The sequence below is a fragment of the Bufo gargarizans genome, unplaced genomic scaffold (genome assembly GCF_014858855.1).
Source record: "Bufo gargarizans isolate SCDJY-AF-19 unplaced genomic scaffold, ASM1485885v1 fragScaff_scaffold_685_pilon:::fragment_4:::debris, whole genome shotgun sequence".
Classification (NCBI taxonomy): Eukaryota; Metazoa; Chordata; class Amphibia; order Anura; family Bufonidae; genus Bufo; species Bufo gargarizans.
The window spans coordinates 98,035-242,213 of record NW_025334164.1 but is presented as its reverse complement, the minus strand read 5'-3'; the positions used below and the strand labels follow the sequence as shown (position 1 = coordinate 242,213).

The following is a 144,179-nucleotide window of genomic DNA, read 5'->3' as shown; positions in this document are numbered from 1 at the left end:
CTCCCACTGGAGCCATCAGTGCCACAGAGAAGCGATAACTAGTTTCAGAGTCAATGACCTTCCTGTTACTTTTCTCAGATGATCACTTAGATTACAGATTATTGCTGATTAGTGTAACATTTCCTCCATTTAGTTATATGCTGCCACACTTTACACTTGCTTTCTGTGTAGAAAAATAGCCTGCGACGAGGTCAGGGATTAAAGAATTTACCTAATGACTTTGTCCATTTATATTAAAAAGTATTTTAACAAAGTAACCTGCAAAGATTTACTAAGCCTTTAGATGTTCCCTCAGTCTGGTTTAGCAGGCTACACAATCATCGGGAAGACTACTGACTTTAGAGTTGTCCGGAAGACAGTCATTGACACCCTCCACAAGTAGGGTACGCCACACAAGGTCATTGCTAAAGAAGCTAGCTGTTCACAGAGTGCTGTATCCAAGCATATTAATGGAAAGTTGAGTGGAAGAAAAAGTGTGGTAGAAAAAGGTGCACAAGCAACAGGTATAACGTCAGAAGCGTCTTACCTGGGCTAAGGAGAAAAAGGACTGGACTGTTGCTCAGTGGCCAAAAGTCCTGTTTTCAGATGAAAGAAAATGTCAAATTTCACTTGGAAATCAAGGTCCCAGAGTCAAACTAAAACCAGTCAAACTGAAAAAAGATAAATTCACTGTGAAAATTTATTTTGAGCTGTGAATAACTAAGTATGCAGGATTTTTCTTTCCAAAAGGTCTGTCCCTTTTATAGGACAAAATAAGAAGAAATGGAGCAGAAAAACTAAAGGGGGCAAATTTCAATGTGTAATAAAGAGTTCACAATGGGAACACAATTGAAAAAAGATGCATACACCTAATGGCCTAAGAATGTAATACTCTACCGGGTATAAGGATCTCTTAAGACTGCTGTTACATGGAGTATCAGCGTCTCTCTGTTCCTCGCATTCCTTCCCAATCAGCTTGTATACTTATTCACGCAGGGTTTAGTTGCTAGGACCATAGTATATGTCCCCCAGGACCCAGAACCTCCATGTTTCCCCCCACTGGGGCCATCAGTGCCACAGAGAAGCGACAACTAGTTTCAGAGTCAATGACCTCCCTGTTACTTTTCTCAGATGATCACTTAGATTACCATTTCCTCCATTTAGTAATATGCTGCCACACTTTACACTTGTGTAAAAATATAGCCTGCGACGAGGTCAGGGATTAAAGTACTTACCTAATGACTATCTCCATTTATATTTAAAAGTATTTCTCCAAAGTAACCTGCAAAAATTTCCTAAGCCTTTAGATGGTCCCTTGGTCTGGTTTGGCAGGCTACACCTAATGACTATGTCCATTTATATTAAAAAGTATTTCTCCTAATGATCAAAAAATAAAAAAGTATTTCTCCAAAGTAAGCGGTTAAAGGGGTTATCCCATAAATAGAGTGGTACTGCGCATGCCTGTCCACTGCTGCATTCACTTCTATAGGGCTGGTGTAGACAGAAAATGAAGTGATGGGCCGACGTCATGTAATAGAGAGTAGATTCGGGGAACCCTCATTTATGTGATCACAGGGGTTCTCAGCAGTCGGACCCCTGCAATCTGTCAACCCTGTGGACAGGTGATAAATATTTGTGGGATAACCCCTTTAAAGGGCACCTGTCAGCAGATTTGTACCTATGACACTGGCTGAACTGTTACATGTGCACTTGGCAGCTGAAGGCATCTGTGTTGGTCCCATGTTCGAGTGTGCCCGCATTACTGAGATTTTTTTTTTATATACAGTACAGACCAAAAGTTTGGACACACCTTATCATTCAAAGAGTTTTCTTTATTTTCATGACCATGAAAATTGTAGATTTACACTGAAGGCATCAAAACTATGAATTAACACATGTGGAATTATATACATAACAAAAAAGTGTGAAACAACTGAAAATATGTCATATTCTAGGTTCTTCAAAGTAGCCACCTTTTGCTTTGATTACTGCTTTGCACACTCTTGGCATTCTCTTGATGAGCTTCAAGAGGTAGTCACCTGAAATGGTCTTCCAACAGTCTTGAAGGAGTTCCCAGAGATGCTTAGCACTTGTTGGCCCTTTTGCCTTCACTCTGCGGTCCAGCTCACCCCAAACCATCTCGATTGGGTTCAGGTCCGGTGACTGTGGAGGCCAGGTCATCTGGCGCAGCACCCCATCACTCTCCTTCATGGTCAAATAGCCCTTACACAGCCTGGAGGTGTGTTTGGGGGTCATTGTCCTGTTGAAAAATAAATGATGGTCCAACTAAACGCAAACCGGATGGAATAGCATGCCGCTGCAAGATGCTGTGGTAGCCATGCTGGTTCATTATGCCTTCAATTTTGAATAAATCCCCAACAGTGTCACCAGCAAAGCACCCCCACACCATCACACCTCCTCCTCCATGCTTCACGGTGAGAACCAGGCATGTAGAGTCCATGCGTTCACCTTTTCTGCGTCGCACAGAGACACGGTGATTAAAACTTCATCAAATTTAATTTTATTTTACCATGGCCGTTGATACAATTGTGTTTTATTACAGGTGAAATATATTAAACAAATGCCATTTTTTACGCAATTTAACCGAGTGGCAACCGCTATGTGTGAATATACCTTTAACCACCTAACTGTGGGAAACCTACTTAACTGTTCTATGAGGAGAAGGGGCGAGGGGTAGGCTTTAAAACAAGATTAAAATGACAGCATTACCACAACATAAGGAGGAGATATCACTGCTAGAAATCAAGTTGGGAATAAAACCTTTTATTTTCACTTTCAGCTGCATTTACTGCATGTCGATTACTAACAGCGAAATCTTTCCATGTACTGAAGATATTGCTGTCATTCTGGTAAAAACATTACAAAGCCCATATCCCTAGCTGCTACCAAACCAGAGATATCAGCAGCTGTCAAACCAGAGATATCCTGCAGGAGGAGAGAAAAAAAAAATGTATGGAAATGTGGCATTATCATTATTGTAGTGACCCACATAATAAAATTATGTTTTTTTTAACCACACAGTGAACGCCATAAATAAATTCCACAATATAATGTAAAAATTAGTTTTTTTTATCGTTCCCCCTAAAATGAAATATTAAAAGTAATTTAATATACTATATATACCCCAAAATAGTTCCTAAAAAACCTACAACTAATCCTGCTAAATAAAAAAATTTAAGAAAAAAATTAAAACGTTATGACTCCACAGCAAAGGGGGAAAATGTTACTGTTCTTGAAGCCTAAATTATATAACTAAAGGGTTAAAAATGCAGTTGTGTCCCCTGAGTTGATTTACTTCAGATGCACATTAAAAATTTACAATAAAAAAGTGATATTTTTGGGAGGGTTTTCCCAATTTTAACCCCTTAAGGACCGGGCTCATTTTCACCTTAAGGACCAGGCAATTTTTTGCAAATCTGACCAGTGTCACTTTATGTGTGAATAACTTTAAAACGCTTTTACTTATCCAGGCCATTCTGAGATTGTTTTTTCGTCACCAATTGTACTTCATGACCCTGGTAAAATGAAGTAAAAAAAAAAAATCATTTTTATTTATAAAAAAATACCAAATTTACCCCAAAATTTTAAAATTGGAAAATTTCCAAGTTTCAATTTCTCTACTTCTGTAATACATAGTAATACCTTTAAAAATAGTTATTAATTTACATTCCCCATATGTCTACTTCATGTTTGGATCATTTTGGGAATGCCATTTTATTTTTTGGGGACGCTACAAGGCTTAGAAGTTTAGAAGCAAATCTTGAAATTTTTCCCAAAATTTCCAAAACCCACTTTTTAAGGACCAGTTCAGGTCTGAAGTCACTTTGTGAGGTTTACATAATAGAAGCCATCCATAAATGACTACATTTTAGAAACGGCATACCTCAAGGTATTCAAAACCGATTTTACAAACGTTGTTAACCCTTTAGGTGTTCCACAAGAATTAATGGAAAAAGGAGATGACAATTCAGAATTTCTCTTTTTTGGCAGATTTTCCATTTTAATCATTTTTTTCTGCTAACAAATTAAGGGTTAACAGCCAAACAAAACTCAATATTTATTGCCCTGATTCTGTAGTTTACAGAAACAGCCCATATGTGGTCGTAAACTGCTGTATGGGCACATGGCAGGGCGCAAAAGGAAAGGAATGCCATATGGTTTTTGGAGGGCAGATTTAACTGGAATAATTTTAACTTGCCATGTCACATTTGAAGACCCCCTGATGCACCCTAGAGTAGAAACTCCAAAAAAGTGACCCCATTTTGAAAACTACAGGATAAGTTTGCAGTTCTGTTGGTACTATTTTAGGGTACAGATGATTTTTGGTTGCTCTATATTACACTTTTTGTGAGGCAAGGTAACAAAAAAAATAGCTGTTTTGGAACAGTTTTTATTTTTTGTTATTTACAACATTCATCTGACAGCTTAGATCATGAGCTATTTTTATAGAGCAGGTTGTTACGGACGCGACAATACCAAATATGACTACTTTTTTTGTTGTTTGTTTCAGTTTTATAAAATAAAGCATTTTTGAAAAAAACAATTTTTGGTGTCTCCATAATCTGAAAGCCATATATTTTTTTATTTTTTGGGCGACTGTCTTATGTAAGGGCTAATTTTTTTCGGTATGAGATGACGGTTTGATTGGCACTATTTTAGGGTGCATATGACTTTTTGATCGCTTGGTACTGCACTTTTTGTGATGTAAGGTGACAAAAAATAGCTTTTTTGACACAGTTTAATTTTTTTACGGTGTTCATCTGAGGGGTTAGGTCATGTGATATTTTTATAGAAAAGGTTTTTACAGATGCGGCGATACCTAATATGTCAACTTTTTTATTTATTTACACTAATATAATTTTAGAGAAAAAAAAAATCATGTTTTTTTTTCTATGGCTCTCAATAGTCTGAGAGCCATAGTTTTTTTTTGTTTTTTGAGCGATTGTCCTATGTAGGGGATTATTTTTGGCGGGCTGTATTACAATACATCTGTAATGTAATGCATTGCCTGTTAGTGTATTATACTGAGTCAAACACTAACAGGTTGCCTAGGAGGCCCAGCCTGAGGCTGTATCTCCTTGGCTCCCATAGAAGGCAGGTCCCGATGCCGTGCATGGCATTTGGCAGCCTCTGCACCGCATCGGGCTGTCTTCTCACCCATCGGGTCCCCGCCCCAGCGCGGGGACTCGATGGGCTCCCTCAACCACAAACAACTTCTATGTCACGGTCAGCGCGGACCGTGGCATAGGTATGGGTTAATCTGCAGCGATTGCCGAGACGGGGGGGGAGGGTCACAGGACCCCCCTCGGCATCGGCAGTGATCGGAAATACACAGGGCGTACCTGTACAGGTACGCCTTGTGTCCGTGAGAGGTTAATGTGACTGTTAGGAGGTTAAAGGGCATCTATCAGCAGTTTTGTACCCATGAAAATGGCTGACCTGTTACATGTGCGCTTGGCAGCTGAAGGCATCTGTGTTGGTCCATGTTCATATGTGTCCTCATTGCTGAGAAAAATTATGTTTTTAAATATTCAAATGGCCCTCTAGGAGCAACGGGAGCGTTACCGTTACACCTAGAGGTTCTTCTCTCTCTGCAACTACCTTGTCCTCTGCACCGATCACGTTTTCACTGCCTGGTCCTGTCAATCAAAAGTGCAGAGGACGCAACAGATGCAGAGAACTGGAAGCCTCTTGGAGTAACAGCAACGCCCCCGTTGCTCCTAGAGGATCATTTGCATATATTAAAACTTTATTTTTCACAGCAATGTGGACACATATGAACCTGCCACCAACACAGATGCCTTCAGCTGCCAGGTGTACATGTAACAGGTCAGCCAGTGTCATAGGTATGCCCCTTCAGAACATAACCTGGGCACATGGTACAGTAAAGGGCTCCTTGTGTATATTTTGCTTAGTGAACTCTGCACTGTAATGTCCTCCCTCACAGCTCGCCCCTGAGAACGCACTTTCTACAATATTCTCCTACACCTAGAACTTGTTTGCTCGGCGATATCAGTAGTATCTAATCCCGCGAGCAGCAGACGCTTCTGACGTCATAAGGGCACGTGACCTGCTAATGAGTCCTCCAGGGAGCAGTGAGCCGCGCCTCCCCCAAAGCGAGCGTCCTCTGCCTTTTCTGCTCTCTATGGTTACACTCTTCCTGGTCGCGCGTTGATTACGTCACCACCCTGTACAACACGTGCTGAGGCTTCTGTGGAAGGTACCTATCTGTGGTTATATTGGGGGTGTTTATGGGTCTGTGACCGGGAGATTGGAAAGATGTAATGTCACGTGACCGTCGCAGGGTCCTAGTGCCGGTCAGTTACTTGGTAGCCTCCTAGAAGAGGCGCCATACAGCCACAATTGCTGCTTATACCATCCCCAGTGTAACAGCTTCAGGACCTGCTGTACCAGGTGACATCACGCTGTAGGGGATCTATACAGAACAGTATGCAGCAGGTTTATGCATTATTTTCAAACCAGCACCAGATACTTTTGTAATTTCAGGTATCGCTAATGAGCTCTTCTATAAACTGCATCTGTATAGTGCCACGGTGCCACCTGCTGTTTGTTCTGTTCTTAATTTCTTGTCCACCTCCCTGAGGTGGTCGCTCACACACTCACATTAAACAGTGTTTTCCGAGATTTTGATACTGATGTCCGATCCATCTGATGGGTAGGGGTCCGACACCTAGGACCCCCAATGATCAGCTGTGAGCGCCGTCGCCTTCGTGCACCTTCCCAAGCACAGCACCGTACGTTGTATCACGTCTGTGCTTGGCACCACGCTCAACCCATTTGGTACCAAGCACAGCCGCTATCAAATGCGCTGCGCTGGTGCCTTCTCAAACAGCTGATCGGCAGGGTCCTGGGTGTCAGATCCCCACCAATCAGATACTGATGACCTGTCCAGAAGATAGTATACAGAAAGAGGCCAGAGATAGGTCATCAGTATCAAAATCTCAGAAAACGCCTTTAAATCTTCAACTGCCACCAGCCATATTTACTGTTTAGAAACTCTGGCATTTTCAGGGAAAGAGCTACCGCGGAAAGGACGCGCCCCAGGAGCTTCTAGCCTGAAACAAATCTAGCTTAAAGGGAACCTGTCATCATCTTCATGCAGACATCACTGAGGGCCACATAAATTAGTGACAGAAATGCTGAGTCAGCGATGTGTCACTCATGAGCTAATTGTAAGTGGTTGCTGAGAACCAACATCATAATCATTGCAGTACAGGTCTTGAAAAGAGTCACATCTACCTGAGAAGAGTCCTGGTTATACATAATCTCCTGCTCTCCCCCATCTGCTGATGACTGGCAGTTCTCTCCTAGAGAGAAAGGGAGAAAACTCGGTAGAAGCCTGTCAATCATCAGCAGGTGGGCAGGAGAGCAGGAATCCATGAATAACCATGACTCTTCTCAGGTGGACGGGACTCTTTTCCAGGCCTGGGCTACAATGATTGTGATGTTGGTTCTCGGAAACCACTTACTTTTAACTTATAAATGACAGCCCGCTGAAATCATCTCACCTGTCTATACTATATGCTGCCGTTAGTATGGGCAGCATAAAGGTGATGACAGGTTCCCTTTAACAATTGGAGCCATGAATGGACAGGTCTCTGATTTTAATTTTTTTGTATCAAACACCTGGTTTAACACAGGCGTAAGTGGGTGATCCCATCTCAAACGCTTATGGTGTATCCACAGGAGATCTCAACAGTGGGACCCACACCAGTCTCCAGAATAATGGTCCCTGGTGATCTGATAGCTGACCGTCTCATACAGGCAGACAACAAATGGAGAGATGGCGTCTCCATTCACTAATATTACGCGCAGACCGAGCACATGTGCGCCCATCTCTTCATTCATTGCTCTCTTGTATGAGGCAGTGGCTCTCTCACCAGCCGAGACAGGGTACCCCCACAAGCATTCAGCAATGTAGCCTGCTGGCCACTAGATGTCAGCACATGTAAAACTGCAATCCTTCTACATGTGTATTTTTTCGTGTTGCATCGGCAGCCGCCCGTCTTCACAGTCCTATTCCCCTCTCTCAGACACATACTACTTTATTTGTTTATATGGATGAATATTTTTCTTTGATCCGTGAGAGAACTATCTAGATCACATACAGAATCAGATACATTCATACCAAGGATGCCGCCTCACTGTGACTTGAATTATACGGTTAGGACACAAGAAGCGCTAATATATGGCTTCATTTTTTATTTTATTTTTTCAGAACAATCATCAGACACTTTCGGTAATGGCCAAAAGCAAAGGAAAAGGACCGAAAAAACAGAACGTGTTTCACGTTGCAAACAATAAAAATGTGAAAGCTAAAAATAAAGCAAAGCCTGTCGTGTCCAACCTGAAGAAGGTGAGTTGTGGGCAGCGGGCGGACCTCACCCATTCTGTATCTTGCACATTTCATGACTTTTCTCCTTTCTTCAGATCAAGGCTGCAACAAGCGACAAAGTCAGCAAAGTTAACCAGGCTTTTACAGAGCTGCACCAAGACATGGCCCAGGCGAAAAAGACGCCCGCAGCCGTATCAAAGGAGACTCGGGTAAACAGACGCAAGCCATTCCCGCAATGTTTTATGTCACGCAGTCTTTTTCTACCGCCACTTTATGCAATATCGTACAGTATACAAATGCTTAAAGGGGTTATCATAAATATATTTTATTTTCTATAGATATAAGACCCTCATTTATCAAAATCAGTGATGAGCAGGGTGTTCTAATGATTCCTCACCTCTTTTGCATTCTCTCCTGTCTTTTAGGGCTCATACCCACGAACGTGTGCCGGCCGGGCCCATATTGTGGCGTGCAAACAGCAGTTCCGCAGTATACGGGCACCAGTCGTTTGTGCACCACATCACAGAGATGCGGACCCATCCACTTGAATGGGTCCGCAATCCGGAAGCTGTCGTGTAAAAAAAACTGAGGCACGGAAGCACCGCACCACAAAAAAAAAAAATGGAACTTCAATTTTTTTTTGCGGTGCGGACGGATCACGGAACCACTTAAGCTGAATGGGTCTGCACGGCCGGTGCCTTGGGGACCGCAACAGTGCATGGAAAGGGCGGTACATGTTCATGTGCATGAGCCCTTATACTCAGCATTATGCATTAGCCTTATACTTCATGCTGCTCCAGTGCCTGAAACTGTGCTTCACGTGCTCAGCGGGGGCACGCACAAATAGGGCCCCATAGCAGAACTTAGTATGGGCCCTCTGCAACTATTTTTACCAGTGTACGTGCATTAATCACTCCCAGGCAATGTAGGACATGTGCAACGCCCCAGATTTCTGACAAATTTTGTATTTATTTTTTTAATTTAATTAAAATTTTAACTAAATATAAACAGTAAATAATAAATAAAAAAAAGTTTACTTTGGCCTCGCCCACTTTAATCTGACTTATGTCGGAAAAAGTGGAAGAGGTGCTTCAAATATATGGCGCCCATTTTGAACACCATATTTGTCAGTATTTACACCAGAAAACTGACAAAAATACAGTGATAAATCGCCTGCTTCTCTTCGATTACAAAGCTCTCTGCTTGTAGCCACCACTAGGGGGAGATCAGTGAACAGGAATTTATACAACTGCTATGGAAGCTGTAAGGGTCAGTTCACACGGCTGATTTCAAAATACATGTGTAAAACACTGAATCCAAGCAGATTTTTACGCCTCAAAATGACACCTGTTTTTTGTAAAGCGTTTTTCAGGCAGATTTTTGATTTTATTAAATACTATAGTAATTTATCTCACAAGTGGTTTTTGACATGTTTACACATGAAAAAACTTGCATATGTCCACATCTCAAATGGTGTGTTTTTTTTTTTTTTTTTCAGCCCTGATTCTGCCCCAAGATAGGTCACGCTGCTTCTTCTTTACATGTGTAAAATAAAGTAAATGCTGCCTCCCATTGAAATGAATGGGAGGCTGTTTTTGAGGCAGAACCGCTCCAAAAAACTCCATTTGAACTGACCCATATCATTTATTTACATTGAGCTCCCCCTAGTGGCAGCTGTGTGAAATGCAGTGGTTTAACAATGGGAAGAGAGTCACCATGGCAGCACTGAATATGGCAGCTACACTTTCTACATGTTTCTTTTATTCCCATTTAGACTTGCACTTGATTCTCTCTATTCCCACGACATATAGAGCTTTGTTATCTTTTTCTGAGAACAGTCATAGATTTCTTACAATTATTAAAGGGGTTTTCCGGGTTCAGAGCTGAACCTAGACATCCCTCCATTTTCACCCAGGTAGCCCCCCTGACTTTAGCATCGGAGCAGTTCATGCTCCGATGCTCTCCTTTGCCCTTTGCTAAATCACGCAGGGCAAAGGCGTTTTTTGGAGATCCGGTGACGTACCGAGCTCTCCATGGGGCTGCCAGGAAGCCCAGTGACGTCACCGGCACTGATGGGCGGGCTTTAGCGCTGCCCTAGCCAGTAAAACTGCTAGGGCAGTGCAAAAGCACGTCCATCACAGCCGGTGACGTCAACGAACACACTGCCGGACGGAAGCTCCGCCCGGCGGTGTGTTATTGTAAACAAAAGAGACTTTGCCCTGCGCAATCTAGCGCAGGGCAAAGGAGAGCATCGGGGCATAAACTGCTCCGATGCTAAAGTCAGGGGGGCTGCGGGGTGAAAATAGGTTTGTTTGGGTTCAGCCCCTTTAAGTGTATAGCAGTGTTTTCCAGTTATTAATTGCATAGTGCGCTGCATATTTACCTACAGGAATTTACAAAGTGTCAGGAATTTCAGAAATTGTATTCCAATGACAAGTTCGGAGAAGGAACTTTGGCTTACTGACTGCATAGCCCTGGATAGAAAGATGTAGGAATATAAGGAAGGAGATGGAGGGGGGGGATTTATCAAACTGGTGTAAAGTAGAAGTGGCTTAGTTGCCAATAGCAACCAATCAGATTCCACCTTTCATTTTCAAAAAGGAGCTGTGAAAAATGAAAGGTGGAATCTGATTGGTTGCTATGGGCGCTTTACAGTTTGATAAATCTCCCTTACAGTTTTATATTGGGCAGTGGTGGTGGTTAACCCGCCGCAGTATAAGGGCCTAAATTGTGGCCGTTGACTTCGTAGAGGGCCACACATTATATTCAGACTGGGGTGGTACAGGGTGTAGGCAGACACCTCATCATTATGTACAACGTCAGGTTTTACAGCCTGCTGTAAAAATTCACCTGTCCGCATCTTTTGTCGCCCCATTGAAGTGAATGTGTCCACATTCAAGCTGCAAAAAATGCAGACAAAAAATAAGTTTGTGTGCATGAGGCCTAAGAATGAGGACTTACAGCCTATGAGGAAATAGGGTTAGTCCAGAAGGTGAGTGTTTTGTAGAATGACCAGCCATTCTTTTATAGAAAACGGACTACACATAAAGCTGCACAAGCCATGAAGCTGTGTAGCCCCCAACCGTCTTAATATATCCCATTACTACAGCCTCACTACCAATAACCTAAGGGGGTAGTAGTTAGGCTATTCATGCAGTAACGCTGCCAACACCAGTCTGTCACCTACATTAAGCACTATAACCTGCAGTATTACATTACTGGTGTTACTGGCCTGAGATTGCACCCTCCCTACTTCCTGCAGTTTTATAGGAGTAGTACTGGTGTTACTGATCTGAGATTGTGCCCTCCCTACCTCCTGCAGTATAATAGGAGTAGTACTGGCGTTACTGACCCGGGATTGCCGCCCTACCTAGCTCCTGCAGTATTATAGGAGTAGTACTGGTGTTACTGACCTGAGATTGTGCCCTCCCTACCCCCTCGCTGTGCTGCCACAAAGCTCCCCTGTAAGGCTACTTTCACATTTGCGTTCGGGGCTCCGCTTGTGAGTTCCGTTTGAAGGCTCTCACAAGGGGCCCCAAACGGATCCGTCCAGCCTTAATGCATTCTGAGTGGATGCGGATCCGCTCAGAATGCATCAGTCTGGCAGCGCCTGGGCTCCGCTCCGCTCAGCAGGCGGACACCTGAACGCTGCTTGCAGCGTTCGGGTGTCCGCCTGGCCGTGCCGGAGGCAAACGGATCCGTCCAGACTTACAATGGAAGTCAATGGGGGCGGATCCATTTGAATTTGACACAATATGGCTCAATTTTCAAACGGCTCCGTCCTCCATTGACTTTCAATGTAAAGTCAAAACGGATCAGTTTGCATTACCATGTTTTTTTTTTTGTTCATGGTAATGCAGATGGATCCGTTCTGAACGGATCTAAGCGTTTGCATTATAGGAGCGGATCCGTCTGTGCAGATACCAGACGGATCCGCACCTAAACGCAAGTGTGAAAGTAGCCTAATACGTTGTCAGGAACTGCAAGTTACTTAGCCGTCACAGCATAGCCTATCCCTATAAGGAATACTTTGCATTTCTTGTGAGGTTGCCTGGGAAACAAACATATCTGTGTAAATATTTGTTTGTACTTGCAGTAATGGCCGTTTCTCACTGCCATTTAAAATAAATGAGGAGCCGTCGCCTCTTCGGACATGTCTTTTAGCGACTACTCGCATTCCCCATGTAATAGGAACTGTGGACTATCTTGTCTTATTACTGGGTTGTGCCGTCCTCTATTATTCCTGCTTGTAGTTTACACGTAAAGGTACAGCTAGGTGTTACCGGTTGGGTGCCCCTTCACACTGGCGCTATCAGGCTGTTGGCAGCGCGCTTCTTGTTCTTTGGTAGATACATGGGCTACATTGTGACTATAGATGGATACCGCTTTCTTTTCTAGGTTTCCAGGCCGAGCCGAGAAGCCCCCGCTGACATAGAAAACGCCACTAGACCTATTGTCACAGCTGTAAGTGACTTCCATGGACATCGCCCCTTTTCCCCACCGTACAAAGTGCACAACAAAGGACTTGATTTAATATATATACACATTTTATTGGAAATGTCTCAAGTACAAAATAAAAAGTGGTTACATAGTAAAGAAGCATGCGTTTAAGATGGCGGTTTACTACAGATCTGTGAAATGGAGAAAGTGCTGGGAACTACAAGGCACTTGGACTGTGATCAGACGGCAGAAACTGGGCAGTGATTATTCTTAATGTAACCACCTGCAGAACGAAGTGGTTTGGCACAAAATTCTCTGCGGAAGGTTTTGTCATTTTGTTAGTGGCTGCATCTAGTGCCCCCAAGGCTCTGTCCTACCCTTGTGCTGCCGCGAGCCCTGCGGCTTTACAACCAGAAAATCAGCATTCATTTCCCGGTGTTTCTGCTCTTGTTACTTGCGGATTTGATGCAGCTTTACTGCCTCAATGGGTGAAATCCGCATCAGAAGTCAAACATAATTGACACGCTGTAAATTTCTAAATCCACACGGAAAACAGTAAAGTGTACTTGATACTGTATTAGGGTACATGCACGCGACCGCGCCGTGTTTTGTGGTCTGCAAGTTGCAGATCCACAAAACACGGATGCTGGTCATGTACACTCCGCAATTAACGGAACGGATAGAAATGCCTATTCTTTCCCGAAAATGGGCAATATGATATTTTTTTTTGGGGGGGGGGCACGGAACAGAGCAAGTGATGCAGACAGTACAAGGAGTGGTGTCCGCATCATTTACGCCAACACTGAAGTGAATGGAGCCACAGCAAAAAGTAAAATGGCTCTGTGCATAAACCCTTAAAGGGGTTGTCCAAGTTATATTTATTGATGACCTAATCCCCAGGATAGGTCATCAATATCAGATCGGCTGGGGTCCGGCACCCCCACCGATTAGCTGTTTGAAGAGAAGGCGCGCACCGTGCCAGCGCTGCCTCCTCTTCATTGTTTACCTGATCGCTGTTGCATCCGCAGCAGTGACCAGGTGTAATTACACCCAAGCCGCCCCATTCATTTCAATGGGATGGATCGCTTCTATACACTTGTATAGGAGAAATCCGTATCATTGAAATGAATGGGACGGCTTGGGTGTAATTACATCTGCTCACCGCTGCAGATGCAACGGCGAGCAGGTAAACAATGAAGCGGAGTCGGCACGTGCCTTTTCAAACAGCTGATCGGCGGGGGTGTCGGACCCCTATCCTGATGATTAGGTCATCAATAAATATAACTTGGACAACCCCTTTTCTGCATGAGAATCCACGCGCAAGTCAACATGTCTGATTCTCATGTTCCCACCACTGTTAGGAGGCCCCATAAACATGAACAGTTATCTAATACTTATGGGCGGAAGGATTCTAAGTGCTTGTTAGATTCTTAAATGAACAATAAGGGAACGCACATAGTAAGGCTCCATTCACACGTCTGCAAATGGGTCCGCATCCGTTCTGCAATTTTGCGGAACGGGTGCGGATCCATTAATTCTCTATAGGAACAGAATGGATGCAGGACAGCGGTCCCGATCTTTGGGTCCGCAGCTCTGCAAAAGATAGAACACATCCTATTCTTGTCCGCAGCTGCAGACAAGAATAGACATTTCTATAGGGGTGCCGGGCGGGTGTGTTGCAGATCTGCAACACGCCACAGGACATGTGAATGGAGCCTAAGGGGTAGGTTATAAAATCAGCTAGATTGACTATAGCAACCCGATAAACCACCGCTGACATGTTAGAAAGGACATCTGCGGTCAGTAAATCACTAGTGCAACTGTGTCTCACTGTGCGATACAAAAACATGCCAAGAAGTGGTTTGTGCATAAGCGCAATGCGGGCATCAGGGTGCGTTCACACGCTGCAGAAACTCCACACATGAAAATTAGTGCCACTCGCCTTGCAGAAATCCACGTGCTTGCCTTCCCATTCAAATTAATGGAACGGATTTCCAGTCATGGAAATTTCTACAACAAGATCCACAGTGTGTGAAGGCAGCCTTAATATAACAGGCGATGGAAAAGTCCAGGCGCAGCCTTTGAACTGGTCTAAGTATTCTTTGGGAGGGAGGCTGTATTATTTGGTGGAGGAAACTTTTTCTTCTGTGGTCTCCTCTAGGTAGGGGTCCATATACACATTGGGGGAGATTTACCAAAACTGGTGTAAAGGAAAACGGTCTTAGCTGCCCCTAGCAACCAATCAGATTCCACCTTTCATTTTCCATAGGAGCTAAGAAAGGTGGAATCCGATTGGTTGCTATAGGCAAGTAAACCAGTTTTCCTTTACACCAGTTTTGATAAATCTACCCCACTGCCTACCACCTGTACAGACAGGAAAAACAGCCCCAATAACCCCTGGACCTGCTGTGGGCCTACAGAGGCAGAATTAGGTCACCATCAAATCCATAGTGGTTACAGGTAAAGGGAACCCGTCAGGCCAAAATGCCCCTAAACCACCAGCAGTACTTTAAAGTCGCCTGGTTTCTAATGAAGCCGACACAAATTGGGAGCTTGAATTCAAGGGGGCAGTGGCCTTGATAATGGTCAAGCTTGCCTCTCCCCCTTCCTCCCAGATCGCACTTAATTGATGGCCTTTTCTTTTTTCCTTCCTGCGCGAATCCCCCAGAGTTCTTGTTCCTGCATTGTCAATCTAGTTTATTGTGCCTGCGCAGTGCGATCCGCTGTAGTGTACTTGGCTTAGGGGGTCATCGCAGGTGTTTGAGCTGCAGGCAGCATGTTATCGGGCAGGAGAAGCTGAGCAGATTGATATATAGTTTTATGGGAAAAGATTCAGTATAACGAAATTCTTCGTTCATTTAAATTCCTGCTCATTCATTCTGGACATTGAAGTCAAGGAGGCGGTCCTATCAGTGATTGACAGTCTTCCCTCTATGATTGTGTATACAGAGATAGCTGTCAATCACTGATAGGACCGCCTCCTGAACTTCAATGCTCAGAATAAATAGGAATTTGACAAATTGCAAGTTTTACTGAATCTTTTCACACAAAACTATACTGTACATCAATCTGCTCAGCTCCTTCTGCTCTATACAGTGCTGCCTGCAGCTCAGACACTGTTCAACGTGACAGGTTCCCTTTAAACAAGGGTAAAAAAAAATTAAGATAATTGTTCACCTCTCCCCTTTGGAGACCTTACTTGCCAGGAACATTGTGGAATGAGTGTATAGGGGATAAGTATCCGATCGGAGGAAGTCCAGCACCTAATGATCACGAGCCAAGGGGCAGGGTTACCCATTTGAAAGAAGGGCTGAACAACCCCTTTAAGAGTAACCTTTAGGTGTGAGTGGAGTTTCTTTGTTCCTTTCCAAGCAAGAAGTAAACGAAACATTTGTTTAACCCATTCAGAACAGCCACATCATTTCAGCCCCCTGTTGTATTCACTTACAAAATGTAACCATGACGTATCCCCAAAAGAAAGCCTGCAAGTAGACAGGACTGCAGACACCCGGCACACAGGGCTACGTGCAATCACCTGGATCATGTATACAATGACTGGAAAATGAACATAGGCTGGAAGTGAACAGGAGGTTTTGATGTCATTATGAAAATACACCCAGAACAAATCCCTTGAATAAAACTATTGCAAACGCTTGGAAAGTCATACACAAGGATCCGATAACGATAACATCAAATACGTTCATTCTATTTAAAAGGGAATGAGTCATCAGAAAATAACCTATTTTCTAAATAAAGTCTTTATGTTAAATGCATCTTTAATGAATTTTTTGGTAATGCTACCTTTAATTTTTCATGTCAGTATCTACCATATATATATATATAAAAAAAAATCCTAATATCCTGCAGTTTTAACACTGGCCACTAAGCCTAACAAAAAGGCACAACTTCTTCCTCAGGATCACAATGACATGTCAGCTACATTTAGATACAGAATCCTCCATTCACATTAGGTGATATTACAGCTTATCTTTTCCCTCCTGGCCTCTGCACAGGTCACAGAGCATGCCTAGAACATTATCCATTCAATGAGGTCACCTCCTGTCCATTGGGTCTATGGCAAATGGCAGTCCCCATAATCATGTTCCCAAAATAGAACTGAAGGGGGGGGAAAAAAAAATAAAAAATAACTATATGGGTCATTATCTGGTTTTAACTGGCAGAAAGTACATTTTGGTGACATTCCCTTTAAAGTCCCAGCTAAGCCTAAGCCTCTCTCTACTCATGTGTTAGATTTAGCTCCTGTTTGTTAGAAAGGCAGTTTAAAAAAAAAAAAAAAAAAAAGTCTACAGTGAGATGACAAGATGGCAACCTCAACTAGAGACCGAGGATTTAGTGATGCGGATCAGTTAGGTCCCCTGGGTTACCCTGTCTGAAGGCAGCATAGAGACAGAGGTCAAAAGCTCCTTAAAGTTTTGTGCAATGATTTTTATTGATAAACTGATCCTCAGGATAGGTCATCAATATCTGATCAGCAGGGGGGTCAGCCGTTTGAAGATGAGGCTTCCTGGTCATTACACTACGAGCCGTCTGTGTAATGAACAGAAGGCACACACATGGAGCGTCACCTCCTCTTCAAACAGCTGATTGGTGGGGTCCCGGGTGTCAAGTTCCCGCTGATCAGATATTGATCACTTATCCTGAGGATAGGTCATCAATATAAGGCTACATGCACACGACCGTGCAGTTTTTTTGCGGCCCGCAAACAGCTGATCCGCAAAAAACGGAAGCTGCCCGTGTGCCTTCCGCAATTTGCGGAACGGGCGGCCCATTGTAGATATGGCTATTCTTGTCCGCAAAACGGCCAAGAATAGGACATGCTATATATTTTTTGCAGGGCCTCGGAACGGAGCAACGGATGCGGACAGCACACTGAGTGCTGGCCGCATCTTTTGCGGCCCTATTGAAGTGAATGGGTCCGCACCCGAGCCGCAAAAACTGCAGGCTCGGATGCGGACCCGAAAAACGGCATGTGCATGAGGCCTAAAATTGCTGCACAACCCCTGCAAACGTATGCAGATTCTCATGCAGGAGAACCACAGCGTAATACAGTACCAGCAAAGTGTATGAGATTAGAAAAATCTGCGCTTTTTTTGCAGAAATTTGACCTGCCGTACGGACTTTGATCTGCAGTCTGTTCTTTGTGCGGATTTCATCCTTTTCAATGCAAGGGGGAGATCTGTTGCATGCGTTACTTGCAGCTTTTGGTGCAGAAATGGAATTTCAGTAAGGCAGCTCGCCCGCGCGTACAGGTAAGCCTACAGGTACAGCCATGTGTCATATACGCCGTGGATGCTCTACTGTGGTATTTTGCACAAAGAACCTGCAGTGTAGGCAGTAGACGTGAAACCTCATCCACAGGCTGCTGAAATTTTCTGCAATGAAAGCCACACATACCTTGGACTTGCGCATTTGGATTTTAATTTGGCGGCATGTCAATTTGACGGTGAAATCTGCAGCACCAAAGACTGCACCAATGTCCGCATGATCTGGGAGGATTTTGGCCAGGATATGCGTTGAATAGCCATAGAATCAATGATGCCAGAATTTATAAAAAGGCCTGCATCACCTACACACATTTGACTGAAAGCTTTTCCTGTAAGAGTCTGTATTTTACAGCCCTCTGTGTGGACAGGGAAGGCAGGACTCCCGGGCTCTCTCTAAGAGTCCTGGCAGCATTCAATCACCTTTTTCCAAGAAAATACTAAATTTAATTAGAGAAAACTGCATTCCCAAGCATTTGGCCTCCTTCGTACTATGCTGCCCTCAGAAAGGAAGAACCGAAGACCTGCTACAATCCATCCCCAGGTCCATGGTCCACTATATTACGGCAATTTCCGATTCTTGTCACTATACAAGTATTACAATTTTTTGCCAAAAGCAAGCAACGCCCTTGAGAAGCTGCTCTTACCTGAGCAAACCTCACGCACAACATACTAGGCAGAAAAACAACAAGTCCTCAGGTGGGATGACCGGTCCCTAGCAGTTTGGGGCATTTTATAAAGATCTGGTTTTCCACTGTTAGTCTCTGAATAAGACTTCTCTTCTACAAACAAGTCCAGTAATAGGAAGAACCAATGTATTTATAAAATCTAATTCACTGTACATTAAAAAAATTATATAAATCCAAGTGTAAAAAAAACAACGCTACTGTAAGGCAGATGGAGGTAGACAGAAGTCCAGAAAGTGGGGCATGAACCTAATAATTTAGTATCTGCACATCAAACAGATCACAGACTCCTTCACTGTCGTCCAGGTTGAAATTATAGTCGTCCCCGGGCGTTGGAGAAAGTCGCAGGAGTGGGAACACTGACAGGGAGAGAAAAGGGAAAACGGTCACAAGTGAAATACGGTAAAGATTAGGTATGCAATATTAGCAAATATGATAATCGTTAAAGGGGTTGTCTCATCTCCGACAATGGGGGCATATTGCTAGGATATGCCCCCCATTGACCCGCCATCTATATTGGGAACAGAGCCCCGCAAAGTGGTGGCTGGACCGGAGTCCACCAGTGGTCTCCCCATGGAAGTGAATGGGAGAACACCGTGCATGACCAGCCACCGCTCCTGTTCACTTCTATGGGCCTGGTGGAAATAGCCTAGCCCAGTGATAGGCAAACTGCGGCTCTCCAGCTGTTGCAGAACTACAACTCCCAGCATGCAAAGACTGCCTACAGCTTTTAGCCTACAGCAGGGCATGGTGGGAGTTGTAGTTTTGCAACAGCTGGAGAGCCGCAGGTTGCCTATCACTGGCCTAGCCCATAGATAATGAATGGAGGGCGGCTGCGCATGTGCAGTGTGCCCACCACCACTTTTGGGGCTCCAATTTTCGATATAGGTGCGGGTCCTAGCGATATGCCTCCATTGTCTGAGATGAGACAACCCCTTTAAAAAAAAAGGTGGTGTTTTCCAGGAATTAACAAAATGAAAATACTTAAAAATATTATAAATATATTTCCAAATGCTTTTCATTAGTTATAATGTCTTGCTTTGTCCGGGGAGCAATCATTAGGAGAAACAAAATGACTGCCGTCCTATTAGTCCACACAAAACCTGTCCTAATCACACAGGACAAGCTTGATAAAGGAAGACAAGCTGATAAAAACTTCAGCTGAATCTCCATGGGAATGGCATTCATGAGCAGAAAGGAGGGACAGGACAGACTGTGGTAATGGAGACTACATACAAGTGCTGAGCTCATTACTACAACCCCACCTCCTCTCTGTACTTCATGTCTCCTCATGAATCTTATCTGTATTCAGGATCATAATCCCAGACAAGCAGAGCAGTAGGATGAGGCAGCTCTTTAACTCAGTGCTCCGAAGTAACTTGTCCTGCTGTGCAATTAGGACAGGTTTTGAGTGTACTAATAGGACGGCGGCCATTTTATTATCCCTGATGATTGCTCCCTAGAGAAAACGAGCCATTATGACTAATGAAAGGTATTTGGGAATATATTTAGAATAAAGTAATATTTTCAGTAATTTTATTTTATTTTATTAATCCCCAGAAAACCCCTTTAAAGAAGCACTCCAATTTTAATACAATTGTTGGCCCATTTAAAATACTACATAAGAAAAATGTTGTAGAGCAACAAGTTTGTTTAGAATTATAAGCCCTGTTCTCGGCCACCATTGCCCCACGTGACCCCCTCTCTGGCTTGCTTTTAGTAACAGTAGTACAAAAGTAAAAAAAAAATACCCGCTTAGAATCCCACTTTCACTAGTCACACAAGTGTACCGGGGACGGCCAGCAGTGCTTCAGGCTCAGTGTACGAGCTGCTGCTCCACAGCCCCTGTCCACAGCATAGGCCAGCCCCCGATGCACTTCTGGGGGTGGTACCAGCAGGATTGTAAACTGATTTTTTTCACCCCATGTCCCCACCTATATCTGTCAGCAGTTTTGTATAGACAGAAATACACTGTATGCACATACTATGGCAGGGGAAGGCCCTTTTATTACATTGCATATGCTCTGTGGGCCGGCTGCAGAACGGTGGTAAAGAGTTAAGAGTTTGAACGGAGCAGTAGTCGTGGGTGCAAACTACTGCTCACGCTGTTAGGCCTCATGCACACTACTCTATGTATATTGTGGTCTGCAAATTTTGATCTGCAAGATATGGATTTCGTCCATGTTACATCCACATTCTTTGCGGACCCGTTGACTTCAGTGGGTCCTTGGTCAGCATTTTGGGTCCAAGTATAGGACATGCTCTATAGTTTTGCGGAATGGACATGTGGATGTGGAAAGCACACAGATCATCCATGTGCTTTCTACATCCATATGTCCATGCCACAAAAAGCTGGAATCTCCACAAAACACGTCAAAAGGGCCCGCAAAAAAAATAAGAATTGCACGGATTGCACACAGACCACGCCTGTATTTTGCAGATTTGTGGACCATAAAATGTATGAGGCCTTATCCAAAGCAGAGAGCCAGTGAAAAGTGCTCTAAAGGACAGCTTGGGTCTATGGACTGTAATGTACTGAGGAGCTGCAGGGACTTGTGTCCCCCCTCTGGTGCTGCATGTTCAGAGCTTTCCTCCCCCAGGACTGATACTGCCAGGTGAGAAGATGGCACCTGCCATATCAGATGGAGCAGGTCACAATTAATTTCTATTGGATTCATAAGCAACGCAACTGAAAATAAAACCTTATGAACTTGGGGGTATATGGAAGTACAGTGAGGCAGCTATAGGAATGTGCTGTTACATACATACAAGGATGTCCACTGATTTCAAATGATTCTGTGTAAAAGGACATTCACACTTGGCAGATATTTCAGTGACTGAGAATCTATTGTTTGGTTCTGCAGCTCGTGCACAGATTTTTACAACTTCATTCAGACATACGGACAGACTGCTTACACGCCTCAATCTTCCTGTAGCGGTGACTGGCAGTAATAGTAGATCACAGAGGGATCCCAGCAGCGGGGATCTATGATCTAGGCTACTTGCCAAAAGTGGATAACACCTTTAAAGGGGTTGTCTCATCTTGAACATTGGTGGCATCTCGCTAGGATATGCCACCGATGTCAGATAGATGCAGGTCCCACACCATTAATTTCTATGGGAGTGCCAACAATCGCCAAGTGCTGGTTTTGCCATTTTCAACAGTCCCATTAAAGTGAACGGAGTGTTGGCCATGCTTGCGAGGTGCGCTCTCCATTCATTTCTATGGGATTTCCGAAAATAGCCGAGTACTCTCCCACAGACAGGAATGGAAGGTGACCACGCACGAGCGGTGCACTCTCCCAAACTTTGGGCACTTCGTTCTTGAGATGGGTGCGTGTCCCAGATGTGGGACCTGCACCTATCTGACATTGGTATCATATCCTAGCAATAGGCAACCAATGTTCGAAGGGAGACAACCCCTTTAATAATAGGTACCATGTTAGGCTGTGTATACAGGCTCATTAACAATTCCAAATAGCCTGGCAACCAAAAAGGTAACACTTACCATCAGAAGACATCAGCTCATCAATTAGGTCACCACTTATATGACCTTTGAAAATGAAAAGTAAAAGTTTCAGAATAAAAATGACCCATCTTGTTGCTACACGTTGCGGCATACTGAATGCAAAAGAAACTGATAATACAGTTATTAAACGGTCTGCATCGTATAACAGAGCAGTAACCCCTTACCTTCTGGGTCATCTAGTTTTGCAATGTCAAATGTATTGGTCTTAAGGATGTTATTAACATCCATTGGAAGGAAGTCACCGCTGCTGGCGGTAGATGGAGCCAAATCGGTCGTCAGGTTGGGATATAGGAGGGAATCTGGAAGTTCACATAAACTGCTAACAGGTGTGTCCTCCCGCACGTCCTCTAAAAAAGGTTAAAAAAAATTAAAGTTAAATTGTAGTATTGGAGATTTGATTTACATTTGCTTATTAATGTATGTGTCCAAACTACTCAGCAAGCCCCATCCTCCAGGTACTTCTTGTGTGCATCTCAGGTGCAAGAGTGTCGGCTGGCTAGCTAGGCCTGATAATATCACCCGACAAGGACTGGGATATATTAGGCATTGTGCCAATACGTTAAAAGCAGCAAGAGTGGGAAGGATCTCAGTGACTTCAATAAGGACCAAATTGTGATGGCTAGATGACAGTCTATCCAGAATGGCAGGTGGGAGGGGGGGGGGGTTTGGGGTCCCAGTACCTACCAAAAGTGGTCCAAGGAAGGACAATTTGATGATCATGGACGCCCAAGGCTCACTGATACACATGGGGAGTGAAGCCTAAGTGCCAGCTGACAGTTTTTCTGGTGCAGATTGTGGAGGGCTTCTGCCTCAAAACCTGCTCCAAAAAACCTCAAAACAGACTCCCATTTTTTTTTTGGGCTGTAAAGAAGAAACATGCATGCCTTAGGCTACATTCACACTAGTGTTCACATTTTCCGGTATTGAGATCAGTCGTAGGGTCTTAATACTGGAAAAAAAAAACCGCTTCTGTTTTTTGTCCACATTCATTGTCAATGGGAACAAAACGTAACTGCGGTTTGCTTTCCATCCTGGGATGCGGAGCAAAACGGATCAGTCATGACCCACAATGCAAGTCAATGGGGATGGATCCGTTTTCTCTGACACAATTGAAAACGGATCAGTCTTAGCCATGTTAAAGATAATACAACCGTATCCGTTCATAATGGACGCCGATGGTTGTATTATCAGTAACGGACGCGTTTTTTGCTGAACCCTGCCGGATCCAGCAAAAAAGCTAGTCTGAGAGTAGCCTTATCTTGGGGTGGAATCAGTGCTGAACCGGAAGCAGAGGAAAAAAAAAAAGTAAGTCCATGTGTTTTTTGTGCATTTTCAATGCGTTTTTTGGCGCATATCCGCTTCAAAAACTCAAGTTTGAGGGACATAAACTTTAAGGTGTTGACTTTGTTCCCTATTCCCCAGATCTCAACTGAGCATCTGTGAGATGTGCTAGAAAAACACGTCCAATTCATGAAGTCTCTATGTTACAGGATCTACTGCTAATATATTGGGGCCAGATACCACAGGACACCTTTAGAGCTCCTATGGAGTACATACCTCAGTCAGAGCTGTGCTGGAGGCACAAGGAGGACATCCACAACATTAGGCAGGTGGGTTAAATGTTATGGTTGATCGTGTAGTCTGAACATGTTTCATGGCAATCTCATGCCTACAGTGCCCCTTTACGACGACTATATCAGATTTACTCACTTGTGCTCGATTCTTCTGCATCCTTATTTGGATTTTCCTCTGTCAGTTGAGGTTTAGGCTCTGTGGACGGTTTCTGTGCAATGGATGGTTCAGCCTGAACTTGAGTTTGTGTGATGTCATCAGGTGGAGGAACAGGAAAAGCCACCGGCTTTGAGGAACTAGATTCCTTATTGATCAGTAGCACACTGATGGGCCCAGAACTGCTCTTCAAACTAATCTGGTACTTTTTCTGTCCATTTTGACCCTAAAGAATTAATCAGCATGAAGAAGAAAGTTTTGTTGATGCACCAATTACAAGTTATGTGATACAGTGTGGCACCAGGACAGCAACAAAACCCTTCAGGTCCAGATCCTCCTCCAGGAACACCTCGACTCTCTGAACTACTGCAATTCTTGTATAAGAATGCCCAATTGTCTGAGAAATGGGTTAAAGCAGGGATGTCAAACTCGTGGCCCTCCAGCTGTTGCAAAACTACAACTCCCATCATGCCTGGGCATACTACAGCTATCAGGGAATGATGGGAGTTGTAGTTTTGCAACATCTGGAGGGCCAGGAGTTTGACATCCATGGGTTAAAGGGAACCTGTCATCAGCTTTCTGTTGACCTCACTGACGGCAGCATAAAATAGTGACAGAAATGCTGAGTCAGCGGTGTGTCACTCATCAGCTAATAGTAAGTGGTTGCCGAGAACCAGCATCATAATCATTACAGCCCAGGCCTTGAAAAGAGTCAAATCTACCTGAGAAGAGTCCTGGTTATTCATATCTCCTGCTCTCGCCCACCTGCTGATGATTGGCAGTTCTCTCCTAGAGAGAAAAGGAAGAAAACTAGGTAGAAGACTGTCAGTCATCAGCAGGTGGGAAGGAGAGCAGGAATCCATGAATAACCAGGACTCTTCTCAGGTGGCCGGGACCCTTTTCCAGGCCTAGTCTGCAATGATTGTGATGTTTGTTCTCGGCAACCACTTACTTTTACTTATAAATAGACCGCTGAAATCAACTCACCTGTCTCTACTTTATACTGCCGTTAGTATGGGCAGCATAAAGGTGATGACAGGTTCCCTTAGTATTAGACTAACAGATTTTCTGCCAGATGATCGCTATTGAACGTTCGTAGTAACGCTGATTAGCGATCATCTGGCAGTGTAATACTGCCGCCGATTACCTGATGAATGAGCAAACACTCGTTCATTGGGCAACCCAAATCTTTTGACAAGTTTACAAATCATCTTTTGTAGGTGGCAGATTAAGGTGTCTAATCATGATCTGCTGCCAGCAAACAATGATTCAGTATAGGGAAGAACGATGGCATAGTGATCGCTCTACCCCATACTGAGGAGGAGATCACTGTACGTAATAGTAGCAGCCTCCTCCGCTAGCAAGCAGGTGATTGCAGAGAAGGAACGCTTCCTTCCTGACAATCACAGGCAGAATCAGGCTGTCTAATACAGCCTTTTTAGTCCAGCAACATATCAGTTCCATAGATGCCAACCTAGTGAAAATGAGCTATTCTAACATGGTGCTAGAAGAACAGGCGCACGCGTTGTACGATTCTCCTTTACCCTACTATGCCCTAAAATCAATCTTCTGCTCATCATACATAAGGAGACTGACTGATCTCTAATGGCGGAGCACTGAGCAGTGCAATTTGCCATTACAGAGGACCAGGTGTCCAGCTGCATGGATTCAGCAACGGGGGAAAAAGGGAAAAAGGGAAAAAAAAAAAAACTGGTACAACATAAAAATTGTGTTCTGGCCTTTTTAGCTCATGAAAAAAAAAGTATGTCCAGGTGATCCATCAGGGAAGACTAAAACACAGCCAGATTGGACTTGTCACTTTTTAGAGGTAGAAAAGAGGCAGAACATTGATAAATGAGCCTCGCTTAGTATGTTCATTCCAGTCGCCATATTTCCAATGCATTTACATCATAAGAACGCTAATGGCATTGATAAACCTACTTTAAAAATTACCTCAGAAGGAACTTACACTCACCATTTCTGGAATTGGAACTTCCAACTGTGTGCCAGAAGGCGCCTGAACAGCCAAAAGTGTGTCACCTGGAAAGCGGAGCACAAATAGGTCAAAACTATCCTTCAAAGGGGGTAACACTCATCCATAGCACAAGACCACTGGGGTCCAAGCAGTGGGGGCCCTGTCGTCCGACAGTCATCATCTAGCCTGGTGATAAATGTTATTAATGGGGAAAAAGCATTTAAAATAACATTTAAAAGGGTTTTCCAAGATTTTAATACTGAAGACCTATTCTCTAGATAGGTCATCAGTATCTGATGGGTGGGGGTCCGACACCTGTTTTGAGAAGGCACTGGTGCTCCTGTGAGCGCTGCGACCTTCTCTCTGCTCACCAAGCACAGCGCCGTGCATTGTATAGCGGCTCAGCTCGGTATCGCGCTCAGTCCCATTCACTTCTATGGGACTGAGCTGTTCCTGGTCCACGTGACACATGAACGTGTCCTCACTGGCCTAGGAAAAGCAGAGAGAAGGTTGCGGTGCTCACAGAAGCGCTGCTGCCTTTTCAGAACAGCTGATCGCTGGAGGTCCCAGGTGTTGGAGCCCCACCAATCAGATACCGATGACCTTTCTAGGGGACAGGTCCTTAGTATTTAAGTCTCGGAAAACCCCTTTAAAATAGATCACTATGGAACTGGAACTCCCTATCCAAGAGATCTCTCAGCAGCCTTCAGGGCAGTCGGGGTTATTATTGTAAAATATTATATTTATATTCTAATATATTGTGTGTAGTATGTAAATTCTTTACTTCCAAGAAGAATGTAAACTAGAACAAACTTGAGTAATTTATTAATACTGGCTTAAAGGGGTTGTCCGGAGTGTTGATATTGATGGTCTATCCTCTGGATAAGTTATCAATATCGTATCGGAGGGGGTCAGACTCTGCACTCCCACTAATAAGCTGTTTGAAGAAGCCATGGTGCTCCAGTGAGAGCTGCGGCCTCTTCGTAAGCCAGTCACGTCACGTTCTTCTGCCAAAAGGCCTCTATGCGGCTCAGTCACATTCAACTGAAAGGGCCCGAGCTGCAGTTCACCATACAACGTAAGCTCAGCACCTCGGAGGATTCAGTGGTGGTGCTTTATCCTGAGGATAGGCCACCAATATAAAAATCCCAGACAACCCCTATAAATAAAGATAATCCATTCTAAATGGATGGGAGGCAAGCTGAAAATGTGCCAAATATATGACTGAGGCGCACGCTGTTTGATAGACTGAGGCGCGCGCCAGACTCTTCTTTATGCCAACAAAAGAGGCGCACTCAGTTAATAAATGTGGTGCATTTTATGACTTGACAAGTACCTTTCACTTTTACAGCAAAACTATAAGTGCATTGTTCTTTACTCGTCAAGGCATTAAAGGGGTTGTCCAATTGATAAGTTGTAAAAAAAAAAAAAAAAAGTTCAGAATGATATTTTTTTTTTTTTTTTTTTTTTTTTAAGTTGACAGCGGAGTCACTTCCTGTGTGTTGAGAAGGACCAGGTAGTACAGACAAAGTTTCGGAACCAGAGCAGCAGAGGGACCCGATGATTTGTGTTATGACATTCTGACCCTTCAAAAATGTTAGCAGCTAGCCAGCCCCTTTAAACCAAGCAATAACTACATGACACACACCTATTACCAAACACAAAGCGGTATAAGGAAGCTTTGAAGTCAGTCACCCAAAAATGGCTGCATCATTACAGTACAAAGAAAATATATACGGTAGATATCAAACCATTAGTCAATAACAAATACAAACTCACCATTAAAGCAATTGCAAAGGTCATCGTGGGTTACAAAAGAGAACGTATGGCGGTATTAAGGAAGACAAGCATATATATAGCGGTGTAGATTATGTCTACTAGTTCTCCCCCTCCCCCAGTGACCAGTATGGTGATAAAGAATAAATCAATTAATCTACAATAGATGTAGCCATAAGCACCGACCAGTCGTAGGCTCGCAGCGTGCCCTTTTGCCATATGGTCAGGGAGCACACACCAGTCTACCTTTAATCTGCTGTGCTGAGTTATCCCACAAAGAAATGTATACCGCTACCGCTCAGCATGTGTTCCTGTAACAAGGGTGCCTATGGGAGACATGTGTATTAGTATGGAAATCTGACAAGCCGATGCTTGCGGAAATACAGAAAAGGACCCATTCATATCTACAGGTGCTACAAAACCGTGGTAATGAGGCTGTGTGAATGAGGCCTTTTGTCTATCTAAGAGCTCATGCACAAACTAATTTTTGGTCCACATCCGATCTGCATTATTTGTGGGTCAGATGTGGACCCGTTTACTTCACTGAGGTCACAAGAAAGGTGGACCGCACACAATGTACTGTCCACATCCGTAGTTCCATTCTGCGGCACCACAAAAAAATGGAATATGTGCTAGTCTTGACCGCTGTGCAGACAAGGATAGGGCTCTTCTATAAAAGGGCCGGATGTTCTGTAAAACGTGAAACACACAGACTGTGTCCGTAATTTGCTGAACGGATTAAAGGTTGAGCTACGTTTTTTAAAGGGAGTTTGTTAGCAACATCAGTCATGTGAAACCGTGTCACACTGCATTGTGGCTTACACAGAGATAACACATGGTCCCTTATGGTCACTGGTGTGATAGTGACGCCACAAGGATACTGGGCAGGCTGCTAACAAGGGCAGAGGTTTTGGCCAAGTAACGCTGGGGGGCCCTGGGCACTTGGAGTGACAGACATCGCTCCTGGGCACTTCTGTACTGAACGAATGGAGCGACAGTAGATATGCACGGCCTGCTGCGCCATCAGGACTGGGGTTCGGCGATCAGCCATTTATCTGCTTTCCCTATCCTGTGGATAGGGGATAACTCAGAAACTTGACACAGCCCCTTTTTCATATTTACTTTCATTAAGACAATCAGTGGAACATGGTAGGTTTTTGGTTCTGTCAGATTTAATTTTGGTTTTATGTTTTTTTTTTTACAGATTCAGAAAAAAAAAGTGCTCAGTATCTTGGTATAAAAATTAAGGCATACGCAAGTACAGTAGGACTCCGTACACTTCTATGGGTGCCTTAATCTAGCTCAGAGGTTGTCCATCATTCCAGCAACAAACCTGTCACATGTGAGCATACCCTTACCGAGAACCCTACACAGCGTCCCTCTGTATGTCTACAATGTCATACGGAGGTGTAAGTCAAAAAATTATTTCATTATTTACAGGCAATCTACAGGTCTAAAGGGTAGGCTTCCTTACATAGATATGAATAGGTTTATACCTGTGCTGATCAGTTCCTCATACAGTGTAGTGGTTGGTAATGCCCCTTATTTTAGGACTTTAATACCATTTACAGCCCCCTTAAGAGAGCAGATGAAAAGGATATACTTGATTCTCGGTGTCGTCCATGACATTATTGATGCTCCGCTGCAGCCACACTTTCTGCTGGTCCAGCTCCTTCTCCTTCAGCTCCAGGTCTCCAATTTCAGCTTTAAGATTCTTCAGTCTATCCAGGATTTCTTTTGTGTTGCACCCAGCGCCAACACCCCTGAGAGGGAAAGAAAGTAACCTCAGATCAAAAGATGACAAAATCTGTGGAAACTAATGAATGAAAATATTCTCTTTACTGCAATAGCATGACAGGTCTTAAAGGAGAACAAACCAGAAACTGCACAAAGCAATCTCAGCCCTTCCTCCCTTAAAGGGGTTCTCTGGGAATTAAGAAAATGAAAATACTTAAATATGACTTCATTATAAATATGTTCCCAAACACCTTTAATTAGTTTTAATGGCTTTTTGTGTCTGGGGAGCAATCATTAGTAGAAACAAAATGGCCGCCATCCTATTAGTACACACAAAACCTGTACTACAGGTAGACAAGTTACTTCACTTTACTGAGTTAAAGAGCTGTCTCATCGTCCTCTCTGCTTGTCAAGAATTATCATCCTGAATACAAATTATCTTTAGCTGAATCTGAGTTGGAATAGAGTTCATAAGCAGATGTGGATAATGAGCAGCAGCACTTCTATGCAGTCTCCATTACCACAGCTCCACATTACAACAGTCTGCCCTGTCTGTCCTCTCTGTACTTTATGTCTCCTCATGAACTCGATTCCCACAAAAATTCAGCTAAATATCATATTAAACTGTCTTCAGGATCATAATCCCCGACATGGAGGAAGGATGAGGCAGATCTTTATATCAGTGTTGTGAAGTAACTTGTCGTCCTCTGTGATTAGGACAGGTTTTGTGTGTACTAATAGGGCAGCGGCCATTTTGTTTCTCCTAATGATTGATCCCTGGACAAAACAAGCCATTATAACTAATGTAAGGTATTTAGGAATATACTTATAATAAAGTAATATTTACGTATTTTCATTTTCTTAATTCCCGGAGAACCCCTTTAATCTCCCACCTTTCCTTTGCTCCTATTTTATCTCACATTACAGGTGTCCCAGTAGCTCAGGCAGGTCCCCCTCCTTAGGCAGACATCTGTGGAACGCTGTCCGTGAGATACCAGACTGGCATTACAGGAGTCATTGGTTGCTATGACGCTGTGCGCTCCTGCAATGCCAGTCCGGCATCTCACAGACCGTGTTCCACGGACGTCTGCATGAGGCTTTACCGTCCTGTGTCTGGCTGCAAGACAACTGGCTGGAACACAAGCCTCCCTCCTCTGCCCTGTCTGCAGTAGGACAAAAAGACATTTAAAGGCATTTCCCAGTAGTTTGATATTGATGGCAGAGGACAGACGCCCCCCCCCGATCAGGTGTTTTGCAGTAGCTCCGGCACTGCAACTACTCAGCTACGTGCACTTCTGTAGCAGACGGAGCAAGGTTACTGCAGCATTGCTCCCGTTCACTTCATCGTATCAACTACATCATGGACACATCTCAACCACCCACCATGTCCGATTCTACACCAAAATGTAGATTTTCTTTTTATTCTTACTTCCATTGGATGCTGTTCTTTGACTTCTTCTCTATCAAACCGATCCCCTCCAGGACATTAGTGATATCATAGATTCGGCGCTTCTGTCTCACAGCCAGAGTGTCAGCAGCCTGGAAGAGTATGCAGTACATGTTAAAAAAAAGCAGCTCTTTCAGAATAACTGCATTTGTGTTTTTTTGCCTCTGTCAATTTTTTCTGTGGTAGTTTTTCAGGCTTTTTTTTAGCACAGTGGGGGTAATTTAAAGACTAGCTGCGTTTCCCCCTGAGCTGCCGGAGGGTTTGCCTAATTTCTGCCCAGGCTCGCACCTCTGGCAGTCTGTGCGCTTGGAAAAAAAAACTACTCCTACAGCCCCTGAGTGGAGTCGTTTTTACTCCTCTTTTCTGCCTTTCAGGTGTAAAGGATTATAAATCTACCGTAGGCTGATGTGCCGGTCCCTGCCACTTCGGCGTAAAAATGCTAGTGCAACGGGTTTGGGTGGCGAGCAGCCAATGGCAGGAGAGGACATACTGGGATGAGCCTCCCTAGCGTCACACAAAAAAAAAAAAAAAAAAAAAAAAAAATCCATCACGTTCAACCAAGGGATAGGTGGGGACGCGAATCCCAGAAGGAAATGAGACTCAGATGTCTACACATTTTCATTGTGCGCTAAAAAATTTACATGACGCCCTTATTCTGCAGCTCAATCTGATTACGGCAATACAATAGTTTTTAATTTATTTACTTTGCCATCTTCTGATAGCCATAACTTTTTTTTTTAAATCTATTTCAGTCTACAGAGCTGTATGAGGGCTTGTTTCAAACTAGTTTTTATTGGTACAATTTTTGTGGTATGTATGACTTTTTGATCACTGTTATTCAATTTCTTTGGAGGAGGGGGGGGGACAAGATAAAAAAAAAAAAAAAAATGGTGAATGGCTTTTTTTGGGTATTCACCGCAGAAGAAATTACAATTTTTGGAATCGACGATAACTAATATGTTTATTTTTTATTGTTTACATGTACAATTGGGAAAGAGGGCGATTTAAACTGTATTATTTGGTGTTTTTGGTCTTTTTTTTACTTAATATCTATTAGTCCCTCAGGGGGCTAGAACCTGGGGTTTTTTGATCCCTTGTCTTAGTCTCGCTAAGGCCTCTTGCACACGACCGTATGCCCTCCGAGACATACAGTCCTTGAGCGGGCCAAATGTCCTGGAGCGGCATACATCATGCGCACGGGAGCGCACAGCATCATAGTAACCTACTATAGAGATCTATTAGGGCGAGGCCTCATGCACACGGCCGTTCCGTGCATTGGGGATGGCAATTTGCGTCCCCCAATGCACGGACAACGTCCGTGCGGCGGCTGGGACGGATTGTGACCCATTCAACTTGAATGGGTCCGTGATCCGTCCGCTCCGCAAATTTTTTTAAAAGTCTCATTTTTTTGTGGTGCGGAGGCACGGACAGAAACACCACGGAAGCACTCAGCAGTGCTTCCGTGCCTCCTTTCCACACTGCAGCTCCGGATTGCGGACCCATTCACAGTGATGCGGGGAGCACATGGCGGGTGCCTGTATATTGCGGACCAACTGTTTGTGGGCTGCAATACAGCCATGGCCGGGCAACGGGCGTGTGCATGAGGCCTAAATAGGATTCTGACACTGTCCCTGTGGAGCTGTGTCTTATGCACAGTTTAGCAGGGTCCTTACCATGGCAGCCATGGAAGGCTTCAGCAGCGTCCAGACTCTCCACAGACGCTGCGATCAGCATATTGAACATGGCATCTGAGAGGTTAAATGTCGAGGTTTTGCGGGGTTATGGAGCTGGCACTCGCCGCATATGAAGCTGGATCACTGCAGAGTCCAATCCATGCAAATGTAGGCGCATAATGCCGTACATGTACTATACTCCGTGAGCTATTCAATAAAATGTATCTGTATAGCGCCACCTTCTGTGTGTTCTGTTGTGCCATATGGTCTGAAGCTGTGGCAGTTGGGGCACGATCTGCACTGGTCGCGGCCAGGATTGCAGAGTTGCGGTGATCCCATAGAAATTAGTGGAACTGCAGCGCGAGTTGCAAAAAATCCAACACGTGGATTTTGAGAGTCGCGCGGCAATCTCATTCATTTCCATGGGATCACCACTTCTATGATATCCTGTGACCAGAGTCGCCATGTACCCGTACCCTTAGGCCCCTTTCACACGGGTGAGTTTTCCGCGGTGAACGCATTGCACCCGCACTTAATCCACACCCATTCATTTCTATGGGGCTGTGCACATGAGCGGTAATTTCCACGCATCACTTGTGCGTTGCGTGAAAATCGCAGCATGCTCAATATTGTGCGTTTTTCACGCAACGCAGGCCCCATAGAAGTGAATGGGGCTGCATGAAAAACCGCAAGCATCCGCAAGGAAGTGCAGATGCGGTGTGATTTTCACGCATGGTTGCTAGGGGACGATTATTTTTTTTTTTTTTATGCAGTCAGATGTTACTTTTACAGATGTTATGAAATTTGTTCACGCTTCGTTTGGTGTTAATAGCAGAATTGCGTTATGGATTCCGTTACCACGGACCATAACGTAATTCTATGACGGAATGCCCTTAGAGGCATTCCGTTATTCATTCTGTCATAATAGAAGTCTATGGGCTGCAAAACGGATCCGTCCCGTTTCCGTTATGCAGGGGAGTCCTAGAATATGCATTCAGTCATAGAATTACGTTATGGTCCATGGTAACAGAATCCATAACGCAATTCTGCTATTAACACCAAACGAAGAGTGAACTAATTTCATAACAGGAAATTCGCACATCTGTAAAAGTAACATCTGACCGCATATAAAAAAATTTAAAAAAATCCCCCCCAAAAAACCCTGCAATAAATAGTAAAAATGCCAAAACCCCCTGAGTATGAAACCCTTCGGCCTCTGTCACACGAGCGTGGCGGATTGTGTCAGAGTCTGTCCAGGGAAACGCCAACCATTTTCTACGTTTAATCAGTTTTATCTCCGCTCTCCTTCAGCGTTTCAGTTCTTTCCACATGGATGCAATCAGTTTTTGCTGCATTTCTCACGTGTGTGAAGAAAAACGGAAGTATACACACAAACTTATTTTCTTTGTGTCCATTCCGTTTTTTTTTGCAGACCGTATGTAGAACCATTCACTTCAATGGTTCTGAAAAAAAAAAATTGCGGATCCGTTTTTTTGTGGACACCAAAATACATAGGGGTTGTTTCACTTCAGCAAATGGCACTTATGATGTAGAGAAAGTTATTACACGGCACTCACTAATATATAGCGATTGTCCATATTGCCTCCTTTACTGGCAGGATTCATTTTTCCATCACATTATACACTGCTCGTATCCAGGGGTTATGGCGACCACTGCAGCTCAAATACAATAGGCTGGTGCTTTTTCCTGCAGTGTGCAAGCACGACCACCGGATTGCAGGATGGTCGTAACCATGGAAACAAGCAGTGTATAATGTGATGGGGAAAAAAATAAGCCAGCAGAGCAGGTAATATGGACAATCACAATACATTAGCAAGTGCCTTGTAACTGGGACCCTGGCTAATCAGCACAGCGCCATACATTGTATAGTGGCTGTGCTTGGTATTGCGCTCCGCCCCATTCACTGCACCTACGTCATGTGACTGATGAATGTGACATCACATGGCCTATTAAGCTGGAGAAGCCCGCTGCCTTCGCCAACATTTGATTGGCGGGGGTGCCAGGTGTCGGAGATACTATTGACCTATCCAGTATCAGTAACTCTCGGAGAACCCCTTTAAACTTTGTATACATGATGTCATTAATATCTCCCAGCAATCAGTGAGAAGCATCCGGACGTCTTCCGATTTTCACCTAGCCCCATTCCCTTTTATGGAACCAGGGCTGAGTGTAAAACGCACAATATAGAACATCCTGAACTCATATGATGCGTAAAAACGGATGTTCATGTGCGCAGAGCCATAGAAACGAAGCGGTCAGGATTCAGTGCGGGCTGTGCGTTTGCTTCCCTCATGGAGGGACTCAATCACCACGTGACGGAAGTAGCGACATGTTTCACCTCATTTTTAGAACGTGTCTTTGCTAAATATAAACGCTTTTTGACAAGGTTGAGACTTTTTAAATGCTAAAAACTTAACTTTTTATAGCTATTTGCAACATTTTATCGGCCGTCCCAAAACAGCAGAATGTGCAACTTTTAGAGGCCGATTTGCGACACTTTAAAAGGGTTGTCCGGCTACATGGGGTGTCGGACCCCCGCGGATCAGATCCAGAGGATAGGTCGTCAGCATCACAAGGAAAACCCCTTTAAATTTAATCTCATGTCCAGTTCTGTCATTGGTTGTCACTGCAGACGCCCCTTTTAACCACCTCCCGACCGCTGTACGCGTATATGCGTCCGGGAGGTGGTTGCTTTATTCCTCCTGGACGCATATACGCGTCTTCTCGCGAGACGCGAGATTTCCTGTGAACGCGCGCGCTCACAGGAACGGAAGGTAAGCGAGTGGATCTCCAGCCTGCCAGCGGCGATCGCTCGCTGGCAGGCTGGAGATCCGAATTTTTTAACCCCTAACAGGTATATTAGACGCTGTTTTCATAACAGCGTCTAATATACCTCCTACCTGGTCCTCTGGTGGTCCCTTTTGTTAGGATCGACCACCAGAGGACTCAGGTAGGTCAGTACAGTCCCACCAAACACCACACTACACTACACTACACCCCCCCCCCGTCACTTATTAACCCCTTATAAACCCCTGATCACCCATGATCACCCCATATCACCCCCCTGTCATTGATCACCCCCCTGTCATTGATCACCCCCCTGTCATTGATCACCCCCCTGTCATTGATCACCCCCCTGTCATTGATCACCCCCCTGTCATTGATCACCCCCCTGTCATTGATCACCCCCCTGTCATTGATCACCCCCCTGTCATTGATCACCCCCCTGTCATTGATCACCCCCCTGTCATTGATCACCCCCCTGTCATTGATCACCCCCCTGTCATTGATCACCCCCCTGTCATTGATCACCCCCCTGTCATTGATCACCCCCCTGTCATTGATCACCCCCCTGTCAGGCTCCATTCAGACGTCCGCATGCGTTTTGTGGAGCCGATCCATGTATCCATGTATCCGTAAAAATTCATGCGGATGTCTGAATGGAGCCTTACGGGGGGGTGATCAATGACAGGGGGGTGATCAGGGAGTCTATATGGGTGATCACCCCCCTGTCATTGATCACTCCCCCCTGGTAAGGCTCCATTCAGACATTTTTTTTGGCACAAGTTAGCGGAAATTTTTTGTTTTTTCTTACAAAGTCTCATATTCCACTAACTTGTGTCAAAAAATAAAATCTCACATGGACGCACCATACCCCTCACGGAATCCAAATGCGTAAACATTTTTAGACATTTATATTCCAGACTTCTTCTCACGCTTTAGGGCCCCTAAAAAGCCAGGGCAGTATAAATACCCCACATGTGACCCCATTTCGGAAAGAAGACACCCCAAGGTATTCCGTGAGGGGCATATTGAGTCCATGAAAGATTGAAATTTTTGTCCTAAGTTAGCGGAAAGTGAGACTTTGTAAGAAAAAAAAAATAAAAAAAAAATAAAAAAAAAATCAATATCCGCTAACTTATGCAAAAAAAAAAAAAATTCTAGGAACTCGCCATGCCCCTCATTGAATACCTTGGGGTGTCTTTCCAAAGTGGGGTCACATGTGGGGTATTTATACTGCCCTGGCTTTTTAGGGGCCCGAAAGTGTGAGAAGAAGTCTGGGATCCAAATGTCTAAAAATGCCCCCCTAAAAGGAATTTGGGCCCCTTTGCGCATCTAGGCTGCAAAAAAGTGTGACACATCTGGTATCGCCGTACTCAGGAGAAGTTGGGGAATGTGTTTTGGGGTGTCATTTTACATATACCCATGCTGGGTGAGAGAAATATCTTGGTCAAATGCCAACTTTGTATAAAAAAATGGGAAAAGTTGTCTTTTGCCAAGATATTTTTCTCACCCAGCATGGGTATATGTAAAATAACCCCCCAAAACACATTGCCCAACTTCTCCTGAGTACGGCGATACCACATGTGTGACACTTTTTTGCAGCCAAGGTGGGCAAAGGGGCACCTTTCGGATTTCGCAGGCCATTTTTTACACATTTTGATTGCAAGGTACTTCTTACACATTTGGGCCCCTAAATTGCCAGGGCAGTATAACTACGCCACAAGTGACCCCATTTTGGAAAGAAGACACCCCAAGGTATTCCGTGAGGGGCATGGCGAGTTCCTAGAATTTTTTATTTTTTGTCGCAAGTTAGTGGAATATGAGACTTTGTAAGGAAAAAAGAGAAAAAAAAAAAATCATCATTTTCCGCTAACTTGTGACAAAAAATAAAAAATTCTAGGAACTCGCCATGCCCCTCACGGAATACCTTGGGGTGTCTTCTTTCCAAAATGGGTTCACTTGTGGCGTAGTTATACTGCCCTGGCAATTTAGGGGCCCAAATGTGTGAGAAGAACCTTGCAATCAAAATGTGTAAAAAATGGCCTGCGAAATCCAAAAGGTGCACTTTGGAATATGTGCCCCTTTGCCCACCTTGGCTGCAAAAAAGTGTGACATCTGGTATCACCGGACCATTGTATGTTGTAACCTGAGTAATCGGTTCCAAAGCCCCAAAATGTCATCCAAGATAAGAGAAAGTGACGATTTGAGAACAATAAGCAGATAACTAAGAGATAAAACAAGTCCTTACATAGAACCGTCAGGAACAGCTGCGAACAGCGCCTAATCCAGCTAGTACCAGAGACGTGGCCGTTATGGTTGGATCCAAGTCTGAGACATTGTGTGCGTTTCCCCACTTACGATGGGTCGGAGAAGACCACTGTATGGTGCGGGATCACTTACCAGCCGGAGAGAAACCGCTACACGCAGCGTTGGTCTCCACCGAAATCCCGGCATATTTGCCAGTTAATGGCCGGACCCCATTATAGTTAACAGGGCAGACAAACATTCCAGTAGCGTCCAGCCTGCCGGATCTCTTACCGCTAGTGTGAGGCTAGCCTCACCAATTAGCTCTGCTTGAGTCCACTAAACTGCAGGTGGGTCGGCGGCACTGAAACCAAAATAAAACCACGGCTGAAACCGAATACACGGTGGATTTGGCCTCTGCAATATTCGCTGTGTGAAACAGCCCTCGGGCTCCCGAAACGCAGAATCTCATTGGAAAAATCTACCGCCTAATACAGGAGCAGCAACGCATACGGGATAAGGCTACTCTCTCACTAGCGTTTTTACTGCTTCCATTTCTGATAATACAACCGTCTGCATCCGTCATGAACTCTATTGAAAGTCAATGGGGGACGGGTCAGTTTTCTATTGTGTCAGAGAAAATGGTTCCGTCCCCATTGACTTGCATTGTGGGTCATGACCAATCCGTCCCCATTGACTTGCATTGTGGGTCATGACCAATCCGTCCCCATTGACTTGCATTGTGGGTCATGACCAATCCGTCTTGCTCCGCATCTCGGGTGCTATGCGTTCACGTCACGCATCGCACCCACGCGGAAAACTCGCTCATGTGAAAGGGGCCAAAAGGAGTCCAGCAAATATGCCAAGAATGGGCTGGACAAGAACCCGACCGATTCCCGGCCTTATAGAGGCGCTGGATAAGTAACGCACTCACGAGGTAAGGCTCTGTTCACACTCGCCTTAGACTTTGCCATAAATAAAGGGAACTGGCGGGTAGGTCAGTGACACTAACCTGACAGGTCATAAACATCCAACCCCCAACAATCCGAAGAAAGAGGCTCGCCATTATAAATGACGTACGGCTCAGCGCTCAACCGCTACCCTTAGCGTCAGCCAACTCCCATTTTCTAGAGGGATAGAATTTGGCCTGTTAGCTGCACACCTGAGGGATCAGGACAGGTTTCCATTCACTGACAACAAGGAATAATCGTGAAAACGCCAAGGAAGTAGATTACCCTGCACTGTCAGCCATCTTACAGGCACGTGCCCGGCGACCTCACCCGACTACAGGGGCTTCTGTCACTCACCACTTTCAGGTCCAGCACTCCGTCTTTCGCTTCCTGCAGAAGGGACACGAACTTGCTGGTGAGGAGCCCCAGACTCTTCTCATGCCTGCTGGACACCCCCGCCGGCTCCGCCATAGTGACGGCCCGTGATACCGGGGGCAGGCCTCTGCAGCCCGCCCGCCCCCTCTGCCAGGTAACACCGGGGACTCTCCACGGAACACGCGGAGCACCACGAGAGACGCGAACACACGGGAAATGACGTCTGGTCGCAGCGTTGCCCGGGAGACAGAAACCAGAAGGGGAAAAAATGGTACCACACAGTGACATATTTAAGTGGCCCGGCCCCTCACGTGAGACCTGTGCGGCCATATTGGATGAGGGCAACAATCCAGAAACGCTATCATAATAATTGAGAGACATTTCCATTCTCTGTATTGCGGTGACCAACAGACGCCCCAGCACCGCTCACGTTATTTATAAAACGCAAACCAGATACTGTACTGTTTTTTATGACATACGGATATGGTTCCCATTTCCAAGATGGACTATTGGACTCTAGTTTTGCCCAGTGGCTTACGCTCTATGGTAATGACGTCAGACAGACTCGACCAATCAGCGTCTAGGGGCAGTTGGGGAAGCTGCTACCATTGGCTGAGGAAGAGAACAACACAGAAGCACGTGCTCCGCTGGATGTGGCCCGCCATGGGTCCGTGTGTGATGTGTGCACAGGGCACGAGGGGGCATCTATAAAACGGTGGCCCCCAACTTGTAGCTGAGAAGTGCTAGGAAGTCATGGGCTGAGGGGACCCTGGCAGGCAGGGAGACGAGGGGTCTAATGTACATACTGTAGGTGTATAGGACGTCCTCTATGTGCCAGGGTATATGGGACACACACATGTATCTGTACAGCGCCACCTGCTGTTTGTAATCTAATTTCTTTGGCTTACCGAGCTGCAGCAGAAAGGACATGCCTCCCGAGCTGCAGCAGAAAGGACACGCCTCCCGAGCTGCAGCAGAAAGGACACGCCTCCTGAGCTGCAGCAGAAAGGACACGCCTCCTGAGCTGCAACAAAAAGGAAACGCCTCCTGAGCTGCAACAAAAAGGAAACGCCTCCTGAGCTGCAACAAAAAGGAAACGCCTCCTGAGCTGCAGCAGAAAGGACACGCCTCCTGAGCTTCAGCAGAAAGGACGCGCCTCCTGAGCTGCAGCAGAAAGGACGCGCCTTAGCTGCAGCAGAAAGGACACACCTCCTGAGCTGCAGCAGAAAATACACCCTCTGAGCTGCCAGCTTGATATAAATTTAGCGGAACAATTGGAGAAGTGAATGGGCAGATCTCTGGATCCATGTGAGGTGCGGGGCTGTAGCTTTGTTAGGGCTCATGCACACGGCCCGCAAACAGCGGATCTGCAATACACGGGCACCGGCTGTGTGTGAATGGGTCCGCAATCCGGGAGGTGCGGTGCTGAACGGAGGCACTACGCAGTACTTCCGTGAGTTTTCTGTCCGGACTGCATGCACAACTTTTTTGCGGTGCGGATCCCATTCAAGTGAATGGGTCTGCGATCCTTATGCGGCTGCCCCACGGTCAGTGCCCTGCATTGCGGTCCGCAGCCCGACCAGCTCGCGGTTGTGTGCATGAGTCCTTGGAAAGAGATTGTCATTAGGGATCTAATACTGTACTGTATTCTAATGCTTTACTCCAAATAAAAGGGCAAGCGGAGTGAATGTGCCCCTCTGTGTGCGACCACAAATGGAAAGTACAACTTGTCCCACAAGTGTGAAAAAAAAAAAAAAGAAGTTATGGCTTTGGGAAGACTGGAAATAGAAAATGGGAAAAAAAATGCCCAGTCATTAACCCCTTAGTGACCAGCCGGTTATTTGAATAAATGAGGCGCAGCCTGCTGGAAATTACTGAAGTCTGGTCTGGGGCCTACATCAGACCCCAGGCAGACTTCACACACATCGGCACGGAGTCCGCTCCCTCTGTCAGCACATTACATGAGGTGGGCGCCATTGCCCGCGGCATGTAAAGTGTTAAACAGCCTGGATCGGCACTCCTGCTGGTTCGGGCTGTTAGAGCAGGGCTGCGGTACCCGTCATGTGAGAGCCGGGTACCCGTGCGTTCAGTGATTACTGAGCGAGTTCGCAGGCAAAGTCATTCAGTTTTGTCTGCGATCGCGTTCAGTTTTTATCACGCGAGTGCAATGCAATTTGATGCGTTTTTCACGCGCGTGATAAAAAAAACTGAATGTTTACAAACAATATCTCTTAGCAACCATGCGTGAAAAACGCATCGCATCTGCAAGCAAGTGCGAAATGCGATTTTCACGCAGTTCCACTCACTTCTATGGGGCCTGCGTTGCGTGAAAAACGCAGAATATAGAACATGGTGCGATTTTCATGCAATGCACAAGTGATGCGTGAAAACCAACGCTCATGTACATCTCGCCCGTGTGAAAGGGGCCTAAGGGTTTGTCTTTTCTCCTTAGTTTCACTTGTCTGGAACTCATTTGGATGTGGGAAGAACATCAGTTTATTTCACGGACACTGGACCTCTGCTGTCTCTGTGGTTAGAGGGGGCTGTCATACTTAGGAGCAGGACTGGGTTATTTTTGGACTTTTGCAATGTTCCTTATGAGCTCACAAATGTAGGAAAATGGAGATTTGATAATAGCCTTTTATATCTTGACCCGAACGTAGTCTACTTTCTACTTTTCTTCAATATTGTGGTTACCTCAGGAGTGGTGTCCAGGTAACTGTGGCCAGGTAGTTGAGTATCTGCCTTGGTTAGCTGGAGCTCAAGGAGTAGATCACGGAGCTCTTAGATTTTCTCATTATCTTTATTTGTTTTTTGAAAACCTTGAAGACATTTGAACAAAGCATTCTCCATGGTTTCAGGACTGCCATAGGTTCGTTCTAGTTTCTCCCAAGCAATAAGGCCTGCCATGGGCGTCCGCAGGAGGGGGCAAGTGCCCCCCCCCTGGAAAGATTGCTCCCCCGAGCTGCTCAGAAGTGTGTGTGTGGGGGGGAGCGCTCATCTTCATAGTCATCTGTATCGCCGTCCTCAGGACAGCGATACAGATGACCGTGCGGACGGAGAGGCCTGCATCGCATCGCTGCCAAGGAGGTAAGTATAAGTGTTTATTTATTTTTTGGTGTACAATACTGGTGGCTACTGGCACATAATGGGGGTCTCTGGCTACTGGCACATAATGGGGGGGGCTCTGGCTACTGGCACATAATGGGGGGGCTCTGGCTACTGGCACATAATGGGGGTCTCTGGCTACTGGCACATAATGGGGGGTCTCTGGCTACTGGCACATAATGGGGGGGCTGTCATTACTGGCACATAATGGGGGGCCTGTCATTACTGGCACATAATGGGGGGGGCTGTCATTACTGGCACATAATGGGGGGCTGTCATTACTGGCACATAATGGGGGGCTGTCATTACTGGCACACAATGGGGGGGGCTGTCATTACTGGCACATGATGGGGGGGCTGTCATTACTGGCACATGATGGGGGGGCTGTCATTACTGGCACATGATGGGGGGCTGTCATTACTGGCACATGATGGGGGGCTGTCATTACTGGCACATAATGGGGGGCTGTCATTACTGGCACATAATGGGGGGGCTGTCATTACTGGCACATTATTTGGGGCACTATAGGGGGCATCTACTGAGGCCACAAAGAAGGGGTGTTTTATATGGGGGACTCTGTACAGTAGAATTTTATACTGGGACAGATTATGGTGGGTACTATGAGGAAGGGGGGAGAGGAGTACTATGGGGTCATCTACGGGGGGCACTAAGAAGTGGTATTTTATACTTGCAAATTATGGGGGACACTGAGTGCATTTTATACTGGTACATTATGGGGGCACTAAAAGGAAGGGGGGAGAGGAGCACTATGGAGGCATTTACTGGGGGCACTATATAGGGGTATTTTATACTGGCACATTATGGGGGCACTATGGGGACTTTAGCTCAACTGGGTGTATTACAAGGGGGTATTTTTTGCACTGTCACATTATAAGAAGAATGAATGCTACTGGGGGGCATTATGGTGGGCTTTATTACTCCCCCATGGTATGAGCCCCCTAGTAGCAGCACCAGCCTCTCCCTGCTCTGCTATTCCTCTGCCCCTTCTCCAAATCCTTATTATGAAATCTTTCTCATTAGGATAAAACTCATCAGCTCCGCCGAGCCCCCGGCCAAAGTGTTGAAGTGGCGTCCGAGATCCCAAGGGCCAAACCAAGTAATTGTAAGTTTTTATATGAAATATGTTTGTTATACACATATAGCATACACTGTGCCACACAATATACAGTATACCGCTACACTGTGTAGTCTGTTCTATAAGTACCATTGTTTTGTGGCGGCGGACAGAAAATAATCTGGATCTGCCACTGCACAGCTCATGCGTTATTTAGTTTAAATGTCAGTTCTTGTTCCTCTGTCCATGGCATCTAGGATTGCTCCAAACAACATTTCATTGTATTGTACAGTGACAATAAAGGCATCTTATCTTATCTTATTATACTTTGTGATAATGAATATGCCCCCCCTCCCCTTCATTACATTCTCAGAAACAAGCAGAGCATGGATGTCCATAAAATCATATTTTTTGCGGACCAGTTGATTTGAGTGGGGCCTTGGACTGTGATTTGCGGACAATAATAGGCTACATGCACACGACTGTTGTGTGTTTTGTGGTCCGCAAATTGCAGATCCGCAAAACAAGGATGACGTCCGTGTGCGTTCCGCAATTAATATAAACTGACAAGAATAGGACAGGTTATGATTATTTTTTGAGGACCACGGAACGGAGCAACAAATGTGGCCATCACATGGAGTGCTTTTGCGGCCCCATTGAAGTGAATGGGTCTGCATCCGGGCCACACCAAATGAGGCCTAAGGCTACACGCACATGAACGTTGTTTGTTTCCGTGTCCATTCTGTTTTAATTTTTTTATTTTAATTTTTTAATCCCTGTCTTCCCAGAGCCATAACTTTTATTTTTCCATTCACATAGCTGTATGAGGGCTTATTTTTTGCAGGACAAGTCGTACTTTCTAAAAGCCTATTTAATATTGAAAATGATCTAGGGGAAAGCTGGGAAGAAAATTCAACTTGTCTAAATAACGTGAGACCCCGTGCAGGAGGCCGCAGTGATATCTGATCCGCCTGCACCAGGATGGGTCAAATCGGGCCACAGACCGGAAAATCTGTGGTAGTCAGGTGAGCATTTTTTTTTTATTATTTTTATATATATAAATCGGCATCGGGTGCATTATATACTGGTACTACAGGGGGAGGGGGGACATTACCATATTTTTTTGTCCTATAAGATCCCTCTAGGTTTTTCATCAGACCTCCGCTTAGACCCCCAATGTTAATCAGACCTCAGAACAAACCCCCAATGTTAAGTCCCCTAATCAGACCTCCACGTGAATGACCCATATTCAGACCTCAATAAGACCCCAGATCAGACCTCTATATGAATGACTCCCATGCTCAGATAAAAAAAAACCAAAAAAAAAAAAACCTTGCCGCTCCTCACATCCAGCGCTCTTCTTCCTGCTGTGCTGTGACCCGACGAACACTGCATGAGGTCACAGCACGCCGATGTCCTCACAATGTTTGCAATCACAACACAGTGAGCGGCCGAGGACCAGGAAGCGGTGAGTACAGAGCCTGGGGACAGCTGCATTCACCGCTTCTCGGTCCTTCTGTACTAATGAGCCATTCCATAATGGATGTGCTCATTAGTATTGACCCCGTAAGACACACTGACATTCATGCGTCTTATAGGGTGAAAAATATGGTATATACTGTCATTACAGTGGGGGGGCATTATATCTACACACAGCTCAGAGGGAAATGGGTGAAAAGCGTGAAATAAGAATCTAGTGGATTATCAGCAGTAATGTCGCCCTCACTGTAGACTTGTCCAAGTGAAGCACAAATATGATTTAGCAGTTTTACAAAACAATTGTTTTTCCAAATCTAGTTACATCCTGATGCGGCCTCTAGTAGGCCAAAACTCCTGCCAGTGGTCAAACCAGTGTAACTGGAACATTAGGTCCTGGCTTACTGTATCTGCTGTGCTTAGCTGTTTCTATTGGTGGGGGCCCTAAGCGGTGCTGGGGTGGTAGTTATCTGCTGTAGCGAGACTACAGAACCAGATCCAGCATTTTCCCCATAATCTTCTGACAGCAGAATGAGATTGATGGTAGGCAGGAGCCACCAAGTACCTCCTGATTAGTAATATGCAGGGGAACGAACACTCCAGCATCCCACTAAATACAGGGGTTAGAACTGCAACTGGTCAGATTACACAGTGAAGAAAGGTGGCATCTCTGACCGCTCTGTTCAGAGGACTGCAGAAGCATCTGACCTGACCTCACCCTGACCTGGTGGTAACCGGTGCAAAAGGGCTATGAAACCGCCTGCATGGTTCCTTAGCACAGAGCTGTACAGACGCTGTTTACCTGCCTGCATGGTTCCTTAGCACAGAGCTGTACAGACGCTGTTTACCTGCCTGCATGGTTCCTTAGCACAGAGCTGTACAGACGCTGTTTACCCGCCTGCATGGTTCCTTAGCACAGAGCTGTACAGACGCTGTTTACCTGCCTGCATGGTTCCTTAGCACAGAGCTGTACAGACGCTGTTTACCTGCCTGCATGGTTCCTTAGCACAGAGCTGTACAGACACTGTTTACCTGCCTGCATGGTTCCTTAGCACAGAGCTGTACAGACGCTGTTTACCTGCCTGCATGGTTCCTTAGCACAGAGCTGTACAGACGCTGTTTACCTGCCTGCATGGTTCCTTAGCACAGAGCTGTACAGACGCTGTTCGGCTGCATGCAGTTTGATAAGAATTTAGCTAGAATGAGTGTTTAGGAGCTGTCAGGAATTCACAGGTAAGGGCTACAGATCGAGCTATCAGGGCAGCTCTGGCAGAGAGCAATAGCCTGTAGCTGTAGTGAGAATTATTCAGGAAAAAATGATTTTTAGCCTAAAATGAATGAAATGCAATGATAAAACAAAATGCCCCCAAAGGTGTCCATAGCCTTTAAGCTTTTTATGGATTGTTAATGCTGCTTGGAGCCTGAAAAACTATACTTTTGAAATATTGTTACAAGACCTAATGTTAAATGGAACCATCATAAAATGAAACGTCGTCATCACATAGGTCTGGAGTGTGGTCACCTCTTTCCATATTGTATGACTGGATCCTCTGGCAGTGGAGACCTGAACTCGCACACTGCACCACAAAGGAGATCAACCACTTTCCTCAGCGGTACATGAACGCCATGGGGATCCGTAGCGGACAGACATGGACCTTCCACAATAACTGGTAGCAGACACTTACGATCCCAGTCATTTAAACCCTTAGGTCCCACGATCAATAGCAAATACATCATCCATGAGGTTTGTCAAGGTGACTGACAACCCCACTGGCTCCAGTGACTGCGAGGTACATAAACTAGTGACAGGTCTTAAGATGCTGGGCCACTTTCTTTAATTGATCCAGACTTTTTGCCAAAATCTTGTATTGAACAGCTCCAGCGTCTGCCAATGAGTCCCCATATTCATGAGCTCATGGCTGTCCCCGCCCACCTGCTACTGATTCATATGGGGAATAAAACTGCCAATCATAGGCAGGTGGGCGGGGAGAGTCGTGAGCTCATGAATATGGGGACTCCTTGGCAGGTGGAGACAGATTCCCTTTAATGGGCGTTTTCTAACACTTTTTGTACAGCTGTGAATTAATAAAGTCTATATACTTTTTGATATTTCTTGTGGTTATTGATATTTGGTATTTAGTAACAAGAGGGAGATGTGAGATTTTCCAAAGGAGTTGTCGAAAATGAATGATGGAATCTGGTTGCTATGGGCAACTAAGCCAGTTCTACTTTACACCAGTTTGATAAATGACCCCCATAGTGTCTTTTTTTGTTTAACCCCTTTAAAGAGGAGCTGTCCCCTCTCCTGACATGTCTGTTTTAGCAACTACTTGCATTCCCCATGTGATAACAATTCTGGAGCATCCGTTCTTATGCTTATGATGTGCCGTTCCATTATTATTCTTTATAGAATAAATTGCTAGATGCTTGCAAAGAAGATCCACACCAGGGTTAGGCTACTTTCACACTTGCGGCAGGACGGATCCAACAGGCTGTTCACCCTGTCGGATCCAGTTGGGGTGTGTGTCCCTGAACAGACCAACACTGGCAGCACTGATTGGATAATGTCAGACCGTGCAGTGACACACCCCAACTGGAAAGAAACACCCATCTGGACCATCATTGCAAGCAATTCATTCGTAACTTTTACCGGGAATAATAAAGGAACGGCACATCATAGAGGCATAAGAATAGATGCTCCAGAATTGTTTATTACATAGGGAATGCAAGTAGTTTCTAAAACAGCCATGTCAGGGGGTGACATCTCCTCTTTAACCCCTTTTCAAAGCAAATATATTCTAAGGGTACATCTTTTTTTTGTTCTTGTGGCATAGACTGTGCTTCCATATGGCACCAAAACACTGTAAATTTTAATTTTTAGAGAAAAATGAGAAAGTTTTGTAGAATTTTCCCATTTCTAGTTTTAAGTAATACATTTAACAAAAATAAAATAAAAATATATATATATATATCTCCTTAAACTCTCCCAGTCTGATTCTCCTGCAGTGACTGGGAAAGGGCAGACCTATTCTCTGCATACAATATTTTCAACTTACAGTGGTCTTTCCTGGACTATATACAACGCCTCAGAATCCAATCAATCAGCATGGACATTTCTCTAGTAAGTCGCCTGTACTGGTGGTCTACATAGTATCTCCGCTGTACAGTACAGTGCGGTACTACATGTCCTGTACTGCCCTGTCTAGGCCAGGATGAGCTGCTCATTCAGAGGGCGGCTCCATGTTATATTTCTGGTATACTGTGCACTATACAGGACACTAAAGAAGCTCCTGTCCTCATATAGAAAGTGATTTTCAGCTTTCAGCCTGTTATATGCAAGGGCTTGCTTTATCCGTATTAAAGGGAACCTGTCACCGGGATTTTGTGTATAGAGCTGAGGACATGGGTTGCTAGATGGCCACTAGCACATCTGCAATATCCAGTCCCCAAAGCTCTGTGTGCAAATTAACCTGAGATGAGTCCTGTACGTGACTCATCTAAGGGATAGGGCTCGTCTCAGGTTAATTTGCATATGTATCAAATAGTTTTTTTTACACCATAAAAGCACACAGAGCTATGGGGACTGGGTATTGCGGATGTGCTAGCGGTAATCTAGCAACCCATGTCCTCAGCTCTATACCCAAAATCCTGGTGACAGGTTCCCTTTAATTATCCGATTCGTTTTCTTGAATCTTCATTTTTTTTCTTATTTTGTGATGACATTTTATGGCTTTGAAACCAATTACATGTTTTCCATAGAGCTATGGACTCGAGTTACAATGGTTTCCACATACAAAAGTTGCCCTGGAACCAATTAATATTGTAACTTGAGGGCCGTGTGTGTATATGTGTGTATGTATGTATATATATTATATACACACACACAGTGGATATAAAAAGTCTACACACCCCTGTTAAAATGTCCGGTTTCTGTGATGTAAAAAAAAGAGACAAAGATAAATCGTTTCAGAACTTTTTTCCACCTTTAACCACTTCAGCCCCGCTAGCTGAAACCCCCTTAATGACCAGGCCACATTTTACACTTCTGCACTACACTACTTTCACCGTTTATCGCTCGGTCATGCAACTTACCACCCAAATGAATTTTACCTCCTTTTCTTCTCACTAATAGAGCTTTCATTTGGTGGTATTTCATTGCTGCTGACATTTTTACTTTTTTTTGTTATTAATCGAAATTTAACGATTTTTTAGCAAAAAATGACATTTTTCACTTTCAGCTGTAAAATTTTGCAAAAAAAAAAACCGACATCCATATATTAATTTTTCGCTAAATTTATTGTTCTACATGTCTTTGATAAAAAAAAAAAAATGTTTGGGCAAAAAAAAATGGTTTGGGTAAAAGTTATAGCGTTTACAAACTATGGTACAAAAATGTGAATTTCCGCTTTTTGAAGCAGCTCTGACTTTCTGAGCACCTGTCATGTTTCCTGAGGTTCTACAATGCCCAGACAGTAGAAAAACCCCACAAATGACCCCATTTCGGAAAGTAGACACCCTAAGGTATTCGCTGACGGGCATAGTGAGTTCATATAGTGAGTTTTGTCACAAGTTAGCGGAAAATGATTTTATTTTATTTTTTTCTTACAAAGTCTCATATTCCACTAACTTGCGACAAAAAATAAAAAAATTCTAGGAACTCGCCATGCCCCTCACGGAATACCTTGGGGTGTCTTCTTTCCAAAATGGGGTCACTTGTGGGGTAGTTATACTGCCCTGGCAATTTAGGGGCCCATATGTGTGAGAAGTACTTTGCAATCAAAATGTGTAAAAAATGGCCTGCGAAATCCGAAAGGTGCACTTTGGAATATGTGCCCCTTTGCCCACCTAGGCTGCAAAAAAGTGTCACACATGTGGTATCGCCGTACTCAGGAGAAGTTGGGCAATGTGTTTTGGGGTGTCATTTTACATATACCCATGCTGGGTGAGAGAAATATCTTGGCAAAAGACAACTTTTCCCATTTTTTTTATACAAAGTTGGCATTTGACCAAGACATTTATCTCACCCAGCATGGGTATATGTAAAATGACACCCCAAAACACATTCCCCAACTTCTCCTGAGTACGGCGATACCACATGTGAGACACTTTTTTGCAGCCTAGATGCGCAAAGCGGCCCAAATTCCTTTTAGGAGGGCATTTTTAGACATTTGGATCCCAGACTTCTTCTCACGCTTTCGGGCCCCTAACATGCCAGGGCAGTATAAATACCCCACATGTGACCCCATTTTGGAAAGAAGACACCCCAAGGTATTCCATGAGGGGCATGGCGAGTTCCTAGAATTTTTATTTTTTTTGGCACAAGTTAGCGGAAATTGATTTTATTTGTATTTTCTCACAAAGTCTCCCATTCCGCTAACTTGGGACAAAAATTTCAATCTTTCATGGACTCAATATGCCCCTCACGGAATACCTTGGGGTGTCTTCTTTCCGAAATGGGGTCACATGTGGGGTATTTATACTGCCCTGGCATTTTAGGGGCCCTAAAGCGTGAGAAGAAGTCTCAAATATAAATGTCTAAAAAAATTTACGCATTTGGATTCCGTGAGGGGTATGGTGAGTTCATGTGAGATTTTATTTTTTGACACAAGTTAGTGGAATATGAGACTTAGTAAGAAAAAACAAAAACAAAAAAAAAAATCCGCTAACTTGGGCCCAAAAAAATGTCTGAATGGAGCCTTACAGGGGGTGATCAATGACAGGGGGGTGATCAGGGAGTCTATATGGGGTGATCACCCCCTGTCATTGATCACCCCCCTGTAAGGCTCCATTCAGACGTCCGTATGATTTTTTACGGATCCGCAAAACGCATACGGAAGTCTGAATGGAGCCTTACAGGGGGTGATCAATGACAGGGGGGTGATCAGGGAGTCTATATGGGGTGATCACCCCCCTGTCATTGATCACCCCCGTCAGGATCCATTCAGACGTCCGTATGATTTTTTACGGATCCACGGATCGGATCCGCAAAACGCATACGGACGTCTGAATGGAGCCTTACAGGGGGGTGATCAATGACAGGGGGTGATCAGGGAGTCTATATGGGTGATCACCCCCCTGTAAGGCTCCATTCAGACATCCATATGTGTTTTGCGGATCCGATCCATGTATCCGTGGATCCGTAAAAATCATACAGATGTCTGAATGGAGCCTTACAGGGGGGTGATCAATGACAGGGGGATGATCAATGACAGGGAAGTGATCAGGAAGTCTATATGCGTGATCACCCCCTTGTCATTGATCACCCCCCTGTAAGGCTCCATTCAGATGTCCGTATGTGTTTTGCGGATCCGATCCATGTATCCGCGGATCCGTAAAAATCATACGGACGTCTGAATGGAGCCTTACAGGGGGGTGATCAATGACAGGGGGATGATCAATGACAGGGAAGTGATCAGGAAGTCTATATGCGTGATCACCCCCTTGTCATTGATCACCCCCCTGTAAGGCTCCATTCAGATGTCCGTATGTGTTTTGCGGATCCGATCCATGTATCCGCGGATCCGTAAAAATCATACGGACCTCTGAATGGAGCCTGACAGGGGGGTGATCAGGGAGTCTATATGGGGTGATCAGGGGTTCATAAAGGGTTAATAAGTGACAGTGGGGGGGGGGGGGGGGGTGTAGTGTAGTGGTGTTTGGTGCTACTTTACTGAGCTGCCTGTGTCCTCTGGTGGTCGATCCAAACAAAAGGGACCACCAGAGGACCAGGTATATTAGACGCTGTTATCAAAACAGCGTCTAATATACCTGTTAGGGGTTAAAAAAAATCACATCTCCAGCCTGCCAGCGAGTGATTGCCGCTGGCAGGCTGGAGATCCACTCGCTTACCTTCCGTTCCTGTGAGCGCGCGTTCACAGGAAATCTCGGCTATCGCGAGATGACGCACGGATGCGTCCAGGAGGAGTAAATCAACCATCTTTCGGACGCATCCGTGCGTTAGGCGGTCGGGAGGTGGTTAATGTGACCTATAAACTGTACCACTCAATAAAATAAAAAAATAAAAATCTTTTAGGTGGAGGGAAGAAAACAAACAAAACTAAAATAATGTGGTTGCATAAGTGTGCACCCCCTCTTATAACTGGGGATGTAGCTGTGTTCAGAATAAAGCAATCACATTCAAAATCATGTTAAATAGGAGTCAGCATACACCTGCCATCATTTAAAGTGCCTCTGATTAACCCCAAATAAAGTTCAGCTGCTCTAGTTGCTCTTTCCTGAAATTTTCTTAGTCGCATCCCACAGCAAAAGCCATGGTCCACAGAGAGCTTCCAAAGCATCAGAGGGATCTCATTGTTAGGCCTCATGCACACGACAGTATTTTTTCACGGTCTGCAAAAACGGGGTCCGTAGGTCCGTGATCCGTGACCGTTTTTTCGTCCGTGGGTCTTCCTTGATTTGAGGATCCACGGACATGAAAAAAAAGTTGTTTTGGTGTCCGCCTGGCCGTGCGGAGCCAAACGGATCCGTCCTGAATTACAATGCAAGTCAATGGGGACGGATCCGTTTGACATTGACACAATATGGTGCAATTGCAAACGGATCCGTCCCCATTGACTTTCAATGTAAAGTCAGGAGTCTCAGACGGATCCGCTCATATAATGCAGACGGTGGCTCCGTTCAGTACGGATCCGTCTGCATTATATTGTTAAAATATTTCTAAGTGTGAAAATAGCCTCAGACGGATCCGTCCAGACTTTCAATGTAAAGTCAATGGGGGACGGATCCGTTTGAAGATTGAGCCATAATGTGTCATCTTCAAACGGATCCATCCCCGTTGACTTGCACTGTAAGTCTGGACGGATCCGCACGCCTCCGCACGGCCAGGCGGACACCCGAACGCTGCAAGCAACGTTCAGGTGTCCGCCTGCTGAGCGGAGCGGAGGCTGAACGCTGCCAGACTGATGCATTCTGAGCGGATCCGCGTCCACTCAGAATGCATTAGGGCTGGACGGAAGCGTTCGGGTCCGCTTGTGAGCCCCTTCAAACGGAGCTCACAAGTGGACACCCGAACATTTTAACTTGAAGCGTCCCCATCACCATGGGAACGCCTCTATGTTAGAATATACTGTCGGATATGAGCTAGATCGTGAAACTCAGACCTGACAGTATATTCTAACACAGAGGCGTTCCCATGGTGATGGGGACGCTTCAGGGTAGAATATACTGAAAAACTGTGTACATGACTGCCCCCTGCTGCCTGGCAGGTGCTGCCAGGCAGCAGGGGGCAGACCCCCCCCCCTCCTGTTTTTAACTCAATGGTGGCCAGTGCGGCCGCCCCCCCCCCCCTCCCTCCCCTGTAGTTAACTCATTGGTGTCCAGTGGGCCCCCCCTCCCTCCCCTGTAGTTAACTCATTGGTGTACAGTGGGCCCCCCTCCCTCCGCTGTAGATAACTCATTAGTGGCCAGTGGGCCCTCTCCCCTCCCTCCCCCTCCTAATTAAAATCGCCCCCCCTTTCATTGGAGGCAGTGGAGATTACCGATCGGAGTCCCAGTGTAATCGCTGGGGCTCCGATCGGTAACCATGGCAACCGGGACGCTACTGCAGTCCCGGTTGCCATGGTTGCTTAGCAATTTGTAGAAGCTTCATACTTACCTGCGAGCTGCGATGTCTGTGACCGGCCGGGAGCTCCTCCTACTGGTAAGTGACAGGTCTGTGCGGCGCATTGCCTATAGCACAGACCTGTCACTTACCAGTAGGAGGAGCTCCCGGCCGGTCACAGACATCGCTGCTCGCAGGTAAGTATGAAGCTTCTATACTGTCGGATCTGAGTTTTCACGAAGTGAAAACTCACCTCTGAAAAAGCTTTTATGCAGACGGATCTTCGGATCCATCTGTATGAAAGTAACCTACGGCCACGGATGCCAATCTTGTGTGCATCCGTGTTCTTTCACGGACCCATTGACTTGAATGGGTCCGTGAACCGTTGTCCATCAAAAAAATTGGACAGGTCATATTTTTTTGACGGACAGGAAACACGGATCACGGTCTCGGCTGCAAAACGGTGCATTTTCTGATTTTTCCACGGACCCATTGAAAGTCAATGGGTCCGCGAAAAAAAAACCGGAAAACGGCACAACGGCCACGGATACACACAACGGTCGTGTGCATGAGGCCTTAAAAGACATCAGTCAGGAGAAGGGTACAAAAGAATTTCCAAGGCAATAGATATACCATGGAACACAGTGAAGACTGTCATCATCAAGTGGAGAAAATATGGCACAACAGTGACATTACCAAGAACTGGACGTCCCTCCAAAATTGTTGAAAGGACGAGAAGAAAACTGGTCTGGGAGGCTACCAACAGGCCTACAGCAACATTAAAGGAGCTGTGCACAGGAGATGCCCTCGCAATCTGACAGATTTGGAGTGTTTTTGCAAAGAAGAGTGGGCAAATCTTGCCAAGTCAAAATGTACCATGCTGATAGATTCGTACCCAAAAAGACTGAGGGCTGTAATAAAATCAAAAGGTGCTTCAACAAAGTATTAGTTTAAGGGTGTGCACACTTATGCAACCATATTATTTTATTTTTATATTTTCTTCCCTTCCCTTTTAGTTTGTTTTTCAATTAAGTGGTACAGTTTATAGGTCACATTAAAGCTGGAAAAAAAGTTCTGAAATGACTTTGTCTCATTTTTTTTTATATTTCTTTTACATCACAGAAACCTGACATTTTAACAGGGGTGTGTAGACTTTTTATATCCACTGTAGATATATATATATAGATGTGAAGTGGTTTAGAATTCCCCTACAGGTAAAATTTTTACAGAGAATTTAGGTTACTTTCACACTTGCGTTTTTCCTGATCCGTCATGGATCAGCAAAAACGCTTTAGTTACTAATAATACAACCATCTGCATCCGTTATGAACGCATCCGGTTGTATTATCTTTAAAATAGCAATGACGGATCTGTCATGAACACCACTGAAAATCAATGGGGGATGGATCCGTTTTCTATTGACTTGCATTGTGTGTCATGCCGGATCCGTTTTGCTCTGCATCCCATTGCAGACAGAAAACCACAGCGCGCTGCGGTTTGCTCTCTGCTATGGGAACGCAACCAAACGGAACGGAACGCATTTTGGAGCATTCTGTTCAGTTTTTTCCTCTGCTGGATCTCAATACCAAAAAAGACAAACACAAGTGTGAAAGTAGCCTTAATCAACTTCCACACAAATAGCGTAAACCAAAGGAACAAGAAACAACGAAACACGTTTTTTGTTTACATTTTATTACTTAGTATGCTTATAAGTAGAGATGAGCGAATCGACTTTGGTACCTTGGAACCGAACCCGAGTTCGGGAAATGTTTTTTTTTTACAGTATAAATCAATTTCTGAAGTTATTATGCGTAGTCTCGCGAGACTTCGCAAAGTAATAACTTCAGCTCATCTGAGCCAATACATTCTAATACTGTACGGAACGCTCGCTCCGTACAGTATTAAAACAAAGTTTTATGCAAATTGACTTCGGATTTTTCATCCAAAGTTGATTCGCTCATTCCTACTTATAAGCTATTAACATTGTAGTTTCATACACTTTCCACAAATCCAGGAATTCACATTTGCGATATTGTGAAGCAAGCCATTATGAGAGATACATACGACAGTACTGAGGGCTCACGCACACGAACTTGTGCCAAACATTGGGGACTGCAAATTGCGGTTGCTAATGCACAGGCACCAACTGTGTGGCCTGCGCTGGCGGATGCAGACTCATTCAACTGGAATGGGTCCGTGGTCCATCCACACTGCAAAAAATTTTGCATGTTCCTTTTTTTTTTTTTTGCAGTGTGGAGGCACGGAACAAAATGCCAAGGAAGCACTCCGCAGATCTAGTGCAATAAGCTAATGCTGACTGACTGCCATAATATGATTTTGTTTATATGTGGTGCACCCTTTTAAGGCTACTTTCACACTTGCTTTTGGGGCGGATCCGTCATGGATCTGCACAGGCGGATCCATTCAGATAATACAACCGTCTGCATCCGTTTAGAACGGATCAGTTTGTATTTTCTTTAACATAGCCAAGACGGATCCGTCTTGAACAACATTGAAAGTCAATGGAGGACGGATCCGTTTTCTATTGTGCCAGATTGTGTCAGAGAAAACAGATCCGTTCCCATTGACTTACATTGTGTGTCAGAACGGATCCGGACACCGATCAGCTGTTTCAAGAAGCCACTGCGCTCAGTGGAGCTCCGGTGGGCTCCCAGCAAGCACAGCGCCATACATCGTATAGGGGGTGTGCTTGAATTCCAGTGCATTCCACTCCAATCCACTCACTGATTTGAATGGAACCGAGTTGCAGATAGACCATGTGACTGATGTACAGTGACATCACTAGACTAGGAAGAGGCAGCGGTGCTCACGGAGCATCCGGCCTCTTCTAACAGCATATTGGTGGGGATCCCGGGTATCGGAACCGGTGATCTGATATTTATGATCTATTCTGAGGATAGGTCATCAATATAATTTACTGGATAAGGCCTCATGCACACGAACGTATTTTGTTTCCATGTCCATTCAGTTTTTTTTTTTGCGGATAGGATGCGGACCCATTCATTTCAATGGGTCCGCAAAAAATATGGACAGCACACCGTGTGCTATCTGCATCCGTATGTCTGTTCCGTAGCCCCGCAAAAAAATAGAACATGTCCTATTCTTGTCCGTTTCAGGCATTGTTACATTGGATCTGCAAAAAAGAAAATGGATGGCGGACCGCAAAACACATACGGTTGTGTGCATGTAGCCTAAGTCTCACTTCAGCAAATAGGATTTATTATGTAGAAGAAGTTTATACTAGCCATTTACTAACGTATTGTGATTGTCCAGATTTCCTCCTTTGCTGGCTGGATTCATTTTTCCGTCACATGATACACTGTTCGTTTCCATGGTTCCACCACCCTGCAATCCATCATCGGTGGTCGTGCTTGCACAGTATAGGAAACCGCGCAGGCCTCTCTGGTGGTCAGGACCTTGGGACTGCATATAGGCTAGTGCTTTTTCCTATAGTGGATTGCAGGGTGGTCATAACCATAGAAATGAGATGTGTATAATGTGATGGAAAATTGAATCCAGCCAGCAAAGGAAGCAATATGGACAATGATAATACATTAGTAAGTGCCTTGTATTAACTTTCTCTACATGATAAATGCCATTTGCTGAAGTGACACAACCCCTGTAAGTGAAGGGTCTACCTTTGAAACCACTTAGTAATAAAATAGGGAACTGCATTATAATGATTTTCTTCACCAATAAATCGATCATATAGTGTACTTCTATTTTTACTCTTTTTAGAGTCTTTCATGCGGGAAGCTGGAGTGAGGACCAGCTCGCTTGTCTGCCTGTATCTAACGTGTACAAGTTGTAATGTAAATGGCAGAAATCCCTTCACTCACAGATCACAAAGATTTTGAAGGACAGAGATATATTGTATCTCTGTTGGGTGAATGAAGCTCTGCCCGAAGTACAATGTCAGACTTACAGGCACTTCACTAATGCTGCATGAATAACAATGGACTGGGAGGGAGGGAGGAGGTAAAAAGTATTTTTTGAGTTTGGGACATATGGTGGAGCATGACTGTTTATGCCAAGAGAAGAGCGGTGAGATTAATCGTGACACAGGGCTCTATAGTTCCCCATTACTAGCACTACCTACCAATTAAAAAGTGTCAGGATTAGTGTGAATATGAACTTTTATTCTGCCACATGCTGATCTCTGCACTGAGCTGCTTCAGAACACCTCCCCTCCTCTCTGAGTGACAGCTGACAACCTCCAGGCAGGAGACCACAATGGCTGTCTCTCAGACCACAGGGGAGGGGCTGAGACATCTCAGCTGAGAGAGCACTTTACAGTGAACCTCCACCTCCTGGGCACTTACAGGAACAGAAGTGGCAAATAATAAGTTCACATTCACACTGATCCTGATAATAAAAGCTCCTCTTTTCAGCCCCTAACCCATTGCTGTCAGCAGTTTAGCATGGTCAAAACTGCTGGCAGATTCCTTTTGAACGACACTGCTATACCTATGGAGGCTGACCAGTTCCAGACCAGTTTTGTGCTTGCTGCACTGTGCATGTGCCAGCACCATTCGAAACTTGGCACTGGCATAAATATAGGGGTTGCAGCAGTTATGACAAGGCACTTCAGTACAGGGAGCCGACAGGACCCCTGCCCCTACCGCCCGAACACGTCAGGTTTGCTCATCCCTAGTCCTGACACTGGCTAGCATCTGGGCCAGTGTGTAGGGCCCTGGAGAGAAACTAAGAGCGAGAAGAGGGAAGTATATAACTTTTTTTGTCCTATGTGGCATATGAAATAGCAGTCTGGTGTGAAGACTGACTTAGGTGTCCGAGTTAAAGGGGTTATCCAATCCGTATAATGACCCCCAGAATGCCTGGGCCCCTCCTCTAGAGCATACTTATCTGCTCGCTGAAACCCGCGTCCTTCCGGATCCCTGCACAGCCGCCACTGCATCTCCCTGTTGCGCGGATAAAAAACACCCAGCGATGAGGGGAGCAGCCAATAGCAGCCCACGACAGTGACCAGCCTCCCTAGCATCGCGGGTGACGCTAGGGAGGCTGGTCACCATCGCAGCCTGCTATTGGCTGCTCCCCCCGTCGCCAGATGTTTTGATCCGCTCGATGGGGAGATGCAGCGGCGGCTGTGCAGGGATCCGGAGGGGTGCAGGTGCTGGGGAGCAGGTAACTTTGCTCTAGAGGAGGGGCCCAGGCATTCTAGAGGTCATTATACGGATTAGATTACCCCTTTAATTTGTGGTTTGAACAAATTCTAGGGTCGGAAGTCAATTTAGGTGTTTGAAGTCATTTTCCGGTCTAGTGTGGACTCGGAATTTATTTTGCTGTATTGGGTCTTAAAAATGGTTAGGATACCCTGGATTAGGGAATAGTACATAAAGCAATTCCCCGCTTTATATTCTGGCAAAATCAAACAAGTGTTTTTTCCTCTGTGCAAATGAGAACATACTCTTTGGGTGTATATACTGTTAGTCATCATGCCTCAGCCTCATCTAAAATACATGGAAAAATATTAACAAACTAAAGTTATAATTTAGAAAGACAACAAGGACACTAGTTAAAGGAGAACTCTTCAATGAGTTGAATGTCACCTAAGTTACCAACACACCTATGAACAGATGTAAACGTAATTCAGTGCAACGCTTAATCAGAAGCTAAAGATCTTGTTGAATGTCACATAAAGCACTGGTGAGACGCTTGATCTTCTCTTCCATGGCCCTCTTACTGTTTGCAGTTTCTCGGAGTAGCTGGCGCATTTCTTCTTCTACTTGATAAACCTACAATGGTAAGGTAGGAAAAGCGTGAGTACGGCACAGACACTGAAATTAAGGCAGTATGTATAAAAAGCGTGACCGTTCACTCTGCTACATCTGTATCTTCTTTGTAAGGTAGCTACAGACACCAGATGGCGGTAGAGAGTCCTGTCACCGTCTCTCTCTCTATGAAATACATATAGGAGCGGACAGATCCTAAAAATCTGAATAACGCCAGCATGTACCTCCTGTTGGACTCCCTTCTGAATGGGACGGGACTATTTTAAGCATAATTTGAATTGGCAGTAATAGAGATTTGGGGGCTCTGATCTCCCTATACTGCAATTTATAAAATTAAAAGAGGTAAAACAGCAAGGTCTAAGAGACCGGTGCACTGCTCGAGGTTTATTTCAAAGCAGTGACAATCAAAATTTGTGGCCTATCCCAAGGACAGAATAGGCCATCAATAAATATTCCTGGGAAATCCCTTAAAAGGGCATCTGTCACCACATACTACTATGTCAAACGGTTGGTAGCTGTCTATCCGCCATTGTAAGCAGAGTCCCATGATGTCTCTGGCATCTATATATGTTCCGTTGAACCTCTGAAAAAAAGACTGCCCATCTACCCGGCAGTCTCCATCCCTTTACTGCGTATGTGTAGAACACGATCCTGCGAGACTTCAATGACTGCCTGACCTGTCCATCACAGAGGTAAGGACGTGGCACAGAAGCCTCTGGGTTCAACAGCACCACCCTTGTTGCACTGAGGGGGTTATTTGCATGATAAAAACCCTATATTTTGTTGGATTGACGGAACATATGGAGATGCCGTAGACATCAAGTATAGCCATTGAGTTATTCACTTAATTTGTCCGGCTCACTGAGATGGACGCACGTGCCCAGTTCCATCCTTGAACTGCCACCAGCTGCAGCAGAAAGGATCTCCCTCCCCGAGAAAGGGTACGCCCCTGAGATGCCAGCCTGAAACACTGTACATCTAGAAGAGAAATTCGAGCAACGAATGAGATCTCTGGACCCATGTGAGATACAGGGCCTGTTCTAGATTTATTAGAAAGGGACAGTCATGTTCTGATTTTCATTTTTTACATTATTCATGGGATAACCCCTTTAAGGCTACGCAGAATGAAGCAAGACGGCTACAGCTACATCTTAGGGTCCATTCACACGTCCGCATTTTGCGGACCGCACATCGCCGACACTCTCAAAGAAAATGCCTTTTCTTGTCTGCAATTGCGGACAAAAGTAGGACATGTTCTATTTTTTTGCGGAACGGAAGTGCGGATCCGCAAATGCGGATGCAGACAGCACATTCCGGCCCCAATGAAAAAAATGAATGGGTCCGCAAAATGTCGGAACAGATGCGGACCCATTTTTTGCGGTCTGTGAATGGACCCTTATATTGGTGCAATCAATAGCGATAACCTGAAGGAAGTTCAGCTGACTGTATTGTAGTTTGCTTTGGTTGCTCAATCAGGGTAATATCGGCAGGATCTAAAGGTGGATTTAGGCAAACCAATAATCGTCCAGATTATCGTGAACGACCGCTCCTGCGAACACTCGTTCCCGATAATCTCACCATCTAAATGTGGCGCAAATCTGAACAAGCAAAACGCTGGTTCATCAGGTGATTTTGTCGCTCGTGCAGGCAGTCCAATCATCTTTCCTTGGCAGCAGATCGTGCGGTCTCAGCAGTGATCTGCTGCCCAGAAACAAATGATTCTATAGCTGTAGCCATCCCTCGTCCTCATACTGTGAAGGAGATCGCGCCATGTAAATACAGCAGTCTCCTTCACTGAACGAGCAGCCGAATGACGGGAAGGAAAGCTTCCTTCCCGACCATTGGCTGTAACATCGTGCTTTTAGTGCTGCAAAGAGAAAAATAGGCTGAGGCTCTCGGTGTGATCAGTAGGAAAGTAGTCACACCCAATCAACACACAAGATAACACAGCACTGTAGTTGTCCGATCCCTCAAAAAAGAGACATAACAATTCAAAGCCCCTGCATTCCAGCACTGAGGGTCCAGTCCTCGCTGCTCATAGAACCCATAGGGCCAGAAGTGCCAATCTCTTGTCCATGGTCCAGCAATGAATTGGCCTCATCGGTGACGTGCTACAGAGCAGTACGTGACCATAGGGGCCCCGGGGGGATTTATTTTATTTTTTTTCCCCATTTTGCAGTTGGCTATTTGATTTTTACATCATATCCCCATAAATATAAAAAGTTTAGAAACTTCAGAAGTAGACAAACATAACATCTTGGCCGTTACTTTGAACCACCAGGAAGGTTTGCTCCAAGCAGGAGGGCAGAGGTGCAAATAAAAATGGCAGTGTAAAAAGAGGATACCTCCAGTCCAGACTGTTGCAATCCTTCTCATTTACTGATATGAGAACAATGAAAAAATAACGTATAAGATGGCCAGAGAACCAACAATACATGCAGCTGTGGTAATAAAAAAGTCACTAAAACCTGATCAGCTCCATCAGTCAGAATATAACCACCATTAGGTGAACATGTACGGGGGTCTGCCAGCAGCTGAGGTTCTCATGCAGCAACGTTCTTCCTGCTCCCCGTTTAGTAGACATGCAAGCTCAACTGAGCTAAGCAGGCATGTGTATGAAGGGGTGAGGAGCAATAGTCTTCTGCCCAACAGCTACCCTATGTGTATGGCCAGCCTATGACTGTGTATGATTGCTTCCACCTTACTTCTTCGGTCAGTTTTAATGTGCCGTCCGTATTACAGTTCAGTTGAGTAGAGACTAGTGTTGAGCGACCCTGTTTTTTAAGTTATGCGTCCAAAGTTCAGGTTCGGGTTATTGAAGAATCCCGTTAAGGATTCCAAATTCCGTTATGGTCCATGGTAGCAGAATTCATATCTGGATTCTTCGATAACCCGAACCCAAACTTTGGACGCAGAACTTAGAAAACAAGTTCGCTCAACACTAGTAGAGACGCAGGAGGTGTGAGTATTGTGGTCCTTATCCAGATTCTAAAACGCACACGCAGTGCAGCTATCTGAGAAGGTGAACAGTTTCTGCAGAGCGTCTCCTATTGCCGGTCTTTGATACTGATAAAGCGTAAAGCCGACAACATTAACTTTATACACAGCAGCAATTTTTACCAACACGATCACTGTTGCTAAAACACCAGAGCTCAGCTGCTCAGAAACAGCCATATGCTAATAAGGGGGCCCCAGGTAGGTGCAGCTTTACCCAAGACCAGCGCCCCTTATTGACAGAGTCGGGGACTGTGGAGACTCTCCATTTTCTATTGTTTAGAATCTGAAACTCAGAATGGTTTCTGTGCGCCCATAGGCCTCCTGCACGCGACCGTATTCGGCATAGCTGCAAAATATGGATGCAGTCCGTGTGCATTCAGAACTTTTAGCGGGCCCCATTGAAGAAATTACTATTCTTGTCTGCAAAACGGACAAGAATAGGACACGTTCTATAATTTGCGGCACAACTGCACAGATGCAGACAGGACACGGATGACATCCGTGTGCTTGTATGCATCCCCATAGAAATGAAGGGGTGCACATTTGATCTGCAAAAAATGCGGATCGGACGCGGACTGAAGATACGGTCGTGTGCATGAGGCCTTTACATGAGACAGTCCAGCTGCATTTTATAAAATAAGAGGAGTCGTCCACAGCAACCACCTGGATCAGTGATGGGCTAATAACTTGCCACTAATAAGTAATAGCCTGCAGTATTTGAGGCCAAATAAAGTCATCTGATGATCGGGGACTTTTTTTTTTACTGTAAAATTTCGAATCTCGAGGACAAATAAAAGGAACATAAATCATCATGGAGCCCACAGCAAAAGGCTAGGTAACACAATACACAAATATTTCCTTCCTTTGTTGCCGCTGTGATTAGCAGACGCCCAGCTTCAGAGCTGCCACTGTGCAGGCGCCGTTCCTGGCAGCACCTGCACAGTCAAGCAGAAACTCTGCCTTTACTCTGCCAATCGAAGCAGCTGCTAAGGCAGCAAAATTGTTGGGGCCGTGCGAAATGTCCGGCCCTGTCAATTTAGAGGCAGGTGGGTCTTCTTCACCTGTGGGAACAGACCCTCATAGGTAAAGAAGTCCTGTTGATGAGACAAATCGATTTGCTTGTCTCTAATACAAACACTTACTTTTTCATTGGCTACATCAATTTCCTTTTGCTTCTCATTTGCTACTTTGACAAGCTCTGCCTGATGAGCCGCCAGAATGGACTCCAACTGTCTCCGAAATGCGTCATCCACGGAATGAAGCTTCTCCATCACTACCCTGTGCACACAGAGATCAGTGGTAAAAAGGGGAACGGGGCACATGGGAAATATTTGTGAGACTATTCAACAGGACGTTCTTCACTAGTGACAAGTGGAGAACGTATTACTATCTCTGCAGATTGTGAGCTCTTGGGATCCCCTTTATTTGAATGGGGCTTGGAGAAAATCATGCACCTGCTGCAGACACAATCCTATTCACATGTACGGACTGGTGACTCTAAATTTGTGCATTGAACTAAAGGAAAAAAACAAAACAAAGACCCAATTGTGTAATAAACAATGAGGTTATCCTTCGTCACCCTGTGTCACCATTTTGCTGTGGCCATCTTGACTTACAGTCACTTAAACTCCACATAAGGTTAGCTACCATTTAGATAAAGAGGTGGGTTTCACTGCCTCGCTACAGTCTCTTTAAACTGAAATAGCACTTTACTTACTTATGGTTTCGAAGGCTTTTGTCTCTATCTTCAATCAGTTTCTTTTCCTTGGCATCAAAATTTTCTTTCATCTGCCTGACTTGCGTTTCCAGCTGGCTTAGTAATTCTGCTTTATCCTGCCACTTCGTATTCATTGCACTGTGAACAGAAAGAGCAAATGCCTGAAATGAGCCCAGATTCCACATCAAACAGCACAAGCTGCATTTAGTAAAACCTCTGCTCTGGCGGCTGCCTAATCACCTGTAAGCCTTCTTCACATCCAGCAGCTCGGCCTCCTTTTCTTCTAGATGAAGCTTGATTTCCTCCTTTCTCTCCGTTTGCCTTTCCAGCTTCTCCTTCACCTCCTGGAATTGTTTCTCTCTTTCATCGTTTTGTTCTCTTAAGGTCCTCTCCATCTCCAAATTTTCTGCACGTAATTTTCTTATGCGTTCATCCCTTTCCTGCAATCCCTGACAACAGAAAGCAGAGAGAGAATGAGTCAAACCATGTTAAAGGGAACCTGTCACATTGAACATGGTGTCTGAGCTGCAGGCAGCATGAGATAGAGCAGGAAGAGCTAAGCAGAAATATATGTCGTTTTATGGGAAAAGATTCAGTAAAACTTGCAATTTTTCCATTTAAATTCCTGCTCATTCTGGGCTTCGAAGTCTAAGAGGCGGTCCTATCATGGATTGAAGTCAAGGAGGCGGTCCTATGAGTGAAGTCAAGGAGGCAGTCCTATGAGTGATTGACAGCTATCTGTGTATACACAGTCATAGAGGGAAGGCTGTCAGTCACTGATAGGACCGCCTCCTTGACTTTAGTCACTGATAGGACCGCCTCCGTAAGTCAAGGAGGCGGTCCTATCAGTGACTGACAGCCTTCCCTCTATGACTGTGTATACACAGATAGCTGTCAATCCCTCATAGGACCGCCTCCTTGACTTCAATCCCTCATAGGACCGCCTCCTTGACTTCAATCCCTCATAGGACCGCCTCCTTGACTTCAATCCCTCATAGGACCGCCTCCTTGACTTCAATCCCTCATAGGACCGCCTCCTTGACTTCAATCCCTCATAGGACCGCCTCCTTGACTTCAATCCCTCATAGGACCGCCTCCTTGACTTCAATCCCTCATAGGACCGCCTCCTTGACTTCAATCCCTCATAGGACCGCCTCCTTGACTCCAATCCCTCATAGGACCGCCTCCTTGACTCCAATCCCTCATAGGACCGCCTCCTTGACTCCAATCCCTCATAGGACCGCCTCCTTGACTCCAATCCCTCATAGGACCGCCTCCTTGACTTCAATCACTCATAGGACCGCCTCCTTGACTTCAATCACTCATAGGACCGCCCCTTGACTTGAAAGCGCAGAATAGGCAGGAATATAAATCTATAAATTATACGTTTTACTGGATCTTTTCCTATAAAACTATATATCAATCGGATCTGCTCAGCTCCTCCAGCTTTATAAGACCATGTTTAACGTAACAGGTTCTCTTCGAACTTCGGGCTGGGTGATTGATCAAATTTATTTGATTGTTATTTCACCGACTATCGATTCTGATTTTATAACAATTGTGAAACTGATATTAGGTCAACCCCTGAAGGTTGGGCTAACATCGGACCTCATGAGCACCGCACTGACTAATAGCATGCTGCATGAATACCACTGCAGTGGGCTGGATCACAGATAACACCAATCATCAATATCTGATCAGTGGGGTACGACACCCGGGATCCCAACTGATCAGCTGTTTGGGTACTCGGTTCTCTCAGCTGACCAAGCACGGCGTCGTACATTGTATAGCGGCTGTGCTTGGTATTGTAGCTCACCCCCATTCTGCTCCTAGCCCATGTGACTGACGAACGTGGTGTCACATGGCCAAGGCAAAGCCGCGGCGCTACTGCAGAGGATAGGTCATCAGTAGAAAAGTCTTGGAAAACTCCTTCAACTCTATGGGTCAGTATGAAAATGGTGTTAAATTCATATAGTTTTTTCTGTTTTACAACTTTTGCACAATAAAAACACTTTTTAAAAATGTTTTTGCGTCACCATATTGTGAGAGCCATAACTTTGACTTTTCCATTGACGGAGCTGTGTGAGGGCTTTTTCCCTAGTGAGATGAGTTGATGTTTCCACTTTTTGATTGTGTCCGATTCCATTTTTAGGTGGCACTTTATTATTCTTGTGACATCATAAATACTTTTTACCGGGAAAAGTATATATCTTTTTGTAAGTGTATGTAAACTAAGTTTTAACTAAACTGTATTAAATTCTATTCTAAATGTACTAAAATAATAATAATGTGTATTACAAAAATTATTATTATTTTTTCTAGGCATCCGAAGTTCAGGTGCCTGTCGCGCTTCAGAGTATGAGAATACACATTCCCCTGGGGCTGAACGTTGTACAGGACAGATAGACATCGCTCCTCCGCCCTGTACCGGTGCTGCTCCGCTAAATCTTGGCAAACATGGGCAACTGTAAGTCAGACTTTAGCAGAGCGGGCACAAGCAGGACAGCGATGTCTTATGTGAGCTCCTGTCTGCACCTATCTCCAGAATAGTTCAGCTCATAAGAGGTGGCCGCGCTTATGTGGTGCGCTCTCCATTCACTTCTATGGGAGTTCTGTGCATGCGCAAGACTCTCTCCTTCACTTTGGGGGTCCTGTTCTAGAGATAGGCGCGTGTCCCAGAGGTATCGGACATTGGTGTGTGTGCGATGGGCCAACCCCTTAAAGCCATGTATTGTCCCATGTGTGGAAAAGGAATGACATTTGTTAGGACCAGAAAAAATGGGCTAATGGGGATCCACAACAGAAGCCAGATACCGTATTTTTCACCCTATAAAGACGCCCCCCCCCCCCCCCCCCCCCAAAAAAAAAAAAAGTGGGAGGAAAATAGCAGTGTGTCTTATGGGGCAAATGCTGCATTTTGCCCAATTTTCTATTATATGCTGCGCGGCGGGTGTACCAGCTGAGAGGGAGGAGGGGCTGGGGGCCGGCATCTGGTTTTATGACAGCGTGGCCCGTGCAGTGACTGTATTCTACAGTCACTGTATATAATCTCTGCTACTGAGCGCTTGTAAGTACCGTAATACAGGCGCTGATACCCACAATTTGTATACATTAACAATGCCTACAATTACAGATACGAATATATACAGTGAGCGGGGCCCGTGTAGTAGAATACACTCGCTGCACGGGTCCTGCTGTCATTATAAAACCAGATGCGACCTCCACCCCCTGTATTGGGAGTCATTCACACTACAGGGACACTGTTATGGAGGGGATCTGTGGATGACACATAGCATAAGGTGCTATATATCTGTCATCCACAGATTCCCATAACAGTGCCACCCAGAGACCCCAATAAGAGCCATCCAGAGATCCCCCATATAACAGTGTCACCCACAGATCCCCCATAACCTTGTCACAGTGTCACCCACAGATCCCCCATAACAGTGTCACCCACAGATCCCCCATAACAGTGTCCTCAACAGATACCCCATAATAGTGTCATCCACAGATCCCCCATAACAGTGTCATCCACAGACCACCATCAGTTCAAAACCCACCAAAAGCACATCTTTTGGTTCAAATTTTTTTTCTTATTTTCCTCCTCAAAAACCTAGGTGCGTCTTATGGGCAGGTGCATCTTATAGGGCAAAAAATACGGGTACATGAAAAATAACCACTGATAAATGGCAGAAAGTACAGGACAAGTCCGCTGTGACCCATAAACACTAAAATACCAATGTACTCACTTCTTTCAGTTTCCGGATGGTTTCGGTTTGATCATCCACCATTTTACTTTTGATTCTCAGGGCATCGTTGTCTCGTTCGTTTTGCTTTTTCAACGTCTCGATCTCAGTGGAAAGGACTTCAATTTTTGCTTCAAGCCTTCCTCTGTCCTGGGCCAATGCAACACCTACAAAAATAGTTTAGTTTATTCAATGTAAGGGATTGTTCCTTAATGGGTTCTACACCTCCTCCCCCCATCACTCCAGGCTGGACCTATAGAGGGAAGCATACTTACCTACTCCCTGCTGCCTAGTTCCAGCTCTTTCCGTTCATGGAGATCCTTTACCCGCTTGGTATGCTTTGGCATGCTTGAGGGCCAAGCGCGCCGCTGCAGCAGTGACATGTCCCTCAAGCGGAACGTGACCCAGTGCCATGAATGGAAGATACTTGTACCTAGTTGGGGGAGGCAGATGAGTGTGCTTCCCTCCAAAGGTCCAGTGGGGAATGGGGGTTTCAGGAAAAGGGCCCATTCACATAGTAGAATTTCCCAGCATAACTGCAGCATGGACACCGCGCCAAGTCGCCTCCGATTCCCATTGGGAGCCAGCGCTACTGTTCACCAGCTGGCTGTTTAAAGCTGTAACAACGCCAAGAAGGGACATGTCCCTTCTTGGTGTAGTGTGAAGACAGCCGCCGATGGTGTCCGTTAGCAGTTTAGCTCCTTTCAATGGAGCCAAGCTGTGAGCGGGTCCGCGGCATCCAAAGTGAACCAACCATGGTGGTTTCTGCCACGTGTGGAGGGGCCCAAAAAGTGAATTTATTGTATAATGAGAACTTTCTAATACACTTTGAGAACCAATTTTTCACAGATTCATTCTACAATTTAATGGGAGCCTTCAATAAAAGTAGGTATATGGTCATGTGATGGACACACAAGACCCGGCACCGATAACTGCACTGCTGTAGGTTCATATCACATTTTGACATAAAGCTGAGGTTCTATTCACATCTCACTCCTTGCTTCTGGCGGAGGCATATGCTGGGCATATTCCCAAACATATACCTCGAGTGGAGGGCTGTGACGCATGCCACTGTGTTTGGCATATGGCCTCCATGTGATGCTAAATGTCTCCTGCAGTAAACACAAAACGAATGGGCAGTTATGGCATTCCTCAGTGATAATAACTGATCATTGAAGGTTAAAGCTGGACCTGCGACAATCAGCTGATTCCTACAAAAGCTTCTATTTAAAGGGCATCTGTCAGCAGTTTTGTATCTATGAAACTGGCTGGCCTGTTACATGTGTCCTTGATAGCTGAAGGCATCTGTGTTGGTCCTATATTCATATGTGGCCGCATTACTGAGAAAAATTATGTTTTAATATATGCAAATGATCCTCTAGGAGCAATGGGGGCGTTGCAGTTACACCTAGAATCTCATCTCTCTCTGCAACTGCTGTGCCCTCTGTACTTTGACAGGGCAGACAGTGTAAATGCCATCACACCTGGCCCTGGCAATCAAAGTGGAGAGGGTGCAGCAGTTGCAGAGAGAGCAGAGCCTCTAGGAGTAACAGCAACACCCTTGTTGCTCCTAGAAACTCATTTGCATATAGTAAAACATCATTTTTCTCAGTAATGCCTTCAGCAGCCGAGGGCACATGTAACAGGTCAGCCAGTTTCAGGTACAAATCTAATGACAGATGCCCTTTAACATTAGAGCAGCCACTAACGAGCTCCTGATTCCTCCTGCGTTGTGGCTTTAGTTTATAAAGAACATGTCAGGACCTCAGTGGAACCAAACGGATCTCACTGGAAGTGAGTGGGGTTTGTTGGGCGATGTCTGCTGGTGACAGATCTGGCGCTATGACCAACCAAGAGCCAGAGCTGAACAGGGATCTGCACCTTGATGGACAGAGCCAGGAAGTGAAAACATCATCACGCTTGACCCTGTCAATCAAAGTAGATAAGGGTCACAGATGCAGAGAAAGCAGAACCTCTAGGTGTAATGGCAACTCCCCCATTGCTCCTAGAGGCTCATTTGCATATATATTTGAACATCATTTTTCTCAGCAATGCGGGCACATATGAACAAGGGGCCAACACAGATGCCTTCAGCTGCCAAGCGCACATGTAACAGGTCAGTCGGTGCCATGGGTACAAATCTGCTGACAGATGCCGTTTAAAAAGGACTGTCCTTGTGAGATGCCTTTAAGAACAAAGTATTCTAAGTTCTGTCACACTAAGGATTTCATGCTTTCACCTTGCTGAGATAGCTCTTGTCCCCAGATTTTCCTTTCGGCCTTTAATCCATCGATCAAGGACTCCTGTGCTGTGAGTTGTGAAATAAGTTTGGATTTCTCTTGCTTCAGTAGCTCAATCTGAACAGTTTTCCGTTTTTCTTCTTCCGCCAAAATTTCCAGGTTGCGTATTTTGCTCTACAGAAATAGTAGGATTAGTGCTGACAACTGTTCACTGAATAATATGTAACGTTAACCAATTTTACAAGCATTGAATACATAACATTGAAAAGATGATGGGCTATACATATCTGTGATGGGGCAGCATGGTAACCTACATCTCCGGTACAGTTGTTGACATAGCATGGAAACCTACCCAGATCTGATCATGAAAAAGGTTCTGTAATGGATCCCAAGCACCTGTGTCATCAATAAGCCATCCATTTCATCGTATGTTCTTAAAATGTAAGGTGGGAATCACTAGTGACACTGCAGCACAGCGTCCTGTCCCAGAATACTGAGCGGAATGGGCTGCTGACAGTAATAAGTTAAGGTTGCATTATACAACCCGGCGGCAATCGGCGGCTCGCTATTACATCGGGAGGAGCGATCGTTATGCCATCACTCGTCTCCGTGCTGCCTAGTTGTTTGCCGGCAGCAAATCGTGATTAGACGCCGCCATCTGCTGCCGACAACTGAAGATTTTTTAAAACATTCTGAAAAATTCCAATTATCCGATAAAAGAGCGTTTGCTCTAATCGGTGCAAGCTGGATCATAACTAACGAGCATTCCTATGAACAGCCCAACCATCGCCTGGTGAAATACTGGCTTTACTGCTTAGCCGACTGGACAGGCTACGCAGCATATTATGCAGTGCATCCTGGTAGTGACTTCACCTGATGTAGCATTTACCATTCGGGGGGTCTGGGTCACCAGGTAAAGCTTGAGGGGGAAAAAGAACCCGTCCACCTGATCAAGATTTGTATTTTCTTTTTTTTTTTTTTTTTTTTTTAACTGCTGTGATGAATTTCCTGACCAATATCTGAAATACTGATGAGACCGGCTACTCCACAAGTTAAATGTGGATAATATTAAAAGAAAAGCTTACTTTCAGAGAACTTATGGTTTCTTGCTTTGCTTTAGTGATGTCCGCTATCCTGGTCTTCTGTTCTTTTACCATGGTGGTGAGCTCCTGAATTAAACTCGCTGATTGCTTCGCTTTCAGACGGCTGTGACAGAGCGCTTCTTTATGTTCTGCTAGCTCTGCCGTCACAGTGTCAAAGGCTTCTTTAACCTACAATATAGAGAACATTTATGTATGAAAACTCATCTAGAAATACTATGATTGCTAGACAACTAAGGCTGTGTTCACATCACGTTTATGTTTCACGTTTAAAGTTGAGAAAAACAGGATGGTGAAGGGTAGCAAACTGCAATTTCCATTCCGTGAATTCCAGTAACAAAAAAATAAATAAAAAATACTGTATATATATATATATATACTTTAAATGGTTACATGGCAACGGCAGTCTCAGGCATGCGTATGACGTAAAGGGATTTTCCGGGATTACTATGGTCTTTAACAGATAAGCTACTTACCTCATGTACATCTTCCCCATATATATTTTTTTTCCAATTTGCACTCTCCTGACCCGTTTTCTCCACATATACCATTCACTTTGATTTGTTTCCATCCTGTATGTAGCACTTTCTGTTGCTGTGGCCAACCAAACCCATGATGCACTTCTTCTCTCTGCCAAAGCTCCAGCACTGCCCCTAAGGGTACTTTCACACTTGCGGCAGGACTGTTCACCCTGTCGGATCTGTCATTCCGCTGTTTCGCCGTGCCGCCGCTCCATCCCAATTGACTATAATGGGGACGGGGGCGGCGCTCCGGCGCAGTACAGCAGTGCACGGCGAAAGGCCGCCGGACTAAAAGTCCTGCATGTCCGACTTTTTAGTCCTGCGGCCTCTGACCGCAAACTGCCGTACTGTGCCGGAGCGCCGCCCCCCCCCCCCCCCCCATTATAGTCAATGGGGACGGAGCGGCGGTCCGGCAAAACAGCGGAAGGACGGATCCAACAGGGTAAACAGCCTGTCGGATCCGTCCTGCCACAAGTGTGAAAGTACCCTAACACCCGGCTAATAGCTCCTCCCAGCAGCTAGCTACTTAGACACTCCCCTATCACTGCCCCTAACACCCGGCTACTTTATAGCTCCCCCCACCAGCTAGCTACTTAGACACTCCCCTATCACCTGGCTACTTTATAGCTCCTCCCACCAGCTAGCTACTTAGACGCTCCCCTATCACTGCCCCTAACACCTGGCTACTTTATAGCTCCTCCCACCAGCTAGCTACTTAGACACTCCCCTATCACTGCTCCTAACAACACCTAGCTAGTTACATAGACATTCTCCTATCAGTGCCCCTATTGCTGCTTTAACACACCCATGGATATAATATCACAGGAAATAGGAAAGAGTTGCATGTGACCATAGTACCCCCCCAAAAATGAGATTTTTGTATAACTTACCAGTAAAATCTCTTTCTCACTCTTCATTGGGGGACACAGGAACCGTGGGTACAGCTATGTCCTCTAGGAGGCACTGACACTAGTAAAAGCTGTTAGCTCCTCCCCTGGCAGCTATACCCCCTCCAGCCTGGAGAGAGCTTCAGTTTGTGTACAAGCAGTAGGAGAAGCAAGCCAACCAAGAAAAACACGTGGAATACCAACCATGTCAAAAGACCCAACGGGGTTCTAACCAGCAACAGCCACAACTGTGGCCGGACAACAATACTGGGTGGGTGCTGTGTCCCCCTATGAAGAGCGAGAAAGAGATTTTACTGGTAAGTTATACAAAAATCTCCTTTTCTCGCCCATATTCATTGGGGGACACAGGAACCGTGGGACGTCCAAAAGCAGCCCACAGGGAGGGAAAAAACCACAGACCCATGGAAGCAAGCGTCCCTGCAGGCATCAAGAACTGTCACCTGCAAGACCACGCGGCCCAAGGTAGGGACTGCCGATGCACAAGTATGCACCTGGTAATTTAATGTGAACATGTGTAAGGAGGACCGGTAGCCGCCTTACACAACTGTGCAGCCGAATCGCGATTCCTCCGAGCCCAAGAAAACGCCCACCGCTGAGGTGGAGTGAGCCGTGACACCTAAGGGCGGAACCCTTCTCCGGCGAGGTATGCTTCAGCACTTGCAGACAGAATCCAATGTACAATCGCCACCTTGGAGGCCGCCAATCCCTAGCAAGGACCCTCCAGAAGACAAAAGGGGATCAGTACACCGGAAGGGACTGGAGGCTGCCAATAATAATTAGAGCTCTGACAACGTCCAAAATGCAACTCCCTTCCGTCGGGTGTGAAGGAGAGGGACAGTGAAGGAAGGACAATGTCGTAATTAATATGGAATTTAGAGACCACTTTCGGGAGAAGAAGGAATGGGCCTGGGACCGCCTTATCCTTGTGAAGAACCAGGGAGGGATTTGCAAGAGAGCACCACCAACTTAGGCACCCGTCTAATGGATGTGATAACCACAAGAAAAAAAACTACCTACTAGGACAGGAGCCAGAGTGAGAACTCCTGCAAGGGCTCAAGGGGAGGAGACTGGAACGCTGAGACAACCATATGCCAATCCCAAGGCGGTAAGGACGGTACGGAGGAACCGTATGTGCCATTCTCAGATGGAAGGTTTCCATGGGCACCAGGGAAACCAGAGGATGCTGGAAGCTTCCCCAGGACAGAAGCGCCAACACCTGACCCAGCAAGGAACTAAGGGCTAAACCAAGGTCCAACCCTGATTGTAGAAAGGATAGGACCGTGGGGAGAGAAAAAACGGAGTGAGGGGATGTCCCGGCTTTCACAGAAGCCCAGAAAGGACCTCCAGGTCCCATAATAGATCCTGGGCGATGCAGGCTTCCTGGACTGAATCATAGTGCGGATGACATACCCCTCTTCATGTCAGAATGGCGGCGTCAATAGCCACGCAGTCATCTAAATGCTGATGTAAGACCGGACCCTGTGAAGAAGGTAGACTCCGAGTGGCACGAGGTCGACTCCTAGAAGGAGAACGAGGTTGGCGTACCACGTGCGACGGGGTCAATCCGGAGCGACTAGGATTTGTCGGAATGTCCTCCATCCTGATTCTCCATAGAACCCTGGGAAGGAGGGGAAGAAACACGTAGGGAGGGAGAACTCCCGCCAAGGAGAAATTAGGGCGTCCACGTCACACGCTTCCGGAACACTGGTTTTGGAGAGAAAGGCGGGAAGCTTTTGTGTAGATATCGTTAGCACACCCAGACCAATGGAAGAGTCCCTGTAGAAGGAGGGATGTGGAGGGCGCCACAGCCCACCAGTTGGGACCGGAGCGTGCCTGGAATGGAAGGCCACCAAACGAATACCCCGTGCAATGCAGATGAGGGAAGGTAGTAACGTAGGAACTACTAAGGCATGCGAGGTGGCTATGAACCATGAGCCAAAGAGTCCACCACCTGACAAAAGTGCTGTGCAGTAAGAACCCAAGTATGTAGTGGTAACGCAATACCGCTCCTACAGTAGTAGCCAGCGCTTGCCCAGTCAGTGCAAAACTGAGGGGGAGACCTAAAACTATCCATAGAAGCCACGTACCATACTGCCTCAGTTAAGTAGAGCGAACCTTAAAAACTCTACCTGGAAGGGCACTGAACAGGCGCAACTGCCAAGCTAGTGCCAGGGTAGGACCCCTACCTGAGGGGAATGTCCCACTGCAGTGACCACGAACTCGAGCATTAGCGAAAAGCTGCACCTGTGGAGGAGAACAAGCTGTAGCAGCTAAACCAGAGTGCCAGCATAACCACTTCCCAAGAAGGAGTGGTGGATAGAGAATACAGAGTCAGTGAACACTCGACTCGCTGGAACGTACTCACCATATATGTGCAATGGTGTACGCACTACGTATTGATGCGGACAATATGATGACCGACTGGAACAACGGAGGCCCATAACTGATGCTAGGTAACCCCCTGCCCAAAACTAGCACCAAAGGAAAAGAAGGATACAATGAGGAATAGCCACCGTATCCATATACCACTAGAGAAAGAGTAACGGGCACCCGCGGGTACTGACCGTTGCCACGCCCGCTTGTGAACTAAGCAAAGGCACCTAGAGCCTTGGCGCAGGTGAATTGCAGCATCTGAAGACACTTAGTATTATTCCCCTGCTAGTGGATCACTTTGGAAGGGGAAATGTAACAGGAAGCACGGTGATGTGCAACAATCCGCCTATGGAAGCAGGGCCGGCGCTTCCATAGAGGCAAGGGGGGCAATTGCCCCCGGGCCCCCCGAGTCCTTAGGGGCCCCCCGCGCCCTTAGGGGCCCCCCGCGCCGGCCCGCAACTAACTTTAGGCAGGGCCGGCACTTCCATAGAGGCAAGGGGGGCTCTCTCCCTCCCCCTGTGCTGCTGCTGCCGCCGCCTCCGCCAATAAGAAGAGGGATGGGAGGAGGAGGAGGAGGAGGAGAGGCTGTGGCCACTGCGCCACCAATGAAGAAAACTGACCTGTAATACAAATACAGGAGGCGGGTGCCGGAATCAAATAGCCCCCACCGCTCATTGCACTCGCGCAGAAATCTCACCCATGTGAAAGGGGCCTAAGGGTGAATAGGACAAGGGTTCCAGCCCCTAAGGGGGCTAATAGTAAGTAAAAATAAAACACAAACACTAAGGCTACTTTCACACTTGCGGCAGTGTGATCGGGCAAGCAGTTCCGTCGTCGTAACTGCCCGTTGGAGCCACCGATCTGGATGTGACTGAAAGCATTTATGAGATGCATCCGGATGCGGATCCATCTCACAAATGCATTGCAAGAATGAATCCATCTCTCTGCTTGTCATGCGGACAGACGGATCCGTCTTGTATCGTTTTACACATTTTTACCGGCATGCGCAGACCGGAAGGACGGATCCTGCATTCCGGTATTTTGAATGCCGGATCTGGCACGAATACGTTCCTATGGGGAAAAATGCCGGATCCGTCCTTCAGGTAAGTCTTCAGTTTTTTTCGCCGGAGATAAAACCGTAGCATGCTGCGGTTTTATCTTTTGCCTGATCAGTCAAAATGACTGAACTGAAGACATCCTGAAGCATCCTGAATGCATGGGGATATGACGGATCAGTTCTTTTCCGGTATTGAGCCCCTGTGACGGAACTCTATGCCGAAAAAGAAAAACGCTAGTGTGAAAGTACTCTAAAATATTACGTTTAAATCCCCCCTTTCCCAATTTTACATATAAAAATATATACAATAAATAAACATATTACATAGCGCTGCGTCCGAAAAGTCCAAACTATTAAATTATAAAAAAATATCTCCTATGCGGTGAGCATTCGCCATTTTTTAGTCACCTTGTCACCCCAAAAAATAGGATAGGACTGTTCAATTACAGGCCGAACGTTTCATAAAATGCGAAATGCACGTGGCTTTTTTGCGTGGTATTGAGTATAGCAATACTTTTTTATGGTGACGAAAGCGAATCAAAATTTTGGTATTGAAACAACCCTACGCCGATCTGATCGGCGTAGCGTTGTCACAATACCAAAATTTTCATTCGGTTTCGATTTGGCGACTAAAAATTTTATTTGGCTCCTAAATATACAGTATACCTCTACACTGTGCCACACAATGTACAGTATACCTCTACACTGTGCCCCAAAATATACAGTATACCGCTACACTGTGCCCCAAAATATACAGTTTCTTCTGTAAAAGTCATCGAGTGTCATGGGGGGGGGGCCCTTATTGTTTTTCGCCCCAGGGCCCCATTTCACCTAGAACCGGTCCTGTATGGAAGGATAGCGTAACAGTCGGACCGTATCCAATGGTGGTGCAATTACCCCTACCTATGGAAGGTGGAATGCATACGGCAAGTACCTAAGCCAGTGGTAGAGAAAATATTACACCTATGAAGTGGGTTAATGCCCACGGCGAGAACTAGTGCATGTGGCGAGTCCTGTACTCCGTGGGAGTGCAATTAATGCACCTAAGTAAGGGGGTAATGTATACAGCACACATTGTAGCCAGTGATAATCTCATTGCGCCACCTAAGGAAGGGGCTAATGCATACGGCAGGTACTGAACCCAGTGAAGATGCAATTCCACCACCTACAGAAGGGGGAAATCCTACGTCTGGCACTGAAACCAGTGTTACCATACTTAGTCCACCTGTGGCAGGGAACAATGTATAAGACAAGTACTGCATCCTGAAGTAGTGCAAGTACTCCGCCTATAGAAGGGCGACAAGTACCGCTGGCCACCGTAGATGCAATCTTGGGAGATTGCTTCAGATTCATGTCTGGGTCTGAATCAGTGATTCTCCCCCCCCCGGACGGACCCTCTCCTGTGAGGGAGGGTGTGTCCGAGTGTGACCCAGGGAGGAAGGGTGGGGTTGCGAGGAGAAGATGTGCTGTGGTTCACACACGCGTAGGTCTACTAGGGATCAACCGATATTGATTTTTTTTTTTAGGGCCAATACCGATAATCTGTGAACTTTCGGGCCAATAGCCGATAATTTATACCGATATTCAGTGAATTTTAATTTTTCATTTATAATTAATATTTAGGTGTGTTTTTTTTTTACTAACTATTAGCCCCCTTAGATCTCTATCAGGGTGAATAGGACCTCACACTGTCCCTGCTGCTCTGTGCTTTGTGCACACAGCAGAAAGGGAGCTGACCATGGCAGCCAGGGATTCAATAGCGTCCTGGCTGCCATGGTAACAGATCGGAGCACCAGGTTTACACTGCTGGGGCTCCGATCAGAACTGCCATTGAGGAGGAGGGGAGAGGGGACCCTGTGGCCACTGCCACCAATGATTCATACTGGGGTTGGGGGTGCACTGCGCCACCAATGAAGATAACTCCACCAATAAAGATAACTCATTAATTCATATACAGGAGGCGGGAGCTGGCTGCAGAATCACATAGCCGGCTCCCGACCTCTATTAGTTGTAGCTGCAAACCGCGGCAGTTAACACCTCAGGTGCGGCACCTGAGGGGTTAATTATCGCAGATCGCAGCTACTTGTCATAGAGGTGCCAGCTATGTGATTCTGCAGCCAGTTCCCACCTCCTAAATATAAATTAATGAGTTATCTTTATTGGTGGCGCAGTGGCCACAGCCCCTCACCTCCTCTTGTCTTCTCTCCTCTTATTGGCGGCGGCAGCAGCAGCACAGAGGGAGACACTGCTTCCTTCCCCCCTGTGCTGCTGAGGGAACAAGGAGACCGCTGTCAGCAGCGCGATCCGTGTTTCCAATACGTTATCAGAATATCGGCAAAATAGATGCCGGTATAGATTACGTTCAAAATCCTGAATATCGGACGATAATATCGGTAAAACCGATAATTGGTCGATCCCTAAAGGTCTACCCCTCAGAATCTCGCCCCTGGCAGTTGCGGACTGCGCAGGTAGGGACTTATCAACCAAACGACCCAAGGGGTGGAATGGAAATTCTAGAGGTCTGTCCACTGGATCGCGCAGGCGGTGCATCATCAATCCAACGACTCCGGAGGGTGGATTGCACAGGTGGAGAATTATCAACCAAACAACCCGGGAGGGTGGATTGGGAGGACAGAGGTCCTTAATTGAACGGCGCCGGCGGAGAATTATCAACCAAACGACCCCAGTGGGTGGACTGGGAAGTTCTAGCGGGCCCCCACTAGAATGCGCAGGTGGGAATTATCAACCAAATGACCCAGGGGGGTGGATTGGGAATGTCAGAGGTCCTTTATTGAATGCGCTGGTGCAGAATTATCAACCAAACGACCCAGGAGGGTGGATTGGGAATTCCAGGGGCTCTCCACTGTATTGCGGAGGTGGGGAATTATCAAACAGCCCCAGAGGACGGATTGGAATCCTTCAGAGGTCCTTCACTGAATTGCGCAGGTGGAAATTATCAACCAAACGACCAAGAGGGTGGATTAGGAACACTTCAGCTGTCCTTCACGGGATCTGCGAAGGTGGAGAATTATCAACCAAACGGCTCCGGAGGGCAGATTGGGAACTATGAGAGGCCCTCCTTGTCCGATATGACACGGGCCCAGCGCGATACCACCAGACAGGGTGGTCCTGCGGTAGTGAGAGCAGAGAAGGGGAACCTGCATAGCGCACATCTTTTTTTTTAAACTAAGATGCCGGCCTCAAGCGCACAATAGGCAGGAAGGGGTTAAGTTTTTTCCCCATTACAAAAGCTGCACTAGAGTAGATCCCCAGATGTGCCAGGGCGGAGCTCAGCATGTTTCTGGGGGAGGGGAAAATAGGGTGAGAATAATTTGGTGCCAGATCCCCATCCTTCCAGGGGACGAAGTTTGCGGCCTCAGGGGTGCTGGCTACGCTGAAGCCCTTGCTGTTTAAGACTTTTGCCACCAAGAGGGAGGGAGGGCCAGGAGGGTTAACATACTCACCTAGTCCTGTGTACTCACCTCTCTTCCCTGTCGCCATCTTCCCCTTTCTCTTCTCCAGCAGGGTCACCCCTTCAGCTACTGGCACCGTAGTGGCAGGACGCTGGAAAAGGGGGGTTTGGATGGGTGACCCTTCTGCTGGCAGGATGCAGGGGAGCGAGGCTGCCCTGGTCCACCTTGTCTTCTTGTGGGGGAGGAGGCAGCGTGGCGGACAAATCAGCTGCTATTACTCCCGACCTGATTTCTAACAGCTATATCTCCTGCAGTAGAATAGATAATGATCTTATGCTTGCCTTGTTTTAAAGCTTAGATTGTCAGCTTTCAAACAACATCAGCTGCTACAGATTCTGAGATAAGAAGAGTTGAAACAGCCCTCCCCCCTTCACCCTGTTGCCCAAGGTCTGCTGGGGCTGAACTGTTAAGTCCTTTTCCATTTAAATGTTCATGAACTGTGAGGAAAAATCGCTAACAATGTCGCTAGGATATGCCACACGTCAGATAGGTGCAATTTCCTATTCTCCAGAATGGGGACCTCAAATTGAAGGAGAGGACAACGGACGTGCGCAATATCCTCTCCATTCACAGCATGCTTAGCAGCGAGTGGAAAGCAAGCCAAGCAAGCATGGCCACCCCTCTATTCATTGCAAAGGGACTGCTGGAAATAGCTGAGCCAGCGTTCACCTATTTTGAGGACTCCCATAGTGGTGAAGTGTGCGGCCTCACATGTGTGTCTTCTCCTCCTTCACTTGGGGGGCCCTGTTCTTGAGAAAGGAGCGCGTCCCACAGGGTACTCACACCTATCTGATATTTCTGGCACCGTATTCATCAAAATGGCCCATACGACATGATAAATCTGGTGCATTTTCTGACTTCTTGCTAAGTCCCTTTTATAGACTTTTCAAAGTGGTCTAAGCGATATGTAATATACAGTTGCAAGAAAACGTATGTGAACCCTTTCGAATTATATGGATTTCTGCACAAATTGGTCACAAAATGTGACCTGATCTTCATCTAAGTCACAACAATAGACAATCACAGTCTGCTTAAACTAATAACACACAAAGAATTAAATGTTACCATGTTTTTATTGAACACACCGTGTAAACATTCATAGTGCAGGTGGAAAAAGTATGTGAATCCATAGACCAGTCATGCTCAACCTGCGGCCCTCCAGCTGTTGCAAAACTACAACTCCCACCATGCCCGAACAGCCTACAGCTATCCAGCCTACAGCAGAGCATTGTGGGAGTTGTAGTTTTACAACAGCTGGAGGGCAGCAGGTTGAGCATGCCTGGCATAGACTAATGACATCTCCAAGAACTAATTGGAGTGAGATGTCAGCCAACTGGAGTCCAATCAATGAGATGAGATTGGAGGTGTTGGTTACAGCTGCCCTGCCCTATAAAAAACACACACCAGTTCTGGGTTTGCTTTTCACAAGAAGCATTGCCTGATGTGAATGATGCCTCACACAAAAGAGCTCTCAGAAGACCTATGATTAAGAATTGTTGACTTGCATAAAGCTGGAAAGGGTTATAAAAGTATCTCCAAAAGCCTTGCTGTTCATCAGTCCACGGTAAGAGAAATTGTCTATAAATGGAGAAAGTTCAGCACTGCTGCTACTCTCCCTAGGAGTGGCCGCCCTGTAAAGATGACTGCAAGAGCACAGCGCAGACTGCTCAATGAGGTGAAGAAGAATCCTAGAGTGTCAGCTAAAGACTTACAGAAGTCTCTGGCATATGCTACCATCCCTGTTAGCGAATCTACGATACGTAAAACACTAAACAAGAATGAATTTCATGGGACAATACCACAGAGGAAGCCACTGCTGTCCAAAAAAAAAAAAAAAACATTGCTGCACGTTTACAGTTTGCACAAGAGCACCTGGATGTTCCACAGCACTACTGGCAAAATATTCTGCGGACAGATGAAACGCACAACACTATGTGTGGAGAAAAAGAGGCACAGCACACCAACATCAAAACCTCATCCCAACTGTGAAGTATGGTGGTGGGGGCATCATGGTTTGGGGCTGCTTTGCTGTGTCAGGGCCTGGACGGATTGCTATCATCGAAAGAAAAATGAATTCCCAAGTTTATCACAACATTTTGCAGGAGAACTTAAGGCCATCTGTCCACCAGCTGAAGCTCAACAGAAGATGAGCGTTGCAACAGGACAACAACCCAAAGCATAGAAGTAAATCAACAACAGAATGGCTTAGGCTACTTTCACACCTGCGTTTAGGTGCAGATCCGTCTGGTATCTGCACAGACGGATCCGCACGTATAATTTTTTTATTTGTTCATGATAATGCAAACTGATCCGTTTTGACTTACATTGAAAGTCACTGGGAGGCGGATCCGTTTTTAATTGCACCATATTGTGTCAGTAAAAACGGATCCATCCCCATTGACTTACATTGTAAGTCAGGACAGATCCATTTGGCTCAGTTTCGTCAGATGGACATCAAAACGCTGCAAGCAGCGTTTTGGTATCCACCTCCAGAGCGGAATGGAGGCTGAACGGAGGCAAACTGATGCATTCTGAGAGGATCCTTATCCATTCAGAATGCATTGGGGCTGAAATGATCCGTTTCGGGCCGCTTGTGAGAGCCTTGAAATGGATCTCACAGGCGGACCCAGAAACGGCAGCGTGAAAGTAGCCTTAAACAGAAGAAAATACTCCTTCTGGAGTGGCCCAGTCAGAGTCCTGACCTCAACCCGATTGAGATGCTGTGGCATGACCTCAAGAAAGCGATTCACACCAGACATCCCAAGAATATTGCTGAACTGAAACCGTTCTGTAAAGAGGAATGGTCAAAAATTACTCCTGACCGCTGTTCACGTCTGATCTGCAACTACAGGAAACGTTTGGTTGAAGTTATTGCTGCCAAAGGAGGTTCAACCAGTTATTAAATCCAAGGGTTCACATACTTTTTCCACCTGCACTGGGAATGTTTACATGGTGTGTTCAATAAAAACATGGTAACATTTAAAGGTAACCTGTCACCGGGATTTTGTGTATAGAGCTGAGGTCATGGGTTGCTAGATGGCTGCTAGCACATCCGCAATACCCAGTCCCCATAGCTCTGTGTGCTTTTATTGTGTAAAAAAAAAACGATTTGATACATATGCAAATTAACCTGAGATGTGTCAGAGCTTGAAAATATGACTCTTCTCTGGTCACACAAGTAAGATATGACTCTTTTATGTTAATTTGCATATGTATCAAATAGTTTTTTTTTCACTCAATAAAAGCACACAGAGCTTTGGGGACTGGGTATTGCGGATGTACTAGTGGCCATCTAGCAGCCTATGTCCTCAGCTCTATATCCAAAATCCCGGTGACAGGTTCCCTTTAATTCTTTGTGTATAATTAGTTTAACCAGACTGTGATTGTCTATTGTTGTGACTTAGATGAAGATCAGATCACATTTTATGACCAATTTGTGCAGAAATCCATATCATTCCGAAGGGTTCACATACTTTTTCTTGCAACTGTATGTCGAAAACACATACATCTGGCACATGCAATCAATGTACTCCAGTTTGCGGCACAACCTGTGACTGAATTCTGCTGCATTTTGCTCAGTAAATCTCTCTCAATATACCTTTTCTTTACAGTGAAGTGATGACCTACGTATATTTGCCTTTATGTGAGTGGCAGAGTTATTTTCCAGGCTGATAAGCAGGCCATTACCACAGAGGGTGCAGTCAATTACACTTGCTGCGTGGCACCATTCACAAATCCTTTACAAGTTCTACTTTTGTATTTTAGAAAATCACAGTATTCATGTCAAGACCTGCTTAATTTAAGCCAAGTATTCTGAAAAACAGCAGCGACTTCCAACGCTGAAGTGAAAGGGATAATGGCCAGAAAAACATTTCACGGAATTTTCTTGACTGTTGTGAAATATGTCCATTGTAAAGATAGACAGAATGGCATTAAAAGGGGTTGTCTGGGTTCTACATAATTAAAGGGCATCTGCAACAACAGCAGTCCGCAAGGGGTCCCTTTAAGATGAGATAAGTGTTTTGTGATGCCAGTTGCAATGAAGCAACAACGGGACGGAATCCCTTCAAGAAATGGTGTTGGTACCCAGGTGTAGGAATGGCCGAGTGATATAGGGTGGCCTATAAATGTCCCTTAATGTTTTGTGCACGTGTCACGCTGCTCCTACCTGGATACGCTGGAACCCTGGGAGTTGGCTCTGAAGCAAATAGGGTGAACAATTGAGGAATTTGAAGAAATATTTGAGTCCAGACCTTGTGATGAAGTTCAATGGCAGCTTTACTTTGCATAAACGTTTCTCCAAACTGTTTACAGACTTTATCTTGGTTTCAGCAGGCTTTAGCATTAACTCTGGCAGGCAAACAATCTCAACTATGCTACATCAATTGCTCTCTGGCTCTGCTGTGCTTACAGACTGACTGAATAACTTTTCTTTAGCAGTCTGCTGCAACTTCTCTCTTTGTAGTCTGACTCTGGATTATGCCAGGGAATAGGTTAGAATCCTGGCGGCTCCCACATGGAGCATCATCCAGAACACACCAGAACTCCCTACCTCCTTCTGGTAGCAAACAGGACTGGCCCACTTCTGACCAAGAAAGGAGGGGAGAATGGAATGGTGAGTTCCATTCTCTCTAAGTGTAGCTCTGCCATAGTTGCTGCCACCTGCTGGTGAACCAGGCACATTACACAAACAATTACATAAAATTATTATAAATGCACAGTGTCTAGGGACCTGGAAGTAAATGCATAAGGTAACTTTATATTAGCATTCACAGATAGAAGCAGAGGGAGTAGGAGTGGTAATGCCACTCGGGGGTGTTACACATCTGTCAGCAGTTTTGTACCTATGACACTGGCTGATCTGTTACATGTGCGCTTGGCAGCTGAAGGCATCTGTGTTGATCCCATGGTCATATGTTTCTACTTTCCTGAGAAATATGATGTTTTAATATATGCAAATAAGCCTGTAGGAGCAACGGGGGTGTTGCCGTTACACCTAGAGGCTCTGTTCTCTCTGCAACTGCCGCGCCCTCTCCACTTTGATTGACAGGGCCCTGTAGGTGAGATGACATTTACACTGCCTGCCCCTGTCAAAGTGCAGAAGGCATGGGAGTTGCAGAGAGAGCAGAGCTTCTAGGTGTAAGAGCAACACTCCCATTGCTACTAGAGGCTCATTTGCATGGATCATGGGTATCCACCAGCAGGCGGCGCTAAACAGAGGCATCTGAAACCTCCGCACTTCCTCTCAGCGGTCTTCTGAGTCTCTGTTTCTAGGGACAGATCTCGCCTGACAACAGGCACTGGACTGCAATTTCGGTGGAAGTGAGACTTCTAGTGGCCATGACTTTACAGTTTTTGTTTCAGGTGGATGCAGACAGATTTTGTAAATGAAGTGATTTAGAAATGTTCTAGTTACACCATTGAAAGTACAGTGACTCTTTAACAAGATTTCCACTGTCCTGCTGCTCCTTGGTTCCTCACCTAAGATAATATAAAACTTCCTATTAGGATATATCCACATTCATCGCACAGCCTTACCTCTTTAAATCTTCCTGATTCAATGACGAGAGCAGCACGAAATTCGTCTTCCAGATCCGTGTATTGCTGCGACAGCGCATTCATTTTCTCCTGAAACTCCTTTATCTGCTGAATGTGGAGGCGTTCTGCTCTGGACACCTCCTTAGCCACAGCTTCTTGGAACTCGGGTCCATTGTAGGACACTCTTGTATCCAGCTCCTTTCTAGAAGTCAAGAACACACATTGCGATGCAACATTTTGCCCCCAGAAACTGGTCAGGTATGCAAGGATTCTTGATCCCAAAAAACACAGATCTGATTGACTTAAAGGGGTTGTTCCACAAAAATATTCAAAACCAGCCCCTGGATCTGAATACGTTTGTAATTGCATGTAATTAAAAATGTTATGGTTTTTTTTCCAGGATTTTAATATAGATGACCTATCCTATAGGATATATCAGATGGGCGGGGGTCCGACACCCAGCACCCCGGCAATCAGCTGTATTAAGAGAGCTCGCTGCTGCAATGTCTATGGCAAGCAGGAAGAGAGACAGGAGACGGCACGCACGCACGCTGTGTGCCTTCTCTTAATACAGCTGATCGCCGGGGGTGCCGGGTTTCGGACCCCCGCCAATCTGTTATTGATAACCTATCCTGAGGATAGGTCATTTACAGTATATTAAAAGCCTGGAAAACCCCTTTAATATAGCCACTGAGTTATTCAACTAAATCTATCTGTACAGCGCCATCTGCTGTTTGCTCTTTTTCTAATTTCTCTGTCCTGATCACTGAGGTGGACGCACATGCTCAGTTCCATCCTTCAACTGCCACCAGCTGCAGTAGAAAGGACTTATACATCTTATTAGGGGGAAGTGGCATCTTCTCCACTTTTGATCAGCATTTTCTTTTCCCTGAATGATCGTGAATTACCACAGTCCCCGAAAACAGTAAGTAAAAGATAGGGAGGAGGAGGGGGATGAAGCTGCAGATTCTTTCCCTCCTGAGACTGCATGCTGTAAAAGGGGATAGGTGTAGGGATGTCAACTCAACAGGGAGTGAAGGCTGGAAAAAATGAGGCCCAGATTCACTAATGTGTCTGCATATAGAATCTCTCTAAGGCCTCATGCACACTGCCGTGTTTCACAGCCGTATGCGGGCCGTGGAACCGCGGCCTGGATCCCTCCTGAGAGCAGGAGCGCACGGCGTCACTGGTTGCTATGACGCCGTGCGCTCCCTGCTGCCGCCGCAATACAGTAATACACTGGTATAGATCATACCAGTGTATTACTGTACTGTGCCCGCAGCAGGGAGCGCACGGCGTCATAGCAACCAGTGACGCCGTGCGCTCCTGCTCTCAGGAGGGATCCAGGCCGCGGTTCCACGGCCCGCATACGGCTGTGAAACACGGCAGTGTGCATGAGGCCTTAAAAAGTGATGCTAATTGGTGGACTTCTCGCAGACTTGCTTAAGAGGGGGTGGGGCTTTGCGTGAAGGGGAAGTGGTTTAAGATGCTTTATTTTTATTGGTTTTTGATACATTTTAAAAGGTATAGTTATTTTCATTCATGTTAAAAATCTATATTAATAAACAAAACTTTTACATCAGTTTCATTGGTTTGTTAGATGTTACATTTTGCATCAAAATTGCTATACAATTCTGGCTTAGAATTCTGTCTCAAAGTAAGCCAATCAATAATTGGTGTAGACCAGGGATGGCCAACCTGAGCTCTCCAGCTGTGGCAAAACTACAACTCCCAGCATGCCCGGACTGCCTACAGCTATCAGCCAACAGCAGGGCATGGTGGGAGTTGTAGTTTTACAACAGCTGTAAAGCCACAGGTTGGCCATGTCTGGTATAGAGTTAGACCAGATCAATCATCCAGCCTGAGCCCCTGTGATAAATCTGGGGCCGGTCTAAACCTACGCCATCTACAGGACGAGGAAATGTAGACACTGAATTTCTAGCCACATAGAAATATATAATAAATATCTAGAGTTGACCAAGATGGGATTGTGTGTGGTAATAGAAATACATGGAAAGTCACTTTTAGGCCTCCTGCACACGACCGTAGGTGTCCAGTTGCCGTATTGCGGACCGCATTTGCGGATCCGCAATACAGGGGCACCGTTCCGCGTGCATTCCGCATCATGGATGCAGACTCATTCACTTCAATGGGTCCGCAAATCCGGAGATGCGGAATGGAAGCATGGAACGGAGCCCTACGGAGTGTTTCCGTGGGGTTTCGTCCCGTACTTCCGTTCTGCAAAAAGATAGAACATGTCCTATTTTTTTGCATAACGGGCAGATCACGGACCCATTAAAGTGAAGGGGTTCGCGATCTGCTGCCCCACGGTCGGTGTTCGTGCATTGCAACCTGCAATTTGCGGGCCGCAGCACGGCCACGGGGTTCACACGTTCATGTGCAGGAGGCCTTACACATCTTTGAAATGAGCTCCGCAGGACACTAGCCAGCCAGCGCTTCATACCTCCTGATTTTACAGCAGCTCCTGTTACTTTCCAACAAGTTTCTCACAGCAAGAGCTAAAATCAAATGTGGTGTAAGCACAGTAATTAGTAATTACCCGCTTTCAGGTATTTATAGTCACCGGTACCTGTGCGCTTGCTCCCTTGAAGTAAGCAGTTCGTGGAGCTGCTTGACTTTATCTTTGTGCTGGCGTACGGATGCCCGAAGCAACTCGTTTTCCCTGTGGGAGGCGGACACTTTACGTTCAGCTTCCTGCATGTGTTTCATCTGTGATCAGAAGAAATGTATATTTATAATGAAAAACAAAAAAAGAAATAAAAAAAACTGTATAGTGCATCACATTTTATGGAAATCAAAGGAGTCCTTCCCAGAGGAAAATGGCATTACTAATGTAAAGCGTGAAAACGGTTTTTAAATATATTTTACGCTAGACTTCAATCTCTTAAAGTTACAGATCTAAAGCCCGAGGCTGCACTACTGAAAGATTATGATCAAAACATCCACGTTCTGTCTTCCATCAGGTGCAGTGTTTTCATGGAGACCTTGTGTGGAACCGAATTGCCAAATACAACATTTACTACCTACCTACCGGAATCAATAGAGGCAGTTACATGTTCGGCACTGTAACCGACATCAGAATAGGAGGCATCAGCAGTGCAGCCTCATGTTTTCAGCCTGTAATTTTAAGAGGTTATACTCTATTTCATTATAGAAGCAAGAGAAAAAAAAAACTGCTTGCACATGGTAATGCACATTACAGGCTCTTTGGTTCAGGGTTTTGAACCGAAGGTCCTTTGCACTGCAATCAGGCGACTTCTCCCCGCTCATGCCAGGTCTAAAAAAGTGTGCGTGGTGTGGAAGGGGCGCCAGGCCAGTGCTACTTACCATTTTCTACGCCTGTTTAAGGCATAGAAAAAAGGCCTAAATGTAAGATAGACGGACGCTGTCTTACATTTAGAAGTGGCACAGGATCTGCCGTGGTTACGGAGAGGCCGGCGCCTCTTCATGTCCTCGGCGGATCCACCACCAGGTATAGGGGTTATTAGGACTGGCGTCTAAAACTCCAGTCTTAATAAATGTGCCCCTTTGTTTTCTTTATATGTGTATCTATCACCTATACATTCAGCAGCTAACAAAAACTGCCAGCATCGGCAAATGAAGCGGTGAGTGTTCAGTCCTAATATTTTATAATGTTTTTAAAGGGGCTGTCTCACTTCAGCAAATGACATTTATCATGTAGAGAAAGTTACTACAAGGCACTTACTAATGTATTGTGATTGTCCATATTGTCTCCTTTGCTGGCTGGATTAATTTTACTATCACATAATACACTGCTCCTTTCCAGTGGTTATGACCAGCCTGTAATCCAGCAGTGGTGGTCGTGCCTGCACACTATAGGAAAAGGCGCAGGGCTCTCTGATGTCCAGGACTGTGGGAGCGCACATAGGCACGCATGCACAGCAGCTCCCCTCCTGGTGACCTCATATCTGCGCTGCAGCGGTGGTCGTAACCCCTGGAGGAGACTAGTGTATAATGTGATGGAAAATGAATCCAGCCAGTAAAGGAGACAATATGGACAATCGCAATACATTAGTAGGTGCCTTGTATTAACTTTCTCTACATGATGAATGCCATTTTCTGAAGCGACACAACCCCCTCTTGGACAACATATGAGAGAGTATATTGGGCAGACTAGATGGGCCAAATGGTTCTTATCTGTCGACACATTCTAGGTTTCTAAGACGTCTTCTTTAAAACTTTTGTAATCCAATGTACTTATACAATTAAATTAAAAAAGGATGAAATACTTTCTATACGCCGTCTAAGTACTACATATTGTAGAAAAAAAAGGGTCATAGAAGGAATCTGCAAGTGCCATACCTTCTAAGTTCAGAATGACACCTAAATAATAGGGGAAATTGATCAACCCCTGTGAGCCAGAATAGTGGCGCCAAAAATGTGTCACCTGCAAAAAAAAAAATTGTGCCACACTTGCCAATTTTCCGAAAAGAGGGCATAGAATGTGTGGGGCCTGGCAAATTTACTAGAATTTACGCCAAAAACTGGTGTAAATTACAGCTCCAGTCTGCACTGAATTTCACTTTCTGCCACACGAAGGGCCAGACATTGGCCCGATTTATTTAGAGGTCTGCGACTCTTAAGTTATGCACATTTCACTCCAGAGCAAACCTGATCAAGACTGGCAGGTGAAATACCAGCCTTGGTAAATACCTCCCTGCCCACTATAGTGGCCAGCAATGTAAGGTTGCAGTGCATAAGACCTTTGACAGTTCCTGCACTTTCAGTAGTGGATGGTTCTGCCATTACAGGACGCTCCCCACCTCCAGAGCTTCTTGCTGTATTCTCTGAGTCTCTAGTCTGGACACTGCATCTTCCAGCTTTTTGAGGGTTCTTTGATGGTCGTCTTCTCTACTAGCAAATTGCTTTATTTCATTCGCCAGCCTTCCGTTTTCCTCTCTTAACTGGTGCACTAGCGCTTGCAGTGTAGTTTTAGCGTTTTTCTCCTTTAAAAGCAATTCTTTAATCCTGAAAAATAAAGCATGACCAGAACAAAAAAAATAAAAAAAACAAGGTTTAATTATCTTCTCTGCTTGCAGCTTTGGAAAGCCATCGTAATCCAACGATTCAGCTTCGATCTCTTTAACGGTTCTATAAAGAGAGCTCTACGGAGAAACGACTATGAAACGCTGACATTATTCTTTGCGAGGTTACATAAGAGGATTTTATTCCCTTTGTTTATCCAAATGAAAAATCCCTTTCATGTCCACAAGAAAATGTGGGTAGATTTAGGCAGAAAAGTGCAGTGTGTGGGAGAGGAACCGTCAAGAGACAAAGGAACCAGCCCGGATGATGTCCGACACCACAAGGTGAAAGCAAAGTATATTGTTTAATTGTTGTCTGGTCGACATAAAGAACAAAAATGTTACATTATAAAACTGAAAAATAGGTTTCATGCCGGCAGGTGGCACAACAGAGGGTACATGTCATGTCACTGAAAAGTTATGTTCAGTCTCGCCCTTCTGGGTGAACTTTGCAGAAATAATATAAAGACTCATTTCTGAAAAGAAGCGCAGTGAGGATGCGGAGGTGGCTCCGGCAGGTTAGCTCGTCTTTTGAAAGTAAAAGCAGTGATCTGGTGGCTGTAAGCATCTGCCCCAAAAGTGGCCCTATATGACCAGTAACCAGATAAGTCTGGCATCTCAGGCACGGAGATAGTCTGCGGCGATATAAATGGAGACAAAAAAGAAACTAGCCTTTCATTGGCGATTGTACTTAGAACTGGTGTTAGTTCATTTGCAAAGCCCAACAGACTCGCTGAAAGGGTTATCTAGAAGTCCAAAACTGGTGGCCTATCACTAAGGGTCCATTCACACATCCGCAATTCCATTCCGGGTCCGCAATTCCGATCCTGAAAAAAATAGAACATGTCCTATTCTTGTCTGCAATAGCGGACAAGAATAGGCATATTCTCTTAGTGCCGGCAATGTGCGGTCCGCAAAATGAGGAACGCACATTGCCGCTGTCCGTGTTTTGCGGATCCGCAAAACACACACGGATGTGTGAATGGACCCTAAGGGGCATTTACAAGAGCCGACTGAGTCGAATGTGGTCCCTACCTGATAACTGCCTGTGCAGTGGCCATGATTGGGGTGGCCCTAACGTTACGCTGGGTCCCCCAAATACCGTTGAGGTGTCACCATGTGGTGCTGCTCTCCGGGATGGTTCCCCAATGGGAAATAAGTCCAGAGAGTCAGGGTCTGCACTAAACCAGTGTGCTTCTTTACTGGAGAAATTCAGGTACAAAACAGTACAGGCGAGGCATAGGGCTGGCTTCCCCAGCGCCGGCCGCAACTACTACTATATGTATAATTCTATTGTGTGCCTGTGGCCCCCCCTGGAGACGGCGCCGCACTTCAGTAATGTAATTAAAACTGTGCTGGAGTATGGAGTGGAGGGGCCCCCCGCCGCTGCGCTGCCGCTGCTGGTCTCTTTAAGAGATTCGAGACTGGAGCAGCGGCATGCACGGCACAGGCAAGGCAGGTACGTCTAGCGTCTGGCTGACGTACGTTGCCACAGGCTCCGCCCCCCGCCCAGAGCAGAGAACTTGGATTGAAGGAGCAAGCAAAGCAGTGGCATACCTACCATATAGGTATTAGGCAGACCACGCAGCTGCTATCTTCCTAACTGCCTCCCGCCTGCTAGCTCCGCCTCCCGTCTGTTAGCTTCATCACGCCTGATTCCTCTGAATTGCCCACCATGAAGTGACGACTTGTAGGTGAGGACAGTGCAGAGGTGTGTGTGTGTGTGTCACTCAGCTTTCCCAGGCTATTCCTCTGCACATATGCCATTCAGAACAGGAGGAAAGCTGGGTGCTATTATGTAATGTGACTCAGCTTTCCTGATGTCCTGCATGGCACAAGTGCAGAGGCAGGAGAAGATATGGGGGGAGGTGGGAGCTGTGTTACTCAGCGTTCTCAGACTATTCTCATGTCTCTCCACATGTGCCATGCAGGACAGCAGAAAAGCTGGGTGCTATTACATCATGTAATGTCACTCAGATTACCTGCTATCCTGCAAGGCATAAATGCAGATAATAAGAACATGGAAAGGCAGGGGGGAGGGGGGCACCCAGCTTTCCCAGAGTCTCATGTCTCTGCACATGTGTCATGCAGGATAGCGAGTAATGTCAGTGTCTCCCAGCTGTCCTGCATGACACAGAGGATGGGGGAAGGGGGGCACTCACTTCCTCAAACCTCTCTCATGTCTCTGTGCATGTGCCATGCTGGACGGCAGGAAAGTTGGGTGCTATTACATCATGTAATGCCCCAGATTCTTGTCAATATATGCTGGACACCGCCGGGACCTACCAGATCCCATTCACTATAATGGGTCTGTTGGGTTCCGGCATGAGTACTGCCATTTTGTAGAACAAAATACTTCTGCATGAGGTGGGGCAGGGGAGAAGTTAGGGAGGGTAGTGAGAGGAGCCAGGGCGCATAGTGGGGGAGACTAGAAACGGGCATGGGGGCCCAATTTAAATTCTTGCTATGGGGCCCAATGATTTCTGTGTATGCCCCTGAAGCAAAGAAAGCGCCATTGGCAGCCAGCCAGCCACAGCCTAGTCTGACTTTGCCAGCAGCGCCAGGGAAGGCCCGCCGCCCACAGTCAGAAGGCAGCCAGCCCCCAGCCAAGTTCCAAACTTCCACTGAAGTTCCAACTTCTTCCAAGAATCCAAATCCAGTCTACAGAAGTCCGTCATCACAGACCAGTTACAGTCTCTGTCTGGTAGGTTCATTGGTTATATTGTTTTGTTGTTAATTAAACTGGATCGGATCCATGATCCATCCATCCATTCCCAGTTTCCCACTCACTGACTTAGTCCCAGGCACCATCTCACCCGTCCGGGCCATCCCAGTGTACTACTAGCCCGCCCTGCGGCCCTGGTTCCAACTGTCCAAACAGAACCAGGGCGGGCTAGTACACTGGCACTGGGATGGGCGAGATGGTGCCTGGGATGGATCCGATCCAGTTTAAATCAACCAACCTACCAGTAACTGGTTGGTTGATTAAACTGGATCGGGATCCATCCCAGTCTGGTAGGTTGGTTGATTAAACTGGATCGGATCCATCCCAGGCACCATCTCACCCGTGCCAGTGTACTAGCCCGCCCTGGTTCTGTTTGTAGTCAGTTGGAATGGAGAAATGTGCATTTGGGGGGATTTTTACTTGTACATGTTGCTTTGCCACTTGCATTTCTTTACAATACGGCAATACGGGATGTTAAAGTCAGCAAGTGGGGGGGGGGGGGGGGGCCCTTATTGTTTTCCGCCCCAAGGCCCCATTTCACCTAGAACCGGCCCTGGTCACAGGGCTAGTGACCCATGGTCTATGGCTCAGCGTCCCCATCTCAGTGTCTTCTTCTGGTCACTCATGCAGACTGGCATTAGTCTCCCCTCCAAGCACTGGTCCATAAGGCTCCATTCACACGTGTGACACCTTATAACCATGTTATAAGGGAAAATAATACAATCTACACAACCTTGAACCCAAACCTGAACTTCTGTGAAGAAGTTCAGGTCTGGGTACCACATTCAGTTTTTTATCAGGCGTGTGCAAAACGCATTGCACCCGCAAAATAAAAACTGAACAACGGAACGCAATCGCAGTCAAAACTGACTGCAATTGTGTACCTACTCGCGCGGGTTTGCCGCAATGCACCGGGACGCATCCGGACCTAATGCAGACACGCTCGTCTGCAAGGGGCCTAACTGCAGAACACTAGGGGCTCTGACTGCTCTCCTTATATACCGTTTCTAGCTGAACTAGACCCTTCTAGTGGGAGGGGTGGAGAGGAGAAACTCAGCACAAACAATAACAAAGTTACTACTCCTGTCTGTCATAGACTTCCATTAGAGCTTCAATAATACTCAATGGCAATGACACAGCAGTTTTTCCAGACACAAACAAGTTTTCAGTTATAACAACAGAGCCAAACCAGACATTAAAAAGGCCAGTCTGTCTGGTTTTGGCAGAAAACATGTCTGGCTTTTTCCCTCCAAAACATGCTCTTCTTTTAAACTCTATAGCAGCTGTGGAAAATTAACAGCTTCTTATTCAAAGTCCTAGCAGTCTCTCAATGTCCATTAACCCTTTCCACACAGCCTCACAAATACAGTGAAGATGAACAGGATTTATATAACAGAATATAAAATGCAGATACACAATATTAAACAGTGCAAGTTAACCCTTTAAAGTGAAATAAAGTAAGAAGTTTATAACTTTGCTTAGGAGTAATAGGCAAATGTCCACAAATGCCCAGACTTCAAAGTACACCTGTTCCAGGGCACTAGATCTGCTCTTCAGTGGAGGAAAGAGCTGCATTTACAAGCATCAGTCATCAACTCTGTTGTATGGGGCATGGTGCTGTATGGCGAGAACCATCGATCGTCTTTATACAGATTCACAGTTTCTGGGCAGCAGATCGCCGTTCACACAGCAGGATCTGAAGCCGGAAGGATGTTTTAACGTGCTGCAGATCATTCACCTAATGAACCAGCGTTGTGCTAGGTGATCAGCAACCTCCGGCACTCCAGGTGTTGTGAAACTACATCTCCCATCATGCACACTTGCTTGGCTGTTCTCTGAACTCCCACAGAAGTAAAAGGAGCATGCTGGGAGTTGTAGTTTCACAACAGCTGGAGTGCCGGAGGTTGCTGATCCCTGTGCTAGGTGGTTAGCAGCGGATTTACACAGGCCTATTATGGAGAATGAGCATTGGTAGTAACATTCATATCTGATAATGGGCTTGACAATTGTGCGGTGTAAACCCTCCTTTACAATAGGCCATCAATATCAGAACAGTGGTGTCTGACACCAGACACCCCTGCCGATTAGCTGATTGAAGGGGCACTGGCAGTTTAGAGATTGCAGCTTCCCCTTCAATGGGTACCAGGCACAATTCCCTACTTTTAGGAAAGGCTGTGTCTGTCAGGCCCTTTCAATCAACTGATTGGTGGAAATGCCAAGTGCCTGACCCTCACCAATCTAATACTGATAGGTCTTGAATTTTAAAGTCCTTGATAACCTTTGATAACCTAAAGCTATGTATATATTTGATCACAATTTTTTTGCAATACATCAATAATAGCATACAATACAATTTCCAAATTTTTATTTCATTAAAAAGTAAAGTATGTGGCTTTTTTTTCCAATACATAGCAAGCTGAAAATGCTCATAATTGATGTGATTTTAAGGAAGGACAGAAGTGCAGCCTCACTTGGCATATTTAGCCCAGTTCTAGGCACCAGTTCACAAGAGCGACTGCTCTGGGATGGAAGTAATACAAAGGATCTCAACAAAATGGATAAGCTGAAAAACTAAACGTTTTAGTGATTTATTGAAGGACTGACCCGCTTCTTCTACTGCCAAGAGTTTACCCACCTGTCAGTTGTGTACATGGCCATGCTGTTGATGTCTTTCTCTTCCTTTGCCTCGCTTTGTAACCCTTTGATATTCTCTGTTAATCTCACCACAAGTTGTTCAGCTTTCCACCTTCGCTCTCGCTCTTGGTCCAATTCCTGAACCAGTGCCTGCCGAAATATATGCAAGCCATTATAAGGCCTCATGGACATGACTGTTTTGCATTCCACAAATCCCGGATTTGCAAAATATGGATACTGGTCGTGTGCATCCCGCATTTTCCCGTTTTGCACGTGTCACCCTTTGTTAAAAATGCTCATTATTGTCCATTTTGCAAACATGTTCTATCTTTTTTAGCGAAATGACAGAATGGACATATGGTTTTTTTTTGAGCCCCATTGAAATTAATGGGTCCACATCTGATGTGCAAAAAAATGCAGACTAAAAATACAGTGGTGTGCATGAGGCCTAATACTGCTCTTCTTTCTTGGCAGATAAAATATACAGGACAGCCACTTACCCTGTATGTGGATTCTTCGACTGCGTGGGTACGGGATGCTGCCAGATCCGTTACCCTTACTGGAGATCTCAGAGTTCCTGAAAGTTTGGTCCTGCTGCGTTCTGTGCCATCTACTCTGTCTGAAGACAAGCTGCTCGGACTCTCTTTTCTCCTAAGGGAACTGGGACTTTTCTCTTTCCTTGCTGTGCTTTGCTTTGGTACACTGCAAAACCGTAAACTACCATTATTTAGCCTGCCTACCAGGGCAACTTTCAGTGTACTTTGGCTGCATGCAAAAGTAAAACCTATCCATAGGTCCCCATTCACCTGAAGGTGACCAAAAGAGTGTCATTTTCGCCTGCATTTTTTTATTTTATTTTTTTACACGAGAGTCCATGGCTGGCGGATGCCAATGTATGCCTATCCATCAGACATTTATGCCAGGAAATCCTCCCAATGTATACCTTTGACAGACACTGCAAAAAAAAAAAAAAAACGGTGTGAAGGAAGCCCAGAGTCTCTTCTGATCACTCATTGGTTCAGAAGTGACAACAAATGATCATAGGCATATACCGTGGACCATATTATAGGGCTCTGAAGTAGACTATACGGAAAAAGTATGGGACGCACCTCTATCATTTAATTCTGGTGTTTCATTCAGTCACATTGCCACAGGTGTATAAAATCCAGCATCTAGCCATGCAGTCTGCCTCTACCAACATTTGTGAAAGAATTGCTCTTTCTAATGAGGTCAGTGAATGCCAGCAGGGTCCTGTAATAGGAAACCTCTGCTGCACCAGGTCAGTTTGTGAAATTTCTTCCCTCCTAGATATTCCAAAATCAACTTTGAGTGGTTTTACTGCAAAGTGAAAGCATTTAGGGGCCACAGCAACTAAGCCACAAAGTGCAGACAGACAGGCTCAGTAACAGCACTTAGTAATTCTTACAGTGAGTACTGGTGTCCTGAGCTTACAGGCTTTCTACACCATCGGAGGCAATTTTTTTTCATGATTGCATTTTACTTATTTTTGGCTAAAAATAATTTTTTCAATTGACCTTTATTAAAAATATTGAGCCATTCTGTCACAAAGAGTTAACTGTTTTTCTAGCCGTGTGACTGGCAATTCCACTCTGTGCCAGTCTTCTAATAAACCTTATCTCTAAACTACTGAGAGGTCATAAACACTTATTTAAGCCACATTCTTATCAGTAAGATCAGAAGGTCAGAGAGCAGAGATAGGGAGTCGGTCAGCTCCTGGTCTGACTGAAAAGACAGGAAATCCAAAGCATGCTACTAGAGCATCTCAGCTCTGCACAGAAAAAAGGACGCCATATTTTAAATAAAGACCACTTAAAAAAATATTTTTAGCTCAAAATGAGTACAATGCAATCATTTAAAAAAATGCTCCCAAAGGGTATACATAGCCTTTAGAAGCAACCAGTGCCTGAAGTTTCTATGCCTCCCATGAGGTTTCCACTAGGTACTTTGGCATCTTTATACATCCAAAACATTGGCCATATTGTGTCAGGTAGTGAGCCCTGGGGACAAGAGCTGAGTATTCTCTGTCCAGTGCAACAGAAAATACCACACAATTCCAGACCCATCAGAAAAACTATACAAAACTATAGGGATACCTGCTTAGAGATTGTGTCCTGTTTTTTTGAAGACTGTGGCATTTCGGACTCTGGCTGTTCTTTCGAGAGTTAGGGATTTTGCTCCTCTTTGTTACAGAGGTCTTTACATTTTCTTTGCTGCTTTCACAGTCACTTTCTGTTGTCAGGTCAGTGTCTCTCTTGGGTTTCAAAATGTTTTCTTCTCGATCTGTTTGGGAATTGAAACCCTGCAATACATATGTATTTTCAACCTTGAAATATGAAGAAATGAAAGGACTAGGTGTCGTGTGGCATAATAAATTCTACTTTCAAACCTTCTTCAGAAGTTCCGATATCTGATCTTCTAACTTCTTAATCCTCATTTCTCGCAGCATGTTGTTGGCATCTTGAATTTTCATCAAGTCTTGCTCAGAGGAAGAAGTAACATCTGTACAGCTTTTATATTCCGAGCCAGAAGTAACAGGTCGTTTTCGGTATTGAGATAAAACCTTGTCTATTTGGGGTGTTACAACTGGAACACTTGTAGAATCCTAATGACAGGAATGAAATGTGTTAAAGGAAATGTCTCACCAAATGTTTTCATCTGGCAGTTAAAACCAGATAGCGACATCTTTATTCTAATCTGTTTTTATTTTCTGATTGCAGATTTATTTATTCTATTTCCTGAACATGATTATGGGGGCGGCCATCTTGCCTGAGCTGTTCTTAACGACATTTAGAAAGCATTAAGAAAACTGCTTTACGGCAGCCCCATGGTCCTTAGACACAATGGTCAGGAGGAGACCTTATTGACTTCTATGGCAGAGTCTTCTAGGCATGCTCTGTGACCTGTGCAGAGGTCATTGTACAAGTAAAGAATACAGAAGCTTTGTCAATCACTTGTTGTGAATGATGGATCCTGTCTTATCTATACATAGAGGTGATATCATTACAGGCAGGATTAGAATGATAGATAAGCAGATAACGGCAGTAAAGTGATCTCCACAGACGTGGCGGCTATGAATAGGCTTAGTGGCCGGTGTGAAATCTGCAGGATTTTATGTTTTTTGTTTAAATATAAATATGGGACATTGAGAATTAAAAATATCATTAAAAAATCTTTAAAAATATGTTAAACATAAAAACATGATCTAAACCAGGGGTGCACAGCCTGTCACATCGCTCTATTTAAAGGGACCACAAATGAATTTAAAAAAAATGTTGAGCGGTGCTGATTTGCATCAGCCTATTACGCAGGCCAATGTAAATCGCTATCACAATCATTTCTCCTTCATTTAGTTCAGGGGTCAGCAACCTTTGGCACTCCAGCTGTTCATTGTTGTACAATTCTCAGCATGCTCTACCCATTTCTATGGGAGTTCTGAGAACAGCAGCGCAAGTATGCATACTGGCTGTTGTAGTTTGTCAGCCGACGGCGGCACATTTATACAGGCCAGTTATCATGAATGAGCACTCCTATGAGCATTGGTTCCCAGTAACTGACCTGAATATCTCACAGTGTATTAGGGGCTTAAAGGGTTTTCCCCAGTAAAAACGAATTTTTAACATGTTCCTGCAGCATGGCCCCTGGAAACCGAAGAGTTAAACTTACCTGCTCCCCAGCACTTCGGTCCTCCCCACTGCCTCCATCTTCCGGTCCCTGCGCTGTTTTCACCTGGCAGTGCATGGCCATGGTCACATGCATCTCTCAAGCCAACGACTGGCTTCAGCGATAACGTGGACACAAGCAGCACGTCACCACTGAAGCGGTGTATGTGACCATGTCCATGCCCTGCCAGGTGTAAACAGTGCGGGAACTGGAAGATGCAGGCAGCACCAAGGACCAGGGCGGCATGGAGAAGGTAAGTACAGTGGTACAGTGGGGCAAAAAAGTATTTAGTAAGCCACCAATTGTGCAACTTCTCCCACTTAAAAAGATGAGAGGCCTGTAATTTTTATCATAGGTAAACTTCAACTATGAGAGACGGAATGGAGGAAAGAATACAGGAAATCACATTGTAGGATTTCTAATGAATTCATTGGTAAATTCCTTGGTAAAATAAGTATTTGGTCACCTACAAACAAGCAAGATTTCTGTCTCTCACAGACCTGTAACTTCTTCTGTAAGAGGCTCCTCTGTCCTCCACTGTCACCTGTATTAATGGCACCTGTCTGAACTTGTCATCAGTATAAAAGACACCTGTCCACAACCTCAAACAGTCACACTCCAAACTCCACTATGGCCAAGACCAAAGAGCTGTCGAAGGACACCAGAAACTAAATTGTAGACCTGCACCAGGCTGGGAAGACTGAATCTGCAATAGGCAAGCAGCATGGTGTGAAGAAATCAACTGTGGGAGCAATTATTAGAAAATGGAAGACCACTGATAATCTCCCTCGATCTGGGGCTCCACGCAAGTTCTCACCTAATGGGACCTAATGAATGACCTGGAGAGAGCAGGGACCAAAGTAACAAAGGCTATCATCAGTAACACACTACGCCGCCAGGAACTGAAATCCTACAGTGCCAGACGTGTCCCCCTGCTTAAGCCAGTACATGTTCGGGCCCGTCTGAAGTTTGCTAGAGAGCATTTGGATGATCCAGAAGAGGATTGGGAGAATGTCATATGGTCAGATGAAACCAAAGTAGAACTTTTTGGTAAAAACTCAACTCGTCGTGTTTGGAGGAGAAAGAATGCTGAGTTGCATCCAAAGAACCCCATACCTACTGTGAAGCATGGAGGTGGAAACATTATGCTTTGGGGCTGTTTTTCTGCAAAAGGGACCAAGACGACTGATCCGTGTAAAGGAAAGACTGAATGGGGCCATGTATCGTGAGATTTTGAGTGAAAACCTCCTTCCATCAGCAAGGACATTGAAGATGAAACGTGGCTGGGTCTTTCAGCATGACAATGATCCCAAATACACCGCCCGGGCAGCGAAGGAGTGGCTTTGTAAGAAGCATTTCAAGGTCCTGGAGTGGCCTAGCCAGTCTCCAGATCTCAACCTCATAGAAAACCTTTGTCTGCCCAGCGACAGCCCCAAAACATCACTGCTCTAGGAGGAGATCTGCATGGAGGAATGGGCCAAAATCCCAGCAACAGTGTGTGAAAACCTTGTGAAGACTTACAGAAAACGTTTGACCTCTGTCATTGCCAACAAAGGGTATATAACAAAGTATTGAGGTGAACTTTTGTCATTGACCAAATACTTATTTTCCACCATAATTTGCAAATAAATTCTTTAAAAATCAGACCATGTGATTTTCTGGATTTTTTTTTCTCATTCTGTCACTCATAGTTAAGGTACACCTATGATGAAAATTACAGGCCTCTCATCTTTTTAAGTGGGAGAACTTGCACAATTGGTGGCTGACTAAAAACTTTTTTGCCCCACTGTATAAATCTTCAGTTTCAGGGGCAATGCTGCAGGAAAAACCTGGAAAAGTGGCGACATTTCCTTCCATCCTGCCTCCTATTCATAAATCAGCGCTTTCCTTCAATGCAGAGGATGGCGTTCATTGGTTATTACCACCCACTGCCCCCCATTTTATTAATACTTTATTGTATTATTTTTTTATAATTGGTTTATTACTTATTTTTTTATATATTTTTGACACATAATAGGTCCCCCAAGAGATCATAAAAAGACTGTTGGGGGACAATGAACACTTATATATATTTATTTATTTCTTATAAATTTTCTACTACCGTATTTTTTTAAATATATTTTTGCGACATAATATGTCCCCCAAGGGGGTCAGTGAACACTCTTATATTTTGCAATTTTTCCTTTTATATATTTTTATAAATTTTCTATTTTTTAGTCACATCATTTTTATTTTATTTTTTCATTTGTGTTTATTTTATTTTTTTAAAATAATTTTTTAACTTATTTTTTTTTATATATTTTTTCCACATAATTTGTCTCCAAGAGGTCACTGAAAGACGTAGGGGAGATAATGGGAGACTTTTTTTGCACTTTATCCACTGTAACTGGGGCATCCAAAGGAGCCCCAGTTACAGGGTAAACCAGCCTGCTGTGGGGGTATTGTACAAGGCAGAGCTGAGAAGGGTCTCCTAACCCTGCAGCTCTGCCCCCTCTGCCCCCATATCTGAGGAGAAGGCAGAAGCGCCGATACACTTCTGCCTTCCCCTCCGGTGTCGTTCTGTCACTGACAGCCGGGAGCAAGATATGTAATGCTCTGTTGGGCGGCGCTCATGGCAGAAACACAGCTAATCACACGATCATCTGTATTTCTGTCCAGGAGGACGGGGGCGGCAAACCTTGGCTCTGGGGGCCGCATGCGGCCCCCAGATCTAAATAGGTCATTTTCTGATGACACATTCCCTTTAACAATGGCTGTTAATCTAGTAGGGTCGTATTACATTTATACACAATACCTTGGAAAACAAGGCTCTAAACACTTGTCATTTGTGTGCTAATACTCCAGGTCTCTTATTGATCCTGTCAGATTTTTTGAGAATGTAGTGACAATTTATAGGAGATTTTCACGTAAAGCTTGTTTCACATTTCCGGCACACCTCTCCGGCAGGCTGTTTCAGCGAAGAATGCCGGGAATTGGCCAGACAGAAACTACTGTATGCAGCGGATTTTTTTGGGCCAAATCCCTGAATAATATGCTGGGTAGCATCCGGACCTCCAGTAATATCTGGCAGGCTGTTCTCTGCTGGAGAGCTGTGCTGCAAATGTGAAATTAGCCTAAGCAAATAGAAATTTGGGTCTTGATTTGCCCTATACATGGCATTTCTCCCTTTGACGTTTGCTCAATTGCAGTAGAGAAGTGATCAGATTTTGAAGTTCCCTAATAGGACTAAAAAAAATATAGTTTTATAAGGTTATGAATTACTGCATTCTCTTCACCCCACTGCCCGCCATGAGTGGTTAGCATAGCAACGAGTGTTTGTTAAAGAGGTTGTCCCATTAAGGCAAGTTATCCGCTATCCACAGCAGTGGAGATAAGGGTCTGATTGGCCGTGGTGCAAATGCTGGGGCAACCACTGATCACAAGAATGGGGGCCTACTCTCCCCTATTTGACCAGAGTAGCAGTCACGTGTGCGCGTTACTGCTCTATTCAGGTACTGGGCTGCTGGAGACAGCCAAAGACAAAGCACTCAGCTATCTCCAGCAGTCTCATAGAGATAAATGAAGGAACGGACAAGCATGCGTGTCTACAGCTCCATTCAAACCGGGAGCATAGTGCCCCTTCTAGTGTCCACCGCAGTCAGACGCCCGCCAGACACTTAACTGCCATGATACATTATCTAAATGAGACAGCCCCTTCAATAGGATGCCGATAAAATCACAATACACTGCAATACAGTAGTATTGCAGTGCACTGTGTAATTAATCAATCAATCGATCCTTGGACTAAATAAAATAATAATAATTTTACATTTTAAAAAGTTTTTTTAATATAAAAAAAAGATACAGAAAAAAGTAAATATACTTGTATTTTTCGGACTATAAGACTTACCGGAATATAAGGAGTACTAATTTAATGTGCAATGGAGTGGAGGGGTCAATATCACAAACTTTAGTCTAGGGTACAGTGGGTTAATATTTTATGGTCAACTCCTGTTAATAATAGTGTGTCATTTTTGGAACATTGAAACAGCAATGTCGAATGAAGGGAGTATAAACATCACAAGCTACAGTGTATATAACAATACAGTGTCCATTGTGTAGTCCTCTTCTTACTGGTCTGACTCCTCCCACTGGTGACATCATCAAAAGTCCTTTAGCTACACTGAGTCAGAGTTGCTCAGCATGTGGAGGGAGGTGTTTCTCACAGTCCTCTCCATGTGCTGAAGAATCTTCCTCTCCTGCCTGCACTGAACACACAGATCGGTGTCAGGCAGAGAGAGAGAGAAGTGTGCAGGAGCACAGCTCTCTCGTTGGTCCAGCAAAGTGCTGTATGAGTGCTGTGTCGGAACATTAACCACTTCATTCTTGTATTTTTTATTTTTCCTCCCCACGTTCTAATCACCATAACTTTTTTATTTTTCCGTTCACATAGCCATATAAGGGCGTATTTTTTGAGGCACAAGATGCATTTTTTAATGCCACCATTTAATTTATTATGTCTTGTATTTAAAAACGAGAAAATATTTGTGGGGCTAAATAAAAAAATAAAATAAAAAATAAAATATTCTGCCAAGACTGGGGGGTTCATAACTACCTTATTACCTTATTCTGCAGCTCATTCTGCAGATTATGGCGTAACCAAATTATATAGCATTTATTTTGTTTTATTAAAAGTCTAAATTTTCTTTGCATTGACAGCCATAACTTTTTTATATTTGGGTCTACAGAGTTGTATGAGGGCTTGTTTTTATTGGTACCATTTTTGTAGTATGTACGACTTTTTGATTACAGTTATTAAATTTTTGGGGGGACAAGGTGACAAAAAAAAAAAAAGGCAAATCACACGCTTTTCATTTTTTCTCTGTTATGGTGTTCACTGCACAGGAAATCTCTACAAATATTTTAATAGTTCAGACATTTTCGGACCCGCTGATACCCAATGTTTTTTTTTAATTGTTCATATATTTTTATATGTAAATTGTGAAAGGGGGTGATTTAAACTTTTAATATATTGAAGTTTATTTTTACATTTTTTTAAAACTTTTGTTTAATAACTATTAGTCCCCTTGATACCTTGTCCTATTCACCCTAATAGACATCTATTAGGGTGAATAGGACTCTGACACTCTCCCTGCTAAGCTGTGCCTCATGCACAGTTCAGCAGGAAGGTTACCATGGAAGGCCTGGAAGGCTTCAGAAGAGTCCATGCTGCCATGGTAACCGATTGGAGCCAATCTCAACCAATTTCACTGCGGGTGCTCCGATCAGAAGGCAAAGGGAGCCGCACCCCTCTGCCTCACCTCACAGATGAAGCGATCGGTGTTGAATTTGGCGTTTAAGGGGTTCGGAGGGTGGCCACGCATGCATGGAGCTCCCTCCGGGACTTTTCGGGCTTCTTTCTAAGCATAGGTGTGGGACCCACACCTATCAGACATTGGGGCATATCCTACCAATATGTTCCCAATGTCTGAGATGGGAATAACCCTTTAAATGGTGCCACTAAAAATACAACCTGCCCTGAAACAAGTTCTCATATGCCTAGGCTGACAGAAAAATAGAAAAAAAAGTTATGGCTCTTGGAAGGCGGGGGGAAAAAAAAAATAACGAAAATGTTGTTGCTAAACTTGGCCTGAACCTAAAGGGGGCCCTAACATTCTTATTTGTTTGGATTCCAAAATAATTTTTGATGATTTTTTTGTGAATGATAAGGATGTTTTTTCACACTTTTTTTTACTATTTTTCTTCCAGTTTTATAAGGGGTTTAGCTCTTTATTTTTAAATTTGCTAATTTGCACGAACAAACTATTAAAATAGTTACCCCGTTTCCTTCTGGGGATTTTTTAATAGAACACGTCCAGATGATTGGCACAGCTACCGCTTTGGTTTGGGTTGGCACTGATGTTGTGCGCAGTTATGGGAACAGTCCCCTCAGGCGAAATATCTCTCGCAGAGCTAATTTGGGTCTGCCAAGGTCTACTAATACATTTTTTATATAAAATATACACAACTGAGAGCACAATATGGTAAAGCCAAGTCTGTAGTGGAGATCCATGATTAGATGTCTATCACGCTAGCAAGGCTGCTTTAGGGCACTCTCCATGAGAGCCTCTGGGCACATCACCCAATGATACTATATTTCTTATATGACACATTATTAAGGCATACAGGGAGAAAGAGGCATTTTTCTTCATGACTTCAGCGGATCCCCTGCCAGGGTTATGAAGACCGGCGTCTAAACCACCAGTCTTAATAAATGACCCCCCGTATACTTTATGTGTAGAATGCTGGAACTGAGAATAATTACCTTTAGATCTTTCTCCGCTGTGTCATTGTCACATGTAATCAGATACTCCAGGAACTCCAGATTAGGCAGATCTGCTGAATCTATATCAAATCCAATAACAGATTCGCCCGATCTACTTATCCCATCAAGAGCTTTCAACTGTGGCAAATTTCCAAGAATCAAATCTCTGTATCCTAAGTAGGAGATAACATGCTGTTTAAAGGAGGCAAGGACGTTACTTATAAAGGCTACCTATTTTCTACTGGCCCTGATTTACAGTCTGTACTAAAGTCCAGAGCTCCGTTCACAATTCTTTAGCCTTCAGAGAGTAAATCTCCTGTCATGTATTGCTAGCTCCATGTTTGCATAGAGCTTGGTCAGAGATGTATAACTGATACATCAGGTAGAGTACAATAATTTGAAGTAGTAAAATCTAGAATCGTTAAAGGGAATCGGTCACCTGGTTTGACCATATTAAGCTGTCACCATTGCCATGTTTAATAAAATACTTTATCTCCTGCAGTGGTTTTCTTTCTTATATTCATGCTTTCATTTTGCTAAAAAAAAGCAATTTTTGTATTATGCAAATTAACCCTGAAGGTGCCCAGAAGGGCGTTATTCTTCACCCTCTGAGCCCAGTAATGCCCCCCTGCAGTGCCTATACCGCCTTTATTTTGAGCCCAAGCACGCCTCCTCGTTGTGCAGTATCGTCCCACACCCTAGTTTAACAGCGCGCCCCCTCCGCTACGTCAACTAATTCATTCAAGCCACGCACCTGAAATCTTCAATTCGTCCGTCTGAAATCTCGCGCAGGCGCAGTACCGCCTACTTCCTGTGTGATCCAATAGCTCCTGAGGGCAACAGCGATACGAATACGTCACTGGGCTCAGCGCATGCCCAGTGACACTTTTGAGGCTGTTGCCCTCAGGAGCAGTTGGATCGCACAGGCGCAGGCAGTAGGCGGTACTGCGCCTACGCGAGATTTCAGACAAACGAATTGAAGATTCCAGGTGGCTTGAATGAATTAGTTGACGTAGCGGAGAGGGCGGCGCTGTTAAACTAGGGTGTGGGACCATACTGCACAACGAGGAGGCGTGCTTGGGCTCAAAATAAAGACGGTTTAGGCACTGCAGGGGGGCGTTACTGGGCTCAGAGGGTGATGAATAATGCCCCTCTGGGCACCTTCAGGGTTCATTTGCATAATACAAAAATCTGGCCAAACCAGGTGACAGATTCCCTTCAAGTTCAGCTCAGCTGTAAGGTGTCTGTCTGGCTGTTTGCAGAGGAGTTCAGCTCTGGGATATAACACAAGCTGTAAAGGAAGCCATTCAACTTAGAAAGCTGTTGGACGAATGCTTGTTTTTATGCTTTAACCACCGTATGATGAAAATCTGTGCAAAAATGTTTTCGTTTACTGAAAGAAATTGTATTAGAAAAGTGAAAACCTTGACTGGACAACTCATACAAACACTTTTACCCTATACACAGACTAGGGCATAATTGTCTGACCACTGGGGTCCCTGTTGATCATAAGAACGGGGACCCTGTGTACAAGCACAAGATGAATGGAGCGGTGGAGTGGTTCTTGTGATAAGTGGGTGCCCCAGCGGTTAGACCCTCACCCTACTTTCACATTTGTGGCACAGCTCCCCTTCAGGCTGTTCTTGAAGAGAACAGCCTGCCGGAGTTCTCTGGATGTTACCTGAATACCCGTCGGCCCCGTTAACTATAATAGGGAACGTCTGAGATCTGGCCACTACCCGAGAAATAAGCTGGGATTTGGCTGGACAAAAAACGCTGCACGCAATGATTTCCGTCCGCCCGATTCCTGGCGTTCTATGCAGGAACAGCCTGTATTGAATTTAAGTGTTTGTAATGAAATAACCCCTTACACGATACGTGCAGATTCACATGACACGTTAATTAAAGAGCTTCTGTCACCAGAATCAACCCTATTAAACCAGACATACTGCCTGGTAGGGCTAATCATGCTGATTAAATCGATACCTTTCTTTTATTCATATGCAAATGAGCAGTTCAAGCACTAAGATACTGAATATTCTGAGCACTGCTATGTAACCCCCCCCCTCCCCTTGATTGACAGGGTTAGACAGCAAGCTGAGGGCACGGTTCTTCAAAGTAGCCACCTTTTGCTTTGATTACTTCTTTGCACACTCTTGGCATTCTCTTGATGAGCTTCAAGAGGCAGTCACCTGGAATGGTCTTCCAACAGTCTTGAAGGAGTTCCCAGAGATGCTTAGCACTTGTTGGCCTTTTTGCCTTCACTCTGCGGTCCAGCTCACCCCAAACCATCTCGATTGGGTTCAGGTCCGGTGACTGTGGAGGCCAGGTCATCTGGCGCAGCACCCCATCACTCTCCTTCATGGTCAAATAGCCCTTACACAGCCTGGAGGTGTGTTTGGGGTCATTGTCCTGTTGAAAAATAAATGATGGTCCAACTAAACGCAAACCAGATGGAATAGCATGCCGCTGCAAGATGCTGTGGTAGCCATGCTGGTTCAGTATGCCTTCAATTTTGAATAAATCCCCAACAGTGTCACCAGCAAAGCACCATCACACCTCCTCCTCCATGCTTCACGGTGGGAACCAGGCATGTAGAGTCCATCCGTTCACCTTTTCTGCGTCGCACAAAGACACGGTGGTTTGAACCAAAGATCTCAAATTTTGACTCATCAGACCAAAGCACAGATTTCCACTGGTCTAATGTCCATTCCTTGTGTTCTTTAGCCCAAACAAGTCTCTTCTGCTTGTTGCCTGTCCTTAGCAGTGGTTTCCTAGCAGATATTCTACCATGAAGGCCTGATTCACACAGTCTCCTCTTAACAGTTGTTCTAGAGATGTGTCTGCTGCTAGAACTCTGTGTGGCATTGACCTGGTCTCTAATCTGAGCTGCTGTTAACCTGCGATTTCTGAGGCTGGTGACTCGGATGAACTTATCCTCTGCAGCAGAGGTGACTCTTGGTCTTCCTTTACTGGGGCGGTCCGCATGTGAGCCAGTTTCTTTGTAGCGCTTGATGGTTTTTGTGACTGCACTTGGGGACACTTTAAAAGTTTTCCCAATTTTTCGGACTGACTGACCTTCATTTCTTAAAGTAATGATGGCTACTCGTTTTTCTTTACTTAGAATTTGTATTATGGAAAGAAAAAAGCAGCTAACAGTCTGTGTATCCACCCGACTTCTCCACAACACAACTGATGGTCCCAACCCCATTTATAAGGCAAGACATCCCACTTATTAAACCTGACAGGGCACACCTGTGAAGTGAAAACAATTTCAGGTGACTACCTTTTGAAGCTAATCAAGAGAATGCCAAGAGTGTGCAAAGCAGTAATCAAGGCAAAAGGTGGCTACTTTGAAGAACCTAGAATATGACATATTTTCAGTTGTTTCACACTTTTTTGTTATGTATATAATTCCACATGTGTTTATTCATAGTTTTGATGCCTTCAGTGTGAATCTACAATTTTCATAGTCATGAAAATAAAGAAAACTCTTTGAATGAGAAAAGGTGTGTCCAAACTTTTGGTCTGTACTGTGTATATATATATATATATATATATATATATATATATATTATACACACTCTGTACTAAACTCAGCACTGCCCCGCATTCTCCCAATCTTCTCCTTGCTCCCCCGACGTCATACAGTTGAAGCGTCGTAATCTCATGCATGACAGCTAACACATGCGCAGTTCGTTCCCTGAGGCTGATGCCAGCACAGGGAAGGAACACCATGCCAACACTGACATGTCGCGTACTCATGCATGTGCAAGATTACGGCGCTTCAACTCTGTGACGTTGGGGGGAGCAAGAGGTTGATTTTGGGGATGCGGGGTGGTACTGGGCACCTTCATAGTGGGCATGGCTGGGCTCTTGAAACTTTCATACAGACAAAGGAAATGTACTGTTTTAATCAGCATGATGAGCCCTAGCAGCCAGTATGTCTGGTTTAATAGGGTTGATTCTGGTGACAGAGCCGCTTTAAAGGGATTCTGTCACCTCTTTTTACCCTATAGAGATGCGGACATGCACGGCTAAATTGACGCTAGCATGTCTGCAATATACCGGTCCCATATCTCTGAGTGGTTTTATTGAATGTAAAAAATGATTTTATATATATGTAATCCAGCCTGGTAAGGAGCCCAAGGGGCTGCACTAACCGTTCTGGAGCCCAGCTAGCCATCGCCTGTATCCACAAATCTCCTCCTTGCTCACAAAGTCAGATCGCCGTAACCTCACGGTGCGTGAGCTCGCGCATGCACAGTTCCTTCCCTGAGGCTGATGCCAGCACAGGGAAGGAACGCTATGCCAGCACTGCGCATCGCGAGAATGCGGCGATCTGACTTCGCAAGTAGCAAGGGGGAGATTGCTGGTTACAGGTGGTGCCGAGCTCCTTCACAGGAGGGCATGGCTGGGCTCCAGAACGGTTAGTGCAGCCCCTTGGGCTCCTTACCAAGCTGATTTACATATATATAAAATCATGTTTTACACTCAATAAAACCACTCAGATATGGGACAGGTATATTGCGGACGTGCTAGCGGTGATCTAGCCATGCATGTCCGCATCTCTGTAGGGTAAAAAGAGGCGACAGAATCCCTTTAAGTCACTCAACAGGATTGCATTAAAGGGGTTGTCTGATAAGGACAACCCCTTTTAGAAAAGATCTTGTCCTGATTTCCGGGGATTCAGAATCCAGACAGACAATCAGCTAGAACTGGTCATTACTACCATAGCCGATCACAAAAACATAAATCTATACAAAATATACAAACCTTCTGTACAGCAGACGGGGTTGCCTTTGCCATCCTGCTCTAGTGTCAGGTGGACTAAACCGTGCAATCCCATCATGCCGTGTAACACTTGGGTTAGGCCGCTAATGCAGTTGCTATGTAGATACAGGTGGCTGAGCTTGTGATTCCGCCCATGAAGAGGAATTAATCCTGGAAAACAAGAGAATAACAACGAACGGCTACGATCAACTAATGTAATATGTCAGCCATAGCTGGCTCCGCTGTTTCTGGAACTCCCATAACGGGGAACGGAGGGTGGCTGCTCTTCCTTCACTCTGGGGACAGGAGTGGTTCCCAGAGGTGGGACCTGCATCTATCGGACATCTGTGCCATATCCTAGTGATATGCCATAAAGGCCGGGAAAACCCCTTTAAGTTCCCACAGGACGGGAGCAACCTACTCCGTGCACCCTTGTTCCTCCTGCTTCCTCTGCCAGGTTCCTGCGTTGTCATCTCGCCTGGCACTGTCAATCAAGGAGAGGGAGGGACTGGCAGAGGAGCAAGGGTGCACTGAGTGCCCACGATGCACCGAACTGCTCATCTGTGTATAGATCATTGATGCTATCACACATTAAGTCTGTTTTAACAGTGAATTTCCTGGTGACATAGTCCCGTTCCCCTTTAGTAATTTAGGGAGGTGACATAGGGCCAGATGTCAGTAACTGTCGGCCAACTGTGAACGCATCCATAGTAATATCTGTGTCTGACTCCCACTATGAAGCTCATTAACCAGCAGCTAATAAGTAACTAGTAACAGACTGCACAGAAAACACACCGAGCAGCACAAGCCAGGGGGTTACATTAGGGCCGGGTTTTCATGCCGGGCCTTTTCTGTAGCAGTAAAAAAAACGCATCAAAATGACATTTTGTGACATTTCTAAGGTTGCACCAACATCTCCAGAAAGGCCCTCTACCAAAGGAAAGGATTTCTTCTGTTTTTCACAAGAAATACTGTACATGACCCCACACAAAGTACACAGAGGAGTGAATTGAGCCTTAAAGCTCAAAAGGTTTTTACAGTTTAAAGCCGAATGCACGCGGCCGTGAGCGGTCCGTGGTAACACGGCCTGGATTCCTGCTGAGAGCAAGAGCGCACGGCGTCACTGGTTGCTATGACGCCGTGCGCTTCATGCCGCCGCTGCACTACAGTAATACACTCGTATAGAGTAACAATGAATGGGGACAAAACGGAAGCGTTTTTTTCCCCAGTATTGAGACCCTATGATGGATCTCAACACTGGAAAAATATTAACGCTAGTGTGAAAGTAGCCTAAAATAATTAAAACACTTTAAACTTACTTTCCTGCATTCCCTCCAATCCAGTGCTTACCCCCTGACCTCTTCCCTGGGTTGCACCCAGGGATGTACTGTTTTGGCGGCAGCTGGGGGACGTCCTGTATACCAGCGCAGGCGATCTTTGGCCTTAGCAGTGTAATGCCATGCACCTCTGAGGCCAGTGATTCACTGCAGTGGCATATGAGACGTGACTGCTGCAGCCACAACAATATTTCACTGGCTGCACCTCAGGAAAGAAGATGGCAGCACGGAGTAGGAGGGGTGAGGTTATTTTACAAGCCTCCTAGCACTTTGATAAAATAAAACAACCCAGAAACCCCACTTTAAATGGGTTTTCCCACCTCAGACGATGGGGGCATATCTCGAGGATACGCTCCCATAGTCCGATAGGTGCGGGTCCCACCTCTGGGACCCGCAACTACACCGAGAACAGAGCCTCTAAAATTGTGGAGGGCGCACTGCGCATGCTGGCTCGGCTATTTCTGTTGGCGCCATAAAAATGAATAGGAGCAGTGTCCGTGCATTATGGGAAAACCCAGGGTCCTCCGGCCACCACCTTCACCGCTCCATTCTCGTTGTAAGCGCGGGTCCCACCTCAGACAATATGCCCCCATTGTTTCAGATGGGAATACCCCTTTAAGGCTGGGTTTATACCCTGTGGCTGCCACATGTGGCTGAAATCCCCCTAACTGCTATGGGGAATGGCGTCACATGCAGAACTTAAGCCAATTGTTTTCATGCTTATGGCTTCTGTAGATATGCCGGTTGATCTGGACCCGCGATAATATACTCAGTATGGCTACGATTTGCACTATACCTATGGTAGCAGTAACCTATGCGGCTAAGGTTCTGCACTGCATGGGCCAGAGAATCATTTGCATGCTGGGAGAATACACTTGCCTATGATGGGAGATTGCCCATGACAGATTCTCTGTAATGTAAATGCTAATGCAGTTATCAGTTGGGCTGTCTGTGCCAAGAGCTGGATCATGTCGGGAACTGACGCAAGAGAATGCGAATTTATGCCTCCGTTTTCCTACTCAGACGGCCTCGGATTTCATAGGCCAATAAACTGAAATGTTAATATCTCAAACAATTTGAAAAACAATCTGCAGATCTTCGCTGTGTACAAAGTGATATTATCATAAAGATGTTACTGCCACAACCCATTAGACAAACCGAGAGGATGAAGCCGTCGGCTGCGTTATCGTGTCTCGCTAGAAAAGTCTGGTCATTAATAAAACCTCTTCACCGGCAAATCAACGTCTAACCAGGGAAATGAGGAAACGGGGGTTATGTATCCACTTACCACTCAGGTCATCTATGCGATTATAGGATAGGTTCACTTTCTTCAGATTTATTAAGTTCTGCAGCCCTGAGGAAAATACAGTGTAAGACGCAGGTTTATAAGATCACAAGCAAATAACTAAACCATAAAATCACATAAGCAGCAGGACCAGGGTCCCCAGTTCTGGCAATTCGTGGGGGTCCCAGCATTCGGACCATTTATAACCTATCATTTTTCATAAGCCAGTATACTCCTTAAAGGGGATCTGTAAGCAGTTTTATACCCATGACACTGGCTGACCTGTTACATGTGCGCTTGGCAGCTGAAGTTATCTGTTGGTCCTATGTTCAGATGTGCCCTCTGACTTTGGCCCCATGCACACGGCCGTGTTTCACAGCCGTGTGCGGGCCGTGGAACTGCGGCCTGGATCCCTCCTGAGAGCAGGAGCGCACGGCGTCACTGGTTGCTATGACGCCGTGCGCTCCCTGCTGCCGGCACAGTACAGTAATACACTGGTATAGATCATACCAGCGTACTACTGTATTGCGGCGGCAGCAGGGAGCGCACGGCGTCATAGCAACCAGTGACGCCGTGCGCTCCTGCTCTCAGGAGGGATCCAGGCCGCAGTTCCACGGCCCGCACACGGCTGTGTGCATGGGGCCTTTGATTGACAGAACCAGTGTAAATGCCATCACACCTGGCCCTGTCAATCAAAGTGGAGAGGGTGCAGCAGCTGCAGAGAGCAGCGCCTCTAGGTGTAACGGCAACAACTAGACTTTTGTACTTACCGTAAAATCTGTTTTTCTTCTGTTCATTGGGGGGACACAGTCTTGACATTGGGTATAGCTATTGCCACTAGGAGGCGACACTAAGCAAAAAAAAAAAAAAGTGTTAGCTCCTCCTCTCAGCTATACCCCTCCTGCAGACACTGAGCTAATCAGTTTGTACAAAAGCAGTAGGAGCAGCCAGGAGAAGCCAACAGCAAACATTAAAAAGGAAGAAAACCGGAGATGGGTCATCCTGAAGAACCAGTCTAGGAGAACTAGTAATGTACAAACAGGGTGGGAGCTGTCCCCCTCAATGAACGGAAGAGAAACAGATTTTACGGCAAGTACAAAAATCTAGTTTTCTCATCCGTAAGTCACAGTTTTGACCTTGGGACGTTCCAGAGAAGTCCCCAGGGTGGGTCATAAACGAAGAAGCCATCCTGTCAATCCGAGGACCGCTTTCTGAAAAACTATACGCCCCAGAGAAGTGTCAGAAGATGTAAAGGTGTGCACTCTGTAAAACTTGGAAAAGTGTGCCCAGACGACCAGGCAGCCACCCTGCACCCCCGAAAGGCCGAAGCCCCATGATGTACTGCCCAACCATTGCCCGAGCAAAATGAGCAGTAACCCGGAAGGGTGGTGTCCACGCTTCCACCATGGCCAAATGAATCCAATGGGAAATGGAAACTTTGGAGACAGCCAGCCCTAGTCTTGGTCCCTCCGAAATGACGAATAATGAATCCGTCCGTCGGAAAGAGGACGTCTGAAACAGATAGATGCGAATCCCCCAAGGATCCCACGGAAGCCTGTAAAGGGCGCAGTGTGCGCCAGCCCCTGCAGAAAGGTCCGAACCACAGAAAGGGAAGCCAAATTCTGCTGAAAAAGAATGGTGTCTGGATATCAAGGGCCAAAGGACTGCAGATGTGATAAAACTTGCCCCCCATAGGGGAGAAAGTAGGGATGAAGGCAGAGGCCCCACACACCATACCGGACTGCCAGAAGAGAAGAACACTCCAGCGGGACCATGATGAACAAGTCCGGGCTAGAGAACCTGGACCAACACCACCTGTGCAGGCAACCCACAGCAGAAAGGGGGCACATGATGCCCCAATGGCTATGAACACTAGCCGAGCAGGCAGTAAGGGCTCGTTCACATGACCCTGTGAAGCCAGTGCATGGGGCAGGTGTATGGGGATATCCCTCCATTCTGCAAAAAGGTAGAGCATGTTCTATCTTTTTGCGGTGCGGAAGCACGGAACAGAACCCCAGAAAGCACTCTGTACTGCTTCCATAATGTTCCATTCTTCCGTTCCGCATCTCCGTGATGCGGAATGGCCACGGAATGGTGCCCGTGTATTACGGATCCGCAAATGTGGTCCGCAATACAGCAACGAGCTTCACGCGGTCGTGTAAATGAGCCCTAACAGTATGTGGAGAAAGTGCAACTACTCATCCTGCGAAAGGGGAAAAGTAGAGAAGGCTGATGCGGCTCAGTAGGGAACCAGCATCTAGGGGTGACAACAAGGACAGTACGACCGCTCTACCCGGGGAGGGGAGCCATGCAAACAATACACATATGCAAACCGAATAAGTGCATACCCAAAACCCCACGGAGGCAACGCTGATGCTGTCACCGTAGTAGAAGGTAGAGGCAATGCGCTACCTGTAAAGGCTCGAAGCCCACGCCCTAGAAATCGGCAGGTTATACCATGCACCGAAAGCCGTACTAATACCCACGTGAAGTGAGCAAACCCACCAGCTGAAACCTGCCATGGTATGGGCAGATGACAGCACTATAGGGAATACGAGTGCCAGCCAGCGCCTTAGGAACACCATACATATAAGGCCTGGAGGATCTATCGCACCTGGTGATGGCAGAACATGAGCACAGTGCCACCTACAACTAGCGAGAAGGTTCCACCCCTAGAAGGACGATGAAGAGAAATACTCCCCCTGGGAAGGAGTCATACAGTAGGGGGGCACGGAACAAGAGTAGCCATAAAATCTATGGCCAGCGCAAGGCTGCCTCATATGGGGGAGGCCATAGCCCAACTATGGTTTCCAGGACCAGAGGAGAGGCTCCCCCTGAGAATGAGGCCAAACAGCAGGAAACACCCAGAATATGGTGCTAGCGCCATCCTCCACTTGGGGAGCAAGGAAACTGACAAGCAGCGCATCTGTTCCACCTACTGACAGAGAATGGATGTCGATCGTGTTGAGTCCACAGCCTGTCAGCTACCGTCCCACCTAAGAAAGACGCAAAATGCGATAGAGCATCACTCCGTCGACTGAAGAGGGAAACCTGATACATTGTGTAAGCACTACTGCTACTACGGGTAGTGTAAGCACTACTGCTACTACGGGTAGTGTAAGCACTACTGCTACTACGGGTAGTGTAAGCACTACTGCTACTACGGGTAGTGTAAGCACTACTGCTACTACGGGTAGTGTAAGCACTACTGCTACTACGGGTAGTGTAAGCACTACTGCTACTACGGATAGTGTAAGCACTACTGCTACTACGGATAGTGTAAGCACTACTGCTACTACGGATAGTGTAAGCACTACTGCTACTACGGATAGTGTAAGCACTACTGCTACTACGGATAGTGTAAGCACTACTGCTACTACGGATAGTGTAAGCACTACTGCTACTACGGATAGTGTAAGCACTACTGCTACTACGGATAGTGTAAGCACTACTGCTACTACGGATAGTGTAAGCACTACTGCTACTACGGATAGTGTAAGCACTACTGCTACTACGGATAGTGTAAGCACTACTGCTACTACGGATAGTGTAAGCACTACTGCTACTACGGGTAGTGTAAGCACTACTGCTACTACGGGTAGTGTAAGCACTACTGCTACTACGGGTAGTGTAAGCACTACTGCTACTACGGGTAGTGTAAGCACTACTGCTACTACGGGTAGTGTAAGCACTACTGCTACTACGGGTAGTGTAAGCACTACTGCTACTACGGGTAGTGTAAGCACTACTGCTACTACGGGTAGTGTAAGCACTACTGCTACTACGGGTAGTGTAAGCACTACTGCTACTACGGGTAGTGTAAGCACTACTGCTACTACGGGTAGTGTAAGCACTACTGCTACTACGGGTAGTGTAAGCACTACTGCTACTACGGGTAGTGTAAGCACTACTGCTACTACGGGTAGTGTAAGCACTACTGCTACTACGGGTAGTGTAAGCACTACTGCTACTACGGGTAGTGTAAGCACTACTGCTACTACGGGTAGTGTAAGCACTACTGCTACTACGGGTAGTGTAAGCACTACTGCTACTACGGGTAGTGTAAGCACTACTGCTACTACGGGTAGTGTAAGCACTACTGCTACTACGGGTAGTGTAAGCACTACTGCTACTACGGGTAGTGTAAGCACTACTGGTACTACGGGTAGTGTAAGCACTACTGGTAGTGTAAGCACTACTGGTACTACGGGTAGTGTAAGCTACTGGTTGTGCAACTACTCCACCAATAGAAGGAGGGTAATGCTGCCGTAATCTACAGTATGCAACTATGGTGCAACTAATCCAGCTATAGAAGGGGGAAACCGAAAGGACAGATGACAACCAGTATTAGTGCAATTACTCCGCCTGTGGAGGGGGTAATGCAACAGGACGTATGGTATCCAGCAGAAGTGCAGTTACCCGCCCAATGAAGGAGGGTAATGCAATAGCCTGTATAGGAAGCAGTGGTAGAGCAACCACTCTATACAAAGAGGATAATACCACAAAATGTACAGTATACAGAGTAAGTGCAAATACTCCTATTACGGAAGGAGAGGAATGCTAGAGGAAGCATAGGATCCAGTGATAGTGCAACTACTCCGCCATGGAAGGAGGGTAGTGCTACAGGATTTCTGGTATCCCGTGATGGTGTAAATAGTCCGCCTATGGAAGGAGAACAATGCTACCTGATGTACAGGAGCCCATGGAAGGTGCCAATACTCTGCCTAAGAAATGTGCAAACACTCCGTCCCTTAAAAAAAGAGGGTAATGCTACCGGCCGAATGGCACCCGCTGGAATTGCAATGACTCCGCCCATAGGAGGAGGGCAAAGCTACCAGCTGTACCGTGTCCAGAGTTAGTGGCACTACTCCGCCTATAGAAAGAGAATAATGGAACGGACTACGGTACCCCATGGAAGTGCTATTAGCCTGTCTATGGATGGGCAATGGTACCGGCTATACAGTACCCAATGGAAGTGCAAGTACTCCACCTAAGAAGGAAGTGTAACACTACTGACTGTACGGCATCCAATGCAAATGCTAATTACTCCGCCTATGAAAGGAGTGTAATGCAACAGGCAGTGCAGCATCCACTGTAAGTGCAATTACTCCACCTATGGAAGGAGGGTGATGCTACAGAATGTATAGTATTTATTGTAAGTGCAAATACTCTGTCTTTTGTGGAAGGAGGGTGATGCTACAGAATGTATAGTATTTATTGGAAGTGCAATTACTCTGCCTTTTGTGGAAGGAGGGTATGCTACGGGCTGTACGGTATCCAGTGCAAGTGCAATTCTCCGTCTATGTAAGGGGGGGTTAAGCAGGAGGCAGGGGCGGAGCTTATTGGCAGCTGGTGGGGCTAGAGCAATCACTACACCAGGTTGGACTCTCATCATCCACACATCCTGCTTAGCTTCCATATGCACATGCAGGTTAATCACCAGATTCCTAGGGCATCTCTCTTAGGAAACAACCTAATAACACCGAGCAATTAGAGAAAGGCTGGGAATAAGCAGAAGTCTCCCCCTTCCTCGGGGAAGGGACACCTGACGAAACTGAGGCCTCAGGTGGAGGTAAGTAGGCCTCCATGGGGGATATTCACATGAAAAAAAACCTGAGGAGGGGATGGAGGAATGGGGGCCTTGGGGACTGAGAGAATACTCACCGTCTGGCGTTTTCTGCCCCCCTGGCTCCAGCCCGATCACCACCTTCGGTGTGCGGCCCCCTGGTGAGGGATGCTACACCGGAAACAGAGGGGACTGAGGGGGACAGCCGTGGTGATGCAAATGCTGGCGGGAGACAGAGGTTTTTACAGGAACCTCTGGTCCTCCTTTTCTTCTGGAGCACGGGAAGGAGCGGGGGGTTTGGGTGACCCCCTGGACTCCTGTCTCTTGGGTGGGAACGCAGGCAGCTTGGAGACTGCCATCAGCCCAGCTAAAGGAAAGAAAAAGAGAACGATCTGCAGACTTGCAGAGCAGGGAGGTCTGCCTCCTACAGACACTAAGCTAAAACTGATTGGCTCAGTGTCTGCAGGGGGGATATAGCTGAGAGGGGGAGCTAACACTTTATTTGCTTAGTGTCGCCTCCTAGTGGCAGCAGCTATACCCAAGGTCAAGACTGTGTCCCCCAATGATACAGATGAGAAACTCTTGTTGCTCCTAGAGGCTCAATTGGATATAGTTAAACATAATTTTTCTCAGCAATGCGGGCACATATGAACATGGGACCAACACAGACGCCTTCAGCTGCCAAGTGCACATGAAACAGGTCAGCCGGTGTCATGGGTACAAATCTGCTGACAGATGCCCTTTAACATTAGAGCAGTTAATAAAGAGCTCCTGGTTCCTCCTGCGTTGTGGCTTCAGTTTATAAAAAACATGTCAGGACCTCAGTGGAACCAAACGGATCTCACTGGAAGTGAATGGGGTTTGTTGGGCGATGTCTGCTGGTGACAGATCCGGCGCTATGACCAACCAAGAGCCAGAGATGAACAGGGCTTAGCAGCATTTCAGCCAAGATGGGCTCTGGATTTATGGCAGTGGAGAGACAATTTCAGAAGCTCACAGTAAGGGTCCATTCACACGTCCGCAACGTGTTTTGCGTTCTGCATTTTGCAGACCACACATTGCCGGCACTAATAGAATATGCCTATTCTTGTCCGCAATTGCGGACAAGAATAGGACATGTTTTATTTTTTTCAGGAACGGAAGTGCAGACCCGGAAGTGCGGATTCGCAACTCCGTGTCCGGGCAGCACATCGTGCTGCCCCATAGAAATGAATGAGTCCGCAATTCCGTTCCGCAAAATGCGGAACGAAATTGCGGACGTGTGAATGGACCCTAAGGGCTCGTTCACACAAACGTTTTTTTTTGCGTTCCGTAAACGGTACCATTCATTTAAATGGTTCCGCAAAAAAACAGAATGTACTCAGTTTGCATTCCGTTTCCGTATTTCCGTTCTGTTGAAAGATAGAACATGTCCTATTATTGCCTGCAAATCACGTTCCGTGGCTCTATTCAAGTCAATGGGTCAGCAAAAAAAAACAGAACACATACGGAATGTACTCCGTATGTCTTCCGTATCTGTTCCGTTTTTGCGGAACCATCTATTGAAAATTGTATGCCCAGCCCCATTTTTTCTATGTAATTACTGTATACCATATATGCCATACGGAAAAACGGAACGGAACCGGAAACACCACTGAAAAAAAAAATAAATGGAAAAAAAACGGGTCTGGTGAAAACGTCCCACAAGATACTGAAAAAGACATACGGTCATGTGATTGAGCCCTAACAGTTACTAAAACCATAAAAATGCTAAAAACCTCTAAATAATTGATCACCTGGCGGCCTACTGGACTCCATGGGGCAGATTTACTAATAAAATCCTGCCAGTTCTATGGCATGCTTTGCATCACATTTACCAACCGTTTTACACGATCTTCTAAGCTTTCTCCGCCCTGGCCAACAAGTGGGCGACTTTGCTAGAAATGGGCGGGGCTTTGCTAGAAAGGGGGCGTACCCAAAATACGGCCTGTGGGCCAAAATTTTGGATGCATTTTTGGAGTGAAACTATGCCAACTTATAGGTAGCGTAAACTTAGACTAGACACTTTTTATGGCGCACAAACACATTTTTTGGGACACGGACAAAATTTCTGGCGCATGAATGGAATTCTAACATCAATCTGGCGCAGGAGTTACAATTCTCCAAATCTACAAAGATCCATGCGCCAGAATAGTACATTTGTCTATGGCCCCATTCACAGGACTGTACATTTGGGCCGCAAAAAATGTGGATTGGAAGCGGAGCCACTCATTTCAATGGGGCTGGTGTGCTGTCCGCATCCGTATGTCCATTCCGCAGTCCTGAAAACAGATAGAACATGTCCATGTTGCAGAGAGGAATAGGCATTGTTACAATGGGTCTGCAAAAACAAGCAAAAGAAAAAACGGATGCAACACAGACGCCTTCCGTATTTTTTGGCAGACAGCAAAATACATACGATCCTGTGAATACCCCTAATATTAGGGGCTTATGCACACAAACGTATTTTGTTTCTGTGTCTATTCCGTTTTTTTGCAGCCCGTATGCGGAATCATTCACTTCAATAGGGCCGCAAAAAACGGAAATGACTCCATGTGCATTCTGTTTCCGTATGACCACGTGTCCGTTCCGCCAAAAACTAGAACATATCCTATTACTGTCTGCATTATGGACAAGGATAGTATTGTTCAATTAGGGGGCCAGCTGTTCTGTTCTGCAAAATACAGAATGCATATGGATGTGGCCCGCAAAATACATACGGTTGCGTGCATGAGCCCTGAGACTGATTCGTATTCTTAGACAGTGCAATGTATGACGCCATTAGTAAATCTGCCCCCATATGTCAGACATTTGAGCAGTAAATGATTAATGGGCTTGGACTCCCAGCGATCCAGGGGTCCGACGTCCCCAATGATCAGCAGTGCATCCCATTCATTTCTAGGGGGCTGATATAGACAGATCTGTGAATAGAGTGATGCTCAGACAAGCTCATTACCGCTCCATTCAGAGAGGGGACTGGGTGATCAAGACCCTCCATTTTCAGGATCACTAGGGGTCCGACTGCTGGGACAACAGTTGTCACCTAGGCTGTCAATCAAGGAATAACCCCGTTAAGTTATCAGAGCAGAATTCCACGCAGAAGATCTGCAACAGAGTGCAATACAATGCTAGTGAATGGGACATACGACAACCTGCGGCGCGCTCTATATGTGCTGGGTGCCATACACGTGCAGCACGTAACGCTTCCGCCACGTGTACAGATGTTGTGTATGGGCCTAATGTGTATATTCTGTAAAATGGCTATAGAGAAGCTGGCTTCTAGAATAGAAGGCGCGTGACATAATATCAAAAGAGCATGTCTAGGGCGGATTACATGGTTGCCCCACCAACATTATAGCTTTTATGGAAGTTCTCTCTAAAAGGAGTAAAAAAAAGTGGCTAAAGATAATAATTTTTATATCACCAGATTCTTAACATATAATTCAACGTCAGTGAAACAGGCCACAATTTCTGAGGTAAGTGACACTAAAAGTATTACTTTCCAGAAATGGCGGAATCTATTGTACTGCTCTACATCCCTACGCTGTTTCTCGGTCAGTAAGACAGGCCATGGCGCGCCCCCCCACAGAAGCCTTCTTTTCATGAAAGTAACTTACTGTATTTGTTGCTTTATGAGGCTACATGCACACGCCCGTATGTGTTTTGTGGTCCGCTAATTGTGGATCCGCTAAAAAGAAACGGGTGACGTTCCGTATGGCATCCGTTATTTTTTTGCGGATCCATTGTAATAATACCTATCCTTGTCCGCAAACTAGAAAATAATAGGACATGCAGAATTTTTTTTTTGCGGGGCAACGGAACGAACATACTGATGCGGACAGCACACGGTGTGCTGTCCGCGTTTTTTGCGGACCCATTGAAATGAATGTGTCCGCATCCTATCCGCAAAAAAACAAAAAAACAAAACACAGAACAGCCACGAAAACAAACAACGTTCGTGTGCATGTAGCCCAAGTCACTCTTTTTTTTTCCCCCTCCAAAAGTAGGGGGAAAATGGCAGTGCGTCTTATAAAGCGACTACTAATGAGCGCTTCCACTATGGTCACAGTGCAGAGCGGCGCAAAAAAGACTACGGAGCAGCGAGTGCGCCTTTCGGAGAAGGAGAGGTAAGTGGTTTTATGTATTTTAACCCCTTAGTGACCACCAATACACTTTTTTACGGAGGTCACTAAGGGGCCTTAGCCTGGAGTGCTGATCTAGGCTGTTTAATCCCTTACATGCTGTGGGCAATGGCGCCCGCCGCATGTAAGCGGTGACAGAGGGAGCGGACTCTCTCTGTCTCCCATCGGCACCCCACGATCCCGGGGTGCCAATGTGTGTAAAGGCTGGCTGGGGTCTGGTGTAAGCCCCCAAGCTAGCCTGTATATTATATCCTATGGTGGCAGAATTGCTAATTTATTCTTAGTCGCCACCGAAAAAAATATATAACAAGTGATCAAAAAGCATCATTTACCCCAAAATGACAGCAATGAAAACTACAAGTCATCCTACAAAAATCAAGCCCTCAACAACTCCATAGAAAGAAAAATAAAAAAGTTATGGGTCTTGGGAAGCAGCGATACAAAAAGATTTTCCTCCTTAAAAAAAAAAAAAAGAGGTTTTATTGCACAAAAGTAGTAAAACGCTTTCCGTTTGTGAGATCTGTCATGGGCTCTCACAAGCGGTCCAAAATGGAAAGGTTTTGCCCTAATGCATTCTTAATGGAAAGGGATCCGCTCAGAATGCATCAGTTTGACCCCGTTCTGTCTCCATTCTGCTCTGGAGGCGGACACCAAAACGCTGCCTGCATCGTGCTGTCCGTCTGACGAAACTGAGCCAAACGGATCCGTCCTGACACACAATGTAAGTCACTGGGGACGGATCCGTTTCCACTGACACAATAGAAAATGGATCCGTCTCCCGTTGACTTTTAATGGAGTTCATGACGGATCCATCTTGGCTATGTTACAGATAATACAGCCGGATCCGTTCATGACGGCTGCATGCAGTTGTATTATTGTAACAAATCAATTTTTGCAGATCTATGACGGATCCGCCCAAAAAGCGAGTGTGAAAGTAGCCTTAGTACAAAGTCTGCTGACGTAAGAAGCGCCAAATTCGTTAAGAAGCGCGCGCCTCTCAATAACGTTGCCACATCTTGACAGGTCTGTGTGCCAGAAACTGGTATCTACACGTGAGAAGCTGGCGTAGATTCTGGCTGGAATGTGCACCAGTTTACTGGCATGACTGATGATTTGTCAGACTGCATAGGTTTCTCACCCTCTCGCCCACGTTTTTTTTTTTTAAAGTAGTGAGCCCTGCGTAAACCAGCAAAAAAGTCACACATTTTTGTGTAAAAGTGGGCTCGCGCAATACCATTCCCGTAATGTGCTCACTGTGAGTGTCCCATAGAGCTGCTTGGGGCACTTACCTTCTATCGCTGTGAGCCGGTTACATGACAGATTCAGACTCTGCAGACTGATGAGAGCGTCCAGGCCTTCAATTCTGGAAAGAAGATTGGATGACAAGTCGAGATGCTGCAGACGATGGAGGGAGGAGAGGCCTTCAATCCTGGAGATCTGATTGCAGTGCAGGTTCAGGGACAGGAGGCGAGCATGCAAGCTAATGTCCAGCAGACTGAAAGGATAAAGAAGTAATAGCAGTAAACACATGGGAAGGGGGGGGGGGGGGGACAGGTATTATAGGCCACTTTTTGGCTTCTTGCCACTCCCAACACTCGCCCTATATATAAATAGGGGTCTGCACCTATGTGATCAGGGGGGCACCTCCAGTAAAATCAGGACACTGTGGCTATTAATTCTTAACTGGAGCTCTTACCTAGTGATCCGCTTATCCATCAAGCTCAGGTCCTTGCTGTCATGGTCCTCGTCTGCCATCTTTATTCACAGCAGCGGCCAGATCCTAAACACAAAGGATTTCATGAATCAACATTTTGAAATATAGGACTGTGTGCCACGTGGCAGTATCGGGCACGCACCTCTATGGGCAAATGCTGGGTGATTCACTTTACAGCAGTTGAACTACAACCTCTTAATGTACTTCGCACTCCGTTATAGGATTTAGAGGGATCGTCCACCATAGCAACTTATCACCATCAGTCCCATAGACAGTGAATGGAGCAGAGATGTGAATGTGTGACCACTGATCCACTGAAGGGGGACCCGGGCCCTCTGTTCTCGTTGGGGGGTCCAGGGATCAGGCACATTAGCTAGATTGCTATAACAGAACATGGGATAAGTTGCTATGACGGTCTCCTTGGCTGCCAATCCTCTACAGACGACGCACTACTAGGCCGCCGACTACATAAAATGTCATCTACATCCGGCTGGAGGTGATGAGCCAGGAAATCCCCGAAGTCCCTGCAGCATTAGTGCATTCAGAAAAAGGATTTCGCCCCCATGTGTAATGACATGTCCTCCGAGGTGACGTCACCACACCAGACTGACAAACTGGCAGTATGGACCACACGTCATCATGACCGGGGTGCACCGGCAGGGGCTCATTCACACAAGCGTTGTAAAACGTGGCCGTCTTGAATTGGTATCATCTAGGGCTGCAATGATTGATCATGTGACCACGGAGCGGGAGTGAAGTGAAGCCTATCGCTCCCCGGTCTCCTGTCAGCACCGCGCTGCACTGGGCCTGGCGTGCACATATCGTCAGCGTGCGCTGCCTGACACTGTGTGACGTCAGGTCCCAGTGCATGTTGAGAAGACGACGACGATGCGGTCCTTCTCCTGCCGACTCCATATCGGCCAGCCGCGCACCCTGCCAGGAAAGGTAAGTATTACGGGGGGCACGGAGGGGCGGATGGCACTGGGGGACATGATGGCACAAATAAAGTAATAAAGTCCTCTGCGCCCCCTCCACAGTAATAAAGTCCTCTGCGCCCCCTTCACAGTAATAAAGTCCTCTGCGCCCCCTCCACAGTAATAAAGTCCTCTGCGCCCCCTCCACAGTAATAAAGTCCTCTGCGCCCCCTTCACAGTAATAAAGTCCTCTGCGCCCCCTCCACAGTAATAAAGTCCTCTGCGCCCCCTCCACAGTAATAAAGTCCTCTGCGCCCCCTCCACAGTAATAAAGTCCCCTGCGCCCCCTCCACAGTAATAACGTCCTCTGCGCCCCCTCCACAGTAATAACGTCCTCTGCGCCCCCTCCACAGTAATAACGTCCTCTGCGCCCTCTCCACAGTAATAATGTCCTCTGCGCCCCCTCCACAGTAATAAAGTCCCCTGCGCCCCCTCCACAGTAATAAAGTCCTCTGCGCCCCCTCCACAGTAATAAAGTCCTCTGCGCCCCCTCCACAGTAATAAAGTCCTCTGCGCCCCCTCCACAGTAATAAAGTCCTCTGCGCCCCCTCCACAGTAATAAAGTCCTCTGCGCCCCCTCCACAGTAATAAAGTCCTCTGCGCCCCCTCCACAGTAATAACGTCCTCTGCGCCCTCTCCACAGTAATAATGTCCTCTGCGCCCCCTCCACAGTAATAAAGTCCCCTGCGCCCCCTCCACAGTAATAAAGTCCTCTGCGCCCCCTCCACAGTAATAAAGTCCTCTGCGCCCCCTCCACAGTAATAAAGTCCTCTGCGCCCCCTCCACAGTAATAAAGTCCCCTGCGCCCCCTCCACAGTAATAACGTCCTCTGCGCCCCCTCCACAGTAATAAAGTCCTCTGCGCCCCCTCCACAGTAATAAAGTCCCCTGCGCCCCCTCCACAGTAATAAAGTCCTCTGCGCCCCCTCCACAGTAATAAAGTCCTCTGCGCCCCCTCCACAGTAATAAAGTCCTCTGCGCCCCCTCCACAGTAATAAAGTCCCCTGCGCCCCCTCCACAGTAATAACGTCCTCTGCGCCCCCTCCACAGTAATAACGTCCTCTGCGCCCCCTCCACAGTAATAACGTCCTCTGCGCCCTCTCCACAGTAATAATGTCCTCTGCGCCCCCTCCACAGTAATAAAGTCCCCTGCGCCCCCTCCACAGTAATAAAGTCCTCTGCGCCCCCTCCACAGTAATAAAGTCCTCTGCGCCCCCTCCACAGTAATAAAGTCCTCTGCGCCCCCTCCACAGTAATAAAGTCCTCTGCGCCCCCTCCACAGTAATAAAGTCCTCTGCGCCCCCTCCACAGTAATAAAGTCCTCTGCGCCCCCTCCACAGTAATAAAGTCCTCTGCGCCCCCTCCACAGTAATAAAGTCCCCTGCGCCCCCTCCACAGTAATAAAGTCCCCTGCGCCCCCTCCACAGTAATAAAGTCCTCTGCGCCCCCTCCACAGTAATAAAGTCCTCTGCGCCCCCTCCACAGTAATAAAGTCCTCTGGTTTCCGGCTTCTTCAGTTTCCCTCGCCGTAAACTCGTTGTTTGCAGTTTCCCATTGAAATAAATAGGAGGCTGTTTTAATGCTGATTCTGAGGCACAAAGGCTCCAAAATCAATGCCAAAAAAACTCAGTGTGAACTGGCCCGAACAGCAACGTTGCTCCTAGTCACTCATTTGCATATATTAAAAAAGAATTCTCAGCAATGCAGGAACATGTGAACATGGACCAACACGGATGCCTTCAGCTGCCAAGGGCACATGTAACAGCCAGTGTCATGGGTACAAACCTGCTGACAACTGGGCTGGGACCTCAGGGTTGTCGGCTCCACGGCGGAGAGCCCCTTTAACCTGTGGTGGGGGATCTACAACACCTCAAGTTATGTTGCCATTTCCACAGTGTTAGAGAACGCATGAGGGGAAATCAGCGCTCTGGACAAGTATGAAGGAAAAAAAAAAAGCTTTAAAAACACTTGAAAGATTTGACTTTTTTATAAAAAAATTTTTTTAAAAATGCCAAAAACTGATATATCTGCTCCAGTTCCAGTCATACTGAGGTACTACAAGTCCCAGAGAAACCTGTCAGACTACACACCTTGGAGAATACCGCTGCGTCTTATCCCCACACACAAAGCACATAGTGTGAATTGTGGCTGTCAGGTAACGCACATAACACTCACCCCGGCTGACACACGGCTCACTCCTCCCGCTGTATGAAGGCGGCACATACACAGGCCGGAAGCTGTTAGCGTCATGGCAACCGTACGCTTCCACCACAGAACCCCGCCCACTCAGCGGTACAGCCAATCACTGAAGAGCCGGAAGGACGTACTTGTTTGTTTATAAAATGGGATTTGCATAAACAGGCGGCGGTCTGTGTCCGCGGTGTGTGAGGGGGCGGAGCTGACAGCGGCAACGTTTGCATGTCGGCATCTCCCGGCTTATAAACAGAGCGCAGAGCGGGAACTGCAGGCGTCGCAACAACAGCTGAGCCACATGTACGTCCATCCCCCCCATCCACACACTCAGCAGAATGCCCCTCCGCAGTAGTACTGGTCAGTGCTCACCCTCTGCCTCCCACCATAGAAAAGAAGGACACTATGTGCAGTGGGCGTTTTTTTTTCTGAATCCCACCTAGTCCTCTAATTGCCCCCCAGAGAGCCATTATTCCCCCTTTATGCCACCACACAGTAGTTATGCCCAGATACCTGCCCAGTTTTGCCCCTCACTGTAATATACCCACTTATGTGCCCCCTGCCCAGCTGTGCCCCTCACTGTAATATGCCCAGTTGTGCCCTTCACTGTAATATGCCCAGCTGTGCCCCCTCACTGTAATATGCCCAGTAAAGTGCCCCCTTCACTGTAATATGCCCAGTAAAGTGCCCCCTTCACAGGTAGTAAAAAAAAACCCTAAAACTTCACATACTCACCTTGTTCCCCAGCAGCAGCAGGACACACAGAGCTGCTGACCGGGGAGGAATGATGGTGCATGGAGCTGATGGACGGCTCTCTGCTTCTTCATTACAGGCAGTTGTCTCTGTGTCCTATAGAAGCAGGGACAGCTGCCAGAAAGCGGGACACACCTCCCCCGTACCGGGACCACGGGACTAGGGTTGTTGCGGGTATCGAAATTTCGATACCCAATCGATACTTTTGTCCCGGTATCGATACGATACCGGGATTTCCGTTTTTTCGATACTGGGCTGCGCTTCTGCGCAGCCTAGTATCTCTGAACATGAGCGCGCTGCTATCGGCGCGCTCATGTTCTCTCTCAGCAGCACGGGGAGAAGGAAGCTGTCCTCCCTCCCCCCTGTGCTGCTGCCACCAATGAGAAGAGAGGGGCGGAGGAGGGGCGGCACCACGGAGGAGGGGCGGCAATGAGAAGAGAGGGGCGGCAATGAGAAGAGAGGGGCGGCAATGAGAAGAGAGGGGCGGCACCACGGAGGAAAGGCGGCAATGAGAAGAGAGGGGCGGAGGAGGGGTGGCAATGAGAAGGGAGGGGCGGGCGCACTGCGCCACCAATGATAGGTTTATTTCCACACAGAGCGGCGCCCAGCGATGTCTCAGCACTCACCATTAGTCCTGGGCGCCGCTCCGTTCGCCTGCAGTGCTCCATTACTGTCTCCTCTCCTGCTCCACATGCTGCTGATTACTATCGGAGCGATGGGAGGAGACATCAGCTTCACTAGTGGGCGTTCCTTTTCCCTGCGCTGCGATTGGACAGCGCTACAGCCAGGGAGAAGGAACGCCCACTAGTGAAGCTGATGTCTCCTCCCATCGCTCCGATAGTAATCAGCAGCATGTGGAGCAGGAGAGGAGACAGTAATGGAGCACTGCAGGCGAACGGAGCGGCGCCCAGGACTAATGGTGAGTGCTGAGACATCGCTGGGCGCCGCTCTGTGTGGCCTGATAGTGAAAGTCTGGAGTCCCATATAGTAGTCAGTCTTTAACACATACAGGAGGCGGGTGCTGGCAGCAGAATCGCATTGCCGGCACCCTGCCCCTGACAGGGAGCTGCGATCAGCGGCAGTTAACTGCCGCTGATCTGCCAGTACCCGCCTCCTGTATAAAGGGGTAATTATCATTGGTGGTGCAGTGTGCCCCCCAACCCATTAAAATCATTGGTGGCACAGTGCGCCGGCCCATCTCAACCCCCCAGTATTAAAATCAGGGACCTCTCCCCTCCCCTCATTGGTGGTGCAGTGGCAGCTTCTGATCGGAGCCCCAGCAGTGTAATGCTGGGGCTCCGATCGGTTACCATGGCAGCCAGGACGCTACAGAAGCCCTGGTTGCCATGGTAACATCCCTGATGCTGTGTGCACAAAGCACAGAGCAGCAGGGACAGTGTGAAGTCCTATTCACCCTGATAGAGATCTATCAGGCTGAATAGGAAAAGGGATGAAAGATCCCAGGTTCTAGCCCCTAAGGGGGGGAAATAGTTATTAAATAAAAAGTGTAAAAAAAAACCCACTAAAATATGAAGTATAAATCACCCCCTTTTCCCAATTTCACATATAAAATATATAAATAATAAACATATTACGTCGCCACGTCAGAAAAGTCCAAACTATTAAAATATAAAAAAAAATCTAGGTGATGAATGCCGGAACAGAAAAAATAAAATAAAAACTGCGCGATTCGCCATTTTTAAAAATGAGGAATGCACGTGGCTTTTTTTGTTTATTTTTTTTGCGTGGTATCGAATGGTATCGAGTATCGCAATACTTTTTCATGGTATCGAAACCGAATCAAAAATTTGGTATCGCAACAACTCTACACGGGACAGCCTCTGAAATCCAGGACTGTCCGGGATGGTTGGGAGGTATGATAGTGTATCCCCCATCATTAGTGCACACCTTATGATAGTTTAGCCCCCTTTATTAGCATACCTCCCAACTATCACAGATCCAGCAGGATAGTCCTGGATTTCAGAGGCTGTCCCGCGGTCCCGGAACGGGGAGGTATGTCCCGCTTTCTGGCAGCTGTCCCTGCTTCCATAGGATGCAGAGACAGCTGCTTCAGTATACCAAGACATTAAAGGGAACCTGTCATCACCTGTATGCTGCCCATACTAACGGCAGTATAAAGTAGAGACAGGCGAGATGATTTCAGCCCATCCTAGAGGCTCCGTTTTCCCACCTTTGTCGCCTCCCTCCAATTCCTGATTGACAGGGCCAGGCAGCGCTAACATCTGTCTGCCAGCCCTGTGCTCTGCATTCGGCGCAGGCGCGGAGAGGGAAAGACTGTGCACATTTCAGAGTGGTCTTTTATTGTGGGAAGTCTAAGGCACATCTGTGCAATATTCATGCTGCCTAATCAGCACTTTAATATGCCACACCTGTGAGATGGGAATCCTTCCAAATGGCGCTTCTTTTCTTCTGCGCCCCGCTGTGTGGCCTTACAGCAGTTTACGACCACATGTGGGGTGTTTCTGTAAACCACAGAATCGGGGTAAGGCTACATGCACAAGACCATATGTGTTTTGCGGTATGCCACACATTTTTTTTTTTGGGGCGGATCCATTGTAACAATGCCTAAAACAGACAAGAATAGGACATGCTCTATTTTTTTGCGGGGCTACGGAACGGACATACGGATGAGGACAGCACACGGTGTGCTGTCTGCATTTTTTCTCTGCATCCTATCCGCCAAAAAAACGGAACGGACACTGAAACAAACATCGTTCATGTGCATGTAGCCGAATAGATATTGAGTATTGTTTGGCTGTTAACACTCGATGTGTTAAAGAAGAAAATGGATTAAAATAGAAAATCTGCCAAAAAAGTGAAATTTAATCTCCATTCTCCTTTAATTCTTGTGGAACACCTGAAGGGTTAACAAAGTTTGTAAAATCAGTTTTGATTAACTTGAGGGGTTTAGTTTCTACAATGGGGTCATTTATGGGGGGTTTCCGCTATGTAAGGCTACTTTCACACCTGCGTTAGGTGCGGATCCGTCTGGTATCTGTACAGACGGATCCGCACCTATAATGCAAACGATTGTATCCGTTCAGAACGGATCCGTTGGCATTACCATGAACATGCTTCAAAATGGTCCCAGCAAGTGGACAGAAATGTTGCATGGGTGAATAAAAGGATCCCACTCTTTTCACCTACTGGAAGTGCTGCGGTGTATTTATTTTTTATGACTTATAGGATAGCTACCTTACAACTGGTGGCATCAGAGGCAGAGCTAGGTAAAGGGAACCTTTCATCCTGTAGTCCGATGCTGTGCTCTGTACTCGTGCGCGATCCCATCTCCTGCTGCTGCTGTTAGCTGGGTTTCAGTGGTGCACTGCGCATGCGCGAGACTTTGGCAATCGCGGCCGAACTGCAGGCTGTCACTCATGGTTACCTTGACTTTAAGCTGACTGGCAATATAGCGCTGATGGAGAATAAAACAGCGTTTTATGAGTTTACGCAGCATCGGACTACAGGATGAAACATCGGATTATTATCAGACTGCGGCTACTACGAGGTACTGCTGGCCGGTGTAGATGCATTTTTCCCTTTAGGAGCTCATTTGCATCCCAAGGTCCAGAAAGACGTGATTTTGGTGACTTTGGTGTGGAAGAGCTTGACGGGCTGCAGAGACCTGACCTCAACCCCATCGAACACCTTTACAATGAACTAGAATGGAGATCCCAAGACAGACCCTCTCATCCCACTTCAGTATCTGACCTCACAAATGCTCTTCTGGGTAAATATTCCCACAGACACAATCCTTCCCAGAAGAGCGCAAGCTGTTCTGGCTGCATAGTAACTATTAATGTCTATGGAATTGTAATAGGATATCAGAACGGTTCCTGTAGGTGTCCCAATACTTTAGTCCACATACTGTAGCGATATCTCGCTCTAGACAGTGTGGGGTCCCTACATACCATATGTATTTCTGGGGCTATATGTAAAGGACTATTTTCTATTCATCGGAGGAAGAGGTTAACAGGAGCTAGCTGAAACGCTTCCTGGGAGATGCAGATGCTTGACTGTCTTTGTCTTCTGCCCACCCACAGAAATGGGAAAAAAAATCTTAGAACAGACCCCCAAATTAGACCCCCAATCTTTATCAGACCTCAGATCAGATCCCCATATCAGACCCCAGATCAGAGCTCAGATCAGACTCCTATATTGGACCCCCAAATAAGACCCCCATCAGACTCCCATATCAGACCTCATATCTGTCACGGCTGAGGATGGGGGAAACCCAAACAGACTTACGGAAATGGCAGGGGAACTAAGTAGTTCCACCAACCTGCCACAGCCTTGCTGACTGGATCCCTGTGCAGACAGGAATCCAGAACCATAAGCTGCACAAAATACCAAAGGAAGGTCCCAACAGAACACCAGATGGACATCTCGCACAACATGACATAAACATAATGTGACAATATCTTTATGACCACAGGGGTGGCTCTCACTGGCAGGTAGAAAACACAGGAGGCTGCTCCAGCTAAGCATGGCTGAAGCAACCCTCAGACCTGTGCTAACAGTGAGGCTTTATAGGCCAAGAAGCCACACCACACAGTCGGACACACCCAGTGACACACACACACACACACACACTGGGAAGGGAGTTAACCCTTCCAGCACCAGGGAAGGGAAAACACAACTTAAAGGGGAAGTCTCCAAACAACGAACACACTGTGGCTGTTGCCGCAGGCAACGACATGGGTGGCAACCGTGTCCTGGGAGTCAGCCCGAAGGCCGAGACACTGCCACCACATGTACACACAACGACCAAACGTTGCCACGGGCAACCACAGTGAGGGGATGATGTGAGTGCACACCACACATAAACCAGAGTGCACACAGACATACCAAAGTGCATAAAAACGCGCAAACAACTCCAAGGGAACCGCACACATAGCTGTTGTCCGCGGCAACCGCACTTGAGGCTAACAACATTATGCCTCCAGCTGCGGTTGACACTACAACCCAAACCGCGGGCAACTGTATGCGGCTCCCAAGGAGTCACGGCCATAAACATGGTCGTGACAATATCAGAGCTCAGATCAGACTCCTATATCGGACCCCCATCAGAGCTCAGGTCAGACCCCCATGTCAGACTCCCATCAGAGATAAAATAAATAAATTACCTTACCTCTCCTGCTCCGCCACCACTGTGCAGATTGAGCGGTCTCTCCTGTGCTCGCCACTCCCTGGTCTTCTCTGGGCCTGACTGTAGACCACGTCACGTCATAGTCTGGGCACTACGTCATAGTCTGGGCACTACGTCCTGATGCTGTACGCAATGAGGACAGTGCAGCGCCCGGAGGAAGACCAGGGAGCGGTGAGTACAGGCAGCTTTACACTCACCGCTCCCTGCACCCCCTGTATAAATATAAGCGCTCACTAGCATTCGCTTTATAAGCCGCACTGCCTTTTTTTTCCCACTTTTGGAGGAAGAAAAGTGGATCTTATAAAGTGAAGTATACGGTAATTTAACAGAAAAGTGTAAAACGTAATGATGAGATGTCTCATTTCCATATTAGCTGCTGTCTACTTTTTCAAAAAGTAAAAGAAGTGAGATTAGAAGCAGAAAATCATTGCAAATTCATCTGGAAACCTCACAGAGAAGCTGATACCAAAAAGCCTAAGATCTATAAATTACACGTAACTAAAATGCATATTCATGGCTGTATCATTATGACTATAAAACTGTAAATCACCGGCGCTGATAGGCCCTTGTTTAATGTATGAGAGCCAGAAGCCGTAATTTGCCTGAAAGCACATTCCAAATAATGCTGAAACGGGAAGGATCATTATTTCAGTTTTTGGCTCAGATGGGGAGCACTTTTCATCTTTAATTTATGAATGGCAATTATTTATTTGCTACAATTTTAAGAAATGAGATCTCCCGGTGGAGCCGGCGCGTAATCTCCCCGTTTCATAGTACAATAAGTGTAAATACACAGGGGCCTCATTCATCAGTGGATTGTACTGCGGTCATCATCTTTACAGCAATCCTGCACGTTACCGTGTCTGTCTAAGCGGGGTTTGTATATTTCTGATGCTGAGGGGTCCTGATCCTGATCTTTCATTTAAGGGGGTATTCCGAATTTAGCCAATATAGCTAATTATTTGTATAATGAAATGCTATACACTAATATACTTTTTGAATGAATTTCTAATGGTTTCTGATATCTCTGCTTGCAGTCACTGAATAAGGACCTTCATTGTCTATTTCCAAATAAATATCTGTTCTGGCCCTATGAGGACCGCACATGTTTTTGAACTTTCGGACTGGGGTGTCTAGGGCCCACTTGTAAAATTCATTCTGAGGGCCCACTGTACAGCTACATGCAAATGCACTGCACGCGCCGTCTCCTCAATCAGCTGATCGGCTAGGGTGCTGGGTGTCGGACCCCCGCCGATCCTGAGGATAGGAAATCAACAGAAAAAGGCCGGACAACCCCTTTAAACTGCCTGTCTATATGTAGTGCAGTCTGTCTGCTGTGCCTCTTGTGCAGGGAGTGGGGGACTAGGGGCCCACCTGGTTCAGGGGCCCACTGGGGGATTCACCAGTCTGACTTCTCATCTCTTTACAGTACAGTTACCAGAGCTGTGTCTTGGGGTGGTACTGGTTTCCCCTGAAGAGACACAGTGTTGGCCTTTTTTTTTGGAGTCCTATTTTTCAGACATTACTCCATACGGGAAAAAGTTTGAAGACTAGAGGCTCATGCACACGACCATATATTTCTGCCCGCATCTGATCCGCATTTTTTGTGGGTCGGATGCGGACCCGTTCACTTCAATGGGGCTGCAAAAAATGTGCTGTCCGCATCCGTAAGTCCGTTCCATGGCCTTACAAAAAATAGAACATGTCCTATTCTTGTCCATTTTTGACATTTTCTGAAGGAGAAAAAAAAAAATGGCAGCAGACTTTCAGCTGGTATCCGTGCATTGCGGACTGCAAAAACGGCAATGGACATGTGCATGAGCCCTACATAACTCATACCAGTCAAACCAGAGACATAAAGCCAACCATTAATCTGGTCTTCACTGAAACAGATCTATCTACACATTTGTAAGTAGTGGGTGCAATGACCCCGCTCCCTGTCATTGTACCCCTCAGATGCCACGTTCATAGCTGAATGTAATAATAAAAGATAAAGTAAGAGTGTAGAATAAAAATGAAACCTACCTCATCCATTTATTTGCTCATGATGGGCCAGCCGCCATCTTGATTGAAAATCTAACGCAAACTCTTGTGCGGTCCATGATGACGTCATCACATCGGCCGGCGCGGTGATGTCATACGCCACAACGCACGGGAATTCCGTGCGAGACCTTCAATCAAGATGGCGGCGGACAGCCTGTCACAAGCAAATGGATCTTTTTTTTGTTTGTTACCGCCATTCAGGGAAAATAGATTCACTACCACGAAGCACAAGGAAATTTGGCTTTGCGGTAAATCAAATTTTCCTGGAAATACCAAAGTGGACTCCAATTCGCTCAACGCTAACTATAATGCTGGATATATAAAGGCTACGGTATTTATTAAAGAGATTTTCCCTGACCATCCATATCATATTGGTAGAGGTCATGTGCATGTAAAGACAATATGTCAGCAAACTCAGTATGAGATGTTAGATACTCCAAAGTGCTATAGTGGTAGATTCCATTACGGGGGTTCTCCAGGAATTTAGAAAATTAAAATAAAATGTACATTTATTATAAATATATTCCCAAATACCATACATTAGCTGTAACGGCTTGTTTTGTTTTCGGAAGCAATCGTTAGGAGAAATAAAATGGCCGCCATCCTATAAGTGCACACAAAACCTGTCCCAATCACACAGGAGGACACGTTACTTCAGAGCACTGAGGTAAAGAGCTGCCTCATCCTCCTCTCTGCTCTACTTGTCAAGGATTATGACTCTGAACATATCTGATAAGATCTTCAGCTGAATCTCTGTGGGAATGGAGTTCATGAGAAGACATGGAGTACAGAGAGGATGTGGGGGTGTGGCTGATGAGCAGCAGCACTTCTATGCAGTCTCCATTACCACAGTCTGTCCTGTCTTCTCTGTACTTAGTGTATTAATTTAAAGGGGTTTTCCAATGTCTAACACATTCCCCACATTGCCCAGGCACCTCATACAGGTTATACATACCTCGCTCCCCCGCACCTGCGTCACTCTTGATCCCCACATGTCCGCCGCTGCATCTCCCCGTCGCACGGATCAAAACATCTGTCTACGGGGAGAGCAGCCAATAGCAGACCGCAGTGGAAACTAGCCTCCCTAGCAGCGGCCATGCGGGGATGAGGAGTGAGGCGGTTGCCGGGGAGCAGGGTAAGTATAATCTTTATGAGGGGCCCGGGCATTGGGGGGCATGTTTTAGACAATGGATAACACCTTTAAATATCTGTTCTGTCTATGCTTAGGAGTCATGTAGGTGGTCCTATCCAGGACTGACCGCTAAGCAGAAAGGAGTAGGACCGCCCACATGACTCTTAGGGCTCATGCACACAAACTTTTTTTTTTCTGTGTCCGTTACGTTTTTTTTTTTTTTTTTTTTACGGTGTGTATGCGAGACCATTGACTTCAATGGGTCCGCAAAAAAAAACGTGCATTCCTTTTCCGTATGTCCGCATGTCCGTTCCACAAAAAAGATAGAACATGTCCTATTCTTGTCCATTTTGTGGCCAAGGACATGCATTATTACACTGGAGCCGCAAAAAAATAAAATAAAATGCAATACGGATGTCACACGAAAGCCATCCGTATTTTTAGTGTATCCATGTTTTGCGGACCGCAAAATACATATGGTCGTGTGCATGAGCCCGTAAGCCCAGGAAGAGCAGAGATTTAAAGGACTAAATTACAAGCTTTGATTAATCTTTTAATGAAGGTTTGATGAATCTTTTCCCACAAAACTCTACATCAATCTGCTCCGCTCCTCCTGCTCTACAACCTGCTGCCTGCAGATTGCACTGCATTTCATGGTGACAGGTTCCCTTTAGAGGTATTCTGGTTTTAATGATTAAATATTTTTTTGGAGAATAGTCAGTTTGGATTGATGAGACCCGATTAGGGAAGTCGTCCCTGACTGCAGGAGACAGCTTTGGTTTCCTGCAGTGAAGGGGTTAATGGCACTTCCCTGGTGAGGGGTTAACCCTTAGAAGACCTTTGCGATTTTTCATTTTTGCATGTAAATTTTTTACTCCCCGTCTTCCCATGCTCCTAACTTTTTTGTTATTACATTCACATAGCGTTATGAGGGCTTCTTTTTTATGGGACAATTCGTACTTTCTAATGGCGCCATTCACGGTTGCATACAATGTAGTGGGAAGCATGAAAAAAAATCCATATGGGAAGAATTGTGAAAAAAAAGCAATTCTGACAAAGGTTGTTTTTTTTTTTTTTTTTACACCATTCACAATGCGGTAAAATTGACCTGTTACCTTGATTCTCCAGGTCAGTATGGTTACAACGATACCACACTAGTTTTTCTTGCGTTTTAATTCTGAAAAAATAATTAAAAGCCTTGAGGAAAAAAATAAATAAAAACATATTCTGACCCCTATAACTTTTTGGTACTTATGTGTACAGAGCTGTGTGAGGGCTCATTTGTTTGCGGGGCGATCTGTACTTTTCAGTGATACCATCAGTGTGTGTGACTCTTTGATCACTTTTTATAAAAAAATCTTGGGGAGTTGAATTGACAAAAAATTGCGAATTGGCTGTTTTTATTTTTTTCCCTGTTACGCCATTTGCTGTATGCCATTCATTTTGTTATATATTAATTCATTTAATATAAATAAAGTTCTGCCACCTAGTGGCCTGTATTGGTATATTCCTCTAATAGACTCCGAAGCCTGCTTGAGGCTTCGGGGCTATTAGATCAGTGTAACAGGTTCCCCGATCTCAGCCGCCCCGATCTTACGGACTCCTCAGATGCCGTAGTTACATTTGACCACAGCATCTGAAGATGGAAATGTATCGCTGATCGCATACATGTGCCGCGGGTGTCTGCTATTTTAAATGGCAGAAATCTGGTGGCTATGGCGTCTGCTTCACGTGCGAGTGAGCGCCATGTTTAAAGACTGGACTTTCACTGTACATGTACGGTGGAGGTCCTGAAGAAGTTAAAAGAGTTAGATGTGCCATATTAAAATCTTCCTCCCTCCCAGTCCCCTTTAATTATGCAATAATGGTTATGCCTGTTTGGGTTATGTCCCTTCCCCCTGGGAAGTTAATAAAAGGGGGGGATGTGCCTGGGATTCTCTTTCTCCAGATGCCTGATCAGGACCTGGATCCATCAACCATGTCCGACAAAGGTGCTCTATTTTCTGTGCTGAGCTCTAGGCTGGAGACAGAGGGAGAGGGTTTTCTGGCTTGTCTTATGGTGGGGCTGGGCGAGCCGTCTTCCTCTGTGGTGCAACAGCTTACCCGCCCCCCCTGCCAGACTCAGCCCTAGTCCCCCAGTGGCTGATCATAGATGGAAGGCCAGGGGAAAAGCTGATGAGGAGTTTTGTTTCTGTCTCGCCCTTCAGCCCTCTATCACATGGGGTGTTACAGCTACCGATGTGTGGCTCCACTTGATGATGGCTCAGAAGAATGCTCCCATTCTGTCAGAAGCCACTGGCTCCTCTTCCAATCAGGTGTCAGTGGCCATTCGCAAGCCAGGGGACTGCTGGCTCTTCAATGAGGGTTACTGCAGGTTCTTTGCCTTGTGAAAATATAAGCATGAGCGCTCAGCGCCCCCCATGCTTTAGCAAGATGCACCAAACCCACACGTACCTCCATTAAAACAGCCAGTCCAGCAGATGGAAAAGATGCCGGTGGGCATGGACGAGATGTCCCCTTGGCTAGACCTGTATCCCAATAAGGCCGCCGCCGCACACTTACAGTTCTGATTTACATTAGTTTTTTTTAATTCCATTTTTCTATACTAGTTCCCCTTTATTTGCAAATAATTTACAATCTGCCCATGATCATGGTGAGGCGCTTTGCTCTAAGGTGGTCAAAGAAGTTAGTTTTGGTAGGTTTGTTGGTCCATTCCCTGCCTTTTCCTAATCTGCCATTTTCGCCCCTCTGGGTAGTTTCCAAAAAGGGGCCAGGTAAATTTAATTTAATACATCAACTTTCCCACCCCAATGGGTCAGTTGGTGAATGATGGTATTTCAAAGAATAGTGGATTTGTTCAGGAGCAGCAACACAAGCGGCTTATAGAGAGCAAAGATGGTGGTCAAAGAATGACGCCTCAGTCACCTGTGTTTCTTTTTACCAGGCTGTTGCACTAGTTCGTTCAGCGGGGTGTGGTGCCCTTATGGCAAAAGCAGATATTGAATCTTCTTTTCGCTTTCTGCTGGTGCACCCTGATTATTACCAATTGTTGGGCTGCTGCATCAATAGTTTGTTTTATTATGATACATGTTTACCAATGGGTTGCTCAATTTCTTGCCATTGCTCACTGTCCTCGAATGGGTGGTAAGATTTGAGACTGGCTCTACTTTGGCAATTCACTACCTAGATGATTTTTTATTTGTTTCCTCCGGTAATAGTCCCCTGTGTTTATATTTACTTGCCTCTTTCCGTTTTTTCATGTCTAAATTTTGGGTTCCCCTTTCAGCAGAGACCGTAGGCCCCATTTTGTCCTTCCTGGGCAAAGAAATTGATTCAGAGTCCATGTTTTTTTGATTACCGCAGGATAAACTAGAAAAACTTCTTCAATTGGTGCAAGGCTTTTCTTCGGTACCCAAGGTTACGCTAAAATAGGTGCAATCCTTGCTGGGTTTGTTGGTATTCCCGTGTTGAATCATGCCCATGGGTGAGTTTTTTCCCGACATCTATCGCTTGCGACTAGAGGGTGAAGAGACCCGAGCCTCATAAAGCTGACCTTCTCATTTGGTGGGATTTTCTTAGCCGCTATACATGTTGCTAGGCACTGGAGGTTCCCAACACGGAGGTGTCCTTGTTCACTGACGCAGCTGGTTTGGTCGGTTTCGTGTCATTATGGGAATGGCATGGTGCGCAGCTATCTGGTCCGAGTTGTGCCGTTCAGCGAGTCTTTGTCAAACCTAATTCTACTTGAATTTCTCCCCATCGGGGTAGTGGTGGAATTATGGGGTTCTTCGTTGCATGACCATCACCTATGCTTTTGGACGGATCTGTTCTCCATTGTATCAATAATCTATCGTCTTCTTCCATCCCAGTTTTAGTTTTTTTTTGCAACACCTGGTTCTTTGCTGCTTGGACTTCAACATCTGGTTCTGTTCACGTCATGTGCCGGGTGTTGACAACAGTATTGCTGATGCTCTTTCCTGTTTCAATTGGCAGGAGTTTTTGAACCTGTTGCAGGGGGCGATGCTGGTGGGGCATTCCTGCCCCAAACACCTGTGGGACCTTGTGATGCACATCTAATGCCTATGGTTCGTTCTTCTTTTGCTACAACGACTTGGCAAAGCTATGGTAAGGCATGGGGTGAGTGGCTAGTGCTAGCTGGAGATTGTGAGCTGTGAGAGGGTGTGGGTTGACGTGTTAACTGACTATTTGTGTCAGTTGCAGAAGTCTGGGGCGTCGGCATTGGTCACTTAGTGACGCTTATTGGGTATTACTTTTCATTTTGAGCTTTTGGGTTGGCTTTTGGTTTTGACTAAAACATTTTCCATTCGTCAGGCCTTAAAAGACAGGTGTAAGTGGCATGTTAGAAAGGAACTTAGGTGCCTCATTTCACATACTTCGCTTAATTGAGGCGTCTCAATCCGTTTGTTTGTCGTTATACAAGCAGTTGTTATACTGAGCAGCTTTTAGCTTTGCTTTTTTCAGCCATTGCAAATAGGTGAGTTAGTTTTGCTCTCTCAGGTTAGGCTGGGTGGCTCAGCGCTTGAAGAAGTTTGAGTTTTACAGGGTTGTGTATTCGGATCAATTTGGCTGCAGGGTTTGGATCCTGTTGCAGAGCGTGAGGTGTTCAGCCTGTCCTTTTCGTGCAGTGGTGCACTTCCTATCGGTAAGACAAGCGGGACTGCATTTCCTAGCTCCTGCTGACGGGTCGCCTTTGACACGTTTTCAGTTCATGGCGATTTTTCGATGTTGCATGTATTATTTAGAAATGTCTTATTTGGATTACGGTACCCACTCCTTCCGAATCGGTTCGGCAACTGAAGCTGCAAGGGTGTGTCGGACGTTGAAAATCAGCCTGTTATGCGAGTTATGTGGGTCCTGATTTGCTTTGATGCCTTTCTTTCTTTCGGAAGTTTGTCACCCAGTGGTCTATTTCTTGGACACTCTTATGTGTTTTGGGAAGCACAGAGAGCTGATTTCTGGCCTGGCGGGAGAAGTTTAGGATTTCGTAATATTGAAGTTTTGTGGAGGGGCATCTGAGGCCTGCGGTGGACCCAGGTTCTCCAGGAGGTGGTAGAGCTACAGAAAGACATTCATTCACCGTTGATCCTGGTATTGCATGTTAGGCATCATAGTAACATAGTTACATAGTTTATGAGGCCGAAAAAATACATTTGTCCATCCAGTTCGGCCTGTTATCCTGCAGTTTGATCCAGAGGAAGGAAAAAAAACAACAACCTGTGAGGTAGAAGCCAATTTTGCTCACTTAAGGGGAAAAAAAATTCCTTCCCGACTCCAATCAGGCAATCAGAATAACTCCCTCTCTAGTAGCTATAGCCTGTAATATTACTACACTCCAGAAATTCATCCAGGCCCTTCTTGAACTCTTTTAGTGAACTCACCATCACCACCTCCTCAGGCAGAGAGTTCCATAGTCTCACTGCTCTTACCGTAAAGAATAAACATGAGACCGGGGAATGTCTAGTAAACATGCTGGACACCAAACACCACCAGACATGTAACACCAAACTAGACATACAATTACCCTGAACATAACCCACTCCATACAAATAGGGACAGGAAGGGAAGGCGACACCGGGGTGACATTGATGACCGCAAGGTTGGCCCTTACTAGAGAGATGGAACACCCTAGACTGGAGCGGAGCTCCAGCACCAACAACAGCTGAAGTACAACTGACTCCAGCCAGGAAACCACAGAAGATATAAGCCAAGTGACCACACCCAGTCAGGGAGTTAACCCTTACAGCACGAGACAGAGGGAGGCTATAACTTAAAGGGGAAGTGCACACACAAGCATACCAAACACGTAACCACCGGCAACAGCATGCGTGGCAACCATGTCACTGCAATCACCCAGAAGGCCGAGACACTGCCACTGCATACTCTCACAGCAACACGTTGCGGCGGGCAACCGCAAGTGTGGCAACAGTGTCACAGCGTACACCATAGGCCGTGACAGGCAGAGTTGATTGGCATGCATGTTGGTACCTGCATTCCCTGGATATAATGGAGGCCATTTTGGCACCAAAGATGATAAAAATTAAAGTGGGCCCAGCATGCATGTGGATCCTACACTCCCTAAATTATATGGTAGCCGTCATGGCACATAACAGGTAGAATTTAGTGTTAGGTTCCCGTCTTACAGAGATCGCCTTGACGTGTGGCAGACGGGCTCAAATAATTTTGTACAAAATGTATTTGCCAAGCATCTCTAATTTATAAGCATACCATTAGCAATTATCATGCATTTTTGTACTTTATTTGGTTTGCAGAGAGCTGTTGCATTGCATGTTTTGTTCTATGTTGTGTTTTAAGCCATAGCAACGTGCACCTGCGCATTGGGATGTGCTGACTGACCCCCTTTTTTTCTTGGCAGAGTTGATCACTGATTGATGACTAATTTGGAGAGGATGACTGCTTTCTCTTCTGAAATAGTTATTGTCTGGTCGGAGTTCATCCTGGGCATCACATGACAGGGCGGAAGGGATGAGGAGGCAGTTGACTGCTCGATCTGTGCGGACCAAATCAGGAGTGGTTGTCCGGTATAGGCAGTTAGAGGGAGATAACCACCGCCTTATGCGGCTCTATGGGGTGCATCTCATGGACATTGGCCTCAATGTTTTTCTATCAGGCCTGAAAAACAGAAGAGCAGGCTTTATTTTTGTTGGGTGGGGGTCAAAGCCCCGTGTAGGGATACACGGGTTCGTCCGTGGCGGTCTTTGTGTGGAGTTGAGGTGTTGGAGATGAAGGTGGACTTGCTCACTGGGAGTCTGGTGGTCGGCATAACGCTTCGGGTCCCGTGATAGCACACTGTTTTATCAATAATCTTATAGCGGAGTTTATTAATAACATCAATAAAAGCTGTGACTGACCCCTCTACAACAAAGGTTAATAAGGTTGTTTTTGTGTGTTTTATTTCACAGTGAAGTGGTTGGGAGTTTTTATAGGGGGAAAAGGTGGTCAGGTTCATTGCAGTCATACAGTTTTCTAATCTACATGTATTTCAAATTTTGCTTGCAGACCTTTATTATATTCATACAAATGCCTCTCTCTCTCTCTCTCTCTCTAAAGAAAAATGCAGCCGTTGGAGATCTCATTAGGACTAAAGATGGCGTCAAACATGTGACCTTAAAATCTGTGTCATGTGACCACTGGCAGTCACCTAATCGTCTAGATATCTAATAGGTGAATAGTAGTTTTTTTGAGTTGCAGCACATATGTGTACAGTATATACAGTATTACTGCCTGCAGTAGCATCTCATCATGTCTGTCAGTGTCAATGTAGAAGGACATCTAAAAATGTGGAGTGGCTAGATGAATGTTCCGGGTTCCCGTTCCTGTGTGTAGGGAAGTGTAAGGAAAAGTAAATCTTCACTGCTCACCTACCAGCATTCACACTGCTCCGGCCGGTAGCTGTGTGGTGCGAGGGAGCAGACTACAGATTCGGCGTCCAGGATTTTCTGTGCGTGTGACGTCACCGCAAACTGCTACTGGTGCTCCCAGAAATCAAAGTTCATTCAACGCGTTTCTGAGCCGTCGGGCAGGGTCAGACCATCCCTGATGAAGGAGCCCGACGGCTCAGAAACGCGTCGGGAAGGGTCAGACCATCCCTGATGAAGGAGCCCGACGGCTCAGAAACGCGTCGGGAAGGGTCAGACCATCCCTGATGAAGGAGCCCGACGGCTCAGAAACGCGTCGGGAAGGGTCAGACCATCCCTGATGAAGGAGCCCGACGGCTCAGAAACGCGTCGGATGAACTTTGATCTCTGGGAGCACCAGTAGCAGTTTGCGGTGACGTCACACGCACAGAAAATCCTGGACGCCGAATCTGTAGTCTGCTCCCTCGCACCACACAGCTACCGGCCGGAGCAGTGTGAATGCTGGTAGGTGAGCAGTGAAGATTTACTTTTCCTTACACTTCCCTACACACAGGAACGGGAACCCGGAACATTCATCTAGCCACTCCACTCGATTTGTTATATTTCTACC

At 45.9% G+C, this 144,179-nt stretch overlaps 3 protein-coding genes across 5 annotated transcripts; 1 reads left to right on the top strand and 2 right to left on the bottom strand.

Moving 5' to 3' along the window:
- The first annotated feature begins 6,101 nt into the window (after positions 1-6,101).
- RBIS (ribosomal biogenesis factor) lies at positions 6,102-13,848 on the top strand. Its single transcript, XM_044273450.1, has 4 exons — positions 6,102-6,220; positions 8,240-8,377; positions 8,452-8,565; positions 12,755-13,848. The coding sequence occupies exons 2-4, from the start codon at positions 8,264-8,266 to the stop codon at positions 12,965-12,967; spliced, it is 441 nt and encodes a 146-aa protein (XP_044129385.1). The 5' UTR covers positions 6,102-6,220; positions 8,240-8,263; the 3' UTR covers positions 12,968-13,848.
- Positions 13,849-17,695: 3,847 nt separating this feature from the next.
- E2F5 (E2F transcription factor 5) lies at positions 17,696-39,229 on the bottom strand. The gene is made up of 9 exons (XM_044273442.1): positions 38,986-39,229; positions 30,939-31,048; positions 29,374-29,535; positions 27,776-27,819; positions 25,997-26,061; positions 24,004-24,247; positions 22,458-22,640; positions 22,273-22,317; positions 17,696-19,123 (listed from the first exon to the last, which is right to left on the bottom strand). The coding sequence occupies exons 1-9, from the start codon at positions 39,097-39,099 to the stop codon at positions 19,014-19,016; spliced, it is 1,077 nt and encodes a 358-aa protein (XP_044129377.1). The 5' UTR covers positions 39,100-39,229; the 3' UTR covers positions 17,696-19,013.
- Positions 39,230-58,441: 19,212 nt separating this feature from the next.
- On the bottom strand, positions 58,442-127,132 carry LRRCC1 (leucine rich repeat and coiled-coil centrosomal protein 1). 3 transcript variants are annotated; one of them, XM_044273444.1, is made up of 20 exons: positions 127,060-127,132; positions 123,894-123,977; positions 123,487-123,692; positions 112,475-112,540; positions 109,853-110,020; positions 105,077-105,249; positions 97,499-97,714; positions 97,206-97,411; positions 95,592-95,793; positions 95,093-95,241; positions 89,472-89,676; positions 87,257-87,396; positions 84,667-84,868; positions 70,782-70,967; positions 69,696-69,870; positions 67,460-67,623; positions 63,951-64,159; positions 63,711-63,848; positions 63,136-63,271; positions 58,442-58,999 (listed from the first exon to the last, which is right to left on the bottom strand). In XM_044273444.1, the coding sequence occupies exons 2-20, from the start codon at positions 123,950-123,952 to the stop codon at positions 58,877-58,879; spliced, it is 3,123 nt and encodes a 1,040-aa protein (XP_044129379.1). In that variant the 5' UTR covers positions 123,953-123,977; positions 127,060-127,132; the 3' UTR covers positions 58,442-58,876. The 3 variants fall into 3 exon arrangements, with proteins under 3 accessions (XP_044129379.1, XP_044129380.1, XP_044129381.1); XM_044273445.1 differs by lacking the exon at positions 112,475-112,540; XM_044273446.1 differs by lacking the exons at positions 123,894-123,977; positions 127,060-127,132 and adding an exon at positions 113,242-113,321 and having other exon boundaries at positions 123,487-123,552.
- Positions 127,133-144,179: the final 17,047 nt, after the last annotated feature.

Coding starts and splice junctions, on each gene's coding strand:
- RBIS (XM_044273450.1), top strand. CDS start 8,264: ATGGCCAAAAGCAAAGGAAAAGGACCGAAAAAACAGAACGTGTTTCAC. Junction 8,378..8,451: donor TCGTGTCCAACCTGAAGAAG/GTGAGTTGTGGG, acceptor TCCTTTCTTCAG/ATCAAGGCTGCAACAAGCGA. Junction 8,566..12,754: donor CCGTATCAAAGGAGACTCGG/GTAAACAGACGC, acceptor TTTCTTTTCTAG/GTTTCCAGGCCGAGCCGAGA.
- E2F5 (XM_044273442.1), bottom strand. CDS start 39,099: ATGGCGGAGCCGGCGGGGGTGTCCAGCAGGCATGAGAAGAGTCTGGGG. Junction 31,049..38,985: donor GAGTGCTGGACCTGAAAGTG/GTGAGTGACAGA, acceptor ATACTCTTCCAG/GCTGCTGACACTCTGGCTGT. Junction 22,318..22,457: donor AAAACTAGATGACCCAGAAG/GTAAGGGGTTAC, acceptor TCATTTTCAAAG/GTCATATAAGTGGTGACCTA.
- LRRCC1 (XM_044273444.1), bottom strand. CDS start 123,952: ATGGCAGACGAGGACCATGACAGCAAGGACCTGAGCTTGATGGATAAG. Junction 110,021..112,474: donor TCGCATAGATGACCTGAGTG/GTAAGTGGATAC, acceptor CTTGTTTTCCAG/GATTAATTCCTCTTCATGGG. Junction 97,412..97,498: donor TATCGGAACTTCTGAAGAAG/GTTTGAAAGTAG, acceptor TATGTATTGCAG/GGTTTCAATTCCCAAACAGA.